Source organism: Felis catus, chromosome D2 (genome assembly GCF_018350175.1).
Source record: "Felis catus isolate Fca126 chromosome D2, F.catus_Fca126_mat1.0, whole genome shotgun sequence".
Lineage (NCBI taxonomy): Eukaryota > Metazoa > Chordata > Mammalia > Carnivora > Felidae > Felis > Felis catus.
The window spans coordinates 72,965,530-73,067,580 of record NC_058378.1 but is presented as its reverse complement, the minus strand read 5'-3'; the positions used below and the strand labels follow the sequence as shown (position 1 = coordinate 73,067,580).

The following is a 102,051-nucleotide window of genomic DNA, read 5'->3' as shown; positions in this document are numbered from 1 at the left end:
TAGAAAAAAAAACCAGTAGCCTTAATTTTCATTGATCTCATATCATTTGAGGAAATTCTTACTCTAGACGGATTATCATTCTGAGAGTGGAAGACTCATTATACTTTAACAATTATGTTTAACGAAGATCAGATACTGATGATGACATGGCTGCTTGCTGAATTCATGGTAGTTCTGCCTGAAAAATGTCACACAGAGCAGTTTAACAATAGCTTTTAAAAGTTCATCACAAAATCAAAGCTCTGCTTATATATGACAGCACATCAAAATGAGGAAAAACAGCAAATCAGTTGTATTCTTGATTCAAGAATAGAGAATAATTCAATTAATTTTGTCCCTGATATGATAAATTATGTTTAGGATTTAGTAAGGCAGAGAACCTTTAAAGATGTCATGATGAATATTTCAATATTAATGTCAGAACCCTGAAGAATATGGCTGTAATTTTAAAAAGCACTTTTTAGGCTATTTCTTAATGCATGGCATTTTAAATTATCCAAGATTTCAAGGAGGCTGGCATCGTAGCCATTTTGGTGAAGCAGAGAAAGAGTGACATACAGGGGCACCTGGGTGGCTCAGTCGGTTGAGCGTCTGACTTGGGGTCAGGTCATGATCTCACAGCTCATGGGTTTGAGCCCCGCATCAGGCTCTGTGCTGACAGCTCAGAGCCTGGAGTCTGCTTTGGATTCTGTGTCTCCCTCTCTCTCTCTGCCCCTAGCCCACTCGCATTCTGTCTCTGTCTCTCTCAAAAATAAATAAACATTAAAAAATTTTTTTTTAAAAAGAGTGAAATACAGTGACAAAAACCTGAGTAATTTTAGCACTAATTCATTCATTCACCAAATATTTGACTGGCTACCTCATGCTCGGTACAATTCTAGTTTCTAGTGATACATCAATGAATAAAAGACAATAAGGACCCTGCCCCCTTGAATTCTACAATGGGGGAGGCAGCCAATAAACACAGGAAACAAGTAAAACTCTAGAGGACAGGGAAAGGTGGTTCAAGTAATTGGCAAAAAAATAAAACAGAGTGAAGCAGGTTGGAGAATTTGGGATTTGACTGGAGGAGAGGGTTGCTATTAAGTTTGGATGGTCCAGAAAGGCCTCCTTGAGAAGGTGATGTATGAGCAAAGAACTTGGAGGAGGTGAGGGAGGTAACTACGTGATTCTCCAGGGAGAGGGGCAGGTGGTCCCAGGCCCTGAGACAGGAGTGTGCTTCCTGTCTTTGAGAAAGTGCAAAAGGCCAATCTGGCAGGAGCAGAGGAAGAGGAGTAGGGGATGAGTCACGGAGGCACTTGGGGCCAGAGTGGGTAAGGCTTTATTGGTCATTTGTGGCAATTTCAGCTTTTCTTCTCAGGGAAAAGAGAGCTAGCTGTTGGAGGGCTCTGAGCAGAGGAGACCTGGGCCGACTGTGGCCGTAACGGTCGTTCGGCTGTCTGTTGCCAAGAGACAGAAGTGGGGCAAGGGCAGAAGCAGGAAGGCCAGCTAGGAGGCTATTTCAGTAATCCAGGTGACAGATGATGGTGGTTTGGACTAAGAAGTTGCCCATAGAGGTGGAGGGAAGCGGACTGACTCAGGATACAGTTTGAAGGTAGAGCCATTAGGTTTCCTTTCTATCTCTGTTCTTCAACTCAGCTCTTGAAGGATGCAATGACACAAGAAAGTCCTCAGTGTGTTTTGCAGAGGTAGAAAAATCTACTCACTTTTTTTTTCCTGTTTCATTCTTGAATAACAGATTTTCGCTCATGAGTATTGTCAGAACAGTTCTTACGACGTTTGAAAGGACAAGAGTATTTTGATGAATTTGTTTGGCTTGGTTGGTTTAAGGAATGTAAGTGTTGTGCAAATTTTTAGAAATGTATTTCTGAAACAGATTATGCTTCTAAAGTCAATCTTTGTGGTAAGGCTTTATTTGTATGCACATTTGGTAGTAATACGCCTCTTGTAGGCAGACACAAAGCAAGAATCTCATGTGGAAGTATAACCTCTACCAAGGAAATATGATTGTAAACTATTACTTTGTGAACTATAGGCTATAATTAGATAGTCATCACACACTTGTTAAATTATACAGAGTAAAAACGTATACTGCATCAACACGACTCATTATAATTACAAGTTACTCTAGAGGGCTTCTTGAAGTTTCCAAGTAGTACACTTTTCATAATAGTAATTTACTATATTGGAATGTGTATTAAAATTACACCTTGAAAAATTAATTTCAACTTTCCCACATTCAGCAAAGAATTGGGAACATCTAGAAAAACATCAGTGGCAAAGAGGCAATTGCAAGGGAAGGAGAGGTTAGGAGGATTCATAGTGACAGATGATGCATGAGACTGCAACACAGTTTGAAAAGATCTAAATTCTAGAAGCAGGCTCTCACTGAAGCAATATAGCATGGGGATTTGGAGCCTGGACTTCTGAGCTGGATCTGGGCTCACGGCCTGGCAGGACCTCTTTAGCTGTGCGATCGTTGGTAACTTAACCTCCCTGAGCCTCAGATCCCCTGTGCACATTGGTTAAATAGGTAAGTGCCCTTATTTTCCAGGCACTGATTGTGTTTTGAATGTTTGCAAGTTTGCCTTTTCTCCTCTATCCAACTCTTCGTTTCTGTCCTTCCCTCCCTGCCCAGGTTTATCGAGGTGCAAGTGACAAATTAAATTGTATATAAAGTGCACAATGTGATGGTTTGCCATACATGCATTGTGGAATAACTACCATCATCAAGGGATGTCGGGGTGTTCTTGGGAAGATGAACTGAGCACATGTTCACAAAGAGGTACGCATGCCTCAACTCAAATGCTCCTCGTGCCCACACGAGGCACGCAGTAAACGATAAAGGGAAGCTGCAACAATAATTACTATTGTCGTAGGTCCAACCCAGTCTCCTGTTATGTGTGGGGTGCTACGCCACGAATGTTATTGAGAGAGGCTGGGCTACTTGTTCAAATGAGCCCAGGAGAAAGGCAGGACTGGAAGGGAGGGTCATCCATGGGTAAGTATTCCGTGGGAGCAGAGCGACAATAGGGAAGTCTGTATGTGGACAGCTTGTGTAATTACGTAGGAATTGTGGGCCCAATAGAAACAAACCACAGGGAGAGAGAGTCACGGAAAACAGGCTCATTGGGAAGCATGATGTAGTAGTTAGATACGGTGATGTGAGGGATGATTGCCGGGTGAGGACATCAGGAAGAAGAGCAACTATGCCCAAGGACAGGGAAGAAGAAGGTGACTTATAGGTTTTGAGCAGAGGGAGGAGACATGATTGGCTTCAGCAGGGATTGAACGTGTTCCTGTGAGACACTTGTTCCATGATCAACAGCATTCCTAACCTTGACTCGTTGTTCTGTCATATACTTATACTCATCACAAGGAAAACCAGAGCTTAAGTAGATCGGCATAAATCCAGCCCAACACATTTTAAAACAACTCCAATGCTCACCCATCAAAGGACTCACCACGATTTTCAGGGCTCCCTACTGGTATACGTGCTCTCAGGGCCCCTGCCGGGGGATTCACAGCATTTCACCTTATTGCTAAGGGATCTAGACCCCATTTGCGTAAGTCTCTTTCTACTCTGGCTCGCCTTCTATCGCACTTACTCTTGCATGGGTGGTGCTGGAGTGACTTGGGCATTTCTGGGGCCCAGTTAAGGGAGATTTAGGGAAACATTTTCTAAGTATCTGATTCCACTGTTTGATGCTTGGTTGCTGACAGCTTTTAAGCCTCACCCTAACCTCCTTCCTTTCTGCCCGAATCTGGTAACCCGATAAGAAAGATAAGGATGCTCCCCCTTTGTGGCATGAGTGAGAAGTCCAAACATGGAATCCCCTGCACATACATGTGTGTGGGAGCCCTTGCCTCGGCCCCACCTCCTAAGCACCGTAAAACCTCCAAGCCAGTCTCCTTTTTCTGGTGATTTTTAGACCAGCATGGGTGTCACCCTCGCTCTCCCCAGTGATGCATAAGGTAAGCAGTATTAGCTCATTTTGTTCTCACGAGTCCCCACAAGGTTGCCATTGTATTGCAGTTTTTCATTCAGATAAGAAAGGTGAAGTTACAGAGGTTAAACAAGTAAACCCCAAGGTAATTATGAAAATTGAGCTAGGAATTGAAGCCAGTAAAGCCTCCAAACATTGCCCAAATGGTCAGTACCCCCTGCCCTCTCTGCTGTATTTACTTTTTTCTGGCTCTTGAAACACACCTCCTTATTTTCTGTTTTCCTACCTATTTTTTCTATGGATTCTCTGGTTCCATTGCTGGTGGCTTTTTCAATTTTTTTTTTCTTATTCTTCAAATACAATATTTCCTCCAAATTTTCTCCTTTCCCGACGCGGTAGATTCCTAGATGTTTCCACCAGTGGCAAGAGCGTCCCCTCCTAGGACCCTCCTAGGGTTTCACGTTTTGTCTCTATGTGAGAAACTTGCCTCCATCCTCTTTCCGAAGCTTCTGGCCCAGCAAGGCCAACTGTCTTCAGGACCTTTCCAACTGGGTGTTTTGAATGAGTCAGAGAGTCATCCCATTAAGCAAAAAACTCTTTTCTCTCCAAGGAACTCTTCCTCACACCTTCCCTGTTTCTATTGTAGGAACTGTTATTCTTTGAGTCATGAGCTGGAAACATCCAAAGCATCTCTGATGCTCTCGAGGGTCCTATTGGTTCTTCCTCTGTGGGGTCTCCCTCCTTCATTTCCTGTGAGACTCACCATCACAATCCCCGGTCAGGACTTCATCTCTTGCCTGAAATTTTGCTCTTCTCTCCGCAGTCATGAATTCTAGGTGTTATTTACAGACCCACCATCTTGAATCACATCTCCCATCACATTCTCCTCAACGTCTCTGTTGAACGAAGCTGAAACTATTTAACTTGGATAAAGGACCTCCTTGTCCTCCACTCAATTTAGCTTTTGAGCCTTCAAGTCCACACCCCTCCACACCCATTGCTCCTGTTGACTTGCTGAGGTTTTTGTTCCTGTTCGTTCTTGCACCTTGATGGCCCTTCCCCACCCTTCTCTATATGCTGAATCCTCCTCCTAATTCAAGGCCCAGTTCAAGTGTGACAGTATATTTCCTGAATATTTCTCCTGATTCCCTCCAGCCATATAAGATTTCTTCAATTTCTGAATACTCACTGTAACTTGTATTATTTTTATTCTTATAACTTTTCATTGTTATTCATAATTTTAATATTGTACCATTCCATTGTGTTTTCTTTTTTTTTTCTTTTTTCTGTTTACCTTTGACCCCCCCCCCCCCTTCACCCATTTCTCCCCTCCTTCATTCTCAATCTCTGGCAACCACCAGTCTGGTATCAGTATCCATGAACTTGATTTTCTTTTTTTTTTCTTTATTCCACATATAAAAGAGACCATAGGTATTTGTCCTTCTCCGTCTGACTTATTTCACTTAAGCATAATGCCCTCTAAGTCCATCCATATTGTTGTAAATGACAAGATTTCATTCCTTTTTTATTGCTGAATATTATGCCATTGTGTGTGTGTGTGCGTGTGTGTATGTGCGTGCATATGTGTATACCACAAATTCTTTATTCATTCATTTATCCACTGATGGATACTTGGGCTGTTTCCATATCTTGGCTATTGCAAAACAAAATGCAAATAATTATTTTTATCCTTCTTATAACTTAAAAAAGTCTCAAATTATTTATTTTTTCATCTTCACTATTAAATTGTAATGAACTACATTGTAATGTAGTAAATTCAAGGCCAGGGATATATATTTGTATGCTTATTATGATACCTGATGAGTACAGTTTTTTTTTTTTTACAACATTGATCTTTTTTTTTTTAAGTTTACTTATTTATTTGGGGGAGGGGGGAAGGGCAGGGAGAGAGGCAGAGAGAGAGAGAATCCCAAGCAGGCTCTGAACTGTCAGCACAGAGCCCGATGCAGGGCTCGATCTCACGAACAGCAAGATCATGACCTCAACCAAAATCAAGAGTCAGAAGCTTAACCAACTGAACCACCCAGGCACCCCCACGTTTGGTTACTTTATTCCTCTACTTTGTCTAAGTCCAAATTCACCAGCATATGGTGCATGGCCTTTTTTACACTACCCCCTTGGGCTTCTTCCACCATTCCTCACTTTACATGCCCTTCAAACGGAACCACTTAGAGCACTGCAACAAGCTAGCTCTGCCTTCATTTCAGCCATTTTTGCAACACTATTTCCTTCCCTCCTCTACTGGGTAAAATCTTAATCTTTCATCCAAATCCACTTCAGGTATTACCTACTCTCTGAAATCATACTCAACCTTCAAGTTGCATGTCATCACTTACTATGGGCTCCCCCATACTTTAGAGACATCTTTAACTCTGACACTATTACATTATAATTAGTGACATGTTGGACTGTCCCACCTGACCCCTCCTTGAAATTAAGGAAATCAATGCCTCATAGTTGTCTTTGTGTTTCTCACTACCATGTAAGGGGCCTGTCACTTGGTGGGCACTCAAAACTTCTAGAACAGATACTTGAATAAATACATGAGTGAAAGAATAAACAAAGGAAGGAAGGAAGGAAAGAAGTGGTCTAAATAAATATTGAATGGGCTCATCCTGATTTTGCTAAACATATCAAAAAAATAGAATTCTTGCCAATGGTCCAAATTTCTATTAGTCTTCAACAACTTTTGGGAAAGGAAGCAACTCTATGAGTTTATTCATTCCATTCTTCATGTTTCTAGTACACGAGGTTCTTAAAAAAAAACCAACTGCAGGCCTGGTTTCCATTCTCAAGGATCACTGTTATGTATTGCTCTCCTTGATATACTAAATAGGTATGTGCATCCCAATGTAACAAATGTATATATTTCCACAAAAAATAATTCCAAGAATTCAACTTTGGTATTGATGATCATTTGTCTCTAATCAGGCTAAATACTGATTATTTCATTAATCTGATGAATATTATTTATTTATGTTTCCATATTTCCACACTGTCTAGTTGCCATCTTTTTTTTTTTTTTTTAACTTTTATTTAAATCCAAGTTAGTTAACATATAGTGTAATAATGATCTTAGGAGTAGAATTTAGTGATTCATCACTTACATACAACACCTAGTGCTTGCCCCAACAAGAGCCCTCCTTAATACCCACACCTGTTTAGGCCATCTCACCAGCCGATACCCCTGCAGCAACCCTCAATTTGTTCTCTGTATTTAAGAGTCTTTTATGGTTTTCCTCCCTCTCTCTTTTTATCTTATTTTCAATTCCCTGCCCCTGTGTTCATCTGTTGTGTTTCTTAAATTCCACATATTAGTTGCCATCCTAATGAATTTAAATTTTCTGAGAAAAAGATGACCTACGGGTAACTTGAAGACAATTGGGCTTTTTCTTTTCACAAGAGACACAGTATTTGGGCTGTTATAGGGAGAATGGAATGCTGCTATTTAAGGTTTATTGAATACATATATCCTTAAGCTCCTTATGTGATAAATCACAAAACACATTTTTTTAAAAAATTTTTTTTCAACGTTTTTTATTTATTTTTGGGACAGAGAGAGACAGAGCATGAACGGGGGAGGGGCAGAGAGAGAGGGAGACACAGAATCGGAAACAGGCTCCAGGCTCCGAGCCATCAGCCCAGAGCCTGACGCGGGGCTCAAACTCATGGACCGCGAGATCGTGACCTGAGCCGAAGTCGGACGCTTAACCGACTGTGCCACCCAGGCGCCCCTCACAAAACACATTTTAACCAAGTGCTTATTTCCCTCTAGCAGATTTTATATTTAAATTTTACAGGACAGTACATGATATAGAAAAGACAACTCAATTTGACATCTGAAGAGAGTTATGTGAGAAAATTCTCTGGATACAGAGGGATACATAGAAATAAAAGGTCTTGGTCTCTATTTCTGATACAGCCTCTAGCTAGCTATGGCCTAGGAAAATAGACACTAGGTCAATAGACATTTTTTTTTTGCCATACTTTCTGAGTTTAATTTTCTTCTCTATAAAATGAAGAAGTTAAATGTTGTGATCTAAGCTCCTTTGTAGCTCTCAAGCAGTCTAAGCTTTAAATTCTAAGGATCACATTCTTAGATACTTGAATAACGTCATCTTGTGAGAGAAGGAAAAAATCGACAAATTTGTCTCCCTCTCTCACAGTAATGCTTGTGCTTTAACCATAAGACCAACCTAAAGTATGATTATTTCTTGCTGTCTATGCTGACGCTGTGTTTATACCAATTAGGTAGTGTGACTCTTGCCACCACCCAGACAGGAGCTCCTCTGTTGGGGCAGGATATCGTTAAATAATTGTAAGAATTGGGTGGCTCAGTCAGCTAAGCATCTGACTCTTGATTTCAGCTCAGGTCATGATCTCAGGGTTTGTGGGTTCGAGCCCTGCACTGGGCTCTGTGCTGATGGTGTGGAGCCTGCTTGGGGTTCTTTCTCCCTCTCCCTCTGCCCTTCACCCCACTCACACTCTGTCTCTATCTCTCAAAAATAAGCAAATAAACACTTAAAAAAGTGAAGAATGAAAGACTTGAATTTCAACAAAAAAAAAAAAAGGAGAAACAAAAAACAAAGAATCAGTATGTCTTGATGAGTAAAGGGACTGATTTAGGTTCAGTCAAACCTGAGACCTTGCAGTGGCATAAGGAAAATTGAAACCACTGTTATTTCAAAGGAACAGGAATTGAGGTCAGCTTTTTTCCCTTCCCATTGTGGAAGGGGATAACAAGGAGGCAGTAACAAGAAACTAAATACCTTGAAGCTCCACTTTAAGGATGAAGCCCCATTCTTGGGCTGGGAGTCTTCTAAGAAAAGAATGGGACCAGTTAACAGAAGATTTCAGGGGGAATTTTCTAAAAAGAACGTGCCCAAACTTGTTCATTAATCACTTCAATAGTATCTTTGAGAACCTTATTGCAGGGAAAGCACTTGTTATAAATAGGATATTAGGGATTTAAATATTGAATCTGCCCTCAAGGAGACTATAGTTTAGTAGAAATCATCTGCCACATACAGTAAAAACTCCAAAACCAGACAGAAGGTAAAATTTATGAACTGAGTAGAAAGGTAATAAATCCAATGTCAGTGACAATGTTCAAGGAGAGGCTGCATGACTGTTTGGGGTGACGTAAGAGAGATTTATACATCCGGTAGGAAGTTAAACTACATGACCTTCAAGATCCTTTCCAACAAATGCTTTGTGGTTTTATTAAGACTGTCACTATAGTAAGGATTTTTTAAAACACAAGATTGTCTGATTTTCTGTTCTAGTCACATCTCAGTTAGACGTTTTCCTCGTACAAATGTATCTCTATTATTTGGTATCTTTTTCCAACATTAGTTTTTAGAACAAACATTCTTAATTAATTTACTTAAAGTATGTCTGAGAATTCAATCAGAAAAAGTCAACAGAGATATTTAAAACTATTTCTAAAAGGCTAATATAAACATTTTTTCCCAATATCATGATGGATTTTTTAAAAGGAAAACTTAATTATTTTATATAATACAAACCAGAAAAACAGGACTAATATAATAATCTGACATACATTTATACTTTCCATTCACTCTTCATACTATTTTAGCTTAAGATTAATTGTTCAGAATCTTATTTCACAGCCACTCAACTTTTATTGACTTCGGTATTGACAGACTTGGTACAAGTTATAAAGCCTTATGTGGCGTGATATATAATTAAAATACTTTGTCTCGTAACTTATATTAATGGGTGCATGGCAGAGAATGCTGATTTGCCTCTGAGAAGAATGTAAACCTCCACTAATGAATTTATTGTGGAAAAGCCTATTAGGGCCATTAACCACCTTGTCTTTGCCTTCCATAGTCCAGTGCTAGCAGCTTAAATTTTTCAGAATGTAAAGCCACTGGATCTGGATTAGATGAAACTTAAAAAAAAAATACTAGTAAAAGGGCAATTTGGTTTCTAAATTATTGCGGTAAGGAAGACTCTCACTGCTGTTCCTAAATATTCAGACGTGAATTCAGTTGAATGGCACTGAGTTATATAAATAAATAAGTAGCAAGATATGGTGCGTTGCTTATAGGTCAAGATGCATACTCTGTTCTTATGCCTGAGGGTGATAAGGCTTTAGCAACTAATTTAGCTACCCAAACTGACAAGAGGATGCTATGTTAACCGGAAAGCAAATTTATTAATGTGTAGAAGAAAAATTCACTTTTGAGGAGAAAAGATACTCCGGTGCCTAGTCTGTCCCCCAGGCCAGATCAATAATGTTGCCGTTGCTTGGTGAGCACAGCATCTGATCAAGGATAGCTAGCTGAATGATATTTATGGCTACTGCTATCCATCTAGAAAAAGACCAGCGCATCTATCTCCACAGTAACAATATCCTTGAGGCCCCTGGTTGGGACATTTTTCCCCTAGATAGTGCTGGAGACACTCTGACAAATTCTTGCTATTTGGAATCTCTGCTTATAGATACCATAAAGGTTGTTTTCTTTAATACAGTCTTCCATCAAAGGATGATTGAGCATCATATAGAGACATAGGTCAAAGCCAGAGTACTCATTCAAATGCCCACAGGGACCAGCTAGTCACAGAAAGAAGTGAGGTAAACGAGATGTGAGAGAAGTCAAGTGTTGGAAAATAACCAAACTTAATTTTTCTTGAATATTGTGCGAACTGGTATGTATGATATTCTTAGAGATATTTGAAATTTTAAAATACAAAAAAAAAATCACAGAAATAGAAATGTTTCATTACTTGAGTTCTTTCTCATTTGTTACTTCTGGACTTATCATGGAGACATAAGATAATTACCATCAGATCATGTCAACCTACACCACAAGTCCGTCGACTAGGTGTACTCAGTGCCATATGCAAAATGTACTCAGTATCATATGCAAAAATGGAGTTTACAGGGGCTCCTGGGTGGCTCAGTTGGTTAAGCGTCTGACCCCTCGGTCTCGGCTCAGGTCACGATCTCACAGTTTGTGACATCGGGCTCCGTGTGTCAGTGCAAAGCCTACTTGGGATTTTCTCTCTCTCTCTCTCTCTCTCTCTCTCTCTCTCTCTCTTTCTCTGGCCTCCCCCACTTGTACTTTCTCTCAATAAATAAAACTTTAGGGGCGCCTGGGTGGCTCAGCTGGTTAAGCGTCCAACTTCGGCTCAGGTCATGATCTTGCGGTTCCTGAGTTTGAACCCCACGTCAGGCTCTGTGCTGATAGCTCGGAGCCTGGAGCCTGCTTCAGATTCTGTGTCTCCCTCTCTCTCTGCCTCTCCCCTGCTTGCACTCTCTCTCTCTCTCTCTCAAAAATAAATAAACACTAAAAAAACTTTTTTAAATAAACTTTAAAAATTTTTTGAAAAATGGAGATTACACACATTGGTGCTACTTAGCATGTATAGGCTCTCTTTACACAACGCTTTGGGTCTGGAAATGTGTTTGTTCAGTTCTGGCATTCCAATACCATTGTATTTAACTTTCAGTTATGATATGCAGTTCAATAGTGTTAGTGGGTAGCTCTTGTTTTCATATTATCAGTCAGTCTCAAATTATAAAGGTAAACTTTCTAATGTTTAACTGTTACTTTATTTTCCTAAAGTTTAAAACCCAAAAACCTTTTCGGAATTCCATTTTCAAGCCCCTAGCTTTGGTAATGTAGTTCTAGCCATGACTTTCATTTTAGGCAAGTGATTTCAGTGCAGGATAATGGGCCAGATTATTCTTTGCCAATTAGTTTCTTAAAGACACAGTTTCACTTCAAGTGAGCAAATTGAATCCTACGTTTGTGTAGCTGTTTGTGAATGCCTTTGTAGAGAACTATTCAAAATTGATAGGTTCTAACATCCACCCGAAAGGCCAAGACTTTAATCCACTTTTCATTGTTAGAGATTGAGTAGAGATTTTCTCTTGAATGACATAAAATTATCCAAAAATATCCTTTAGCCCTCAGCCACATAAGTCCATGTACTGCAACAGGCTACAACCGTATACATCTAACTTATAAAAAGAAGCCCTGGAATATCTGTATTTCATGCTACGGGGCATTATCCAGTTCATGGTGTTAATTACAAGCACATGCATGGTATATTACATTTTAAATTCTTTGGCACAAAGCAATTCCTGGAAAATGATGTAATCAGGAGACCTCAATCCTAGGTTTCCTGGGGAATGATCCTTTCCTAAATTTAAGTTTTCACATTAACACTGTCCGTTGCAAGAGCTGAATCACACTGACTGATTTTGACCAACTGCGTTGCCTTTTGCAAATTTCCCTAGACAAAGATCAGTCATTTGCTGAGTCCAATCACAGCCTGTCATCTTCTGACACATAAGCATTCTTGTCAATATCACCAATTCAATATAGCTGACGATGTGATATTATTCAAATCTGTGCTCTCATCATCTTCAATAGAAAATGCTGCAACTGATTTAACTTTTTTTTTTTTTGGTACAACTTTTCTGTAACTGCTAAGACATAACTTCAATATTCAGCTCAACAGTACTTCCAGTAAGATTTCAATTTACAAATGCTTGTCTCTGCGCAGAACCCACAATTTCTGCTGTATTCTATGATGCTCTTTCATAAACTTGCCATCCATAAAAGCTTTTGTGGTCTGGGTAATTTTTTCACTTAATATATAACCTCATTTATAGGAGTATCAGATATTTTATTCATAATCAAAAACAATCACTGACACTTCAATCCTATTCTCAGGTTAAGTTTTTCATTTCTCATCTTCTCCATACACCAGTCATAAATCTTATTATGGTTTGTTTCATAATGGTTTCAGATGGTTTATTTCATATGTCACAGCCTCTTAAGTTGTGGTTCTTTCAATACAGATATCTTTTATTTGCATGTTATATATGGAATAATATTCTTAAGTTAATCAAAGAGAGATGATATCTTCCACTGTGCCTGAATCAAACATCTTCTCCCATATTTGGTGGAGGTAGGCATATAGAGAAGCAATTCTCTTCTTCTAGAAGAAACAAGCACAAGTGGCAACTGAAATGGGCTTCAACATTAGAGAAGCAATAGAGGGTGATGGTGATTGTGGCTAACAGAAGATCCAATGCTCCATCTAAGGTAAGAGCTGCTGCTGCTCCATATAAAAAAGGTGGCTAATTATTTTCATGCAGGAGGGCAGATCTAGTAATGCCAACACTTATTTTTTAAAGGAGAAGCTCACAATGATTGACTAAATTAAAAAAGGAAAGGAAAGGAAAGGAAAGGAAAGGAAAGGAAAGGAAAGGAAAGGAAAGGAAAGGAAAGAAAAGAAAAGAAAAGAAAAGAAAAGAAAAGAAAAGAAAAGAAAAGAAAAGAAAAGAAAACTACAGGCCAATAGGCCAGACAGAATAGATCAGCAAGTGGAATCAGTCCCATAGGCAATCAGTATACAAACTCTGCATTGAAGTGTTAGATATTTTCATAGAATTTTACTTTTCGGAGACTATATCAATCACTGTGATTAGGATATTATATATTCCCCAGCATCTCAAACATTTGCAAAATAATTTATAAATATCAGTTCATAGTGTGAATCTCTTATTTTCATCATCCCAACAGGTTCTCTCTACTGGTAGGGATGTCGATCGCATGGACCTGCATTCTCTGCATCCACCGTCATTTAGAGAATGTCATGTCATACGGTCTAGCCATAGTTCTGAGATTTATGAATGGGCACATGACCCAAGCCAGGCCAGTCAGAATCCTCCTTGGGTTTTTGTTTAAACGTTGATATACTCATTTTTCTTGGGGCTCACTACCAGAAAGTGCCATGGCATCTAGAATTACTTAAGGTCATTTTTGGCACAACACAAAAAAAGAGTATAATTCAAAATTATGCTAATATGGAGAAACCTATCAGAGCCTAAAATCTGAAGAAAAGAGGTAAATAAGTTGATCATAATATCATTTGAACTGTTGAAGCACGCCATCTCTAAAACCAGAATTTTCCTTGGTCTTCCTAGTTACCTAAACTTCTTGTCATAGGCTGATTTAGTGTGGGTTCTGTAACGAGCAGAGAGTCTTTACTCCGTCTGACTAGCGTGGATAACTAATATTACCCATTATGTCTGAGTTGTTTGGCAAGCTATATAATCCATATAGTCCAAAATTTTCTCTATTACAATATACTATACTTAATTACAATCTCTATTTAACATCAATTTTATGTACTAGATTTGGAAAACTTTATCTGTAAAGAACCAGATTGTCAATATTTTAGTCATTTTGGGCCAGAGGTACGCTGCCACAACTAAGTCAACTCTGTTAGTGCAAAATCATCCATAAACAATCCATAAACAAATGAACCTGGTTAGGTTACAATAAAACTTTATTAATGGCACTGAAATGTGAATTTCATATAATTTCACACGTCATGAAACATTACTCTTCTGTTGATTCTTTTCAACCACTTAAAAAATCATTCTTCACTTGGGAGCCATATTTGGCCTGCAGGCTATGGACTGCTGACCTTGTCATAGATTATAACCTTCCTAAGGTGAGGAGAGAGTCCCATCATCATCGTGTCCCCAGCAGTAAGAGACAGTGCTTGCATAGAGCAGCCTATCACTAAATATTGAATGGGTAAATTAAAACTCAAGGAAGATCAAGATTGTGGAAAATTCAGTTTTCACACACAAAAAAATAGTTACACACTAGAAATCATTAAAGATTTAAGGAACCCAGGGGCGCCTGGGTGGCTCAGTCAGTTAAGCGGCCGACTTCGGCTCAGGTCATGATCTCATGGTCTGTGAGTTTGAGCCCCGCATTGGGCTCTGTGCTGACAGCTCAGAGCCTGCAGCCTGCTTCAGATTCTGTGTCTCCCTCTCTCTGCTCCTCCTCTGCTCATGCTCGCTCTCTCTGTCTCTCAAAGATGAATAAATGTTAAAAATTAAAAAATAAAAAAAACTAAAAAAAAAAAAAAAGATTTAAGGAACCCAAAGGAAGGTCATCACTTCTACCCAGTTGTCAGGTCCCTCCTTTCCCCTTCTCAAATCTCTTTACAATCTCCCTCCTGAATTTCCCAGGAACCTCAACTTTTTCGTCTTCTGTTATGCAGATCCATTTTTTTCTCTTTATAACTTTTACCCCTCAGCTTGCATATTGAAACCAAAGTATTCGGCTGAACAGAGGGATCTACTCTATAATACATGACTAACCTTCCAGTTCTATTAGTGACATCCTCAACAGGTCATTGGTCTCAGGCAACACGCTTAAAAACTTACTTTCTTTTCACACATAAAGTGGAGATGGTATCACCTATTGAACCAACTCCATATGTTTTCTTTTTTGGTTGTTTGTTTTTAAGTTTATTTATTTATTTATTTATTTTTGAGACAGACAGACAGAGAGAGCATGAAAGGGGTAGGGGGACAGAGAAAGGGAGAGAGAATTTCAAGCAGGCTCCGTGCTGTCAACGCAGAGCCTGAGGTGGAGCTCGAACCCACGAACCATGAGATCATGACCTGAGCCGAGATCAAGAATCAGACCTTAACCTACTGGGCCACCCAGGCACCCCTGAACTCCATACATTCTCTTAAAAGTTTCACATGAACTAGTAAACATATAGGATTCATAGGGGTTTTTTTTTAATTCTCAAAAAAAAAAAAATTAACACATGAGTAGATTTTAGTAGTTTTCACGATGATCAGTGTTTATAAGGAATGTGATCCTGCCTGCTTAACAAAATAGATCGAATCTGTTACAAAGGGGTGGTCATCGTAATGGAATTTCTTGTCCTAAAAGAAAAATAAACTGGACTTCACAGGCTTTCTAAGAAAAAAAATCAACTACAACCAGGATAATTTTCATACTATATTTTTTCTTAACTGAAAATCTTGTATTCAACAAATTTCGAACTATTAATGCATGAAAATAAAAAATGACAACATCTAAATTTTAATTGTGTAAAAAAAAAATTAAAAACTCAGCCAGTCTAATCTCAAAAATATGAAAATTTACACTTTTAGAATGTTATGCCCTAGAAAAATGTGCATATTTCTAAACATCTTTTAAAATGATATTTGATTCTAGTGGAATCTTTTTCTCTTTCATTAAGCTAGAGGATAAACTTAGGATTAAACTGCCTCGGATTCTGTGTCTCCCTCTCTCTCCCCCCCCCCCCCCCCCCCCCCCGCTCACGCTCTGTCTCTGTCTCTCAAAAATAAATTAAAAAATGTTAAAAAAATTTTTTTTTAAAGTTTTAGTCTTTCATACAATAATGAACAAATCTCTTCAAAATCACCTTTAATGTTTTGCATAGCTACTGTTGCTAAGATTCTTTCTTGTTTCTTTTTCTTGAAAAAGAATATTATGTTATGTAGCCTATGGGGCCCTCTTATCTGATCTTAACTTCTGCTATCATAAGTACATAAAACTAAAAATCTACACAGACATATCTTTGTTTAAAATAAAGAATGACACATGGAAGTGGTTAGATTTTAAATTGCTTTAAGTATTTGCATTATTGTCCAAACCATAAATTCTCACAAATGTACAATTTGGGTTTCTAGTCCATACCCTCCAGTTAATCTGTCCATTTTTGCACTTGTTTGTTTACGAAGTATGAAGCTAAAATATAAAATAACTAATTCTAAACAAATGTGGTTCCATTATTTAAGAATAAGATGAAAATAACTGGTTGCTTTAATACTAAATAGAATTATAATAGCTCTCACTGGTTATCTCTGTTTGGCTCCACAAAATCAAGTGTGGACCTAGGATGAATATTATTTCTCCTCCTCTATTACTGTAGTAAGTAATATCATTTTCCATAGTTGACATGGAGGAACTTTTCAAAAGAGATTTTACTCTCATCTTTTTTTTTCCCCCTTGAGGGGGCATGGGGAAAAGAGCAACAGAGGAAGGAAGGAAACTAAACCAAGTCCAGCTGATTTTCCAAAAAAGATAATGTGTTCTCAGTACCTCTCAGTTGTAGCTCCTAACTGGTAAAAACCAAAGTTGTTCACAAGTCTAACTTCCCCGTTACACTGTGAGTTCTTCAAGGACAGGACCCTGTTTTACTCAACTTTTTTTTTACTCCCCCGTACCTAGCACACATGATGCAAGAGAAGTAGGAAGAGTTTAGCAAGAGTGTTGAAAGAATTAATGAATGGGCAAAAGGCCAATGGTTAAGATTCTAATGGGTAGCCACGGCCCTATGTCCCTTTAAAAGGTAAATAAAGACAATGTCTCATTAGCTAGGACTGTAGGGTAAGCCCCCCCAAAAGAATAATAGTTATTGTTTTTGATATAGAAAATAATTAGTGGAAGCCCCTCAAAACTTTGCATTCATCTACTGAGATCTGAAAGGTTGGGTTGGTTTATGATTGATCACAGGATGGTAGGGATGAAAGAAACGTCATTGGATTAGAAACTAACAAAAATTTTGCATGTCAAAGACCATTTTAATCAATTGTTAGAATTTTCGTTCCTTTTGAATTCCTGTGTTGCTTATGACAATATTTTAGAATGAGGCAGGGTTAGAATCACTTTTTCACCAAGTAAAGAGCTGCTAGGAAAAATTGGTTTATCTTCTATATACTTTCTGGAGACAAAGGTGAGATTCTATTGAGAAGAAACAATACAGGAAAAGGCATAAACAACTAACTCATTCTCAGTATTCCTGGTCTCCATCCTGGTATTCAAGTAGATCTTTTGTTTTAAAATGAGCACTTTGGGACACACTGATGAGTTTGACATTGATCAGTATATGTCCTAAGATTTCCTTTGCACGAAAGAAATAGATGTCCCTGGGCAGTTTATGGAATCTGCTCATGTATTTGAATAACGCCTCCCATCGTTATTGCTTTACTTAGAATACTACCATTGATTATTACAGCCACAACATCATACATTGCTCAGAGATTATACCTTCAAAAATAGAACCAAAAACTATGCTGCTTATGGTAAAGGCTGGTATATCTATTTCACCATTTAACATTTTTGGATCTCTTTGACAACATAGGACAAAAATCGAATGTGGAGTTACCAATAAAATCCTCCCAAGTTAATTTCTGACTGAACTCAGCCCAATTAAGTTCGCCAGCCAATGAGACCCCATAACCAAACACCACAATAGGTAAAAAAAAAAAAAAAAAAAAAAAAAAAAAAAAATATCCTGACACTAATGTTGTCCATATCACACAGGCAGAAATCTGTTGCCCACAGAGTCAACAGAATGTAGGAAATTCATGTGTCAGAATGCAAGGAGACAAGCCAAATCTGGCTTTGATTGTGCAGGACCTAAAGCTTTATCTGACTAATTCAAGGATACAATGTGTCCATCTTCTCAGGACGTGCCACTTTGAGTAAACCTGCCCTCAAGATGAAGACTTACCAATATTATAACCAAGTCTATAACTGGATGTGAATATTCATGTGAACTATAAACGGTTCTTACTCATAGGTCCCTCCACCAGGGCATAGGTTTCAAGACCTATGGCATAGGTTAGCAGTAGCCCTTAGAAATGGCCATGACTTGTCTACGGCCATACCACCCTGAATGCGCCCGATCTCGTCTGATCTCGGAAGCTAAGGCAGGGTCGGGCCTGGTTAGTACTTGGATGGGAGAAATGGCCATGACTTGGCGATGTCCACTGCAGTTCTTGGAGTCAATCAACAGTGAGTACTTCCTCACATGGTCTTTTGCACTGATGAACATCATATTTGACATGGCTAGAGACAGTGCAGAGAGCTGCAAAGGGAGACACAGCTTACAGGGGGACAACTTACAAAAACGTCTTGGGAAAGACATGATTCATTAAAAATCCAGGTACAATAAAACAATAGTATGGCCTCAGTTGTTGAACAATTTCCCAAAATATAATCTGGGGAAATGGGCACTTACAAACTATAATTCTATCTAGATTCAGATATTAAGCCATTTTACTTAAAAATGTGTATCTTTTGTTTTTTTTTTGGGGGGGGGACTGAAAACCAATTAAGTTAATAAAAAAGGGGGGGTATCAGACTAGTGAAACAACCCCACAGGCTCTACCCAAGGCCCTACAGAAAGGTTTCAAACCTAAAGCCACAGAACATTTTGAGAGGCCACCAATGATCCATCAAATAAGAATCTAAGCACCCATATTCAGTGCTTACAAGGTACTCAGTTTTTACCATATTTTCATTCAATAAACATGAATTACTGCAGAATTATTTTACAGCCCACAAGAAAAATGTTGTTCCATGATATTAAATTTACCAGCACAGAGATGCTGTTTGGAATATCAAGCAGGTACTGAGTTCTGAATTTGTGCCAGAACATTACAAACACAAACCACAATTTCTTCGGCTTCACATTAAGAAATCAGACGGGGCTGAGGGAGAAAATGTGTATTCTTAAGGGACAATGCCCTCCAAATAAAGGAAGCCCTTGATACTATCTCAGAGTCAAGAAGTTCCAGAATTATGTCTGCAATTATGTCTATATAATTTACATTGATTACAAGCTGTTTTCTGGGCTGCAAGGAGGAAGCCTGGTGGGAGTAGGAAACGGGTGGTTAGATAAATAGGACTTGAACTTTCTGACAGGAATCGCAAGGAGAATCTCAGCCTTATTCCCATGGAGTCAAGTGTCAGTGCCTCGGTAGGAGGAGAGATCCAGAAGAGAATCCTCAGGCTCAGGAATATGTCCTTTAGTGGCCAGGACAGTGTCCAGTGATTGTGTGTGTGTGTGTGTGTGTGTGTGTGTGTGTGTGTGTGTTCCCAAATAGAAAGGAGACCAGCAGGCTACATCAGGACCAAGTACTAGAGATTTACAAGGGGGGAAAAACCCACCTGACAGAGGTACATCAGTGTCACCCATACTTCCAATTTCCACAATAGCCTACAGAGGAGGGCATACTTTCCAATTCCAATTCCCACAATAGCCTACAAAGGAGGGCAACCCAAAGGCGGAAAAAAGAATGATCTTTGGCTCTGAGCCACCGGCAACAAAACAGACCTTGATGCCTCAATTATAGTGACTTGCAACTGACAGATGACTAGATAGGACAGTGTCTGACTCAGAATCTGAGTGAATGAATCAGTTTGTCTGTGTTGGTATTAGACAGTCTGTGAACTAAGGGGTTATTTGAACTGCCTTCATGGTTGCCTCCAGCAAATGGTCAGGCAGAAAGGATGCTGTAGATAACAAAGATTATCACAATGAAGAAGACTGCTGTTAAGACTCACTGGGTTTTGCATCACTCCAGGCTCATGTGTCCCACATTAAAAATCAGAGTCTGTCCAGGGCCGCCTGGGTGGCTCAGTCGGTTAAGCATCCAACTTCAGCTCAGGTCATGATCTCAGGGTTTGTGAGTTCGAGCCCTGCCCACATCATGCACACTCCTGTCAGTAACAGTGCCTGCTTCGGATCCTCTGTCCCCCTCTCTCTCCGCAACTCCCTCCCCCTCTCTCTGTCAAAAATAAACACTAAAAAATAAAATAAATAAAATAAAATAAAATAAAATAAAATAAAATAAAATAAAATAAAAATCGGAGTCTATCCAGTGAAGACAAGGGGATGGTGCCTCACCTGGCTTCAGCGGTCTCTGAGTAAACTCTTGAGAATTCACAACACAATCCTAAAGGCTGTTCTACCTGTTGTCCCTACTTTTCAGTCATTTTATAATAGTGGGTTTTGCAGAGAACTGTGGAGTTACCAGGGTTGTTTTCCACCATGGATATTGAGGAATCCAACTTGGAAACACACAGTACAGTATCCATGTATCTCTACACTTCTTTAGGCATTCTAGAATTTCTCAAAATAACATTGCATACTTTTCAATGTAGAAGTTGTGTACATCTTTTGTAATATATCTGTATTTTCCAAAGTATTTGATGTTTTTTGATGCCTTTGTATTTAGTATTATTTAAAATTTAATTTTTTAAAGCTTATTTATTTTGAGAGAGAGAGAGACTATGAACAGGGGAGGGGCAAAGAGAGAGGGAGAGACAGAAAATCTGAAGCAGGCTCTGCACCATCAGCAGGGAGCTCGATATGAAGCTCGAACTCATGAACTGCGAAATCATGACCTGAGCAGAAACCAAGAGTTGGACGCTTAACTGACTGAGCCGCCCAGCCTTCCCTAAAATTTAATTTTAAATTGCTCATTGCTCTTATACAGAATACAATTAATTTTTGAATACTGCCCGTGTATCTTGTCTTCATGCTAAATTCACTGGTTCTACTATACTTTTGGATGATTCCATAGAATTTTTTAAACACTCACTGATGTTGTCTTTGAATGAGGATTTTACAACTTTTTTCAAATTTAGATGTCTTTTGGGGTGCGTGGGTGACTCAGTTGGTTGAGCATCCAACTCTTGATTTTGGCTCAGGTTGTGATCTCACAGTTTGTGTGTTCAAGCCCCGCCTGGGGCTCTATGCTGGCAGTGCGGACGGAGCCTGCTTGGGAATCTCTCTCTCCCTGTCTTTCTGCCCCTCCTCTGCTCACACACTTGTGCTCTCACTCTCTCTCTCTCTCTCAAAATAAATAAATATAGAAAAATTAGATGTCTTTTGTTTCTTCTTCTTGCCTTAACGCACTATCAAGAACCTCTAGCACACTGTTGAATGCAAACGGTGAAAGCAAACTTCCACACCCTGTTTCCAGTCTCAGGAGAAAGGAGTTAGCATTTCACCTTTAAGTATGATGTGACCTGTAGGCTCTTTTGTAATGCCTTTTACCAAACTGAGGAGGCTGTTGTCTATTCGTAGTGTGTCAAGAGGTTTCATCACGATGGAGTATTGAACTTTGCCAAGTGTTTCTCTGCATGCGTTATGAGTTTTTCCCTTTATTCTATTAAGGGGTGTACTCCATTCGCTTGGTGTTCAAGTGTTAAATCAACCTTGTATTTGTGGAATAAACCCCACTTCACCATGATAAATTATCCTTTGTGTATATTACCAGGTTGTTAACAATTTTGTGTTATGTTCGTGAGAGTTATTGATCTATACTTTGCTTTTCTTGTAATATTACTGTTAGGTATCTGGGTTATTCTAGCCTCATGAAAGAAAGTATGAAATATTCTCCCCTATTATACTTTATGAAAGTTTGTGTAGATTGGTTTTATTTCTTCCTCCAATGCTTGGTAGACCTCATAAATGAAGATATCTGGGGTGGTTGTTTTCTTGGTAGGAAGGTTTATGATTACAAATTCAATTTATTTAATAGATACAGGCTATTTAGATGTTCCAGACGTATATGTTTTGGTAATTTAGTTTTAAAGAAATGTGTCTATTTTATGTTGCAAAATTGATTGGCATAAAGAAGTCTGTAACATTCACATTATTCTCATACTGTATACAAAATCTGTAGTGGTGTCTCATCATTCCAAACATTGGTAACTTGTGTTTCCTCTTTTCCTTGATTATATTTGCTGCAGTGTATCAATTCTATTCATCTTTCAAAGTATCACTTTACAGGTTTGTAAAATATTATTGTATGGTATTTTCTAATTTGCTTTTTTTTTTTTGCTTAAAAATGCATCATGGACATTTTCCAAACTGGTAATATAAATATTCTTCAATTTTTAATAGTTGTATAATATGCCCTTGATTCCAAATTTAAGTCATTTCCAAATTTTTCAAAACTATAAATGTTGCTGAATTCTCATTTACAAACATTCACACAACCCATGCTTATAATTGGTAGTACCTGCTAGGTTATGAACCACAAATTAAAATGTTGAGATTCCCTGAAAATATCGTAAGAGGATGCTTTTTTCTTCCTAATTTCACCAATACTGCTATAATCATTTTTTAAAAAATTTTGCCAACTTCCTAAGTGAATTTATCTTGTTTTTATTTGCGTTTCTTTAATTACAAATGAGTTTAAGCATCTTTTTATATGAGTACCAGCCTTTGTATCTTTTTCTATTAATTATTGATATTCCTGGCCCATTTCTTTTTTTTATTAAATTTTCTAGGTTCTCTCTGCATTATTCATGTTAACCCCCCACTTATTACCTGTTGCAAATTCATCGTCCTGGTTTTGTGTGTTCATGTGTCTGTGCGTTTGTGTGTGTGTTGGATGTTTTTCGTTACAAGTATCAGAAATAGATGAATGCTTAGAAAGCACCTGGCATGGTGAATAGCAGGCATCCAGTGATAGAACTACTGTTATTAATCCCGTCATGTGAATGGTTGATGCCAGGAGCCAACCCCGTTGCTTGTCCTACTGAAGTCTGTTAGGAAGCTAAATGCTTCATTTTCTACACACTTCTGACTTATATCTGACTCCTCCCCCCACACCAGTCACGGAGAACGACTGCTTTCTTACTTCCACATTCTGCTAACCAGCTAACTTTAAATCTTCTACAGGGAACGGAGTTTTAATTAATATAACCCAACTCACACTAAAACACTGATACCATTTTTCATGACAAGCATCAGAAAACAATTTAAATTCTTATGACTCATCCTTGAGAACAAAATGTCCTCAGACAGTGGAACACAGGTGTAACAGGTGTCGGTCAGCCCTGCAGTCTCTGTCTCATGCTCCCCAGATGAGAAATCATAACATACTCTGGATAAGGAATGAAGAAATGTTGACGTAATTTGCTGTATTCCCTGTGTACCTTCTGCCACAGGAAAATATTTTAGTGGACTATCTTGCTCAGCTTGATCTGACAGGTCTCAATGACATAAAACTGTTTGTGCAGCTGTTATTAGGTAAGATGGGCATTTAAAAAAAAGAATCACAGGACGCATGTGAACCCAGGTGAAAAAAGTGGTGGTTTCCATGAGGAATCAAGAGAGCGCGAGAGCTGACAGTTAACCACACTTGGAAACAAGACTTTTCAAATGGGAAACGCTAATTACTCCCGTATGCTCTACCAGTAAATCCTTTACCTAAGACTGATACCTTCCTTGGGCCTAGATTGATTAAGCCCAAACCAATTTTCTGTCATTGAGATGGTTCAGCTACTAGGAAACGTTGAAAGCTGGGTGAATATTAGCTTCACAATGATGTGTGTCCTTACATATTTTATCCCATCTTCAAGCAACCTCATCTACATTTTTTTTAAAGTTTTTTACATTTATTTGTTTTTGAGAAACACAGAAAAGCATGGGAGGGGGAAGGGGCAGAGAGGGAAGGAGATACAGAATCTGAAGCAGGCTCCAGGCTCCGAGCAAGCGGTCAGCACAGAGCCCGAACGAAGCGGGGCTCGAACCCAGGAACTGTGAGACCGTGACCTGAGCCGAAGTCGGACACTCAACCGACTGAGCCACCCAGGCGCCTGACCTCATCTAAATTTTTACCAAAAACAGTTCATTCAGTGACTCATTTATTCAACAAACGTCTTTTAACCACTCACTAAAATATTTTTTTCCACTCTTGTATTTTTAGTACCTAGCACTGGCCCTGGCATAATCATTGTTTAATAATCATTTATTTGACAAATAAAATAATAAATGAAATCAGGTGCTGTGCTAGGCAGGATGGGTATGTTTTCATCCCTACCTTTGTTGACAGCATTTGAAACAGTTGCCCATCCCTTTCTTCCTTAAAGTTCTGTTTCTAGGCACACTATGTCACACTCACCTGTTTCTGCTCCTACCTCTTGAGGAAATCCTCACTGTTACTCCTCACTGTTCTTCCGACTCCTCCTCTACTTGCCCATTAACTTTTGGGAGTTCCTTCAGAGTCTGTCATAAGCCTTCTACTAAGTCTACTAAGTCTACTCCCTCTCCCCCGGTCATTTTATTCACCTCCAAGTCTTCAATTACTGCTTCTATGTGGACAACAAATCTTTATTTCCAATCTGTCTCTCTCTTGAGTGACAGATCATAGATCGAATTGTCTCTGGGTTTCTCCCCTTTGGTCTTACAGACACCTCATATTCATCTGCATCAAACTGGAGCTTATCCTTTCCTCTTCACCTTGCTTCAACATGCTTCTGCCCCACAACAGCAGTCCCATGCAACCTAGTGTTCAAGCTAGAAAACTGGGAGTCATGTGTGAGTCCTCTGTCTTCTTTACTTCTTTCTACTTTGTTCTATGCAACCAATCATGAAGTCTTCTTAATTCTAGGGCTTAAATTTCCCCCAAATCTGTCTCCTCTTCCCCAATCTTCTTTACAATGATTTTGGTCCAAATTGCTCTCAATGTTGACCTCCTCCTACTACAGTAGGGTCCAATCTCTCTGCCTTCAGTCTCGTGCCTCTTCAATTTCTTACCCATACTGTAGTAGGAAAGAATGATCCAATGTAAATATGGTCCTATTCTTCTCCTTCTTGAAACTCCTTGCCCATTGACCTCTAAGTAAATGCAAACAGCTGAAACAGCTTAATAATGCATTCCAAGATCTGGCCTATGCTGTTTCCGTACTATATGAGGTTCAGTTCCTTGAACGCTCATGGTATCATTTCTTACCTCAGAGCTCTCACCCAGGTCCTTCTGTCTTCCTGAAACAGTCACCTCCCATCTCCACAACACCCTTCATCGTGCTAACTCATTCATTCTCTCCGTGCCTATTACCACAGTGCTCTCACAACTTGTGTCACACAATTTAACACATACTCTGTAATTTTCTTCTTCCCCATTAAAATAAGCTTTGTTAGCGCAGGGACAATGTGTTTATTGAAATCCACCATCTTGCTGGCATTAGCATCAGTCATGTCCAGTACATTGTAGCCACTCAATAAATACCTGTTGACTAAATGAATGAAAAAAATGGCATCCAAACAAAAATAAAACACAGTCTCTGCCCTCAAAGAGGCTGGAGGAAACAGAGAGGCAAAATGATTAATTATAACTGAGCCAAAATTATGTGTCATGACATAGATATGTGTAAAAGTTAGACGAGAGGTGAAGGGCTGATTATTTTTGCCTGTATTGAGAAGGACCCAGAAAGGCTTTATTGAGAAAGTGACACCTGAAGCAAACCTTGAAGAATAAGTAGACACTCATAGTGCTTGGGATACAGAAGAGTACTTTTGCTGGTAATGCCCAACATTAATTCCACCTCCTCGTTGTAACAGCACTGCCATTTTCTTTTGGAGAACTAGCTTTCTCTTTCCTCAGTGGACTGATCTCATTCCTTGGAACCCCCCCCCCCTCCCCCCGCCGCTCCCGCCCCCCGCCAGCCACCCCAGAGTGGCCTGGCCAATCAGAATCGTAGAGAGTGGTTCAGGTGCAGGCACCTAGTCCATGCGGGCCAACGAGAACCAGTTCAGAGACTTCCCAGGACTAGTAGAGAAGGAGCACTCTTTCCATGGGGATAGCTAGACTTCGGATAAAACCCTGAAGCTGCTAGTAGCCATCTTTGCCACCATATTGGCAGAGTTCACCGGCAGATGAAGCTGCAAGAGTGGAAAAAGTGGATCTCGCGATGGAGACAGAGTGTGGTCGAATTCCTTTGTTTAAGCCCTTGGACCTAGCTGTGCCGAAGGCTAGTACGTATTCCAGGACTTAACTACTTAAGCATGAGACAGCACATTCCTTCTTTGTTTTTTTAAGCTAGTTTGGGTTGGATATCTGATCTTTTACAAGTAAAAGTGTCCCAACTTACTCAACATTCAGTAATTAACTACTTGAACGTGTACAAAAGTAACAGGCAGAAAACACAAAACAAGGTTTCAGGTCAAAGGAATAAATGGCATTAAGTGAAGGAGGAAATTAAGTTTTAAACAGCTTAATTTAACTTCTCTTAAAAATGGGAGAACGTATATACATTCCTGTTCTCAGCAGCCCATAGATGCAGGGCATTTCATGCCTCTTAAGGCACCTATCTGAAGGTTCCTTTTCCCCTGTCAAATTGTCATACATAATAATGATACATTATAAAGAAATTGTCCAGTTTTGTTCAAAGAAGGCTATGTATTTTGTTCATGTTCTGAACAAAAAGATTGAAGGCAGTGTTACAGAGCTCATTTATTATCTCTATTTTCAGCTATTACAATCAATCCTTAAACCAACCATTATGATGTCATTCCTCTTGACACGCACCAGGAAACAATTCCTATTCTTAATTTATAACCAAAAGATTTGCATAATCTGTACTATATTCAAACAGCATATATTATGACTAGAGCATTGCCAGCTTATGATGACGTAGTTTCACTACCTTTCCTATATGATCAAATTACACATCTACTGAAGTAGATCTTGTCAACTTGTCTTGTGTAACTTTAATATCGCAACTTTTCTATACACACAAAACCTCATTTCTCTTTCCTAACATAGTTCAAACATGGTTCTGTTTTAGACAGTCTTATGCCTGGCACACCTTTCTTTTTCTTAATTGGAAATCCAAAATTTATATACTAAAGAATTTATGTAACAAAAAATATTAAAAGGGCCCGGTTGGCTTTTGTATCTCTACAACTCAGGTTCTAAATTAACTTCAGCATTTGCTAAAATGCTCTAGTAGACAGAAGTTCATAGGCTTAATACTAGTGCTGAAAATTATACCTGGAGATCCCACTAACTTTAAACATCATGATCTCTATAATCTTAAGAAGGAAACTAAATGTAATATAAGGGAAAAATAGATATGCCTTACTTTAACTGTAGCCTTGCCTAAACTTCCTCTAGTCATAGTACCCTATGGCCTAAAATATCCCATACTGGGTATAGATGTTCTAACATCTATATATTATATAGTGAGATATATATATTATATACATATATATATATGATATATATATTATAGTGAATAATAAATGAAAACTAAGAAAATTTTTGGCATTTATAAATTAGCTTGATAAATGAGACCTCATGGATTCCCAGTTAAAATATTTAATTTGTTCCAGCGTACATTAAAACAAAACTTTCAAAGATAGAAACTTATTATATAAAGCCTAATTAATAAAGGATTGATCATCTCACCGCTTCTCCATTTAATAGTCCAATTTTTGCCTGTTTTTACACTTTTACCTGGAAAAAAATAAAGCACATTCTGTGGTGGCTTACTATAGACTGTAAGTTATCCATTAAAGCTCTATCCCCAATATCCAATATTCTTAAAATTACTGATTCCATCCAGTCAATAACTATAAATGAAATTGTTCTATCCCTTGCTTTGTGTAGAGATTACATGGGTGCTTCCATCGGTAAACACTTATCAAACTCCACTCAAAATCTGTGCATTTTATTGTATATGAATTACATCTCAAACGGTGACTTAAATTTAAAGAAAAAACAACTGCAAAAAAATATATAGAGCCTTGTTTCACATAGCAACAGTGTGCTTTTCACGTAAGCTAGAGAGGACTTTTTTCCTTTAAACACAAAAACAAAAACATGTACTTTTCCTGAAGTCATTATAAGCTGATTTATACTGCCTTGCATGAGCCCACTGTTGTATTTTAGGAACTTTGTGAGCCAGCTGTGAAGCTATTGTTATCTTGAAATTGGCCATGGTGGTAGCCTTTACAACACATTACAAATCAGGGCTCCTCCCACCCCCATTGTCTCAGAGAGCTGGTTTACTAGCAGGTCACCGTATTTGATTTATATTAAAATAGAGATGTACTTTGCATGTCATGTTTAGAGTTATGGTCCATAAACAAAGCAAACTTCCCAAAAAATAGTTTTATAAAGATTATTTGTATTAACATAGACTATCAATCTCTCCTTGCCTGCTCCCCTTTACTGCTGCCAGGCAGTAACTTCAACTTTTTTGGCTGTTAATTTTTTTTATGTTTATTTATTTTTGAGAGACACACAGAGAGAGAGCATGAGTAGAGGAGGAGCAGCGAGAGAGAGGGAGACACAGAATCTGAAACAGGCTCCAGGCTCTGAACTGTCAGCACAAAGCCCAACGTGGGGCTCGAACCCACGAACCTTGAGATCATGACCTAAGCCAAAGTGACCCAGGCGGCCCTGTGGCTATTAATTTTTGAATTTGCTTTCACGTCACTAAATAACATGCTGCTTTTTTTTTTTTTTCCAGTTTTGGCATTATCTGCTGATTTTCTACATGGAGGATATGAATGTAGTCTTTTTTCCCACAAAACATCTACCATCATCACAAACACATTTCTTCCCACCTCTAGCCTTCCAATATTGTGTTATACTTTAGTTAGATCAATAGTCAATGTTTACACTGATATGATTATGAAAATATGTACAGACAAGCTGTGTAGGATTATGACTGGTATTACTCATCCTTCCTTGCACACCTCTTTGTTTTCTCTGGAGTTAGTAATATTCTTGTGATTTATTTTATTTACTGAGTTTTCTATATACTTAGCACTGACCAAAACTCTACTCCAGTTGTTTAAAATTCCTCTCAATATTTCCAACACGTTAAGTATCATAGAAATTCCACTTTGGAAACACCTCTCTAGAGGCTACGCTCATTCAGATCAGTTGCTCTCCAGGCTGATGCACAGCTTTGATCCTGAGAGTTATCATCTCCTTATCTATAAGATTCTCATTACCTCTCTTGTGAATTGGTAAACCAATTGTTGGATGAGTCATCCTAATATTGTTGAGAAGTTCAAAGCATTCTGACTCCTGATCCCTTAGAGGTGACCTAGTTTTCACTTTGTAAGTTCACAGGATCTTACTTTTGTCTTTCATATTCTAAAATCTTGTGATGATGCCATTTGGACAGCAGGTCTATGCATTGATTCCATTAGGTTCTTAATGGGTTCTTTTAATCTAAAAACTCAGGTCCTTTAATTCTTGAAAAATTTCTCTGCTTTTTCTGTTCTCTTTCCAAACTCCTATTATTTAGATATTGAACAAAATGAACTGATTCTCAAAATTTACCTTTCTCTCTTAGTTTTCCTCTTTTTTGTTTTTATGCTCTACTTTCTGGGACATCTCCTCAACTTTACCTTTTAGCTCTTTTATTTTAAAAATCTTCTGCTAACATTTAAAATTTCATTTATTTGCATCTTATAATGGCAAATATCTTCTCATATCTCAGGATATCAAGGATTTTTTTTTGAAGTTTTCACTTCCCTGCATACTGTCTTCCAAGTTGCTTTTCCCCCTATTTGTTTGGATATGTCCTCTTCTTGTTAAAGGTATGTCTTGTGGGTATTGATTGATTCCATTTAAGAATGAGGCTGTAAAATGTTTTAAAATTTCTGGACACATGGGTGGTACTTGTCAGCTGTGAATTTCACTCTAGAGTGATCTGGCTGGACTGTTTCATTGAAAACTTTCTTTCCTTAAGTCTTTTCTGTTGAGCTTCCTCAGAGAAGGATATTCCAGTCTTTTGCTTGGAGTGGTGTGGTTCTCAAACCTGAATGTATATCAGAATCACATAGGTGGCTTGTTAAAACATAGAATGCTGGGCCCCACCTATAGCTTTTCTGAGAGCCCCAAAATTTGCATTTCTAACACGTTCCTAGATAATACTGATGCTGTTAGTCCTGGGACCATCCTTGGAGAATATTGGCTGTCCCTTTTAAAGGATAGAAATTTGATTGTCCAAAACAAGACCTAAGTTAAAGAGTTGGACTTACAACATTTAGAATGTACGCTTTTCTTAATCTCTCTGTTTTCGGTAATTATACTCCATCCTCAACAGCGCCTGGTACTCTCTGTCCAGAGGCCTTCTGTTTTACAGTTTCCAGAAAATAAGCCTAAGATCTTTTGCCAGAGTTGGGGAGGGGCTGTTCCTAGCTGGAATGGCGAAGAGGATCTAAGGGTCTCAGTGTTTCTTAAATACACATTCAACCAACCAATCCCTTTTCTTTTCAATTCTACCTTTACCTCCCTCCCCTTATAAAGGTACATAAGATTGCCAATTTCCAAGTGTTTTGAGAATTCTTGAGGGGAAAATCAAGACGGTTTTCACCTTTCTCTCACCAGTTTTGGAAACTGGGTCTACTTTCTTAAGTTTGCTAAGTCATTGGCTAAGTCATGTCCCACTCATCCATCTACTTCCAGCTTCCAAATTGTGTCACTACCAGCTCTTCTCCATCGTTTTCTCTTTGCCCTTTTATGCTTTTAAAAGAAAATCATTAGGTTAAAGTTTGTGTTTAATCTTCTGCCTTTAACTGGAAGTTAGATAACTCTTTAGTATCCAATAAATGATATTCCCAGACTAATTGTATTTCAGAATATAGACGTAACAAAAGCAGACTGAGCCATCCCCTAAAGTTCTGCCAGGCTGGTCAGTTCAGTTGTTGCCGACTTGGCAAAAGCTATAAACTATGTTTGCATGGGAAAATCTGCTTCACAGCTTCAGACTGCACCTCTCCCACAGCCAAATGTGTCATGGGTCTGGGATACAAGCCACACATAGAAATCCTGGTGTCTCAAAGCAAGACATCAACGTGATTGGACTAGAAGGTTCATCTTTGCATACAAAGAACAACACTAAAAACATTAATACCATGCTAAGGTACTCTATCTGTTCCACATGGTCTTCTGCCCAAGAACAATGAAGATGACTCACTGAGCATAATTATGCTAGCTCCTAAGGTCAGAATTATGCTAGCTCCTTTATACGCTCTGTCTCATAGAATCTTTACAACAACCCCACACAATAGGTATTATTTTACTCTTTTATTACCAGTTAGGTAACTGAATTCCAAAAGGGTTACGTAACTAACCCAAGGCCACATAGGACAGGGCAGAGCCAGAAGAGGAATGCAGGCCTGTCTAATTCAAAAGCTACCACATGACCATTTTGAAATTGAGTGAGTTAAAAGCAAATACAAATATTTACTTTGGACACAAAACCCAAGTGAATTTCATAAGGCAACGCAGTGTACTTGAATTTAAGTTTTTTACAGATTTGGAACACATCTTATTTTGTGTAGGTGTGACCTATACACCATCGGAGCAAAACTTCAAGAAATACTCATTAAATTGAATTGAAGACGGTTATAATATATTTAATAGCTCTATGCATAATACACAAGAACAGGTTCATTCAAGATTATTATATCTATGTCTGGCAAGTCACTAGACAGACTTCTGCCAAGGGAAATCAAAAGGACAGATAACCCCTCAGAGAAATACACAGAAGTAATAAAAGTAATATTACTTTTATTATTTACCATTACTTACTTACCATTACTTTGCAATATCTTCTGTCTTTCTAAATAAAAAGATACCAAACATTTGAACCAACAAGGTGGTTTTTCCAAAGGGTACTCTGAGGGTGGATAATTTTGCTTTAGTATATAAAGGTCACTCCAAAGTTTTATGTTCTTTGGGGAGTCCTCCAAATGAGGATTTTTACCAGAGAAGAGAGATTAAACTGGGGGTAATGATCACATTTTCCAATCTAAAAAGGGGACCAAACTTCTTTTATTATCCGTGAAAGTAATCCAGTAAAACAGATAAACAAGATAAGAGTGGGCAACAAGGGAAGTGAAAAATAAGAGAAAAAAACTTATTAAAACGTATTTGGCAGAAACTCAGAAAGACAGAGATGTTAACAATTAGGACAAAAGGAGATGAAGGAAAAAATGCTAACTTAGAACTGCCCATGAAATGTCTTTGTTATAGAACTACAGGACCCACTTGCCTGGGAGGGGGGAAATCACTCAACTACATTATGTTTTCACTTTATTGCAGGCCAGAAGATGGGCCACAGAATCATAAAAAGTAAAATGCCATTAACTAATACTGAATTTTTCCTTCAATTTAAAAGGACTTGCTAAGAAACTGAACACAAAATGTGCCACACAGGTAAGAAGGCGGCTTAGCCTGTTTTAGAGAGCACAAACATTTCATCGATGTGCTAGGCAGAGTAACGCCCCCTTCCAAAGACGTGCACATCCTGATCTCCAAAATCTATGAATATGGTGAGTTACGTGGCAAAGAGAAACTGGCTGACCTTGAGATGGGGAGACAAGCCCGGACTGTCCAGGTGGGCCTCATAATCACAAGGGTCCTTGTAAGCTGAAGAGAAGGGCACAAGAGGGAAACCAGGGAGACTCAACGTGAGAAGGACGTGGCTTCCTGGGCTGGCTGGAGTAAGGTGCAGGAAGGGGTCATGTGCCACAGAATGTAAGCGGCCCCCAGAAGCTAGAAAAGGCAAGCGTTCTATACATCCTACCCTAGAGCCTCCGAAGGAACGCAGCTCTGACATCTCGCTTTCAGTCCAGTGAGGCCCACGTCACACTTCTGACCTCCAGAACTGTAAGATAACAAATGTGTGTTGTTTTAAGCCACTAAATTTGTGGTAATTGTCACAGCAGCAGTGGGAAACCAATACATCTGACCAGCCAATGCATGTAAACTCATTGTTAGTCTTCCCTTATTCTTTAAAGCAAGCCAGTAGACCCTCATGTTTTGCACAGCAAAAATAAAACGATCACTTTTTTGTTACAACAAAAATTGACTCTATTTTTCAGTTTCAAATAAATGTATTCCCAGTTAAACTCAATTAATGAGGTTTTATGAAAACAGAAATCAGAACTGAATTAAACATGTATTTGTAGCCTGTTTAGTACATCATCATCATTGCATAATATCGCTGTAGCGTAGCCAAATCTGCTTCTGTCTTCACTTGCAGAATGGAGTAACCAAACACCCTTCCCTAAGAAGAACTTCCTCCACTGGTTTATATGTAGTTCTTAATTCTTTAATTCTAGTCGTCTGTCATCAGCTATGTTTTTCTAGATGCTTCCTCCATTCCTTCTAAAGTGTTCCCATACTGGTGAGTATTCCCAACTTCCCTTTTAACAATATCAAGCTGTGAATGTGAATGGCCAATGGTAATTGGTTGTACTGAGAGCAAATTTGAATTTGGGGGTGGGGGAAATCACCAGAACAAGAATTTGAGAAAGGAAGAATTGTAGGTACCTATTCAAAAGTTAATATTAAGTAGGTTGTTTTTTATTTTGTTTCAAGTTTGTATTTCAATTCCAGTTAGTCAACATATAGTGTAACATTAGTTTCAGGAGAAGTACGTTGTTCAAATCTTCGCATTCACCTCCTTTCACCAAGAGTACTGAAGATGATTAGGTTTCAAGCCAATCTATAAAACTTAATCAACCCGTTAAGTATGTGAAGTGCAAATTAATCATATGCATGAAGTCTTCCACACCTACTGGGTACCTGCAATGTACAAAGCACTTTGATATGAATTCGAAATGCAAAGATAAATGAAAATTCTTGCCCTCACATAGTTCACAATCCAGAGGAGACTAATAATTATACCACTGCTAGATAGTACTATAATGTGCATTTAGCAAAGGTTCAGTGGGGCAGAGAGGGCATGCTTGATTTGTCTGATGGTATAAGGAGACACGTGGCAGAGAAAGAAACACTTGGGCAATATCGGAAAGGAATGAATATTCTTATTCCAATTACCTCCACTTGCTGGGAAGGAGGAAGCAGTGGCCACCATTGGAGAAGAGGCAGTTTAAACAGCCCTGGTACCTGGTTAACTTCTCTCTGCATCTACGAAAACAAAACAAAACAAAACAAAACAAAACAAAACAAAACATCTCTTTGTTGCATTTCTAAACCCAGGCTACGTTTTATGAATTGGGAAAGATAGCACTTATTAGAGAGCGTTGAATTTAGGTAGTCCTGGGTTCAAATGTGCCTGGAAACTGTCACTGCATTATCTTGGTAATTTTCTCAGGCTTTCAACTTCTGGTTTCTTGGCTATAAAGCAATCACCAACATCACCATCTTCCAAGATAGTGGTGAAGAGTAGAGATGGTTTATATAAATCACCTAGCATGAGAGATCAAAAATGGAATTCTGAATTCGGATTCTAACACCAATCCACACATAAGTCAAGTGTTCACGGATCAGGAAATTCACCGAACTCTTCAAGAATCTCTGCCAAGTTTAACCCAAGCCCCTCAGAAAATAAAGCAAAATGCAACACAACTAAATCCATCTCCTATTTAACTGAAGAATAAATCTAGCAGCTCTGAGTCTGAATTGTTTTGTCACTTGACAACAACAATTCTCAGGAAGAAGTGTAAGTTCTGTAAGCAAAAAGACCACATCTTCGTCACCTTTGGTCCCATACTACAATTATCATGATTTCTTGTGTAGTAGGTGCTAATTTTTCACCTTAAAATGTAGTGATAGTCTGCATGCATGTAAACGATAGAGATTATACTTTCTTGGACATTATAATTTTGAGCTAACAGCAGCGCCAAGAATATATCTCTACTAAATGATTTATAATGTGAGACGAGGAAAATCACTCAAACTAAATCCATTTATTTAAGAAATAGGGTATTTGAGTACATACTATGTGTCAGGCACTATTCTGGGCACTGGGGAGACAGCAGTGAAAGACACAAAAATCTCTAACTTAATGAAGCATATATATTCTAGTCTGAAAGACTGAATCTGACAGAATTTATAACTAATAAAAATAATAGGATAAGCACTAAGAGAAAAAGCAGAAAGGAAGGGCAGGTTATCAGGGAGACTACGTCAGGGTGGTAGCCATGTTGTGATGGCAAGAGCTCCCCAGATTCTATAAATATTTTGAAGACAGAAACAACAGGATCTGCTGGTGGACCGGTCATATGAAATGCTGTCAAATATTCAACAACTGGGATATTCTTGGAGTCAACAGAGATTCACCCCAATTTCCCTTCATCAACAGAATTGTGCTAGAAACTATTTCAATCACTTAACTCCTGAAACAACATGAATTCTGTAGATAGATGTTCAATGACAAGGAGACAGGAATTTTAAAGTAAAGCTTTAAAGAAAACACATATCTGGTGATAAAGGTGATGGGCAGGTCAATTGCCAAAGATCTTAAACAGAATGACTGCACTTCATTTGGTGGTCCACCAATTCATGAGTGAATCTTTGAAGATTAAAGATCAACACTAAATAACAAAGGTTAACAAACTCAGAAGTTATATAAACAATCAATTTAATTTTACACTAACTTTTCATGCGGTGTCACAGCGCAAGTTTTATGTTTTTTAATTCAAAAATAAAGAAGATGTCTTGATTAAATAAGCTAGGTTCTTTTAATGTTAGCAAAAGTAGAAATAGTATTATTACTAAAATTTCACTATTACAGCCCTTAAACTTTATATTTTCTGTAGGATACATGTCATACTAATTTGAAAATTAGTATCAAATACATATTTGAAAATTATATATGGAACAAATGAAAATTATAGATAGAGATTTAAAATCTATATCTACATAAATGGGGGAAGGAGGGAATAAAGGAAGGAAAGAAAGGAGAAAGGAAGAATCACTTGTTTATAAGGATTTGTCATTCCCAAATTTCCTCCATTTTTAGCTCATCTTGTTCAAGGTAGTACCAAAGAAATCCAGCAGATGGCATTCATACATTTTTCTAAATATGGTGCTGCATAAAACCAAGATTGCTTAAACATTGTATTTCAGACCAGAAAGAGCGAGTAAATCACAGTCAGAAGCAAGTGCATTTCAAAATTTTCTATTACCATGGAGAAATAATGCTTTTAAGCTATTCTAATGCACATTCATAGCTTGCAAGCAACTTACAATTTTCACTTCCTATTCTAGTAGCTGGTGGAAAGTAGGCATTCAAAGCCATTACTTGCCAATCAACAGCTTGATAATAGAAAGCTGTAAGTAAACACTTAGAGACCTACAAACTTTTTCCATGATGGGATATGGAATCATTATTTTCTTCTAGTTTCTTTTCAACGCTTTTATTGGTTGTTCTACAAAGATAGGTTCTGAAATTAGCAAACATTATTACTGCCAATTTTTAGCTAAGTAAACATAAGCTCAGAAAGAGTAAAAAATGAGAGGACAGAGTAAGAATCTATCAGCCAGGAAAGAATCAACAATAAATGAATCTAATTTCTTTAACTAGAGAATCAATAATTTATGTTCAAATTCTCAATTAATAAATATGGGTTACACGAACAAGTTAATTAAGGAGCCCTATTTTCACATACACTTATTGAACACTTCCTAAATGCCAACACTGTTCCAGGCTTTGAGGAAAAAAAATGACGTATAAGTAATACCCCTGCTCTCATGGAACTTGTGTTTCAGTGGTTAGAAACAGAAAAGAAAAAAAAAAAGACAAGAAAGATATCAGAAATGACAAGTAGTATGAAGAGCATTAAACTTGAATGTGAACATGTGACTACTTTAGATCGACTGTTTAAAGGAGGGCTTCTTTGAGGAGGTGATATTTCAGTTGACACCAGAATGATAGAGCAGAAAACCATAAAGAGATCAGGAGGAGGAGCATCCCAGGCAAGAGAAACAGTTCCTGAAATGATCCCAAGGCCAGAGTGAGCCTGGCCTATCCGGAGAGCAAAAAACCCAGTGTGTCTGGAGAGGAATGTTCAAGGAGGAGAGTGGCATGATACGAGTTCTGAGAGGTTGCCAGGAGTTGGGATGGATGGATGGGAGAATAGAAGGGGAACAGAAAGAAATGAACAAGAGTGCTAATTTCAGGTTAATCAGAGATTCTTTAATATGTTGCTCTTTTTGGAAGTTTTTCTGTTAGTTCACAATCCTGCCTTAGCAAGTACTGAAACATGAATATAACACTTATGATTTGATATTTTAAGAAGATGCCACCCCTTAGGTTATCACCTTAAATTATCAATGACCACAGGGTAGCACTGAAAAAAATACATCTGTAGAAAGTATAATAAAGTGGGATGAATAGGTATTAATTTCAAGCGATATTCGGGAGGTAAATTTTCAGTAATACTTGAATTGAGTCTGTTTTGTACTGATTTGCCCTCTTCTATTCATGGAGTGTAAAAGATATTCTTAGTTAATGATTTAGATTCACAGATTCTGATCGATGTTTTCTGGTCCAAAAAGGTGTTTTAAGGGATTCTCAAATTTCTCTTATATTCTAATATTTACCTGTTGGTTAAGATTTTATTATAAGCAAATTTTCAAAAGCAATGTATTTTTAAGGCTGTTGGAACTGAAGCCCAAGCAATTAAAATGTAAATAAAGAGGCCCACTGCCCTCTGTGACCTCACACAAATCATATTATCAATCAAAATCTCAGTTCCTCATGCAAAAACTGGGATATATGTTTAGTCTCCAACTAGAATCTCAATAAAGAGATTTGATTTTATCGGATGAAATTATTTTTATAAATACAACATTGACATTTTACAAATTTTAATTGGCAATAAATTCTAGAGCTGACATTGCACTGACCTCAGGATTACTCCCATGTCACCCATTCCCAACCAGAAGCTTTCTTGTGTAAAGTCCGCAAAAACTGTCAACAACCACACCATGTAATGGTGGTTTGAATTTGCAAATACTTTCTCTCAGCAATCACAAAGCCATATCCAGAAATATTCATTAGTAATTATATTTGCATCTATTAAATGTAGATTAAGAGGATTTTACTTTAACAAGATTTTATTTACCAACTAATTAGAATGACAATTTATTATAAGTATGAAAATAATTAACTTAGAATTAATAGAGTAGTATAGCTTTTCTGGTTGTAAGAGAGAAAATCATTTCTCTCCCACTCTGTGGGCCTTGTTTTGCAGCTACTTGTATCAGTCATTGTTATTAATTTCACATTTTTACTTACTCTTTATTTTCCTAGACATTTGAATTCTGGTGCTGTCAATTTCATAAAGGTCTTTTAAAGATAAATGTGCTATGTATCAAAAGCAGTTGTTTAAATAAGCTTTCAGTTCTGACAGCTTTGCTCTTGATACTTTTCACAGCAGCAGTCAGTCATGGCTTTCTTTGTAATGCTTCCTTTTTCTTCCCCCAATCAAAGTAAATATGTCCTTACAACTAGCATTACCCTGCAAAATGTTTCCTCATGTTTAATGAACATGACCCTCAGTATAATGAACAACAACAAATAAACAAATGAAATCCCGATACTCCCTTATAGAACAGGGAGAATTATTACATTATTTCCTTCATACATCAGTCAGTGTCATCTCCATATTATTTGGTCAAATGTCAGTAAATGAACTTAAAAAAAAAAGTTTCTTTGCCGGCATGATAATTAGATCATTAGTTGGCCAAGCAGAAATTTACTTAACTTGAAAATATAATGTTTAGAAAGTGCAAATGCAAGTAACTATACATTCCTACCTCTGACATTTTCAAATACAACTTCATCTTCCCCTTTCTTCCATCAAAAAAAAATCTGTTGTCTTAAGATAAAAGGGCCACAAAACTCCAAGACTTAATCCCTGCTTCAGGCTAATGACAAAAAAAAAAAAATTTCATTTTTTTAGTTCACATCCTGAAAAAAATTCCCTTGACAGAAAATGCTCTGAACTAGACTCCGAAAGGCAAATGCATTTGCTTCATTTCAGTTTTTCAGGATGACAAAGGAGAGAAGAGTCATGAAGAAACACAGAAGTTGACCTCAACAAAATCTGTTTCAAATATTAATAGATTTTTTAGAACATTGGACAACTCCAAATTTCAAATGTTATGCTAGAAATAAATATTTGAATGACAGAACACCTTACCCTTGTACACCCAGGATTAAAAATCATATCATATTTATTTCTAATCATGTCACCGAAATGCTACTGTTTTCTGGGCTGCAAATAAATGACTTATTCATAATAATGTGACACAGTTATGTATGATTGATTGGTATGAAATAGAAAGGGACTTTGTCCTCAGTGTAAGCTTAGAACAGGGCCTGTTCAGTGCCCACTATCCGTCCATCTGCAACCAGCCAGCTGAATTACCCTTCTGGTAAGAGACTCAGTAGATTTTCTCACAGTATGATATCCACTCTACAATAAATTACCAATCCCAACTGCCTCTGTTTTAAGACATTTCTAGATTGCAGTTCATCATAATTCTATGACTTGAACCTTATTTAGGACTTTTAACCATCTCATCATAGTTTTTCAAGGTTCAAGGAGAAAAAGACAAGCAGACAAAGTACTCCTCAATTTTTGTTTCTCTTATAAGAGAAAACACTGCTATTGATAAAACAATGAGTAGTATAGAAATCTTCTTGACTCTCCATACCTTAAAGCTTTTCCTTTTCTTTGATTTTTTTCCTTCCGTTTCAATAATTAGGCCAGGGAAGGAAGAAAGGAATTTCTAGTCTAGTGGTCACGCTCCACATACTATAATTTTGTTGCCGTTTTTTCCCCTAGCCAAATAGTGCCATTAATCAGCAGGAAAAATATGCAGCAAAGTATCTATACATCCTCGTATTATCCCCAACAGAGAGCTGAGAATGAAAAAGTTGCTTCTGGAAGAACTTCTGTCACAGTAAAGAACTATGGTGGCGTGCCCAGAACCTTGGAGCAGGATCACTGTTACTCTGGGTTAATTTGAGCTTTGGTTATAGATCAGTACAAGGAAAATTTAGTGAATTCACTTAATGAATGAGCATTCATTTAAAAACTGCCTTTCTGTATAGCCAAAGTCTTGCTTCCAGAATAATTAAAGTCAGTCTGAGACACATTTTTACCCAGAAATTTCAGTTATTTATCCTACTTACGAGGTTTATGAATACTAATTCTTAAAAAAACTAAAAACTGACAAAATCTACTACTGATACTTTACTTTGACAGTACAGTTCAGTTTAGTACACTGTGATTTCTATTGATTGTTGTATTTCCTTTGTTTGGTAAAACTCTTCCTTTGATTACATTGATTCTAGAAGTCCCAGTTATTTTGTCTGGAATCACATGGGTAGTGCTTTGAATTACTCTAACATGTAACACTAAAATATTCATTTGATTGTTTGAAAATTACCTTAAATCTTAAAATATGCATTTTAAGCATTCTGAAATAATGAAAATACTGCATCTTCCATTTTTTCTCAAATTCAGTTCATATGAATCCTGATTCCATTAGTGAATATTTAATCTTGATATTCTGGATGATACACATATGAAAAGATAGTTGTATCAGTAAGAGTTTATTCTGCGTATATGTCATTGCATGTTAGTTATGCAAATAAGTGGCATATCTGTAGTTTACATTAATATTTAGCTACAAAACCAATAACGAACAAAAATTATTGGTAAGTGTAAGAGGCTTTATGTGTAAGCTCAATCTGCATATTAATAATAGAATACACATTTAATAAGTAGATATTCATGAGACTTAGAATTTAGATAGATAAATGGACTAAAATAAGACAAAAGTGAAGCCACGACTAATCCCAATAACCACTTTCCGCTTTATATTTGCATATAAAATAAGAAGCAACTCCCTGGTACCATTAATTTTTTTCTTCTTAAGCAAAAATAATTTACTATCAAATATTTAAGGAATCAAAATAAGAAATCACTTCTGAAAATGCAAATTACTTAAACAGCAACTGCTACACATCTCAAAGGAGAATTTTAACTTTACTAATTAAAAAAAATAAGAGTACAAAACAACATACACAGAAAACTATACCAAAATAGGACTTGCCCTGAAACTAGCCCACCTCACTGTCGGTAGATAGAAGACATCTGTAAACATCTCATATTTGATGTTAAACTAATTCAACTACAGCCGCAAAAGAAAACATGATTCTAACATTTGCACTCCGAACTTTGCAATATATCCCCAAATAGGTTTTGTTCCCCTCCCTGATTCACCACAGTTTAGGGCATCGTTGGACAATTTCCATCCACTTTTTTTTAGAAACTAGTGAAAAATACACCTTCCTAGGCGGGATTGCTAACTGTAGGAAGCTATGTGTTGCTGCAAATTTGGTGGAAATACCACGTTTGATCCAAACGTGAGTTTTAGTTGCGATGTTTCAGTCCACCAGCGAAATGAATCCTGATGGCCATAAGGAGATCATGCACCTCCCCAGGTGGATGACTTACTTCATTCTAACCAACACCGGCACTGGGAAGAGGACAGCAGGCACAAAACGCTGGGAAACGGCCGCGGGAGCCCCAGACTTAACTCTACAAAAATATCTAGAGAAAAGGGGAGAAAACTGGCTTTTGCAGATGAAAGGCCTCAGAAGACTTCTGTCAACAGACATTTTAAAGATTAGAGCAGGATTAAAATGAAAGTGAGCATCTTTGTTGAGGGAAATGGCACCGACAAAATGGGATCAATAATCTGATCGTTTCTCCCCACCGGTGTTTGACCAGACCCAAGGTAAACCGCAATAAAGAATGAACATCACAAAGTACAGATCAGCTTAAGGGTCAGGAGAGATAAGAAGCGGAGAGCACAATATCCACCTGTCCCTTTTTCTTCCTTTAGAAACAAAATCAAATCCCATAAGAAGCTTTAAAGTTCCAGCAAGTAACAAGACATTACATTTTAAAAATGGTAATATGCCAATTCTAGATATCAACAACTTTGAACATTCAGAACCTCACGTTTTCCACAAAAATCTGTTATAATGGGCACTGTTCGTGTATCCGTCACAGGATTTGATTTTAAGGTGCTTTGATCAAACCTTGAATAGCTTTGGTCAATTGTCCACAAGTTATTTGTTTTCCTGAAGATCTTTCTGTGCCAATGTCTGAAAAGAAAAATATAATAATTTTTCATGAGGAAAAATGAAATTCTTATTGAAGGAATTCCATAAAGTTCATGTAAATTTAGCACAACAATAAATGGGCTTTTCTCAATTTTATTTTTGAAAATTTTCATAAAAAATTTAAATCTTAACATAAGCTATTGGAACACTTTTAAAAGAAATGTTTACAGAAAATAAATATGAAACAAAATGTAATGTAATAAATTAAAATGACATTTTAACATATTCTAAAGCTAGCTATATATGTCTTCCATTAAAATAGAGCATGGCAAATACTGCATTCATTTTATAAACAACCAAAGAGGTTAAAAGCAATTTAAAGTGCTCCCACACAATCCGAAAATAAGTTTCCAATAATTGAATCCAAAGTTCTTGAGATCATAAAAATCTGTAATAAAAAAGTTTTAAGATCAAATATAATAAAAGTATAATTTGTGCCTATCAAAAACAAAAAGCTTTTAAGCATTATGATAGTTAAAATCCTTCAGTGCATTAATCCTCTAACAACTGTTTCAGTCAAGGGAATGTTGTGAGGTCAGGTTTGAATTTTTTTGAAACTTAGTTTGAAATTGTATGTATTCGCTTTGAAGAGAACTTGCTTTATGTAGCACCTACCTCTCCAGGAACTCAAAAGACTTCACTGACTTAGATCCTGACTTTAGCCTGGTTCGTTGGTGCAGTTTTAATTTTTGTATCTAGTGAAAATCCATGTGAAGGGCAAACCACTAGATTGACGATATGTCTCCCGGCACACCCATTCTCGCCAATGGGTACAATAATACTGGACAGAAGTTAAAGAATCACTTGGTGGCTTACCAACTCCAGAAATTCTACTTCTGTTTGGAGAGCTTCATAAGCACTTTGCATGTCGTCTTCCTTACAAAGTTCTAATTCTTTCTTAAGTCTGTTTTAAAGGAAAAATTCACTCTATGAGTTCAGCAATAAACTTTTACAGTAAGTTTTGGTTATATGGATAGTGGCAGATTTGAGTTTAACACTAAAGAGTTTGGAAAGAAATTTTAATTCTCTAAAGACTATATAAAATTTGCAGAAGAAAAAAAAGCTTCCATAAAGAAAAAAGGCAGACTAAATGCATAATAGGCAATTTTATGTTAGTTAAAAGAGCGTCGCGGCTTAGTGGGAAAAATATAGTACTGTCTGAAGAGCTCTGTATTAGTCCTGGCCACTAACAAGTTGAATAACTTGGCTAACTCATTTCGCCTCTCTGAACCTAACCTGAAAAATTTAATTACAGAAAAAATTGACCTCTGAGATTTCTTCTTGCACTAAAATTAAACATTAACTTTATAGTACACACATGTAATTAGAATATATTTTAATTTTAGAGTAAGAAAGCAATACTTCTTTCTTCCAGTTAAGTCTTTAATCCTTAGAATATTCTGAAATTAAAAAAATATTTTATGTCTGTATTTCATGTAGAAAATAGTGAAAAGTCTTCTATTTCTAGCATTACAGACTTCCAAAAAGAAAAACATAAGCAAAAGCCATGAATGGCAGTTGGAGAGGTAGAGAGCAAGGGCAGCCGGGCAGGTGAGGCCAACCTAAGGGCGGATACCAAGAGCAATCCTGATCTCACAAACCTAAACCAGCTGAGCCAGCCCCAAGGTGCAGAGACTAGATCAACTCGAACCTCTGCTGAGCTCCAACCCTTAAGGAAAGTCTGAAGGGGTCCTAGGCCAGTGGCATTCCCTGTACGCTAGGAGAAGCAAAAGAAAATCCTCTTGGAAGGAAAGTTGAACATATTTAGACCTACAGGCCTCCCACAGATTAAGAGGAAACCATGAGCTCAAAATCAGAGATCACCCAGCGTCCAAGAAGGCAAGTAAAAGTTAGAAGACACAATAAATAATAGAGTATATCCGTAATATATGAAGAAGTACAAGTCAATAAGAATAAGACAACACAATGGAAAATGGGCATAAAAGCACACACACACACACACACCCATACACACACCTCTACCAGATTATCCACAAAATGTGCTCAACTTTGTTAGTTATCAAAGAAACAGAAAAGAAAAACACAATGAAATGCTTGACACACATCAGAATAGCTAAAATGTAAAACAAGCAACAAGTATTGACAAAGATTATGACCATATGCCATAGGGGCTGCTTCTTCATATTTGGTTGCAGAATGAAGATGAGGAGAAGTGTGGCTAACTCCCAATGAACATGTAGTGTGATTAAGAAATAAACACTCACTGCACATCACTGAGATTTAAGGGTTGTTTGCTTCTGAAGCATAATTTAGTCTAGGCCGTTGGGGGGGGGTGGGGGGTGGAATTAGAAAGTCTGGAGAAACTGAACATTGATGGCCACTAACACTCAAAAAACAAGAGGCACAAGGCCTGCTGATGGGAAAACATTCCATCTATGCTATAGCTTTGCCAAAAAAATTCAACCTAAATTTGATCAAGCTTTTAGATCCAATTACCAATTTCCAAAAAATATATTAGGTCAAACAAATACATTTAACCATACAATGGGAACATAATCAACTACATCCAAATTGTGGGAAACTCTACAGGATAAAAAATGTAATTTCCTTAGGGTGCCTGGGTGGCTCAGTCGGATAAGCATCGGACTTCAGCTCAGGTCATGATCTCACAGCTCATGGGTTCAAGCCCCACATCAGGCTCTGACATCTCAGAGCCTGGAGCCTGCTTCAGATTCTGTGTCTGCCTCTCTCTCTGACCCTCCCCCACCCATGCTCTGTCTCTATCTCTCAAAAATAAATAAATGTTAAAAAATGTGTTTAAATCTTAATTTCCTCAACAAATAAATTACAAGTTTAAAAAATAAAAGAAAATAGGGGAGCTCCAAGATTAAAAGAGATTTAAAAGACATCAGGTCACTGTCATATGTAGACCTTATCTAGAACATAATACAGACAAACAAAAAACTGACACCTATAAATTGTAACTGTGAATACTGACTAGATATTTGATATCAGTTAATTATTATTTGTTCAATTGCTATTAATTATTTTGTGTGTAATTATGGACTCCATGGTTTTTAAAAGTTATTTCTTAAGAGACATACTAAGATAAATATATAATAATGATATGATGTATATGATTTGCTTCAAGTAATACAGAAGAAAAACAAGTGGAGACATAGATGAAACATGACTGGCCATAAACTGATAACTGTTAAAGTTGAGTGATCAGTACATAAGATTCATTATATTTTTCTTTTTTACCTTTGTATGTGCTTTAAATCTTCTAAAATAATTTTCTTAAGAAACAGAGCTTAGCAAAGATAGTGGTCATAAAGTCAAAACACAAAAATCTGTTATATTTCCATGCACCAGCAATAAACAATTAGAACATGTCACTTAAATTAAAACCACCATTTTCAACAGCATCCAACACTGCAAGGTACCTAAAATTAAAACTTACCAATGATGTGCAAGATCGACAAACAGAAAATTCTAAAGTTTTATTAAAAGATATTAGAAAAACAAATTGAGGTATCCTAAGTTCATAGACAGGAAGTCTCAGTTTAATAAAGACATAAAGTCTCTCAAAAGTAACTATGATAGTAAGTACAACTGTAACCAAAATCACAACAGATTTTCATGGATATGGTAAGTTGATTCAGAACTGTATATAAGGACACCTGGGCTGGGTGGCTCAGTCTGTTAAATGTCCTACTCTTTTTTTTTTTTAAAGTTTTTAATTTATTTTGAGAGAAAATGGGCAAGCAGGGGAGGGGGAGGGAGAGGAAATCCCACACAAGGCAAGGCTCAATCTCAGGAACTGCGATCATCATGACCCGAGCCAATGGGACACTTAATCGAATGAACCACCTAGGAGCCCCGTAGCATCCTACTCTTGATTTCAGCTCAGGTCATGATCTAAAGGTTCCTGGGGAGAAGCCCTATGTCAGGCCCCACACTCTCAGCACAGAGCCTGGTTGGAATTCTTTGTCTTTCTCTCTCTTTACCCCTCTCCCACTGACACATGCACACTCTCTCAAAATAAATAATAAAATAAAAACATTAAAAAAAAGAAATGTACATAAAAAGTAAACAGCCAAGTATAGCCAACATGCTCCTGATGAAGACCAAAAAAGACAAAGGGGGTGTCATACCTTGTATCATGACTCCTTATCAAGTAATTAGTTAAAATGGAATAGTATGCATTTAGTAGTAATTAACACAGTCTTACGCAGAAATCAACAAACTGACCAATGAAACAGAAGAGAAAGTATAATATGAAATATATCCATGTTATTTTATTATTTTTAATAAAAGATGTGACACTGTAGATCACTAGAGGAAGAAGAAACCATCCAATAAATGTTGCTGGGACAAGTGGTTATCCATGTGCAAAAAAATAAAAATGGATCTTGTTATACACATAAAATCAATTTCATATAAACTAAAGACTTAAATGTGAAAGGCAAACCTTACAAATTGTTAGAAAAAATATAGGACAATATCCTTCCGATCTTAGATGGGGAAAGAGTTCTAGAACAAGACACAAAAATGCTAACCACAACAAAAAATGACTGATAATTTAAACCACAGCAAAAGTAGGAACTCCAGTAAAGCACAACAATATAAAGAACTCCAAAACACAAAGCAAAAACAAAAAGCTTCATAAGTTGGGAGAAGATATCTTCAATGTGTAATAGACAAAATCCAAAATTATTAAAAAATATAAAAATAAAAAACTTCTAGAAACCAGTAAAAGACAAATACTCAAAAACCCAGTAGCAAAATAAGTATGAAGCATTTTACAGAAAAGAAAACACATGGTCTATTAACATATGAAAAGAAGCTCAATGACATAGATGGTAGGGCAATGCAGATCAAGACCACAAAATGCCATCTTATGTCCCTGAGATTGGCAAAAGTTAGTAAGTCTGAAAATAAAGTATTGAAGAAGTTGGAGATCAGTGGGAAATTTTATCATGTGCTAATGGAAATATAAACGAGTTTAATCACTTTGGAAAAATAGTTTGTTGTTATCATGTAAAGTTCAACATTCATGTGCCTTATATGCAGCAGTTCTGCCAGGAGTAAAACTTTAACTCTTACGCGTGTGCACCAGGATGATCACCTGAGCACTGCCAGTGAAAACAAAAACTGGAAGCAACCCAAATGTGCATTGAAAAGAGAAAAGAGTGGTGCCTGGGTGGCTCGGTCGGTTAAGCGTCTGACTTCGGCTGTCATGGTCTTGAGTTTGTGAGTTTGAGCCCCGCATCAGGCTCTGTATTGACAGCTCGGAGCCTGGAGCCTGCTTCGGATTCTGTGTCTCCTTCTCTCTCTGCCCCTCCCCCACTTGTGCTCTGTCTGTCTCTACCAAAAATAAATAAAATATTAAAAAACAAAAAAAAAAGAGAAAAGAAAGTTGTGATATATTCACATATCTACACTCAACAACATAGGCGAGCTTTAGAAACTAAGTTGAATAAAAACAGTATCATACCATTTTTACATAACTCAAATATAAACAAAAATAAACAATATGCAGACATATATATAAATGTATGGCATAAATTTAAATAAATCGTAAGGTAACAAAGAAAATTATATATAAGAAAATGGACTAAATGCCATATCACACACACACACACACACACACACACACACACACACAAGGAAATGAAACACAGTGTAGGACAGCAATTACATGTGGAGTAAGGAAGGGTATGGAATAAAGGAGGAGCCATGGCTAAATGCAAGGTCTAGTTTAGTTCACAGGTGCCTATTATATTATTATACTTCATACCTTACACATAGTTAGGGAAGAAAAACATGATTGTAGGGATGGAAAAGGAAACAATACCCTATATATGTGAACTTCATTGTGTTCTAAACTTCTATGAATTTAATAGTAAATAGGAATCCTGAAGGAATGCTTACATAGGAAAGATAGAACAAGTTATTAATTTTTGAGCATTAGATGTTTACACAAGCATAAAAGCCTTATAATGAATATTTTTAAAAAGTGGAAAACTGAATGGAGAGTTACAATGTACTGTGGAGGCTGCTCTAAAATGTACTTCAGACCTCATTTGAATATATTTATCTTTTCAAATAAAATAGTAGAGATCTTTCTTCCCATCATACCATCCATACTTGCTCCTCCCTCTTTTCAGTTCAAACGGACTGCAGGTTCCCTAAGACTGTTTATGCCCATCAGAACTGGGCAGTGACCACTTTCCCTTTCAGTTAGCTAACAATAAAAATGAGAGACTACTGAAATTAAGGAGGGCAGTTAGAGCAAATTATAGGAAGTATTTCACTATTCAGCATATAATCAAGCTGTAGAATTTAGATCTGCACTTAAAGAAAAAATTGCTGTTGCTAGCTTTAAAAGAGGCTAGATAATAATGGTATGAATATTAATACATTTGCAGCTAGCCAAAGCCATATAATGGTAAGCAGATCTCATGCTTCAGTGCATAGACTGATTGCCTATAGGAGTCAAGAAGGACTTCCTTCACCTGCTGCACAATAACTAAGGGCAGTTTGCATTGGTTATTGTCACCTTTCTCTGAATCATCAAATAATGACAAGGATGGGCCAATATTGCTAGTTAGCTTTGCAAAACTTATGTTCCATGTATTTTTATGATTTCCTGCGCCATTCCAATTTTTGTGTTACTTCTGAGCGCTAAAGAAAAGCCTTTACTGGAAGAACACTCTTTTAAGCTATAGAACTGTACACAAGTACTATTTAAGTGGAAAGAAGGAAAAACTTCACCCAAAGTCCTGGTACACAAACTCAAACGACACTAAAATTTAGGTATATTTCATCATGGTCTTTTGTTTCCCTATAATAGGGACTATGTACACTTACTTCCTAGTTTTTTCTTTTGCTCAATGTTATTACTTACATTTCCCCCAGTTAATTACACATGCCAGTTCATACCATATAAGAAAAACATGCAGTGATCCAAGTGACTACATCAGAGTTAACTTAATCATTCATTTATAAGTTGTTTTCTACGTTTTCCTACTATAAATAACATTTCTATGCACACCTTTGTACATAAACTTTCTTCCGTACTTAGAATTGTTTTCCTTAAGATAGAGCTCAGAGGTGGACTCTTAGATTAAATGGCATAAATATTTTTAAGTGCTTACAATGATTTATTTTATGTACATAAAATTGCATTCCAAACATATGCAATGAATACTGCCACAGCAATGTATTATCTCCATACCATACTCTTGTCAATTTTGGTATGGTCATTTAAGAATGGCTTTCAAAATTTGATAGAAAAATTGTATTTACTGGTTTCAATTTGCATTTAATTGGTAAGCAGTATAACTGCATTACTATTTGACTTATTTGCCCTGTTATCCCTACTAACTTATATAGTGTATGATACAAAGCATGCATTCTATGTATGATACAATGTATTCATAAATACATGAATAAAACTATCGACTTTAGTGTTTTCTGACTGATTTTTCATCAGCTGATTATGTGGTAAGCTGTTATCTGTTGTTTGTCATAATTACTATAAATTTCTCCCAGTTTATCATCCCATGATGCTGACTTTTTTGACACATGAAATTTTAAATCTTACATGCTAAGTCTATTAATCTTACACATTTTGGTTTCCTTGATCACACCAGAGGTTTAACAAGTAGTTCTGTCTACTTTTTGCTAGTGTTTCCTTGGCTTGACTGTCTTAGTATTCCTTCTGTATATTAACTCATATGAAAATTATTTTAGCGCCACTTAAACACATACTATTTTTTAAGACATGTAGGTCATCCTCTCTCATGTACAATTTATTTCTGAAAATAGGCTTCAAAGTTGAATGTGTGAAATCAGGGTTTTGGTGTCCTAATTATCCTTTCTTCAGTCCAGGCCACAAGCAGACAGTTACGAACCTTCACAGGTGTGTCAGTCTGAACCAGAGAGATCTGTTGAGGAGGAGGTAAAAGAGAGTGGGGTCCTGCCAACAGCTATTATTGCAAATCCTGGGCGAGCTGAATTAGGCATCTTCTTTAACCACATACTTTCTATCACCTTCCTTACCCCCATGCCAAAAGGGGTTATTCGTAAAAGTAACATATGAAAACGGAAAAAAAAATCTGTTTTCCTTCAAAGACACCAATGATTTTTGAAAATGATTATTGTAACATTATACATGGCTTGTACAATAAATAGGCAAAATTATTTCAAAGTGTAGGAACATTTACGAATAGTCACATTTATATCAGAATATAATGTTTAAAATAATCAATTGACTCTGTCATCAAAGTTTCCCTTGTATTTACTTAGAAGCTTTAATAACTATAGAAAGTGCCAAGAGTTCACAAAACAGGAGATTTCTATTAGGTTGAAGGCTACATAATCAATGCTGTAGAGACACTTCTGTTAGTGAATAAATGATGAAGTTTTACTAGAAAAGATGCAGAGTCAACAGAAATATTCAACATAGCTAAGAATAATCCTGGAATTAAATGGAGATTTTCATTTTTTTATAAATGCTAAAGAGAGAGAGAGAGAGAGAGAGAGAGAGAGAGAGAGAGAGAGAGAGTATGGATTGGCTATAGATATATAATTATTTGACTAGTATTTTCCAGAAACTTTACTGTTGAGATCTTGTTATACTTACCCACATAGAGTTCATTTTTATTGATAACACAGAGTACTGCAAAATACATGTGCATTATTTTCTCAGTGTCACCTGAATAACAATCCCTGTTACTCTACTAAATAACGCTTATTCTGGTTTTTTTTTAATGTTTATTTTTGAGAGAGAGAGAGAGAGAGAGAGAGAGAAACAGATCCCAAGCAGGCTCTGTGCTTGTCAGCATAGAGCCCAATGAGGGGCTTGAGCTCATAAACTGTGAGATCATGACCTGAGCTGAAATCAAGAGCCAGTCGCTTTATCAACTAAGCCATCCAGGTGCCCCAATAATGCTTATCCTAAATAATGCTATAGAAACACCCCCATAAATATTTAGGGATACATGTATAAAAATGTTTTCAACTATGAAACTTTAAAAACTCTTCTACATCCATCAGAGGGAGAAAGGCTACATAAATATGGCATCTCCATGCATTAACAGTAAAAAAGAATGACACTGATCAATACAAACCAACATGGGAAACGTCCATAATATTTTGCTAAGTAATAAAGCAAACTGCAGCCCAGTAAGTGCTAAACACACATACACACACACACACACACACACACACACACACACACACACACAGATACATAAACCCTGAAAGGATGCATGTCAAACTTTCAACAATGGTTACATGGGGGGGGGGGGGGTTCTGGAGTAAGGTGATAAGAGAGGAGACTTTGATGTTTTACGTTTTTGTAGTGTTTGAATTTTGGATTCAGTCAACATAACCTACTCTCAAAATTTAAAAACACCTCTACACATTTGGTAAAACAAAAAATATAAATGTGTGTAAATATACACATTTATCTGTGTATCTTTCAGAGAGGTTGGGAGTGTCTGAATACCATCCTGTATTTATGCCTTCTTATAAATTGAAGGACCATCAATGTGACCTCTACATCCAACTTAACTGGATGGCTTTTTCACTGAAAAGGCAACAGCACTGATTTACTACTTCATATAAATGCATTTAGAGTCTCTCAGTAGGAGGTGTATATTAACTTTTGTGCAGTTTCCATTGCAAATATCTCTTCACAAAGCCTCACTATCTTCAAATGTTCAGAAGGACAGCCCCATGCTGTTGACTCTGCAGCTTTGTTTCTGAAATAAACTTCCTGTTGTATTAAACAGGCACAAATATTGGTTATAAAAAAAATGTAAAACCTTCTAGAAAGATGTTTTGCGGGTAAGAAAAATGCCTGAAATGCTTCAAGTTGTCTGGCATGTCACTATTTGGAGCAAATAAAAAGTCATGATCAAGAGCTGTATTTTGTTGACCCTGGTGTTGGGTAATAATAAAAAAATATTTTCTGTTGGGAGTTTGAAAGGGCCCAGTATATAACATTCTTCTTTCCTCGCTGAGTTCTGCCCTATTGAGAAATAAGCAAAGCAGAAGATATCGCATTTACTACGAATATGGCAGACACTGGAGAATGTGGCTTATATCTGCAAGCAAAGGACTGACTAATATTGAGCCCCAGAATTAGACTAAGGTAATACACACACCATTAAAGGCACAACTGGACGCCACAAGCTTTCTCTTATGTAGTCCTATCACTGTGAAGCTTATGGGACAGAGGAGCAGAGTGGAACATACACTATGTGAGGTAGGCCACCTTCCAAAGAGACAGGCCAAAGAAAGGGGCTAGCTCCAGCTTACCTTGCCAAACTCACCAGTCAGACTGAGTTGCTCGTCCTCACCTTCGAAAAAGAAAGGCGGGTGTTGGGGAAAGGCTGGGGGGGTTAAACCCGTAAAAGTCAGGAGTGAAGAAAAGAATTCCATGGGGCTCTCCCAGTGGTGGGAATATACCATGCCTTTGTAAATCACATTCAAAATAGGTGAAGGACTTTATCTTCTTTGTAGTGAAAATAAAATTATATGTAGACTCAATCGCTGGAACATTTATTGAACACCATGTGCCCTTGATTGTGCCAGATGTGAGACTGATAGAAAAATGAACAGGAAGTAGAGGGAATCCTCAGTCAAGTGGGATAGGTTGACACACATAACTATCATAGAATATGATTAATGATATAACAGAATTACAAACATATTCTCTATGAACACAGAGAAAGGAAAAGTAGAGGAGAGTTTTCATAATTTATTAGAATTATTTATTTAATGCCTACTATATGCCAAGCTCTGTACCAATGTCTTGGATTCTGAGTATGCAATGGTAAACTGAGTAGACAAGATCCCTCCTCTTGTTGAGCACATGGCAGAGGAGATACTAACAAGATAAATCACATAAATATGTAATTACAAAACAGAATTCGTGCTATAAAGGAAAAATACAGGTTGTTATTTTAAAAAAATAACAGAGGGAGGGCTTCTCTGAGCAAACATTTCAACCAAGATCTAAAGGACAGGGTATGTTCCACCTAGGCAGGAGACAGGCAGGCAGAAGTGCTGGCAGACAACTTGGGGAGAAGGAAAGGTAGAGACAGAGGTCCTCAAATGGAAAAAAAAGCTTGGATTGCTTGAGGCAGCATAGTGAAGAGGGGACCATGGCTGAAAATAACATCAAGGAGATGGTCAGAGGCTATATTGTGACGAGGCCACACTAAGGACTTTAGGTTTTGTTATGTTCATTATGAAGTCATTGAATGATTTTAATAAGGGGATGACATGATTCAATTTACAATGGATCAGCCTGTGCAAGAGTGGATGAGTGGGAGAGAAGAAGTAGAGAAGAAGAGATACTTACTGTGATCCAGGTGAGAGAGGGTAGTGGCTAGAACTAGGATGTTAGCAACGGGGAGAGAAAATTGGAAGGATTCAAGAAATATTTTGCAGACAAATCAATAAAACTTGGTAATGGATTAGGGTAGGGTGAGAATGATGAGGTTTGTAAATATGTCAAAAATGCCTGCTACATTTTAGGTTTGAACAAAACCCATAAAAAATGACACGTGAGCTGGGCCTTAAGGACTAAGTTAGATTTTAGCTCATGGAGAGGAAAGAAAGATACTGAGGTGTGAAGAAGTCCTGTGGCATATTTGGAATTCCGTAAATGGTATTCTGATGCAATAGTAGTATAGGGCACAGATTACGAAGACCTTTGAACTCCACATCCAAGTACTAACCAGGCCCGACACTGCTTAGCTTCTGAGACCAGACTAGAACAGGCATGTTCGGAGTAGTATGGTCATAGACAAAACCTTTGAACTTCTGATAAAACTTTTGTGTTTGCTTTTTTGCTTATTTAATCAGGGCAGCATCACTTCAGATCTATGATTATATCAAACTGTTGGGTATTCAGGACCGGAACTTAGGAAAGAGAGATTCAGGACAAATATTTGGAAATTATATGTGATCATTAAAACCATTACAACATACGAGTCACCCATAAAGAATACAAAGGAAGAAGACAATCAATGATTAACCTTTAGGGATCCCCTGCATTTAAAGGACAGGTGGAAGGAAAAATGAGAAAAAAGCTTGAAAGTCACGAAATCCACATGGATAATATGAAGTCAAAATGTAATTGTAAGTAATTATATAATTATACCTAATTATAGCGCATTTCTATGTTCCAAACACCGTTCTTAATTTTTACTATACCCTTGCGAGGTAGGTGCTATTATGAACCTCATTTTATAGATCTAGAGACTGAGGTACAGACAAGTTAAATTGTTTGTCCAAGACTACTCACTTAGTAAACAGTGGAGCTGAGATTCCAAGGGGTTTGTAATCTTAATCTCTATGGTTACTGTCTCTTAAGCACCTGAGATTTATCATTTCTATCCTCCCTGAACTATATGAAAAAAACAAAACAAAACAAAAGAAACAAAAATCACAACAACTAGATCAGTCATTATTGTACAACCTTCTGGGAGCTTCTTAGGGATTAACCCAACCTTTGATTTAAGTGTTAATCACAGCAATATTCTACAAGTTAGCTGACTTAACATGATCCCACACTCTTCAAAATAGAACCTTTTAAATAAATAAGCATCTTGGTATTTACAAACAGGAAAAGATTACCTAAAGCAGAGACCATCAAACCACTGTGAATGTAAGTACCGAGTCTCTACAATAATGGATGACATCACGATAGTGTCCAACAAATAACCTGAACATGGCAGATTGACTTAAAAAATAATTATAAAAGAATTCCAATAATGTAGACAGAATAAAATATGTATAAAAATTTCCAATTACTAAAAGTAGAAACAATAAGCTCATACAAATAAACAGTAATTTTTTTTTATAATTGCTTTCTTACTGGTTCAAGTTTAATAAAAGTAGAAGTACAATTATAATAACCTTAAAATAAAACTGGTTCTCAACTGGGGACAATTTTACCCACCCCTCTCTGCCCAGGGGACATCTGGCAATATTTGGAGACATTTTTAATTGTCAAGGCTGGGGGTGGAAGGTGCTAGTGGCATCCAGTGGGCAGAGGCCAGGGATGCTATTAAACGTCTTAAATTGCATAGGACTGCCCTCTCACAACAAAGAATAACCTGGTGCAAAATGTCAACAGTGTGAAGTTTGAGAAACCCTGCCATAAATATAGCATCTATACCCATAGAAGTTAAACCTGAAAATTTAGGAAAAAGGCAACAGAATTCAGTATACATTTGAACAGAATGTTCAAATGGAACAGAATATTCCAAAGTTAGGGATAAAACCAACTTAATTTTGGCCTTCATAGTATGGAATAAATGTCATATCATTTCTTGCCATCATAAGACTCTTGTTATACTAATTATGAGACTTATGGCCCTATTTCCTAAAATCTTTACACTCAGTACTTTGACTTGGTTCTTTATACTTGAAATAACTTTTATAGAACATACCAGTTGGCAAAATAAGCTACACATATCAAACAATTTAAAGTGGGAACTGGTAAATAACTGCTAAAATGCAGAAAATGGACAGTGTATACAGACTGATGTTTCTTTCTATTCAAATTTCCTGTCACCATCTGTGAAGGAAAAAACCACTCTAACAGACTTTGTGTGTTTAATTTTAACCCAGGGCAAATTTTTATGACTGAGTGATAAACCCACAAAACTGGAGTTCACATCGGAAGTCCTTACACTACTAACCATAATGATACCAGTGGGCATTATCATTTTTAAAAGCGCAAAAAAAATCAATGAGCAGATTGTCATTACAGAAACGCATTCTGCATCACACATATCACCCAAGAGATTGATATTTCATGCTTATAAAACTTAACATAAAATTAAATTGCAAATATTTTCTCACAATCTACTAAAAGTATGGCCTAAAGCAATACACTGCTAATATGAAGCATTTGTTCAGCTCTAGTGGACATATTTCTATATGATTTATGTAAAAGAAGACTTCATTTGCTTCTCATAGATTCAGTAATGAGGTTTCTTTCCTTATATTTAGCCTAGAAAGTATATGAACTTCTTTGAAATTAAGCCAGAAAATATAACATTGAATTATTAATAAATAATAGTAAAATTAATAAACCGAAGGTTTTCTCCTTGTGTGTATGACTGTGTTATTTCAAACGCCAGCCTTTCTTTCATTATCCAAATGCATAAAAAGCATCTAAACGTTCCATACAAAAAATACATTTCGTTCTTTCAGCACCAAACTGGTAGTAATAAATTTCAAGAAAAATAGGAATTTGTGATTTTCCCCCCTTATATCTAAAAAGATAAAAAATAATTTCAATACTTTTTTTAAAAGTTATGAATAGAGGCACCTGGGTGGCTCAGTCGGTTAAAGCGTCCAACTTCGGCTCAGGTCATGATCTCCTGGTTTGTGGGTTTGAGCCCCGCATCTGGCTCTGTGCTGACAGCTCAGAGCCTGGAGCCTGCTTCAAATTGTGTGTCTCCCTCTCTCTCTGCCCCTCCCCTGCTCACCTCTCTCTCTCTCTCTCTCTCTCTCTCTCTCTCTCTCTCTCTCTCAAAAATAAATGAACATAAAAAAATTAAAAAATAAATAAAAATAAAAAGTTACAAATAACAAAAAGGGGGTTGTGGAACCAATACTTTGTCTTAATCTATTGGTATGTGAATAGCACTGAGTCCATGAGGCAGAAAGATAAAACTGATTTCAGTATTATCAACCTGATACCCTGTGAAACTTACATATAGTTCTTTTTAGTTAGTGAAGAGTTTTCTCATTAGCATGTTTCATAATACACATAGAAGGAATTAATGTCTTTATTTGGAACTTAAATTACACATTCAGTTTTATGCTCAAATCTCTTTGACAACTTGAAAAATTACTAGATTTTATACCAAAATGTAATAGGCAATTCTTACCTTAAGCATTCAGCATCATTTTGAGGCTTTTCATTGATTTTTACTTTTTCTGCCTCTAGGTATTTGGTAGTACAAATGGCTTCATTCTTTTTATCTTCAAAAACTAAACAGTTAAGAAAATGCTTACAATCTTTAAAAAATAAACAGAAGAGCTACCTTCATTCATTCATAAGAACAATACTCTAATTTTCGGTGCTTCATATAAAATGTATGTACTAATGATTTTTATTTTTCTACTTTAACATAGCAACTAAAGCCACAAAAAAGATCTTAACAAAATTTATGACATTAAAAATACCAGATCTAACACTAATCATTTCAGTATTTTACCTATTCTTTTTTTATACCAATAATAATACTATATCCCAATAAATTAGTACAATCTGAAAGAATATTATGACCCTGTTATGTGTATATAACTATATTAATCAGCAAAATAAACTAGCTCATAAAGATAATACCTTTAAGTTTTCTCTGCAGAGTAAATAATTCTTGTATTAATTCATCCTTTTGTTTTTGAAGTTCACTTAACTGGCCACTATTGTGTTCCATTGTCTTCATTTCTAGAAACAAATAGACAAATAAAAATCACATTTTAACTATTTAGGCTTTGCCTTAAATACGTCAGCAGGTATTAACATTGTGTGTGCGCGCACACACACGTGTGTGTGTGTGGGGGGGGCGTGTGTAGTAATAATAATAATTCAAGCATTATATGGTCAATTCTAGGCCCCAAAAGGCTTCCTCTGGCCATCTAGATACTGTTTCTAGTAAACTGACCAGGATTCATTAAGCAACAACCAGGTACAAAAGAATTCGTTGGTGGTTGGACCACCAAGAGATAATTCCAAAGAATGTAATATCACTAAGTAAAACAAGATTCCAAATAGGATAGTAAGAAAACTCTACCCTTCATAACTAAAGCATATTTAAAATAGCATTCCCCAGTACTCACTATATGGCTATAAACCTCCATAGTATTGGTAATACTATTTTTTCTACCTAGAATGCCTTTCCTCTCTTTATTCCCACAGTAAATTCCAATTCATTCTTTAAGATTCACCTAATTTTTCAAAAGGTAAACAATAAATCAGGACACAAAATTTCTAGCACACGACACTAAATTAGTAGCCAACTTCCCTAATGTACTAAGAGCTCATATAAATCAGAACAAAAGTGCAGAAAATGAACAAAGAATATGAGCAGACTGTTCACAGGACAATAAAAATATAAGCAGTCAATAAATTCAGAGAAAGAAATTCAACATCATGCAAAAATCAAGGAAATGCTAATTAAACCAACACATAAAATAATATTTTTACCTGTCAGATTGGCAAAGATTAAGGTCAGCGATAATGCCCAGACTGGTAACGGTATAGGATAATAATATAGGAAAACAGGCACTCACTTATAGACTTGGTAGGAAAATTAATTAATTCCGTGCTTTAAGGAGTATAATTTGGCTTGAGTCCCTTAATATTTTCTTCTGATCTAGCAGTTTCTTCAGTAGATTTTGCCACACAAATATAGTCACAGAAGTATAGGGAGATATATACTCAGATAGTGAGAGGCCCTTATTGATGGTCATGTTGGTTGTTTCTTGATTTTTATTTTTATTTTGTTTTGTTTTCTTCTGAAATCACCACCAGTCCTTCTACCTGTGCACTTTCATATCTTCTCTGGGAACTGAGAAGTGCACACTGACAATGCGGAGACTGCTTGGGATTCTGTCTCTCTCTCTCTCTGTCCCTCCTGCACTCTGTCTCTCTGTCTCAATCAATCAATAAACGAACAAATGAACAAACAAACCTGAAAAAAAAAGAAGTTGAGTCTAATCCCCTCCACTTGAGTGTGGGCCGACCTCAGTGATCTGTTTTGAATAAACGGAATGAGGTAGAAGTGATGCTACCCAATTCCTGAGGCTAGATCATACGATGATAGAGCTTCTCTCTTGAATTTTCAACTCTACTTCTCCATGGGTTTTGATCCATCAGCATTTAATATATTCAAATATCTCCCGTCGCAAAAAAAACACTTCCCCAGTAAAAACCCTCCATTGACCTCATACCCCTCTGGGTTACTAAACTCTCTGTCTTCTCCAGAGAAACTTCGCTTCAAGGATTTGTGTGCGCTCATGATCGCCATTTCCTCTGCTGCCACTGCTCAACCCGTCTTACGACCTGGTTCTTTCTTTCTTTTTCTTTTTTTTTCTTTCCTTTTCTTTCTTTCTTTCCTTCTTTCTTCTTTCTTTCTTTTCTTTCTTTCTTTCTTTCTTTCTTTCTTTCTTTCTTTCTTTCTTTCTTTCTTTCTTTCCTTCCTTCCTTCCTTCCTTCCTTCTTTTCTTTCTTTCTTTCTTTCTTTTCTTTCTTTTTTCTTTCTTTCCTTCTTTCTTTCTCTTTTTCTTTCTCTCTTTCTTTCTTTTTCTTTCTTTTTCCTTCCTTCCTTCCTTCCTTCCTTCCTTCCTTCCTTCCTTCCTTCCTTCCTTCCTCTTTCTTTCTTTTTATGAAATTTATTGTCAAACTGGTTTCCATACAACACCCAGTGCTCATCCCGACAGGGTTTCTGCCCTTTCTTACTTCCTCCATCTGTTGCTTTCTCTAAAGCTCACCAGGGACCTCCTCTTGCTGCTTCTTAGTCCTTATGGGTGACAGTTTGGCAGCAAGTAATGTGGGTTGATCACTCCCTCAAACACTCCCTCCTGTAGGTGAATTCGTTGTCACACAGTAATGTTTCCTGCCTCCTTTTCCTTGCTTTGAAAATCCTGGGTTCTATTATTTTCTTTCAATACATTTTTCCTGGGTGACGCTCAAATTTAACAGTTCCAGCCAAACCTCTCTCAGCACTTTTGACTTATAGACACAACTTTTCAACATTTACACTCAGATCTGTCACTTGACTAATCTCTATCGGCCTCAGACTTCAGTCTGGACGTCACTTGCTCGGAGAGATCTTCCTCAACTCCTAGTTCACATTAAGTTCCCTTATTATATGTTCTCACACCATTTTGTACTTCTCCTTTTGAAGCAGTCATTAATTCATAATTATCTCTTTCATAGTGTTGGAGACAGAGCATTAAATAAAACAAAGTCCTGCCATTACAGAGTTTAAAGTCTCATGTAAAAATGTTAAAAAATACTTAGAGACAGGCTTTGTGAAAGTACAAAGACCAACAGCATTGGTCTTTGGTCCAGGTACCATGGAGGCAAATCTATTAAAATAAATTCATATTTCTGGAAGAAAGGATACAAAATACAGGGCTCCTACAGTGTTTGTGGTGTCAAGGACTTTTTTCTTCATCATTTTTATAGACGAATAATTTACAGAAAGTACATCCATTTACAGCATACAATTCTATGAGTTTTGGCTGTCACAATACACTCATGAAACCACCGCCACAATCAAGAAATTGTATATACACTTCCTATCAATTCCTAAAGCTTCCTCTGCTGCTTTGCAATTCATTCATTCTCACCCAGGCAACCACTGGTTGACTTGTCACATGCCTGCTTGTTGTCACACACAGTTTGCATTGTACGTAGTGTGTGTTCTTCCGTATCTAGCTTCTTTCACTAACAATATCATTTTGAGATGCATCCATGATGTCTATGAGCAGATTTGTTATTTTTTACATCACTGAGTATTCCTACGGCATGGATATACCAATTTTGTTTATCCATTTACCTCCTAATGGACATTTAAGTTATGTTAAGTTTTTGGCTATTGTGAATAAAGTTACTAAAAAGTTAGTGTGGACATATGTTTCAATTCGTTGGTGTATCTAGTTGTAGGATGACTGGGTCATACAGTAAATGTATGCTTAATGTTTTAAGAAACTGCAAAATAATTTTTCAAAGTGTGTACCATTTATTTCACATTCCCATCACTACTATACGAATTCCAGATGCTCCACATTCTTGCCAACACTTGATATGACCGGTCTTTTTAATTTTAATTAAATGAATGTACAGTGATATTGCATTGTGGTTAAAATTTGTATTTTCCTGAAGACTAAAGATATTGAATATCTTTCCATATGTCACTGGTCTCAGTGTATGCCCTTTTGTGAAGTTCAAATCTCTTCCCTCTTTCATAATCAGTTGTGTTACCTTATTAACTTGTATGGGTTCATTATATTCTAGATAACAGTACAATGGCAGATATACGTATTGCAAATATTTTATCCAAGCCTGTGGTTTGTCTTTTGATTTTCTTAATAGTGTTTTTTCAAATTTAAATCCAATGTAATTGTTTTTTTCTTTTATGGTTCACGTTTCTGTGTCTCATCTCATTGCCTATCCCAAGATGGCAAAGATTTCCTATTATGTTTTCTTCTAGAAGTTTCATAATTTTAGCTTTCATCTTTAGGTGTATGCCCATTCTGAGTTAATTTAATATGGCGTGAAGATTTAAGAATAATTGTTTCACAACGGATGTCAATAGTCTCAGCACCATTTACTGAAAAGACTGTCCTTTCTCCCTGGAATTGCCATGCTACCTTTGTTGACAATCAATTGACCCTCTATGCAGAAGGCTATTTCTGGACTCCTTCATTCCAGTGGTACATACGTGCCTATTTTCAAGCCAATGACACATTATCTTGGTTACTATACCTTTTTAGCAAAATTTGAAATCAGGGAGTATAGATCCCTAAATTTTGTTCTTTTAAAAAATTGTTTTGGCTATCCTAAGTAATTTGCATTTCCATATAAATATTAGAATCAGCATCCGAGGCATAATAAAATTTGATGGGATTTTTACTGAGATTCTCTTGAACCTATGATCAATTTGAAGAGAACTGTTCTATTAACAAAATTGAGTTTTCTAATCCATGAACATGATAGATGTATTTAGTTAGGTCTTCCTTAATTTCTATCAGCAGTGCTCTGTGGTTTACAGTGTAGAAATCCCTGATGTCTTTTGTTAAATTTGTTTCTATTTTGTTTTTTTGATTCTGTTTAAATGGTATTTTTATTCCACTTTTTAATTGTTTGCTGTTAGTATATAAAAATTTGGGGCGCCTGGGTGGCGCAGTCGGTTAAGCGTCCGACTTCAGCCAGGTCACGATCTCGCGGTCCGTGAGTTCGAGCCCCGCGTCGGGCTCTGGGCTGATGGCTCAGAGCCTGGAGCCTGTTTCCGATTGTGTGTCTCCCTCTCTCTCTGCCCCTCCCCCGTTCATGCTCTGTCTCTCTCTGTCCCAAAAATAAATAAACGTTGAAAAAAAATTAAAAAAAAATAAAAAATAAATAAATAAAATAAATAAAAATTCAAGTAATTTTAAAACATATACCTTGTAGTCTATAACCTTATTATATTAACTTACTAATTTTGGTAATTATTTTGTAAATTCCTTATAATTTTCTATATAATCATGTAACCTTAAATAGAGGCAATTTTATTTTTATACTTTCTGATCTTTATACCTTTCCTTCTTCTTGCCTCATTGAAATGGTTAAAATTATTAGGACATCCAGGGCCATATTGAATAGAAGTGATAAGAATGGGCATCCTCACTTTATTCTCAATCTTTGTGGAAAAGTATTTAATATGTCACCATTATGTATAATATTGGTGTTCAATATTTCATCATTAAGTGTAATAGTAGCTGTAGGCTTTTCATACAGGTTCTTTATTAGGTTGAGAAAGTTCCCTTCTATTCCTGGTTTTCTTAGAGTTATATAGGACTGTAATGATCCATTTACCAGTCTCCCTTTCCAGTCCTTTGCTATAGCTGTCACATATGCAAGTGACACACATGTATACAAATCGTCTCTACATACATTATAAATTCCACAAGATGATATATTATTTGCTTTAAGCAATCATATGCATTTTTTAAAATCAAGAGAAGAAAAGGTATTTATATTTATCTTTATATTTGCAATTTCTGATTATTTTAATTCATTATGATCTGAGTTTCTCTCTAGTGTCATTTTTGCTTCTACTTAGAGGACTTCCTTTAGCATATCTTGTTGAATCATGATGGCATTGGATTCCCTTAATTTTTATTTATCTGAAAATGTCTTTATTGTAACTTCACTTTTGAAGGATATTTTCACTGGATAGAGAAAATTTTCTTTCAATATATTCAAGATGTTATTCCACTGTCTGCTTGACTTCATCATTTCTACTGACAGGTACATAGTCATTAGATTTATTGTTCTCTGTTTTCAAGATTTTCTCTTTATCTTTGGCTTTTCAACTGCTTGACTATTATTATGTGACTAGGCCTGGATTTCTTTGAATTTATCCAGTTTGGGTTTGCTATTTTCTCGAATATGTAAATTACTGTCTGTTAGAAAATTTAAGAAATTTTCTGCCATGATTTCTTCAAATATATTTTCTGCTAATTCTCTCTCTTCTCCTTCAGAGACTCCAATTACATGAATGTTAGACCTTTTAAAACTGTCCCACAAGTCCCTAAGTTTCTATTTTTTTTGTTTCATTTTAATTTTTCTTTGCTTTTCCAGATTGGACAATTTCTATCAATCTATCTTCATGTTCACTGGTTCTTCTATAAGCTCCATTCTGCTATTAAGCTCATTTAGAGACATTTTTTTAGGTAATATTATCCTCATTTTATCATTTTTATTTTCTATTTTTATTTTTTAAATTAATTTATTGAAATTCAAGTTAGCTAACATGCCATGTAGTATTGGTTTCAGGGGTAGAACCTGTGATTCATCATTTACATTTAACACCCAGTGCTCATCCCAACAAGTGCCCTCCTTCATGCCCATCACCCATTTAGCTCATCCACCCACCCACCTCCCTCCAGCAACCCTCAGTTTGTTCTGTGTATTTAAGACTCTGTTATGGTTTGCCTCCCTCTTTCTTTTTTTTCCCAAGTTTATTTATTTATCCTGAGGGGGGAGGGGCAGAGACAAAAGGGAAAGACAGAGAATCCTAGGCAGGCTTTGCACTGCCTGCACAGAGCCCAGCACAGGGCTCTAACCACAAACCCTGAGATCATGAACTGAGCCAAAATCAAGAGTCAGATGCTTAACCAACTGAGTCTCCCAGGCGCCCCCTTCCTCACTATTTTTATCTTATTTTTCTTTTCTCTCTCCTATGTTCACCTGTTTCTGTTTCTTAAATTCCACATATGAGTGCAATCATATGATGTTTGTCTTTCTCTGACTTAATTTCACTTAGCATAATTCGTTCTAGTTCCATCCATGCTGTTGAAAATGGCAAGATTTCATTTTTTTTATATATGAGTAATATTCCATTGTACATATATACCATGTCTTCTTTATTGATTCATCAGTCAATGTATATTTGAGCTCTTCACATAATTTGGCTATTGTTGATACTGCTGCTATAAATATTGGGGTGCATGTGCCCTTTCGAATCAGCACTTTTGTATCCATTGTATACCTCGTAGTGCAATTGCTGTGTCATAGGGTATTTCTATGTTTAACTTTTTGAGGAACATTCATAATGTTTTCCAGAGTGCTGCACCACTTTGCATTCCCACCAACAGTGTAAAAATGTTCCCCTTTCTCTGCATCCTCGCCAACGTCTGTTGTTTCCTGAGTTCCTGATTTGAGCCATTCTGACAGGTGTGAGGTGGTATCTCATTGTGATTTTGATTTGTATTTCCCTGATGATGAGTGATGTTGAGCACCTTTTCATGTGTCTGTTAGCTATCTGGATGTCTTCTTTGGCAAAGTGTCTATTCATGTCATCTGTCTATTTCTTTACTGGATTATTTGTTCTTTGGGTGTTGAGTTTGATACGTTCTTTATAGATTTTGGATACTAACCCTTTACCCAATATGTGATTTGCAAATATCTCCTCCCATTCTGTCAGTTGCATGTTAGTTTTGTTGATTGTTTTCTTCACTCTGCATAAGCTTTTAATATTGAGGAGGTCTCAATAGCTCAGTTTTGCTTCTTGAGACATGACTAGTAAAAAGTTACTGTGCCAAGGTCAGAGAGGTTGCTGCCTGTTTTCTCCTGCATGATTTTGATGATTTCCGGTCTTACAGTTAGGTCTTTTATCCATTTTTAATTTATTTTTGTGTATGGTGTAAAAAAGTTGTCTAGTTTCATTATTCTGCATGTCACTGTCCAGTTTTCCCAGCATAATTTGCTGAAGAGACCATCTTTTTTCCATTGGCTGTCTTTCCTGCTTTGTCAAAGATTAGTTGGCCATACATTTATGGGTCTATTTCTGGGTTCTCTCTTCTGTTCTATTGATTTATTTGTCTGTTCTTGTGCCAGTACCATACTATCTTGATGATTACAGCTTTGTAATACAGCTTGACGTCTGGAATTGTGATGCGTCCAGCTTTGGTTTTCTTTTTCAACAATACTCTGACTATTCAGGTCTTTTCTGGTTCCATACAAATTTTAGAATTGTTTGTTCTAGTTCTGTGAAGAATTCTGGTGTTATTTTGATAGGGATTGCACTGAATGTATAGATTACTTTGGATAGTATAGACATTTTACCAATACTTGTTCTTCTAATCCATGAGTATGTAATGTTTTTCTACTTCTTTGTGTCTTCTTCAATTTCTTTCATAAGCTTTCTATAGTTTTCAGCATACAAATCTTTTACCTCTTTGAATAGGTTTATTCCTAGTTATCTTATGGTTTTAGTGCAATTGTAAATGGGATCGATTCCTTAATTTCTGTTTCTGCTGCTTCATTATTGGTATATAGAAATGCAACCAATTTCTGTACATTAATTTTGTATCCTAAGACTTTGGTGAATTCATGTAACAGTTCTAGCAGTTTTTTGGTGGAGCCTTTTGGGTTTCCCATGTAGAGTATCATGTCATCTGCAAAGAGTGAAAGTTTGACTTCTTCTTTGCCAATTTGTATGTCTTTTATTTCTTTTTGTGGTCTGACTGCTGAGGCTAGGACTGCTAGTACTATGTTGAAAAAGACTGGTGAGAGTGGACATCCTTGTTGTGTTCCTGACCTCAGGGGGAAAGCTCTCAGTCTTCTCCACTGAGGATGATATTAGCTGTGGGTCTTTCATATATGCATGTTTCTTCTATCCTTTCTTGAAGTTTTTTATCAAGAAAGGATGCTGTATTTTGTCAAATGTTTTTTCTGCATCTATTGAGAGGTTCCTATGGTTCTTATCCTTTCTTATTAACGTAGTACATCATGTTGATTGATTTGTGAATATTGAATGAGCTCTGCAGCCCAGGAATGAATCCCACTTGATCATGGTGAATAATTCTTTTAATGCACTGTGGAATTTGATTTGCTGGTATCTTGTTGAGAATTTTTTCATACAGATTCATCAGGGATATTGGCCTGTAATTCTCTTTTTAGTGGAGTCTTTTTTTTTAATTTAAAAAAAAATTTTTTTTTTCAACGTTTATTTATTTTTGGGACAGAGAGAGACAGAGCATGAACGGGGGAGGGGCAGAGAGAGAGGGAGACACAGAATTGGAAACAGGCTCCAGGCTCTGAGCCATCAGCCCAGAGCCCGACGCGGGGTTCGAACTCCCGGACCGCGAGATGGTGACCTGGCTGAAGTCGGACGCTTAACCGACTGCGCCACCCAGGCGCCCCTTTTTTTTTTTTTTAATTTTTTTTTCAACGTTTATTTATTTTTGGGACAGAGAGAGACAGAGCATGAACGGGGGAGGGGCAGAAAGAGAGGGAGACACAGAATCGGAAACAGGCTCCAGGCTCTGAGCCATCAGCCCAGAGCCCGACGCGGGGCTTGAACTCACGGACCGCGAGATCGAGTGGAGTCTTTATCTAGTTTTGGAATCGAGGAAAAGCTGGCTTTATAGAATCAGTTTGGAAACTTTCTTTCCATTTCTTTTTTCTTTTCTTTTCTTTCTTTTTTTTTTTTTTTTTTTTTTTTTTTTTTTTGGAACAGTTTGAGAAGAATAGGTATTAACTCTTCTTTAAATGTCCGGTAAAATTCCCCTGGGAAGCCATCTGGCCCAGGACTCTTGTTTGTTGGGAGATCTTTGAATTTTGATTGAATTTCTTTGTTGGGTATGGGTCTGTTCAAATTTTCCATTTCTTCCTGTTTGTTTTAGTAGTTTGTATGTTTCTAGGAATGTGTCCATTTCTTCCAGATTGCCCAGTTTGTTTGCATATAATTTTTCACAGTATTCTCTTAAAATTGTGTTTCTGTGGTGTTGGTTGTGATCTCTCCTCTTTCAGTCATGATTTTATCTATTTAGGTCCTTGCTTTTTGATAAGTCTGGCTAGGGGTTTATGAATTTTGTTTATTTTTCAAAGAACCAGCTCATAGTTTCATGACCTGTTTTGCTAGTTGTTTTTGTTTGTTTCTATCATTTATTTCTGCTCTAATCCTTATCCCCCCCCCCTTTTTTTTTTTTTTGCTGTATTTAGGCTTTATGTGCTGTTCCTTTCTGAGCTCCTGTAGGTGTAAGGTTAGATTTTGTATTTGGGACCTTTCTTGCTTCTTGAGATAGGCCTGAATTGCAATATACTTTCCTCTGAGGACTGTCTTTGCTGCATCCCAAAGTGTTTAAACTGTCATTTTTTCATTTTCATTTGCTTCCAGGTATTTTTTTTTTTTAATTTCTTTAACTTCCTGGTTAACACCTTCATTCTTTAGTAGGATGTTCTTTAACCTCTGTGTATTTGAGGGCTTTCTAAATTATTTCTTGTGGTTGATTTCAAGTTTCATAGTGTTGTGATCTGAAAATATGCATAGTGTTATCTCAATCTTTTAGTACCTGTTGAGGGCTGATTTGTGATCCAGTATGTGATCTATTTTGGAGAATGTTCCATGGGCACTCAAGAAGAATGTGTATTCTGCTGCTTTAGAATGAAATGGTTTGAATACCTGTTAAGTCAATTTGGTCTGGTGTGTCATTCAAAGTCATTGTTTTGCTTGGATGATCGGTCCATTGTTGTAAATGGGACATTAAAGTCTCCTACTATTATGGTATTATTATCAATGCCCTTATGTTTGTTGTTAAGTGATTTATGTATTTGGGTTCTCTAAGTTGGAGGCATAAATACTTAAAATTGTGAGATCTTCTTGATGGATAGATGCCTTAATTATATAATGCCCTTCTTCATCTTTTGTTACAGTCTTTAATATATAGTTGACGGGTAGATGTTTTTCCATTCCTTCACTTTCCATCTGCACATGTCTTTAGGTCTAAAATGAATCTCTTGTAGGCAGCATATAGATGGATCTTATTTATTGTTTGTTTGTTTGTTTTTGTTTTTTTACATTCTGATATCCTATGTCTTTTCACTGCAGCATTTAGTCTATTTATATTCAGAGTGATAATGAAAGATAAGAATTTAGTGCCATTGTGTTACCTGTAGAGTTGGTGTTTCTGGTGATGTTCTCTGGTCCTTTGAAGTATCTGTTGCTTTGGTCTTCTTTTTTTTCTCCACTCAAAGAGTCCCCCCAAAATTTCTTGTAGGGCTGGTTTAGTGGTCATGAACTCCTTTAGTTTTTGTTTGTTTGGGAAACTCTTTATCTCTCCTTCTATTCTGAATGACAGCCTTGCTGAATTAAGAATTCTTGGCTGCGTATTTTCCTAACTTAGCACATTTAATGTTTCCTGCCACTCCCTTCTGGCCTGACAAGTTTCAGTGGTCTGCTAACTTCATGGGTCTACCCTTGTAGGTTAAGGACCTTTTGTCCTTAGCTGCTTTCAGACTTCTCTCTTTATCTTTGTATTTTGCAAGTTTCACTATGATATATCATGGTGTTGACTTGTTTTTGTTGGTTTTGGGGGTAGTTCTCTGCGCCTCTTGGACCTGAATACCTGTTTCCTCCCCCAGATTAGGAAAGTTCTCAGCTATAATTTGTTCAAATAAACCTTATGCCTTTTACCACGATTCCTCTTTTGGGATTCCTATGATATGGATATTGTTTAATTTTATGGAATCACTAAGTTCTCTAAATCACCCCTCATGGTAATAGTTTCCTTTCCCTTTTCTTTTTAGCTCCATTATTTTCCACAATTTTATCTTCTGTATCACTTATTCTCTGCTGTTTCTTCAACCCTCATTGTGACTGTATCCAGTTGGTTTTGCATCTCAGTTATAGCATTTCTGATTTCAGCTATTAGGTCTGTGATCTCTGCAGCAAGGGTTTCTCTGGTGTCTTCTATGTTTTTTTTTCTCAAGCCCAGCTAGTAGTTATGAGTATTGTTCTAAATTCTTGTTCAGATATATTGCTTATGTCTGTTCTGAGCAAGTCTCTCGCTGTAATTTCTTCTTGACCTTTCTTTTGGGGAGACTTCTTCTGTCTTGTCATTTGGCTACGTTTCTGTCTTCTACATGTTTTAAATGCTTGTTGTATTTCCTGAACCTGAGAGGAATGCTATATTCAAAAGGGCTCATACACTTCAGAACCTGGCACTTCAGGAAGTGTTTCTGATGTAAGCTGTGTGCACTGTGCTGTTGTGCTTTGCCTGGTTTTTCCCACTGGCCAGTACTCCACAGAGTTCTTCCTTACTTGCTGTGTGGGGTGTTTGGACCTTTAGGTGAGCTTTGATTTGGTCATTAAAATGTGCTTTAATTTGTTTGGAAAAAAAAACAGAAAGAAAACCCTGATCCCCAAAAAAGATAAAAGGAAAGGGAACAACAACAACAAAACGTAAAAACAACAACAACAACAACAACAACAACAACAACAACAAACTATAAGGCTGATTCCAAAGAAAAAGAAGGGGGGGGGGGTAAGAAAAGAAGAAAAGAAAAAAAGAAAGAAAAAAAAAGCTTGATCCTAAAAAAAGAGAAGGAAATTTAAAAAACAAACAAGACACATGAACCTGATTCCAAATGAAAACAAAAGAAGAAAGAATAAAAGTAAGTCTGATCCTGTTTCCACCAGAACTGCAGATGCTGTTTTGAAGCATTCGATTTTCAGTATACTTGGTTCACACAGGGTGCTGGCTGCTCTGGTCTTCTGGAAGAGAAGCCTGCTGCATTGGCTCAGCATCAGTCTTACCTCAGTGAATAAGTGGTTGCCAGGCATAGGGGGATAGGGTTTGGTGTAAGTGGGTCCCACCTCCACTGGGGGCCACTGTGTTGCACTCTGAAGTCCCATCTTGTTGATAATGGGGGTGGGGGGAATGGCACCACCTCAATCTCTCATCCCTTGGCTGGAGATGTCACACCCCCTACTGTTCAGGTAGCCCTCACAGAATTGTGAGGGCAGTCGACTCACCCTGCACCACAACTCTCCTGCATCTTTTCTTTGGTGTGAGGCTGGGATTCAAAACTCAAGTCTTAAAGTCCCTGGCTCTTCAGACCCAGCCCCCTTCTCTAGAATAGAGTTTCTCCACACTCTGAAGTTCTTTGCCCCTGAAAATCAAGCCCACACCTGTGCAATCTATGGAATCTATGGTATAGCACTGCTAAAAGCAGCAAAGGTTGTATTCCCTCTGGGTGCACCTCTGCCCCCTACTGTTAAAAGGCCTTTTGCTGGCAGTTTCAGGGTCTTTTGTCCTTGGGGAGGCAATATACCCTCTTCCAAAAGTACTCCAGGAAGGGAAAGTTCTCTCTTAATGCACCCCAGAGATCTCTACACCATGCTTTGCAGTCTGGGGCCGGCTCCCTCCCCGCAGGAGCTTGCACCACAGCTCCACTCTGGAGAAAGGCACTTCCAAAGCCTCAGAGTTTGAGCTCTGAAGACCGTTTGCAAAAAGAACCCTGCAACACTCAGTACTTCTCACTCCCCAGTCTGTTGTCCACAGAGGTTTTCCTCTTGTGCAAACTGATGCCGCACTCCCTTAACCCCTCTTAGTCTCCCTTTTGTCTCTCCATGAAAAGGGTTCAGGACTGCTGTTTTCCTCTCCCCTCAATTCACTTCTATGTACCTCGCAACTACCACACTGTCTCCCTCCAACCTTGGAGATCCTTCTGCCAGTCTGCAGATCGACTTCCTGGGTGTTCTAAGTGATCTGACCTCAACACAGCTGAATTTGAGGGACTAGGAAAGTCCAGGGTCCCCCTACTTCTCCACCATCTTAACTCCTCATTTATCAGTGACATTTTTATTTCAGATAATGTATTGTGACATTCTAAAATGTTCTTTTTTTTACATTTTCTATTTCTCCACTGAGATTACCTGTCTTTTCATCTATTGCAAGTGCATTTTCCTTTATTCATTGAGCACAGCTCAATAATAGCTGCTATAAAATATTTGATAATTCCAATATCTAGATCACTGTGAGTTTGGCATCTCATGGTTTTCTTCTGATACTAGGTCACATTTCACTGATTCTTCAGAGGTCGAGTGATTTTGGATTGCATCCTGAACATTGTGAATATCATATTGTGGAGACTTCTGATTTGTTTTGATAATAGCCATCCTAATAGGCGTGAAGTGGTATCTCATTATGGTTTTGATTTCCATTTCTCTAATGACTAGTCATGTTGAGCATCTTCTCATGTGCGTACTGGCCATATCTTTGGAGAAATGTTTATTCAAGTCCTTTGCCCATTTTTTAATTGAGTTATTTTCCTAGTGTTGAGCTGTAGTTCTTCATATATTCTGGACACTAGGGGCACCTGGCAGACTCGGTTGATACAGCATGTAACTCTTGATCTCGGGGTCAGGAGTTTGAGCCTCACATTGGGTGCAGAGACTACTTAAAAATATTCTGGATATTAATCCCTTATCAAAGATAGGATTTGCAAATACTTTCTTCCATAAGGAAACACAACCCATTATTTCTGAGAGTTTTGTTTTTATTCTCTTGATAGTGTCTTCTGATATACAAAAGATCTTTATTTTAATGAAATACAACCTAAGTATTTTTTTCTTTTGTTGCCTGTATTTTTGGTATCCAAGAAATCATCTCCAATTCCAATATGACGAAGTGTTTCCTATATGATTTCTTCTAAAAGGTTTATTGTTTTACTTCCTAAGCTTAAGACTCTGGTCCATTTTAGCTAATTTTTGTATATTGTGTAAGGGAAGGGCCTAACTTCATCTTTTGCATGTGGTATCTAGTTTTCCCTGTACCATTTCTTGAAAAGACTGTACTTTTCCATTGAATAGTCTTGGCACTCTTATTAAAAGTAATTTCACCACATACATGAGGGTTTATATTTGAGTTCTCTATTCTATCCCGTTTTTCTATATGTCTGTCCTTATTCTAGTACCACCGTTTTGATTACTGCAGCACTTTAGTAAGTTTTGAAATCAGAAAGTGTGAATCCTCCAACTTTATTCTTCATTTTTATTTTTCAAGACAGTTTTGGCTTTTTGGGATTCTTTAGGAATCTATATGAATTTTACAATGGGTTTTTCTATTCACGAAAATAATGCTGTTGGAATTTTGCTAGGGATTACATTGAATCTATAGATCAGTTTGGGTAACAATGTCATTTAACAATGTTAAGTTTTCCAATCCATGATATGGGATGTCTTTCCATTTACTTAGGACTTAATTCCTTTGAGCAAAGTTTTATATGGTTTTCAGCGCACAAGACTTTCACCTCTTTGGTTAAATTTCACCTCCTAAGTATTTATTCTTTTGGATTTATTATAAATGGAATTTAAAAAAATTTTCATTTTTGGATCATTTTTTGCTCATACATAGAAATGCAACTTACTTTTCTGTGTTGATTTTGCATACTTCAACTTTGCTGTATTTATTTATTAGCTCTAGCAGGTTTTTTTTGTGTGTGTGTGGTATCCCTAGTTGTTCTATATATACGAGCATATCATCTGGGCACAGACAACATTTTACTTCTTGCTTTCCAATTTGGATGCCTTTCATTTCCTTTTCTTGCCTAGTTGATTTGGCTAAAATTTCTAATATTATGTTGAATAGAACTGGCGATATCCATTACTTCTCACAGAAAGTTAGAGTATGTATCTATTTAACTTTATATTCTACACTTGTAGTTATTGAATAGTACACATCAATATCACATAAGGGACTTATAAAAAAGTTATGTTCCCTATCCTCTCCCACAAAGATTCTGATTCAATAGGTCTGGGATGAGATTCAAACATTTAATATTTTTTAAAGCTTCCCAGATGTGTGCCTCTGTCCTATATTCTCTACCCAAAGTAATTCATCTCTGAGAACCTTATTTCCTTCATCTATAAAATGAGATTAAAAAGTATAATCACCACATTTTCTGAGGGCTTAACTATGTGCCAGGCAGCATTCTATGTGCTTCAGTATTATTTCATTGAATTCTCACAACAATCTTTGTTAAGGTCATTACTACTAACCCCCATCTTTACAGATGAGGAGGCTGAGCCAAAGAAATGTTAAATATGTTGCCCCAAATCACACAATTATTAAATGGTGAAATTAAGATTTAAATTAAATCAACATGACATTAGCATTTATAATCTTTAGGATGATGATGATTGTTATATAGTATAAACCCAATAAATAGTAATTAAAATAATAGTTGTCACATGCAAAGAAAATAATAAATTATTCATACTGATAGCTCCAAGTCAATAAAAAAGTTAAATGTGTTTATTATTCTCCACCTACTAAAGCCATCAAAGTAAGAGTACATTTTAGAAAGGCTTCCATTAAAAACTAATTTCCCATTGAATATCATTTATATTTTCATTCTCTACTTCCTCAATTCCCATTGACTCCAATCTCTTACTACCAGTCTTCCTCTACTGCTCTACTCCACGATACTGCTCTTGACATCTGATCGTCAGATTAACATCCTATTTTGATTTCCACTAATTTGAGGAAAACATTTTTTGCTTTTGGTTTCCAACATATTACTCTCTGCTGGTTCTCCTCTTGCCGTCTTTGACTACTCTGTCTCATTCTTCTTTCTTTTCCTAAATGTTATGCTTTCCCAGTTTCTGGCTTTGGTCTTCACTCCTCATCTATGTTCTCTCTACATACTTTCTCTGAATGAGGTCACAAACTCCTCTGGATTCAGTCCCAAGCCTAATACTCTAGCTCTGATCTTTTACTAGCTTCACAACCAAATTTTCCCTTGCCACTTGGGCATCTCCCCCTGTATATTTCATAGATATCTCCAACTAAAAATGCCTGAAACAAAACTCAATCTTTTTGTCCAGAAAAGGCTATAGTTCCAACAGGCTTCTTTCTCTACCTCTGCTCTTCCTCCTGGTACCATATTGTACCCAATCTCTGAAGTTTGAAAACTATGATTCATCCCTGACTTCCTCTATTCTATTCACATTTATCAGTGATAAAGTCCTGTCATTATTCCTACACATCTCTTTAATTCACACTCTCTTCTCCTTGGCAATGACTTTAGCTCAGAATCTTATCACAGATTGCAATAACCATATAATGTTCCTGAAATGAAATTCTCCCCACTCCACTGTGTAACCTTGTTTCCTAGTTTAAATTGTACTGATGGTAAATGAGGATCACTGCACCAGTCCTATCCCTATTATAGCGTCTATCACATTGTACTATAAATATCTGCTTCCATATTTGATTGTTCCACTTTTTAGTTTTATATCCTGATGACCTAGAACAGTGCCTATCACGCAACAGAGAGTAAATAGATATTTGCTTCTTGAACGAATGCCTAAATGCTCTCGTCACACTTACTTCTAAAGAACGTGGGACTGCGCAATAAAAGATACACTTTCATTAGGAGAATTAAGAAAAAGGTGAAGGAACAGCTATGATATAACCCAAATTGCTTGTGAAAAAGTTAAATTTCTAGAAAATCCGTTGATTCAAAATAACTTAGTTTCGTTAGTGGCAGATAGATAAATGAGGTGGTACTTTGTACTCATACCTCTTTTCAAAATGTTTGCCTGGTTTTCTAAGTCAGATATTTCAATCTGGACATTTTCTTTTATCAACAGCTCTCTTTTCTTTGTTACTTCATACTCATTATTGAAGTCTGTAATTTCCTTAATAAATTTTTCCTCCTCTTCTATCACTTTTTTCTTTGTAGCCTCCTACAAAACAGAAACAAAAGACCAAATATAGATGTTAATTTGTAACAATATTTTCTTTAGTGATTTACAGTGCAGTCATTTGGAATTATTAACAACAAAAATATATAATTGTATATCCTGGTATTATTACAAAGTGCTTTACTCCTCTAGCAATATTAATAAGAGCTGAAGCTATTACATAATGACAACCAACTATTCCCATGTGGAAGTTTTATCCTTAATGTTTTGGGAGTATTACTGATGTAGAAATTCTACTATTTATCTTTGTATCTGTGTTTGTGTATTAAGCTTAGAGCCGTATGTGCCATTCTGTCACTGCAATGTGAAATTGGGTAAAATAACTAAATGTCCAAACTTGAAAATAAAAATCTATACTCAAAGGAATAACCGCTAAAGAAAAAAGACAAATAAACAAACAAGGAAATCCAAAGAACCCTTTTAAAATATAGGTAAAGAAGGTAAAATTCTATATTTATTTCCAATTCAGTTCTATGAAATAGCTTACATTCTATGAAACATCAACATAAAGAAGAAGTAAGAATTTCCAAGAACTCTGGGCAATGCTAGAACCTAAATATTATTGTATTTTTCTATTTTTTCAAAGAAATGTCCACTGATTGTGAACTGCATTGAGAAACTGGCCATATCATATGTAACCACCAAGTCTGTTGATTCTGAAATCAGATAAATATTTTTAGTATTTCTAAATATATTTTCTTTTGAAATGTCAATTAACTATAAGTCACATTCCTAAACTGGCCCTGTCATTTAAAACTACTGAGTCTATTGGTTCTGACTTAAGATAAAAAGATAAAAACTATCTTTTCACCAACATCCGTAATATGACTAAAGTGTGAACCTCTCTGTCTTTCAAAAGCATTAAAACCAAGGTCTCAAAGCCTGAGCAATTCAAATCAGTTTCACCATTTTTTAAATGCTTATTATAATTGCAAATAATATCTATATTGCATCCCTGCCAATAGAACTCTTTCAAACTGTATTACTCTACCAACTGGTTTTAAATAGCACTTAATACTTTCCATATCTGAACAGGACTATCTGCCAATATGCGTACAGATAATTTTCTAAAAGTACACCTAAGTATATTTAAATACTTTTCAATACAGTTAGTGAAATAGACATTTCTTAGCGGCTGAAGGCTTACAAAGGTTTGGAGAAGCATATTCCTCTGGTTTATAATTTCACTATACTGTCTTTCTAAGGCATTTTCATGAATCTTCCAAAGCTGTAAGAGGAAAGTGTTTTCAGAAAATTGCTGAACCTTTAAAATGAAAAAACAGAAATCAGAATGAAACAATTAGTCAGACATTTTAGGTGCCTTAGTTAATAGAACAGATCTGTATAGTGTAAGATATTTTCTGTATTAAACTTAAATACAAAATAAAATTCACATTAAACATCGTATTTTATAGGTACTGTTACATATTTTTTATAAGTGTTCTATAATTACAAGTTTTATAATCTTTCCCCCCAATTAGACTATAGGCCCCTCAAGGGCAGAGAACATGTTTTCTTTTTTCTTTCCAATACCTAGCACATTTCTTAGCTTAGGTACCAAAGTTTTTTGACTACACACACTGAAATCTGTTGCAAGACAGCTTGTGTTAAAGAACAAGTTTCTATTCTCATCATTTATAAGGAAGATATGGATGAATTAAACATGTATACAGTATGACTAATAAAATGAGATAAAATCTACAAACCACAGGCAAAAACCTAGTCCCATGACTACAGTTATACTAAAAAAATACAAATCTGCTAAAGCCTTCAAATGCTTTTGTGAAATCATTTTTTATTTTAGTACCTCATTTGGTTCTAGTTAGCAAAAGACATAATAACATTAATATTAGATATGTAACTATTATTTCATTTGAGCCATAAAGAATAGCATCTCCTGAGACCATGAATATTGAAGTGAAAGTCAGGAAGTTTTAATATATAAAAGCTAAAAATGATGCCAGACTGGAAATAATCTTTCCTCTATATTCAGTACTGGCCTTCATAAGAAAGCATCACTTTTAGTTTGGGGCTGTTCCCATCTCCACAGTGAAAAGAAAAAGGAAATAAATTCAATTTAAATTGCAGAAAGCAAGATTTACGGTAGCCATAAGAATTTCCTGAAGGTGAGAGACAGGGTGTGAAATCTCTGTCCCAGAAGATATTGAATAGTAAAGAGCTTAGGAATAGTCTAGTCCAGAGGCAAAGGGTTGGCCTGAAAGATATTTTGAAATGATATGGCTAAAATGTCCTGGAAATATTGGCACTAAAAAAGTAGCAGAAAAAAAGTAACAGGAATAAAACAGAAAATATGATGTCGCATATATGTAATATCATGGCACGTCTGCTCACACCTTCAGTACTTGGTACCGTTCTCATCAGCTCTATCTTAAGAAAGACATCAACCAAAAATGATGAAAGAGATGTAATTTTCATGACCAAAGAAACTCAGAAAAAATTGTTTTAAAACTGGGGGCAGGAAGAATGGGGCAGTTAGTTATTTTACTGTCTAGAAAGACAGAAATTAGAAAACATAAGGCCAGATCTATAAAATCATCTAGAAATTGGTCATAATAGCAAGCAAGAATACGATCATGAATTCTATTACATTTATTTAGAATACGAAAATACTTCAGAGCCACTTACTATTTATTAGTAAATGAGAATAAAATGAGTTCCAGAAAAGTGAAATTCTTTAATAAAGGTAATATATTAATTATGGGCAAACTCAAGATTGAAAACCCAGATCTTTTGACTTCCTTTCTTCTAAATCATGACTAGAACTATTTCAAAGTAATAGAGATACTTCTGGAACTAAAAGGGACTTCAGTCTCTGACAATAGCAGAAGTTCAAAGTATGGAAGTTTGAGAAAGAGAAAAATTATCAGACCCTAATGAAAGAAGATTGCTTGCAGTCTACACCTACCTCCCAGAGCTGCTATTTTGGACAGTAACCATGAATGCCTGAAAAACTGCTAGGACCAAATACTGGGCTGGATAAATTTTGGCTTAAGCCAATAAGGTGTGTCAGGTATTATGCCCTTCAGAATCAAAATTCCTGAATTCAGGTTGTTTCTGCCACTGATCTGTTGTGAAAGACTTATGGTAAAACCCAAAGATGAAGAAAATATTACTTACAAGGTTAAAAAGTTTTTTAAATATGACATAACCAAATTTATTATTCAAGTTCAGAAAAGCCTTATGTTGAGAACTAAGAAATTAATATATTAAAGTGAGCTATTAGATAAGTTGGCATTTAATTGGAATATTTTACCACAATCTGAAAAATGAAACCTATGTACCCCAAATGAAAAGTAAACAGCTATTCAAAAGCTTTGTAAGAAAGATGTATCTATACATTTCCTCTTCCCCTAAACTCCTATGGGAATTATCATTTTGAGGTCTTTTCAGCTTCTTTGATATATTTTTTAAATTATTGACCTGCTTCTTCTCATCATTCCCCCTTCCTGTCTTACACTCTGTCTTTATCTTTTACTTCCACATTTTCCTCCTTAAATTAACCTTAAAAAGTCCTAGAATCAATAACTACAGAAAAATTACAGTAACACTAATTTTTAAATTTACTAGGGTCTGTGATTAAAACATTTAATACAAAAAGGAATTGGCAGGTAGAGGAAAGAGCCTAATAGAAAAAGAGGCAAAGAGTCTGAGAAAGCTCAAATCAGTAAGGTTAAAGAGGAGATGCCCACAATATGCTGATTCAAATGGTGAAGACAGCAATAAGTTAAGGTTGCAGAAGCTACACAGGTTTATTAATAATAGAGTTCTTCATATTTTAATGAAACCAAAAGGACAAAGACTTTTGGATCTTCCCAGTTCCTCTTGGCCAAGTATGTTGTTACTCTTAAAAGCTGAAATAGCTTTTCAAGGCCACCTATTTGCAGAATGCGTTTCTCATTATTCCTTTTGTTCTTTCTGTTATCACAACCAATCTCTTAAACTGTTTTTCACATTCTTGTGTTTGAAAGCCAGACTTACTGAGGTGTAAAATTTAGGTAAATAAATCCAAATATAACTCCACACATATTGCTATGATCACAAGGTCATTTCACAGAATAAACCATCATCAGAAACATCTCTTTCATTATAAAAGTGATGGGTGGAGATCAAAACTTGAAAGATGCTGGAAGAAATGTGAAACTGTGACTTAAAAATAATTTTAACTAAGGTATAATTGACACACTATATTAGTTTTGAATGTACAACAAAATGATTTGATATTTATATACATTGCCAAATGATCATCAGAGAAAGCCTAGTTACCATTTGTCACTAAAGTTATAAAATCTTATTTTTTTTCTTATGAGGAGAACTTTTTAAGATTTATTCTCTTAGCAACTGTCAAATATGCAATACAATATCACTGAGTATAGTCACCATGCTGTACATTATGACCCAATGACTATTTATTTTATAACTGGCAGTTTGTACCTCTTGACCTTCTTCACCCATTTTGCCCACCCCGCAAACTCCTCCCAGCTGGTAACTACCAATCTATTCTCTGTATCTCTTAGTTTGGTTTTGCTTTGTTTGTTAGTTTGTTTTGTGTTTAGCATATAAGTGAAAGCATATGGTATTTGTCTTTCTTTGTCTCATTTATTTCACTTAGCATAATACTCTTCAAGGTCCATCCATGTTGTTGCAAATGGAAACATTTCATTCTTTCTAATGGCTGAATAGTATTCCATTATAGATATATATTCACACACACACACACACACACACACACACATACACACACAGTAAAACCTTGGACTGAGAGTAACTTGTTCTGCAAGTGTTCTGCAAGATGAGCAAACATTTCTAATAAATTTTAACTTGATAAATGAGCCATGTCTTGCAGTATGAGTAATACGTGATGCCAAACGTCACATGATCACAACGGAACCAATGGTTCTTCTCTCTCTTGCTGCAGAGGAGGAGGAGAAAAAGGCAGAGGAGTATCCTCACTTCAGATGAGATTAGGGATATGTGTAAAATGCGGGAAAGTGCAAAATCTTGTAGAAAAGCACCACCTGAATAAGGCTATAGCAGTGTGAGCAATGAATCTGTTTCAGGACAATGCAATGTCACATTTCTATGAAATCCTCAAAAGGAGTCAAAAGCAAGTGTCATTGGATAGGCTCCTTGTTAAAGTTGGACAAAAAGAAAAAGATTCCATTGAGCCAACAGACAGCAGTGATTTCATTAGTGATAGTGAAAGTCATCCTACACAACAACCCTCCTCTCTCTTGTCTCCCTCACACCAGCCACGAAGGTTTTTAAAGGTAAGTGCAGATTTATGTTTATTTTTATGTCTTTTATTTTCTTTATTATTTTGTATTATATTACAGTAATGTAATCATTCTTATATGAATACTGTTGTGTTGTGGAACAAATCATCTGAATTTCTATTAATTCGTATGGGGACATTCACTTTGATATACAAATGCTTTGGATTACAAGTTATGTTTCTGGAATGAAATACGTAGGTACTCACACACACATATATATGCATATATATATGTGTATATATGCGCATATATATGTGCATATATACACATATATATACACATACGTACATACATGTATATATATGTATGTACATATATATACATATGTACATACATATATATACATATGTACATGCATATATATACATATATATACATACATATATATACATACATACATATACATACATACATACATATATATACATACATACATATATATACATACATATATATACATATATATATACATATGTACATACATATATATATATATATATATATACATACACACACACACACACACACACATACACACCACATCTTCTTTATCCATTCATCCACTGATGGACACTAAGGTTGTTTCCCTATCTTGGCTATTGTAAATAGTGCTGCAATGAACACAGGGGTGCCCCTATCTTTTTGAATTAGTGTTCCCATTTTCTTTGGGTAAATGCCCAGAAGTAGAATTGCTGGATCATATGGTAGTTCTATTTTTAATTTTTTGAAGAACCACCATACTGTTTTCCATACAGTTGCACCAGTTTACATGCCTACCAACAGTGCATGAGGGTTCCCTTTTCACCACATCCTTGTCAACACTTGTTATTTCTTGTCTTTTTTATTATAACCATTCTAACAGGTATGAGTTGATATCTCATTGTGGTATTTGATATGCATTTCCCTGATAATTAGTAATGTTGAGCATATTTTCATATGTCTGTTGGCCATCTGTATGTCTTCTTTGTAAAAATATTTACTCAGATCCTCTGTCCATTTAAAAAAAAACTTTTTTTAACATTTATTTTTGAGAGACAGAGACAGAGCAGAGTGGGGGAGGGGCAGAGAGAGGGGGGTACACAAAATCTAAAGCAGGCTCCAGGCTTTGAGCTGTCAGCACAGAGCCGTACGCAGTGCTCGAACTCACAGACCACGAGATCATGACCTGAGCCGAAGTCAGACACTTAACCGACTGAGCCACCCAGGAGCCCCTCCTCTGTCCATTTTTTAATCAGATTGTTTTGTGTGTGTGTGTGTGTGTGTGTGTGTGTGTGTGTGTGCATGTCTACCAGCTTTAGCAAAGCAGCAGGAGACTGCGGAGGTGGGCATGCCCACTGGCATTAGAAGGCCAGTTGGAGACTGCTGTGACTATGTGCACGTACCAGTGCTAGCAAGGTAGAGGGAAAGTGCAAAAGTGGCTCCCGCCAGCACTGGTGCTAGCAAGGCAGCAAAATGGCACAAGGTAGAGGAAGAGCGCAAAAATGGCGCCCACCTCCACCTCCATCTCTGGAGAGAGTCCCAACAGGCCCCTGTCCCTCTGGCAGATGCTTTATAATTAGCAAATAAATTTCTCCTTCGCATATCTATAGTCTAGGTTCTTTTCAAACTGCTGTTTTGTACTGGGTTCCGGGGCAAATGATTGTGTAGATGAGCCCTTTAAGAACAGAATCCCAGTTCCCTACAGCCCTTTGGATCTCTTGGATGTAAGCACCATTGGTTTTCAAAGCCAGACGTTTTGCAGATTCATCTCTCCTGTGCAGGTCCCGAGGGTTGGTGTGTCTGACGCTGACGTGCTCCTCAGGGAGAAGCTCGTATTTGTGAGCTTCCTCCTGATCAGGGGTTGCTGTGCCAGGGTGGGGTTTCTGGTAAGACTATGTCTCTGCCTCTCCCACCCTCCCGGTGTGCCCTGTCTAGTATCCTTTGCTGTGGAGGCATTTTTCAGCTAGTTTTCAGGTCTTTTTCAGAGAGAATTTTTCCATATGTGGCTGTGGATTTGGTGTGCATGTGGGAAGTGAGTTCAGATATTCCTATATGGCCATCTTGAACCACCTCCCAAAATAGTTTTGAACATGTCTTATGGGGGCAGGTTTGAATTGAAGCACCACCTCATATCCATGGTAGCTTGAACATCTTACGATAAGCACTTAAGATGCTACTGACTCTATCTCCTGAGTTACCCAAGAATATCAAGAGGCCACAACAATAAAAAGGGTAGAAGGTTCCTAGCAGCAGTAATACAAATTTCTCTTTCTCATCTCTCTTCTTCCTCTGACTACAAATGAAGAGAAAAGATTTGCATGCCGCCTTAAAGTTACATTCTAGAATCAAATAGCCAAGCTTTGTGAGAAAATATTGCTGTTTTGGAAATTTTTAATTTATAGCACTGCCAACACTCTGGTTAATTCTGCTTCCCTCAGCAATAAAGGTCTTTCTTTCTTTCCCTGTTTTATTCCTCTTGGGATATTTGATTTTTCAACAGAGCTTGTAGTTTTCCCAGTGAGCTGACTTATCTGGTCAACTAGGTCAGTTTTCAGCATAGCCATGATTTGTGACTCTTCACTATTCTTGCTGCCTGGGTGCCTTAAGGTATTTTTCTACCAGAAGAACTTGAAAACTGAAAATGACTGAGAATTCTAAATTAATGTTTAGGTCCACGTAAGCAAAGTACAAAGCTACTCTGTTGTGATTGCTATTGCTTAAAATATTCTCAGACTTTAGGAACCGACGTTTTGCTGATTAAACGGTCTGCCCAATAGTGTAATAGGCAACTCTACATAAGAAAACATAGTTAATGTACATTTCACATTTGTAACATCATAGCAATTGGGGGAAAGAATGTGTTATGACTATTACAGCAAAGACATTTTAAATGTTAGAGTACATCAATGAATATTGTATCAACAGCAGATATTAAGGTTTTATAAAAAAATCTATTTTTTATAAATGCATTTCTTAACCACGATGCAGTACTTAAAGAGAAACTCTCCATGACACAGTAATCCTAGTTTCAATGTTAGGAAATATTAGTTCTTACAATGGCTTATAAGGCTTTTCATGATCTGCGCTCCCTTATTCCCTTTCCAACCTTCTCTTCTACCATTCTCCACTTCAGTCGCTCTCTCCAGCCACACTGGCCTCCTTGATATTCCTCTGACATACCAGGCACACTCGTTCCTTACGGCCTTTGTATAGGCTCTTCTCTATGCCTGAAAATCTCTTTCCCCAGATTCCTCCTGGTTTGTTCCTTTACCTCAATCAAGCCTTTGCTCATCTCTCATCTTTTCACTGAAGGTTATTAGGATGCCAGAGAAAACCACTGCAATTTAAGTTTCTTCTGGAAGTTCTTATGAATGCAAAGTGGCAAGAAGAAGGAATAAGAGATATAACTATCCAAAAAGCTGACACAAAATTCTCTTTCATTTGTTTAGGCAAATGCCATTATTATGTACCTAATAAGTCCAAGAAAATCTACTGAGAAACTGTTGGAAATAGCAAAAATTCAGGAAAGAGATTAGTAACAAATAAATACCAAAACTAAGTATCTTTTCTAATTACCAACAATAAACAGAAAAAAAAGCATGGAAACAATCTCATTTATAACAGCAAAAACCAAATAAAGAAAACACAAATAAGCTTTAAAAATATCTGAAAGCTATATGAAAAAAATTTCTACTGAGGAATATAAAAGATCTATAGCATTTAAAAAGCTACATATCAGTAAGAAAAAGACAAGGAAAGGATATGAATAGGTAAAACACATAGTAAATATGAGCAATCTATGAACAAAGTAATAAATATAATTAAACAGGAAATTCAAATTAAAACTATAAAAAGACATTTGTCTTATATTTGCCAAAAGAATAGATAATTTCAATTATATGAGTAGTGAAATTACCAGGAAAATAAACTGGAACAACTTTTCTGGAGGACAATTCGGAAATTATCAAAAGCCTAAAAGTATATACCCAATTGGTGTAGTCAGTTAAGCGTCTGACTCTTGATCTCAGCTCAAGTCATAATCTCACGGTTCATGAGTTTGAGCCCCACATCGGGCTCTATGCTGATGGCACAGAGCCTGCTTGGGATTCTGTCTCTCCTCTCTGCCCCTCCCCAGCTTGTGTGCATGCTCTCTCTCTCTCTCTCAAAATAAATAAACTTAAAAAAAATTTAAAAAGTATATACCCACTGATAGAGCAATTTGATTTCTAGAATTTTATCCTAAAAAAATAAGTGCACAAAGATGTATGTCCAAAATTATCACCACAGTGATATTAATAATGGTAATTTATTAACAGTAATAATAAATGTTTGTCAGTAGGAAAGTAGTTAACTAAAATACGGTATAGCCATTGAATGGAATACTATGCAGTTACTAAAAACTGCTTATCTAGATATATATTTACTGACATATGCAGGATACATCAAATTGAAAAAAAAAACAAATCATTTAAGAAAAAAATATATGCACTTAAATAATTCTGAAAGAAAACCTATGAAAATATTAACTATATATTGGAACTATGTGGTAGTTTTCAGTCTGCTTTTGGCTTATCTCTATTCGTGGAATAAATTGCAATTAACACCTGTTACTTTTATGAAGAACTCAAACAATTAAAGCCAGTTTGATTCAGGAAAAACAAAATGTCTACTGCATGTTCGCCAAATATCATGGCACGAGGTAGCCTACCTCCTGAGACTATAACCCACTCTTCCAGTGGCAACATAAGCAAGGGCTCCTAATAAAGATGGAGAGGAACAGGATCTCGTAATAAAGGGAAAAAGACCATTGTGGAGTAATAATCAAATCCATTTTCCTACCGTGGCAGTCACGTATCTCCCATTCCTTCCCCTTTTCTGTCTTCTCTTAGGAGGAATTAATAGAATTTTAACCACAACAAACTGGGCTGTAGTTAAAGCCATGGAACTAGACTGAATCAAAGAAGCTGAGGTAGGCAACTTTTCAACTTATCCTGAGATATTAATTCAGGCAATAACCACTCCTAAGGCCACATGGGTACCAATGGCTACATGAGAAATTCTCCCCAGAAATATCAAGATCACAGGCACAGCTGCAATAGCCAGTTTGCTCTTGACCTCTTCCATTCACCTTTTTTTGAACCCATCTGGTATTACAAAGTCCAACCTAAATCTAATCTTCTCAAAATAACCCCCATACTCCAAAATTATTCTTCCCCTTTTCCTCAAATAAAACTCCCATTTCCAAAGAACTGCTGATTCAGCTAGATATTAATCTGATTAGGGAAAGAGCAGTAATGCACAAATACTGATAGGCCAAGAACACCTTGTAACGATACTTCTTAATCTGAAAGGCTCATGGGGGAGATACTCTGAAATAAGGTGATTTCTATGCCATTTGACAATTCAGGAGGCAGTAGCTTATCTTACCTATCGCTACATCTTCCTATTCTGTCAGGATATAAAACAATGGAATGCTGAAGGCAGTGATTTTTCATGTACTGCTTTTAATGGAAGAACTATAAAATGTCACAGGTTCTTTAAAACATACATTTTCCTCCTCATAATAAGAAAATCTGGCACATGAGCAAGAAAAGATCATACCTCAGTCAAGTATACTACAAGAAAGCGGGTTGGGGATATTCACATCAACTTGTCAACCATCCGCTTTGGCTTTAAGAAGACAGTTCATTCTTTAAGAATTCGAGAAAACAAGAATGGGATTAAGAACAATGCATACACTGTATCTCTTGGCAAACTGTAAATCTGAACAGTTCTCACATAATGACAGCATGAATCCCACCCAAAAAAAAAAAAATACTGTAATGGAAGATAAGAGAATTACCCAAAAGCTTACATAGCAAGAGTACTGTAAATCTCTGTAATATAGTAGTACAGGGTACAAAAAGATACATTCTGTTAATCAAGTCTGTGATGTCCTCAAAAGGATACAAAGGTATGTTCCCTTAAAAAAAAACAAGAGCAAGTAAGTACATAAGAGAGTAATTTACAAATACAAGCTGAGATTAAAAGGAAGACAGATAGTTAAAGAAATAAAAAAGTAAGGACATAACAGGATTTAAATTTGCAGAGTATTCAATAACAGAAACAACACTGCAAAAGATGGAATCAGTAATATAAAGTATAAAGAGTTCTCCAAGGCTGCTGAGAAGTAGCAAATAACAAGATCATGGGTTCAGAGAACAGAGAACAAAGATCTAAGCTCATCGGGAATAGGGGTACTTGAAAAAGAAATCACAAGTAAAAGTTGAGGTTCAGATGGGAGGCTCACCCATGGTTTAGACAAAACAAACAGATGCATCTGTGAACAAATTTGGAGTTGTTAAGATAAAAAAAATCTGTACAACCAACCAGGGTAGAAAAATGAAAATGGTTACTTAAAAGGAATTGTGAAAGACCAGACTGATTTCAGCATTTCTCTTCTGCATTAAAAATTTCAAAAATCAGTAGTGCTACTTGTTTTGATGATTATCAGGTGTTGTATGTAAGTACTGAATCACTAAAATGTACACGTGAAACTAATATTACACTGTATGTTAACTAACTGGAATATAGATAAAAACTTTAAAAAATCAGTGGTGCTAGATCTACATAATTTTCTAAAAATAGGTGTGAGCCAAGAATTTTGTATGCAAACTAATACTCATTCAAGTGTGAAAACAACAGAAAGAAATTTAGGACCTTAGGGGCTTAGAAAATCCATGGGACACACATTTTTCCTGAAAAATTACCTGAACAGTTATACAGATTGACCAAAAGGTAAGTAAGAAATAAGAATTCAAGAATGAGGAGGTTGAGGCATTAAGATATTGTAAAGTGAAAAATTCTGGTTAATATGGCAGTCTAAGCAAATGTGAGCAGGACCCACTTTCTACTCAAATACAGAGAAATGCTATATAAAATAGAACTACATTTAAAATAGACATTGTTTACATAGTCAACCCAGAATCAAGAACGGGAAATCGTCATGCCAGAAACAAAGAGGTGACTCAGGGTAAAATGGTGTGGTAGAATTTAAGCCCAATAGATATCTTTGAGACTGGGTTACGGGTATTAGGGACCAATGTTTCCAATGCCCACATAAGACCAAAAGTCAGGACCACAGGGAGCTGGAACTGGGATCACTGGATAAAGTCAGAAATTGAGAAGTGTCTTTGCCAGCTAAGCAGGTGGAGTAACAAAGCCCCCTTCATTGTAGAGACACAGCAGACAAATGAGCTGCCGCCATTGAGCCATGAGTGGAAGGAGTCATCCCTGAGAAGCCCAACCCCAAGCTTGAACTCTTCATAAATATAAGATTCATATATCTCCTATTCATGTAGTGCAGAAACCCTAAGTTCAGAAATTAACATCAAAACTGGTCCTGAACAGGTGAAATATGTAAGGCTATGAAACTGCTTCATAGGGAGACCTTCCTTATGAAGGGAATATTTGGTACTCCCAGGAATGATAGGCTCTGCTAAAGGTAAGTTCACAATAGAAAACTTTGAAGCTCATAAGAAAATACATCATTACATAAGAAAGTCATGAGATGAAACAAACAGAATTCACAGAAGGGAACAGAATTCTATGAGAAAAGGTTTATTTTTTATTTTTATTTTTTTTAGAGAGAGAGAGTGCAAGAGCAGGGGAGAAGGGCAGAGAGAGAGAGACACACACACACACACACACACACAGAGGGAGAGAGAGAGAGAGAGAGAGAGAGAGAGAGAGAGAGAGAGAGAGGATCTTAAGCAGCCTCCACACTCAATGTGGGGCTCCATCCCATGACCCTGGGATCATAAACTGAGGTGAAATCAAGGGTTGGATGCTCAACCAATTGAGCCACCTAGGCACCCCTATGAGAAAAACTTTAAATTAACTTACTCAATAATATTTATTTAACACTCACTACAATTCAGACACTGTTCTATACTGGGAATAACGGTAACAGACAAACTAGATGAATTTGTATTCTTTGTGGAGCTTACATCCCATTGTGAGAAAACAAATAATACACAGATCTATATAAAATATGTCAAGAGGCAGTAAGTGTTACAAAATAAAGGATAATGAATAGAGAGGGGAGGAATGGGGGGATGCTATTTTATATACTGGAGGTCAGGGTGGGTCCTCTACAGCAACCATTACCAAACTTTTTAGTTTCATGACTTTTCTTGTCTTTAAGACTTTATAGTCTTAAAAAATTATTGTAAACATTTTGGTTTTTTTTTTTTTTTGCAAGCTAGACCTATCAATATTTTCTGTATCAAATATTAAAACTGAGGAATGTTAAGAAACATTTATTAAGAATAATAGTAAACCCATTGCGTGTTTAAAAATATGTATTTATGAAAAGACAGTATTTCCGAAAAAATAGTAAGAAGAGTTGCGTTCACATTTTTTGCAAATCTCTTTAATGTCTGGCCTAAAGAAGACAACTGGATTCTCACATCTACCTGTTTATTCAATCTTTTGCAATATGTTTTTTTTTTGTCGTTGTTGAAATAAATGAAGAAAATGTGGCCTCACACAGTATATTTTAATACCCTTTTCAAATGATTGTGGGTATGCTTTATACTGCACCCAAACTAAACTGCTGGTAGTCCGTAAAGGTTAGTTGCAATGTGGAAACTGAAACTATTCCAAAGACCTTTTCCTCTTCTGTTACAATAAAATTTATTGGTCTATCTTGTGCTTTGAGGGGATCTTTTATCCATGCATGGTTTCCTAACATTATGTGCTGGTCATTTGGAAAATACCGTTTCACTCAACTATTCAAATCCTCCAGATGTTGATACATTTCAAAATATGATACTAAGAAATAACATTCATTAATATCATCACCAAACTCATCAGAAAAATCTTTAAGTATTGGGAAACTGTCAAACTTATAGGGACAGGTAAGAGTCTTCCAAAATTCTAATTTTTGTTTGGAAGGTTGAATATTATCAATGGCAAAATATTACTAATACTACTACTACAACTACTTAACTATTCGTTGTTTGCCTTGAAATGTCAGGGTTACTTCATTTTTGAAAAAAATTTGCCAAGTACTCAAGTTCAAATAACTACAGCCTGTCAGTTATTCAAGTGAAAATGGTGTTCCAGAAAAAAAGAGAGCTATTTCATACTGCAACTCATCACACACAGTATTGAAAACTCATATACACAGTGGTCAACTTCAAAACAGTCATGGCATATAGTGAAACTGGTGGGTTTTATTTTTTACTGCGAGTTTATGACAGTGAAAAATACAATGACTGCTAGCACAGTTTGGTGTCACTGCCTTGATTTGTGCTAAGGCACCAACACTTTTACTCACTGCCTTTACCCACCATCAATGCGCATGCAAGCATGGTGAAAATGGCAAATGATGTCTTTGCGTTATTAAGAAAATAGTGTGACATCACAAGACCTCCTGAAAGAGTCTTGGGGATGCCTTTGGCTACAGATCACATTTTGAAAATCATAGCTCTAAAGTGGCAACTGCACCCTAAGATTTTCATGGGACTGTCCTTTTCAAAAGCTCACATTCCAGTGGAATGGTTGGCCACCCTCCAGAAAGAGACCTAAAAGAAGTGAGTGTACACAAAATACCACTAGCTGAGGGAAGATGCATTTCGGGAAGAGGAGACACCAAGTGCAAAAGCCCTGAAGTCAAAGGACGGCAGAAAAGTAGATTATCCTCAGGCAGGTACGCTACTAGAAAATGCCCAGCACTCAAAGGACTCAAAGGACATCCAGTGACCTCATGCATTTTCATGTTTTAGATAATTACTCATGACAAATATGAAAAGTTTTTCTTTATAGAACTCCACAGAAAAAAATTAAAAGTAATTACACACTTTTTTTTTTTTTTTAGAAAAGAAAACATCAAGAATTTTAAGTTTTAGGACACCTGGGTGGCTCAGTTGGTTAAGCGTCCGACTTCAGCTCAGGTCATGATCTCACAGTTTGTGGGTTCGAGCCCCGTGTGAGGCTCTGTGCTGACAGCTCAAGCCTGGAGCCTACTTCGGATTCTGTGTTTCCTTCTCTCTCTGACCCTCTCCCACTCATGCCCTGTCTCTCTCTCTCTCTGTGTCTCAAAAATGAATAAAAGTAATTTTTTTTAATTTTAAGTTTACAGTTAAGTTTATATACTTGAAGCTGTTTGATGTCAACTCTCAAATTAAGGTAGAGAGTCATTGTGTAATTGATTTCCAATTATTCACAGTGTGATTTAGAAGTTGCTTAATGAATGTTTGTTGAATGAATAATTCTCCAATGAGTGATCGGAGATATTTATAAATGAGGAACACAGTTAACTCATTTTCTAAGAAATCACAAATCAAAAGATAAACTATTGAAAAAGGATTCTTTTCTGCTGTATAAGGAGGTCAGCAAACTAAATTGAATCTCACGCTTTCTGCATACTGAGCCACAAACTTACTATTCTTTAATTAGAGAACCATTCTCTCAGTTCCTGGAAAGGAAACTTTTTTTTCTTCCTGTTGAGAACATTTCTCACATTTCAAGCTAAACAATTCACTTAGAGTAGCTCTTGAAAGAAAGAAAAGAAAAGAAAGAAAGAAAGAGAAGAAGAGAAAGAAATAGAGGCACATGTGGTAAATTTTACAATTAGAAACAATGCAGTAGATTTTCCACTTTGTGAATCCAAGCCAGGAAGTGTGCAACTTTTGTGATTTATAAGCTCTTGCAAATAGAAAGGCTATCTGGCATACTGTTATAGAGTTTGCTCTACACTGCTATTATCATGAAATATTCTTTGGATTTTAAGATCGTGAAAACAAAGTTGAGAAAAAGGAGTTCAATAAATGCTATACGTAATATTTTTCATTTCATTTATAAATGTAATCATTCCAGTTCTATCAATATGAAGAGAGATCACTGCTTCTCAGAGACCAGCTCTCCACACCTTACAAGAATTGGAACCGTGCAAATGACCATTAATCAAGCAGCTCATCTTACGAATAGATGTGCCAAATGGCCAATAAGCACCTGAAAAGATGTTCAGCATTAATGCCATTAAGAAACTTGAAATACAAACCAAAACCAAAGTATAAACCAGATACCATCCCACAACCGCTGAGATGGCTATAAAACAAAAACAAAACAAATTAAAAACCCAGGAAACATCAAGTGTTGGTGAGGATATACAGAAATTGGAACCCTGCTATATTGCTGGTGGTAAAGTAAAATGGTGCTGTTGCTACGGAAATAGTGAGGCATTTCCTCAAAAAGTTAAACCTGTACTTACCATATGACCCAGAAATTCCACTCCTGGATGGACTACTCAGGAGAACTGAAAATGTGTGTTCATACAAAAACTTGTGGACAAACATTCATAGCGGTATTATTCTTAACAGCTAAAAGCGGAAACAACCCAACCTTTTACCCAGGTCTGATGAATGGATAAACAAATGTGGTAGATCTATCCATACAATGGACTATTATTCAGCCACAAAAAGGAACAAAGTGGTGATACATGCTCCCATATGGATGAACCTTGAACACATGCTAAGTGAAAGAAGCCAGGCAGCAAAGGCCACCTATCATATAAATCCACTTACATGCAACATCTGGAGACAGAAAGTAGACTAGTGGTGACCTAGGGTTGGTGGGGTATGAGGGGGATGGAGGGGGATGCTAAAGGTATAGGGTTTCTTTGGGGGGGGAGGTGATGAAAATGGTTTGCAATTAGTCACGGTTGCACAACTTTTTGAATAGGCTTAAAAACACTGTTTTGTAACTTTTAAAATGTATCTTTATTTTTAAAAGTAACATAACAGCTATGTCCCCACCCCCAGCTTAAGAAAGTAAACATTATGTGTACAGCTAAAATGCCCTGTATACCCTTCCCTGATTACGTTTATCTTCTACCCCCATCAGAGATAATCACTATCTTGATGTTGCTACTTATCATTCCACGCATGTCATTATACTTTCACTATATATTTATAATCTCTCATAAGATCTATTATTGTTTTGTGTGGTTTTAAATGGTATCATACTTATATACTTCTATAGGTTGCTCTTTTTTTTTATCACAGTATTATGTTTTAGAGCTTTGTTGATTTGGTGGGTGGGGGGGTCATTATTAAGTGGCTTTTTCACAATGACATTTAGTACTTAGAATTCTGAGGTCATACTCCCTGGAATAATAACTAAATCTGTTAAATGTCTTTGCCTAATCTTTTTTTAAATCAATTCAATCAGGTGATTTCTTCAAGCATCTCAAACCATCATTGAGTTCTTGTCCAAAATAAAGGAATTTTAAGGCTGTGTTAATAACATAAAGGCTTTATAAGGACCCCAACATAAAACAAGTCTTACTGGACAGAGGGATAACTTACAGAAGAAAACCTGGCATTACATACTTTCATATATGATAAATAATACCAAGATTAAATGACAAACAATCAATTAGCCTTACATATTTCAACCAACTACAGGGACTCTCTACATGGGCCTTCTGGCTTCAACCACTGAAATATTTGTTGTAGAAACTGCAGGTGCCTCAAATACACATTCTTCCTTTCCTTGGTTAAGCATTACTTCTCAGAAACTTGTACCATTCCTAAGCTGTCCACTGAATTTGGGAGAATTTTCTACTCTTGACTACAATTATTGAGTTAGGGATAGTCACATGTCACAATTTGTAGAAATGACAGGAAAGGAGGTATCTGATGAGGCTAATTTACTTGCTTTTCAGAGAAAGCTCCTGCAAACTTCCTTGTCTCTCCCCCTGATTCAGAACAAGAAACCATGTGATTCTAGGAATTGTTAGTTACTTTTCGGGGGGGAACACAAGGACAACCAGCATTCTACCATTCTTCTTTATTAACAAAATTACAATTTTATTCAGAGGAGGAATGCATCCCCTTAAAAGGATCTACATTCCCAGGCTCCATTTTCCAGGCTTGACCATGTGACCATCTAATCCTTGAGATGCAGGTCTAAGTCCTTAGAGAGGCCTTCCCTTCCACCAAAGCAATGATAAAGCCACATGAGGAGAAGTCTTTTGATTTTCATGTTCTCCTCTTCTTCCAGCTGGAATTCAGATATAATGCCTGGGTATGGAACAGTACTTTGACTGTAAGGATGAAAGCCACATGCTAAGGATAGTGCAACAGAAAGAATGTTTTAATCCTTAAATCTTCCAGGATTTCCTTGAGCACCTTAATAAATGGCTTTGGATTTCCAACCTCCACACTTCCCATTACATGGAAAAAAAAATAAACCTGTATTTGGTAAAGGCACCATGGTTAGATCTTTGCTATAGGGAAGCTGATGCGATTCCAACCGACATAACTTCTGAATCCAATGTTTGGTTTTCAAATACGTAAGAAAGTAGTTTCTCAAAATTGTTTAAGCTCTTTTGAGTTGGATTCTGTTTTTTGCCACCAAGAGCACCCTAAACTGATGGAGCCCTGTAAGGAAGGAGTAGTACCTCTGACTTGACTCTAAACTCTCAAGGGCAAAGACTGTATATTACTCATCCTACCCTGCTGCCTGACTCAAATGGATCTCTGCTAATGAGTAGCCCATATGATTACAGGGAAACCTTTGTAAACTCACAGTATTACCTTGCTTGCATAAGGCCACCCAACTGGAAAAGCAGAGGAACAAAGAAATGAAACATTCTTATTAATAATTTCATTAGACACATAGGACACATATTCATCAAAATTGCTGAAATACCAAAGCAAGGAGGCTTTTAATGAATCATGCCTTTGGTTTGCTTTATGTCTCCAAACTTTCTACATCCTCATCCTGTCCTTATTCCTTTCTTTATACTATACTACAGTGGTTAAGAGCAAGACCTCTCTAGTTAACCCCACACAGATTCAAATCTTTTATCTATTACCTCTTACGTTACCTCGTGTTAGTTGCTTCATTTCTGAGTCTCAACTGTCTCAAATGAATAAGGGTGGAATAATTCTACCAACCTCGCCGAGTTCTTGTGAGAATTAATTGAGATAGTGTTTGTAAAATGCTTACCGTAAGGCGTGATATACAGCAACAGTTTGCTCAATATTACCTCTTATTTTTAGTTTGTACAACAGAGGAGGTATCCCTCCTTTTGTCTAAGGCTAATTCTTACCTTATGCTCTGGGTCCCATCCTCCTTTGACTTCCTCAGAGACTTCTAACTATTGATTATCTTTACTCTCTAGTCTTTTTTTTTTTTAAGTTTATTTATTTTTGACAAGAGAAAGAAAGAGAAAAAAAAAAAAAAACTTGAGTGGGAGAAGGGCAGAGAGACAGGGAGAGAATCCCAAGCAGGCTACACCAGCTCAAACCCACGAACCATGAGATCGTGATCTGAGCCAAAATCAAGAGTAGGGTGTTTAACTGACTGAGCCACCCAGAGGCCCCTCTCTAGTCTTTATCTTTAATCTCTCTCTGTAGAGCCCTTCCCAAGAATATGCATAACAATGATGATGGTAAGGATAATGATGAAACAGGAGATGATAGGATCTGAAGATAGAAGAATTGTCCTTTGTCAGAAGGAAGGGCACTCCTTCATAACAGGAAGAAAAGGTCTTCACATAGGCAGGTTTGGAGAACTGTAGGTGGGAAAATAAAAAAATCTCCTGTTGGATGGTTTCTATTTTCTCTGAAACAAAAGGCAAAGTTATCTATCGCCTAAGTGTTAAACAGTTCAGAAGAGACAATAAAATGTATAAAAATAGTGAAGGTTTAAGTAGCCACTACAGAGGGTGAGAAAGACATGTAGTAGTATTTCCAGGCAGTGTGGAGGTCTCAGTTGAAGCTGAGGCTAACATTCATGAATACTGGATCCAATCTCCCCTGGAATTGTCCAAGTGCTGACACAGCAGCAGCTAATTGGTTCACTTAGAGTCGGGAGTCTTGCAAGGGGGCGGGGTGTGAAAGAAGAGGAGAGAGAGGAGTCAGGAGGAAGAGTGTAGTGACCAACCATGAAATCTAAGAATAAAGAGGGAAATGAATGAACAGACAAGTACTAGTGGAGAAAGACAGAAATGGATTCAAGGTTCAGATGAAATTGAAAAATATAATGGAAAAAAATGAAATATTTTATTGATTTTGAAAGTGAAGTGGTTTTAAGGTGATGGCAAAGTCCAGAGTATGATTATGGAAATAGGTGGCTGAGGTGGAGTGAGGAAAAAGGTCACTGAAAATGTGGCAACCAAAGAACTAACAGGCCAGGGTGGTAGCTGAATAGTCCATATGGACAATGACATTCATAATGATGGGGAGAGTGGAGACAGAGTGGAAGCCTGGGACCAGGTACCAAATTCTAAAGAACAAGTGAGTGAGTAGGGTAACAGAAAAGAAAGAGGGGAAAATATGGGAGAACACAGTATGAGCCACCATAAGGGGGTGGAGAAATATTCTGGCAGTAGCATGGGGGAGTGAAGAAAACATCTGCCAAACCTCTATGAGGTATCTTCAGTGTGAAAGAAAAATACTCTGTAGAATAGATTCCAGACTCAAAAATATATTGACTGGCTATGGAATTATACACACGACCAAGGTGAATGCAAAAGACATAATGTACCTAAAGTTTTATACTACAATTTTAGAAAATCAGCTGTGCATGTTCAGGACAGGAGATATTTTGCTTAAAGGACTTTCATGTAAAGAAGTCAGAGAGACTGTAAGCAACTAAGTGTAACTACCCCCAAAAGTGTCTTGGTCACAATTAATGAAACTATAGGAATATATTAAATTGTGATAAGCAGAATTTCCATGTTACTTGCTAAAATTGAGATTAAACAATTCTCATGTACTGCTTTTTAAACACTGTTGATTAGAGGGAAGAAATAATGCCCTTCTTTTATTTATGTTTTTAAGTAAATTTTAATCAACAATAAAATTAAGAAGGATATGAATTTTTCATTGTTCAACTTTTACAAAATGAAAAAATCTTAGTAACAAAACTCCCTTTCAATATCATAAAGAACAATTTGTGATATTGTTCGTTTCATACTTAGGTAATAGAGTACTAACAGACATGACTTTTACCTACTGTTTTGGGTGGGTCCCTGGAGGGAAGGGTTTTTATCAACTTAAAAAAAAAAGAATATGTACATTTTGAAGAAAAGTAAAAGAAGCCCCCTTAAGTGACTTGTTTATTTAAATATAATTTTCTTTTAAAAAGTCATTAAATATTATCTTATTATTGTTATAATGTTTATACAGTAAGTTAAAATTGGGAGAAGAAAAATTAAGCAAAATAGCCTCAGACTTTCCTCCAGTGATTTTCTCTTGAGGCAGTATGGCATTATGTTAGGTTTTATGTAGTATGTGTATAAAGATTAAATGCCCAAATTTTAACTATATACCATTTTTATTTTTTTTTTTAACGTTTATTTATTTTTGGGACAGAGAGAGACAGAGCATGAACGGGGGAGGGGCAGAAAGAGAGGGAGACATAGAATCGGAAACAGGCTCCAGGCTCTGAGCCATCAGCCCAGAGCCTGACCTGGGGCTCGAACTCCCAGACCGCGAGATCGTGACCTGGCTGAAGTCGGACGCTTAACCGACTGTGCCACCCAGGCGCCCCTATATACCATTTTTAAAACAAACAAACAAACAAACAAACAAACAAACAAACAAACAAGATACCTTTCAAATGCTTAGAAGAAACTACAAATGTTCTATGAGTCCTTTATTTTGATTTGCTCAGTCTTTGATTTGCTCTGTCCTCAATACTATAAAACCTTTCCTTGACTATCAGAAGCTTTAGGTATATTGGTAAGCATTAATGCAAATCCAGGGCATGTTCTTGTCTTTCTGTTTTCATATTACCAAACCTAACCAGCCATACTGTAGCCCTCCAATTCACAAAGTACTCATACTATATAATCTTGAGACTTTTGCAACCATATATTTTAAAGGACTCATCGAGCCCTGAAAGGCAAATGCTATCATTCAAGTTCTAATTACATGCTACCTGGGTTTTACAGAACAGAAAAAAAAAATGAGTACTGTACTTCCTAAATACATTTTTTGACCACAAGCCACTTCCAAAATAAATGCCCCAAATATTTTCTGAATGTATCACTGTACAAATAGCTCAAGCACTGGCCTATTCAAATTATGTTCTAGTTTCTCCCTATGCTGCTTCCACTTGATAAATTGGTCAATAAATGCCAAGTCAAATATTCAAGTAAATATATTTTCATTGTTATTGGCAGACATATAATTAACTCTGAGAATAAAAGATACAAGAAATCAATTTATGATTACTTCTTCAGTTGTTCCCATTAGTCATTTACATTATAATTGTGGTTCCACTTTTAAAATCTTTATCCATACACACACACACACACACACACACACACACACACACACACCACTTTGACTATATTATAAATCAAATTATTTCAATTACAAATTAGTATTGTATGAACTGTGAACCTCTATGTTAATTTTATTAGTAAGATACAATTGTACTATTACCCACGTACATGAGCGGATTAAAAAACAATGCACATTTAAGAGCCTATATTAATTAGCAATTTCAGCAGATGTTTCTAAACAATGTTAAGGATTTGCTCTGTCTTTTCTCAAGTATAAATATTTGAGCCAACATTGTTTAAGAATGTGTATTTAGCCACAAATTACATTTCCATTTCAACAAAATAGGCTGCTAAAAAAGAAAATAGTACAAAGAGCAAACCTATTTTTTTTTCAAAGAAGATATACAAAGAGCAATTTTTTTTTAACATTTGTTATCTGTCAGGTCAATATCTTCACCAATCCAGGAAAAATACATTTTGTATAAAAACTTACATAAGTGCCCTTTTAAAAATTTGTCCTAAACTAAATGCAAAAGCTTCAGATACATTATTATATGTGGATTTCATGAAGAATAAAACTTAAGATGAGCTCAAGAAATCTGTTTCTTTCTTTTTTATATTTCAAAAATTGTTTTAATGTTTATTTATTTTTGACAGAGAAACAGAGAGAGAGTGCACGCACAAGTGGGAGACACAGAATCCAAAGCAGGCTCCAGGCTCTGAGCTGTCAGTAGACAGCCTGACGCGGGGCTCAGACTCACCAACCATGAGATCATGACCTGAGCCAAAGTCGCACACTTAACCGACTGAGCCACCCAGGCGCCCCAAGAAATCTGTTTTAACAAAATATGCTATCATCACTCAATTGTTACTTTCATTGTGGTAGCTTAATTGCTTTTAATTCTATATCATGAACAAGTCATTTAACCTCTGTGTTTCCTCACCCATAGAGGGGGATTCGTTACGGTGCCTCATCACAGGATTCCTGGGAGGGGTAAAGGAGTTAATGTAGGTAAAGCATTTAGAACACTGCCCAGCACACAGTAAGTGCTCAGTAAGTGTTAGCTAAGCATTACCTAATTGCATGTTTTGCCTATTACTTTTATTAGCTTCCAGTTACCAATCTTGAAAGTATCTTAATTCTTTTTAAAGAAAAAGAAAGCTACATCACGGCATTCTTTTTTTTTTTTAATTTTTTTTTCAACGTTTATTTATTTTTGGGACAGAGAGAGACAGAGCATGAACGGGGGAGGGGCAGAGAGAGAGGGAGACACAGAATCGGAAACAGGCTCTAGGCTCCAAGCCATCAGCCCAGAGCCTGACGCGGGGCTCGAACTCCCGGACCGCGAGATCGTGACCTGGCTGAAGTCGGACGCTTAACCGACTGCACCACCCAGGCGCCCTACATCACGGCATTCTTAATGCTCTACCCGCTGCATCAGTTCACAATATTGTTTTTAGTAGCTACTTCGTCCGCTCCTCACAAGCAAAGCAGGACCTAGGGTCTCACTGAATAACAGTTCGAAATTCTACTTTAAAAGACAGCACTCTATAATCCTACTATTAGTTCTCATCAATTCATTCAAACGCCAAAACAAACTATGTGCTGGGCACCGGATACAAGTTGTGGGAACAAAAGACGGGTAAGAAAAAAATGCCAGATGTGTCGTTCCCCCAACAGTGAGGGATACAAACACAAATACAAGTATGTACTGTTGTTTAATTGTAACGTGGTACAATGAATGCTATAATAAAGAAATTTTCTAAGCTGTCCAAGGGCAGGCTTCGCAGGTCACCAGGTAAATAAGGGATCTAGGATTACTTTGTTGAGAAAGATAACTGGAAATCCCTTGCACTGGTTAAAATAGACATATTTTAAGCAAACAGACTTCCTCAAACAGATTTGCCATTGCACACAGCTTGTTTAGTTTATCTCTAGGTGTTGAACAAATATTTTTGAATGAATGTCTCTCTCCCCCACGTCCCCCATAGCAAGGCCTTCATTAGGGCATACTTGGATGATGTTCGTAGCTCCCTTCCTCCCAGAGCTCAGAGAAATCTTCCTAAAACCACTTTCATCACACCACTCCCTGCTCAAAAGCCTGGAATGGTTTCCTCCTATTCCCAGATATCAGCTCTCTGCTTTGACTAGATTTCTCTCCCAATATGCCTTGGGCATGATTCCCTTTTGTTCATATCCTCTCTCTGCCCCAAATGCTTTTCTCTTATTACTTATTTCTGCCTTTCCAAAATCCTACCCACCCTTCAAAATCCTCCTTCAAGAAGCCGTCAGATTTCCTTGCTTCTATTTAAAATAACAGAACTTTTCAAATGACGCAGAAAACAGAGAGATGCTAGTGAAAAAATTACACTTTTGGATGAAAGAAATGTCCAACATGTGGTAGGGAACTGAACAACAAATGGCAGAGGTTGGTTCGAAAGCTACATTCAATTGTTATATCAACACAGCCCATTTCCTAAATTATTTACTATTCAAAATTTATACACTGCACCAACTACTTATTGAACAACTTTTTTTTTTTTTTTCCAGTGACATCGGGCTCTTTTAGAAGTTAACCATCCTACAACAGGGACAATCAATTCTTCATTACTTTTAAACTGGTTTCTTTAGGGCAAGTTCATATTAGAATGAGCCTCACCGGACTCAGTGCTTGAAATACTACCCGGCAACATGCAACTCCACTAACCAGCCTAGTAATGTGCTTCCTACTGGAAGGACAACTAGTTACAGGGTAAAATATCCTCAAGAACCCAAGTTAAAACAGATTTTTTGTATCCCAAGGGACAATGAGCATGCTCCACCGGTCAATCTACCTTGGATTCCAACTTGATTTTCTCTTCATTCAGCATCTCAGTTGCTTTCTTAATGTCTTCACGACATCTGTTAATTTCCGACCTTACTGTAACACAAATTAAATCCTTAAACACCTCCACCTTTCTCAAGCCCCCGTGTCTGTTGATGTAGACCGCAGATTCCCCTCCCCCCCCAAACCCGCTCTGACTTGGCCTGCGGGGCTGCCTTATGCTCCAAGCCCCCACCTCGAGGACCCAGAGACTCCAGCAGGAGACAGAAACACCCACCTTCTCGGATCAAGCGGCGACTCTCCTCTGCCTGATGCTCCGAGAAGATGATGTGCTGAAACAAGGACTCTAAACTCATCTCAGGCCCGGGCTGCCACGGATCCTTCCTGGGCCCTTCAGTATTTGGTAGCCGCGAGTCCTGGAAAGCACAACAGGGACAAGGCTTGTTCAGGGCTATTCTTCCTGCATCGGCCTCAGCCCGGGTCTCCCGAAGCGGGACGCGAGCCCGGCTCCAGGCCTTTGTTTCCCCTGTTCACTAGGGACTCACAACCGTTTTTCCCCCACGCTCTGCCCGGGACAGCAACTCTGCTCTCCTTCCCTGGCTGAACGCAGCTCCCTTTCCTTCAAGGCCCTTCTCGGAGTTTCTTTTCTGTGCTGGTGGCAGATAAAAATGGAGGCTCCGAGAGCCGAGGCTTTGGAGCCTGCCGGGACAGCAGCCCTTTGTGGCCGGCCTTTTCCTCTCCGTCCCCTCCTCTCTTTTATGGAGAAGGGCCACATAATGCTCCCTCCCTCAGCAAAACGTGTACTTGCTCACAATACCATGGCCTGGAGACCTTCCTGCAGGCGGCCGCCAGCGCCTAGCCTTGGCCTCGCCTGCTGTGGACGTAAACTACGGCGTCTCGTTGGGTCCATCTGCCTTCAAATGTTTTGCTTTGCCCATGTGGCCCCAAAGGTCTTAAGACCTCGCTTGGGCTTTGGGGGATCTATCTCCAAGGCACAAACACCCCGTGTCATAAAGAACTAAGTACTCATGATTCTAAATATAAACCGCAACAGCTTATCCTTTGACTGTGGCAAAGACTGCTATAAATGTGCAATGTCTGACATTCCGCCTTAATCATTCCTTTGTAATCAGGGCATATCTTTTTAGTCTGCTTTAAAATTAATCATTGCCTTTTGTAATCAAGCTTCAGTAATGTTAACACTTCGATATCTGCACAATATGTGTCAGAGACCAAAGTGGTTGCTAATTAAAGCTTAAACATGAAAGGCACCTTTGGGACTTTTGCATGGGATTTTTAAATTAAAACATAAAGTATTTTTTTAGTTTTAGTAGGTCAAAATTGTAATACTATAATAAACATTTGTCTTGATTTCTGAATGTAGCATTGACATTGGCTAAACTTAAAAAAGTAATTTTTAGTTAGATTGTATTAGAATTGAAAGACGGCAACATCATCTGTCACATCATCTGTATAAGAGACTTAATTAATACTTCATTAACGCTGTAGCGTATTTGGTTATAAGTTTTAACCTATTCCAAATTTCCACCTCAATTTCCATCAAGCC

The 102,051-nt window shown here is 36.8% G+C and overlaps 1 protein-coding gene across 6 annotated transcripts; it reads right to left on the bottom strand.

The window, feature by feature from the left end:
• Positions 1 to 32,168: 32,168 nt before the first annotated feature.
• CCDC172 (coiled-coil domain containing 172) lies at positions 32,169 to 101,447 on the bottom strand. Of its 6 annotated transcripts, none has more exons than XR_006587347.1 (12): positions 101,302 to 101,447; positions 100,762 to 100,900; positions 100,495 to 100,580; positions 76,244 to 76,360; positions 74,913 to 75,078; positions 57,675 to 57,776; positions 57,214 to 57,316; positions 43,136 to 43,223; positions 41,646 to 42,301; positions 34,204 to 34,293; positions 32,945 to 33,025; positions 32,169 to 32,787 (listed from the first exon to the last, which is right to left on the bottom strand). XR_006587347.1 is itself a non-coding variant. In XM_045040728.1 (10 exons), the coding sequence occupies exons 1-9, from the start codon at positions 101,392 to 101,394 to the stop codon at positions 42,266 to 42,268; spliced, it is 930 nt and encodes a 309-aa protein (XP_044896663.1). In that variant the 5' UTR covers positions 101,395 to 101,447; the 3' UTR covers positions 40,723 to 41,741; positions 42,236 to 42,265. The 6 variants fall into 6 exon arrangements, 2 of the variants coding, with proteins under 2 accessions (XP_044896663.1, XP_003994487.4); XR_006587349.1 differs by having other exon boundaries at positions 32,169 to 33,025; positions 41,646 to 41,741; positions 42,236 to 42,301; XR_006587346.1 differs by having other exon boundaries at positions 32,169 to 33,025.
• Positions 101,448 to 102,051: the final 604 nt, after the last annotated feature.

Bases quoted from the DNA above. Each gene is read 5' to 3' on its own strand.
- CCDC172 (XM_003994438.6), bottom strand. From the start codon at position 101,394: ATGGACCCAACGAGACGCCGTAGTTTACGTCCACAGCAGGCGAGGCCA. The intron at 100,901-101,301 runs GTATTGTGAGCA...TGTGCTTTCCAG, and splicing joins AGGAAGGTCTCCAGGCCATG to GACTCGCGGCTACCAAATAC. The intron at 75,079-76,243 runs GTAAGCCTTCAG...TCTGTTTTGTAG, and splicing joins ATATGCTTCTCCAAACCTTT to GAGGCTACAAAGAAAAAAGT.